The 141,512-nt window shown below is 38.2% G+C and overlaps 15 protein-coding genes across 24 annotated transcripts; 6 read left to right on the top strand and 9 right to left on the bottom strand.

Annotated features, from left to right (window-relative positions):
- The first annotated feature begins 30,202 nt into the window (after positions 1-30,202).
- On the top strand, positions 30,203-32,464 carry LOC126784551 (uncharacterized). The gene is made up of 5 exons (XM_050510015.1): positions 30,203-30,470; positions 30,791-30,929; positions 31,064-31,095; positions 31,726-31,812; positions 32,045-32,464. The coding sequence occupies exons 1-5, from the start codon at positions 30,207-30,209 to the stop codon at positions 32,177-32,179; spliced, it is 657 nt and encodes a 218-aa protein (XP_050365972.1). The 5' UTR covers positions 30,203-30,206; the 3' UTR covers positions 32,180-32,464.
- A 9,954-nt stretch (positions 32,465-42,418) lies between these two features.
- Positions 42,419-47,664, bottom strand: LOC126782347 (PHD finger protein EHD3). Its single transcript, XM_050507573.1, has 7 exons — positions 47,539-47,664; positions 46,818-47,144; positions 45,946-46,158; positions 45,479-45,811; positions 44,617-44,703; positions 44,428-44,472; positions 42,419-43,975 (listed from the first exon to the last, which is right to left on the bottom strand). The coding sequence occupies exons 2-7, from the start codon at positions 47,064-47,066 to the stop codon at positions 43,073-43,075; spliced, it is 1,830 nt and encodes a 609-aa protein (XP_050363530.1). The 5' UTR covers positions 47,067-47,144; positions 47,539-47,664; the 3' UTR covers positions 42,419-43,072.
- A 787-nt stretch (positions 47,665-48,451) lies between these two features.
- LOC126783710 (BTB/POZ domain-containing protein At4g08455) lies at positions 48,452-49,516 on the top strand. The gene is made up of 2 exons (XM_050509226.1): positions 48,452-48,813; positions 48,900-49,516. The coding sequence occupies exons 1-2, from the start codon at positions 48,556-48,558 to the stop codon at positions 49,407-49,409; spliced, it is 768 nt and encodes a 255-aa protein (XP_050365183.1). The 5' UTR covers positions 48,452-48,555; the 3' UTR covers positions 49,410-49,516.
- A 344-nt stretch (positions 49,517-49,860) lies between these two features.
- LOC126781937 (probable methyltransferase PMT10) lies at positions 49,861-53,796 on the bottom strand. Its single transcript, XM_050507061.1, has 9 exons — positions 53,142-53,796; positions 52,767-52,916; positions 52,410-52,680; positions 52,073-52,183; positions 51,745-51,904; positions 50,964-51,221; positions 50,736-50,858; positions 50,460-50,537; positions 49,861-50,349 (listed from the first exon to the last, which is right to left on the bottom strand). Exons 1-9 carry the CDS (start codon positions 53,751-53,753, stop codon positions 50,151-50,153), a joined length of 1,962 nt encoding a protein of 653 aa, XP_050363018.1. The 5' UTR covers positions 53,754-53,796; the 3' UTR covers positions 49,861-50,150.
- Positions 53,797-60,644: 6,848 nt separating this feature from the next.
- LOC126784501 (probable calcium-binding protein CML44) lies at positions 60,645-61,640 on the bottom strand. Its single transcript, XM_050509964.1, has one exon. It carries the CDS (start codon positions 61,547-61,549, stop codon positions 61,061-61,063), a length of 489 nt encoding a protein of 162 aa, XP_050365921.1. The 5' UTR covers positions 61,550-61,640; the 3' UTR covers positions 60,645-61,060.
- A 766-nt stretch (positions 61,641-62,406) lies between these two features.
- Positions 62,407-69,604, bottom strand: LOC126783217 (UDP-sugar pyrophosphorylase). Of its 3 annotated transcripts, XM_050508636.1 has the most exons (17): positions 69,285-69,603; positions 68,706-68,822; positions 68,359-68,499; positions 67,995-68,094; positions 67,113-67,240; positions 66,963-67,034; positions 66,774-66,838; positions 66,306-66,366; positions 66,095-66,212; positions 65,543-65,667; positions 65,050-65,126; positions 64,601-64,706; positions 64,352-64,411; positions 64,079-64,159; positions 63,595-63,834; positions 63,219-63,393; positions 62,407-62,856 (listed from the first exon to the last, which is right to left on the bottom strand). In XM_050508636.1, exons 1-16 carry the CDS (start codon positions 69,486-69,488, stop codon positions 63,259-63,261), a joined length of 1,830 nt encoding a protein of 609 aa, XP_050364593.1. In that variant the 5' UTR covers positions 69,489-69,603; the 3' UTR covers positions 62,407-62,856; positions 63,219-63,258. The 3 variants fall into 3 exon arrangements, with proteins under 3 accessions (XP_050364593.1, XP_050364596.1, XP_050364592.1); XM_050508639.1 differs by lacking the exon at positions 62,407-62,856 and having other exon boundaries at positions 62,997-63,393; positions 68,010-68,094; positions 69,285-69,604; XM_050508635.1 differs by lacking the exon at positions 62,407-62,856 and having other exon boundaries at positions 62,997-63,393.
- A 4,733-nt stretch (positions 69,605-74,337) lies between these two features.
- Positions 74,338-75,448, top strand: LOC126784210 (uncharacterized). The gene is made up of 3 exons (XM_050509693.1): positions 74,338-74,432; positions 74,598-75,372; positions 75,423-75,448. Exons 2-3 carry the CDS (start codon positions 74,682-74,684, stop codon positions 75,446-75,448), a joined length of 717 nt encoding a protein of 238 aa, XP_050365650.1. The 5' UTR covers positions 74,338-74,432; positions 74,598-74,681.
- LOC126784650 (uncharacterized) lies at positions 75,414-77,861 on the top strand. The gene is made up of 4 exons (XM_050510126.1): positions 75,414-76,781; positions 76,944-77,166; positions 77,261-77,337; positions 77,616-77,861. Exons 1-4 carry the CDS (start codon positions 75,468-75,470, stop codon positions 77,685-77,687), a joined length of 1,686 nt encoding a protein of 561 aa, XP_050366083.1. The 5' UTR covers positions 75,414-75,467; the 3' UTR covers positions 77,688-77,861.
- A 2,015-nt stretch (positions 77,862-79,876) lies between these two features.
- Positions 79,877-83,456, top strand: LOC126783572 (uncharacterized). Of its 3 annotated transcripts, none has more exons than XM_050509062.1 (7): positions 79,877-80,044; positions 80,406-80,963; positions 81,113-81,262; positions 81,412-81,585; positions 81,742-81,958; positions 82,665-82,747; positions 83,101-83,456. In XM_050509062.1, the coding sequence occupies exons 2-7, from the start codon at positions 80,409-80,411 to the stop codon at positions 83,227-83,229; spliced, it is 1,308 nt and encodes a 435-aa protein (XP_050365019.1). In that variant the 5' UTR covers positions 79,877-80,044; positions 80,406-80,408; the 3' UTR covers positions 83,230-83,456. The 3 variants fall into 3 exon arrangements, with proteins under 3 accessions (XP_050365019.1, XP_050365018.1, XP_050365020.1); XM_050509061.1 differs by having other exon boundaries at positions 81,739-81,958; XM_050509063.1 differs by lacking the exons at positions 82,665-82,747; positions 83,101-83,456 and adding an exon at positions 82,154-82,572 and having other exon boundaries at positions 81,739-81,958.
- LOC126783573 (NAD(P)H-quinone oxidoreductase subunit M, chloroplastic) lies at positions 83,309-84,878 on the bottom strand. Of its 2 annotated transcripts, XM_050509065.1 has the most exons (4): positions 84,346-84,878; positions 83,829-83,863; positions 83,564-83,786; positions 83,309-83,369 (listed from the first exon to the last, which is right to left on the bottom strand). In XM_050509065.1, exons 1-3 carry the CDS (start codon positions 84,796-84,798, stop codon positions 83,684-83,686), a joined length of 591 nt encoding a protein of 196 aa, XP_050365022.1. In that variant the 5' UTR covers positions 84,799-84,878; the 3' UTR covers positions 83,309-83,369; positions 83,564-83,683. The 2 variants fall into 2 exon arrangements, with proteins under 2 accessions (XP_050365022.1, XP_050365021.1); XM_050509064.1 differs by having other exon boundaries at positions 83,564-83,863.
- Positions 84,879-85,193: 315 nt separating this feature from the next.
- On the bottom strand, positions 85,194-94,256 carry LOC126805526 (uncharacterized). 3 transcript variants are annotated; one of them, XM_050532311.1, is made up of 11 exons: positions 92,840-94,256; positions 89,537-92,722; positions 88,955-89,150; positions 88,716-88,866; positions 88,470-88,566; positions 88,251-88,328; positions 87,601-87,691; positions 87,188-87,458; positions 87,035-87,077; positions 86,860-86,963; positions 85,194-86,185 (listed from the first exon to the last, which is right to left on the bottom strand). In XM_050532311.1, the coding sequence occupies exons 1-11, from the start codon at positions 94,248-94,250 to the stop codon at positions 85,778-85,780; spliced, it is 6,036 nt and encodes a 2,011-aa protein (XP_050388268.1). In that variant the 5' UTR covers positions 94,251-94,256; the 3' UTR covers positions 85,194-85,777. The 3 variants fall into 3 exon arrangements, with proteins under 3 accessions (XP_050388268.1, XP_050388266.1, XP_050388267.1); XM_050532309.1 differs by having other exon boundaries at positions 89,537-94,256; XM_050532310.1 differs by having other exon boundaries at positions 88,251-88,325; positions 89,537-94,256.
- A 1,355-nt stretch (positions 94,257-95,611) lies between these two features.
- On the bottom strand, positions 95,612-99,612 carry LOC126782498 (protein kinase STUNTED). Its single transcript, XM_050507756.1, is given in 11 exon segments — positions 95,612-96,045; positions 96,047-96,253; positions 96,364-96,513; positions 96,613-96,760; positions 96,881-96,960; positions 97,053-97,216; positions 97,303-97,548; positions 97,639-98,319; positions 98,403-98,649; positions 98,994-99,091; positions 99,175-99,612. Coding segments are annotated over 11 exon segments (2,256 nt in total). The 5' UTR covers positions 99,344-99,612; the 3' UTR covers positions 95,612-95,979.
- Positions 99,613-108,822: 9,210 nt separating this feature from the next.
- Positions 108,823-110,398, bottom strand: LOC126784209 (uncharacterized). Its single transcript, XM_050509692.1, has 3 exons — positions 109,961-110,398; positions 109,557-109,786; positions 108,823-109,453 (listed from the first exon to the last, which is right to left on the bottom strand). Exons 1-3 carry the CDS (start codon positions 110,396-110,398, stop codon positions 108,823-108,825), a joined length of 1,299 nt encoding a protein of 432 aa, XP_050365649.1.
- A 10,142-nt stretch (positions 110,399-120,540) lies between these two features.
- LOC126783352 (glutathione S-transferase TCHQD) lies at positions 120,541-122,621 on the top strand. Of its 3 annotated transcripts, none has more exons than XM_050508808.1 (3): positions 120,541-120,695; positions 121,352-121,621; positions 121,806-122,621. In XM_050508808.1, exons 2-3 carry the CDS (start codon positions 121,413-121,415, stop codon positions 122,407-122,409), a joined length of 813 nt encoding a protein of 270 aa, XP_050364765.1. In that variant the 5' UTR covers positions 120,541-120,695; positions 121,352-121,412; the 3' UTR covers positions 122,410-122,621. The 3 variants fall into 3 exon arrangements, with proteins under 3 accessions (XP_050364765.1, XP_050364767.1, XP_050364766.1); XM_050508810.1 differs by having other exon boundaries at positions 121,331-121,621; XM_050508809.1 differs by lacking the exon at positions 120,541-120,695 and having other exon boundaries at positions 120,723-121,621.
- A 4,044-nt stretch (positions 122,622-126,665) lies between these two features.
- On the bottom strand, positions 126,666-139,739 carry LOC126805546 (histone-lysine N-methyltransferase ASHH2). The gene is made up of 19 exons (XM_050532341.1): positions 139,535-139,739; positions 139,303-139,401; positions 136,064-139,203; positions 135,725-135,920; positions 134,818-134,984; positions 134,562-134,638; positions 133,728-133,859; positions 133,535-133,651; positions 133,320-133,412; positions 131,941-132,018; positions 131,150-131,206; positions 129,738-130,410; positions 129,591-129,646; positions 129,327-129,406; positions 129,167-129,249; positions 128,978-129,057; positions 128,699-128,781; positions 128,194-128,239; positions 126,666-128,094 (listed from the first exon to the last, which is right to left on the bottom strand). The coding sequence occupies exons 3-19, from the start codon at positions 139,161-139,163 to the stop codon at positions 126,883-126,885; spliced, it is 6,330 nt and encodes a 2,109-aa protein (XP_050388298.1). The 5' UTR covers positions 139,164-139,203; positions 139,303-139,401; positions 139,535-139,739; the 3' UTR covers positions 126,666-126,882.
- Between the last annotated feature and the right edge of the window lie 1,773 nt (positions 139,740-141,512).

Here is a 141,512-nt window from a genome sequence, read left to right as displayed (position 1 = left end):
AATATAAATGTAGATAATTATCCTTTATATTTATTGCTAGACAATCCAAAATAGGATATCAAATTGCATTAAATGATTTAATTGATTACCTTTTTTTAATAAACATTATTAGTCAAAAATTTAATATAGTTGATAAATATTAAATTGAATGTGGACGATTTAATGTGAGCCAAAAAAATAAAACTCGTTCATTAGAGGTTAAAATATTTCATATACGTTGATGAACAAAACTCGTTAATTAGAGGTTAAAATATTTCATATACGTTGATGTTACTATCAATGAATTAAAAATATAGTTTACCAATTTATTATGAATTTAGAAAACGAGTGGAAGAGTGATTGAATTAATTCGAGAAAATAATTTGTGTGATTATTATGTATTTTTCGAGTTGTATATAATAAATAAATTTGAAATAGAGTAGGAAATAAATTAATAGATAGTAGTATGATTTGATATATCAAATTAGATAAGGGGCATTTTAGAAAAACTTTGGAGGTCTAAATAGTATTTTAGGTATCTATAAAAGTAAAAATGGAGGTCTACTGAGTAAGGAGGTCTAAATACCGTTTTTGGAGGTATGAATAGAAGCTCCCTTTAGGAAAAGCCAAACTATTATTAAAAAAAGGAAAGTACAAAAATAAAAGAAAGTCACTACTATATAAATGACAACTATTTATGTTTTTTCTTGTTCAGGTATTTTTTGACCATAACTACATAAAATAAATAAATGACAGCTATACACAACTATCAAAGTTAACAAAGTTTCCATGGTCAATAGTCAACACTCTTCTAGTCCTGATATTTATTTTAGAAGCATATGCCATATGCCCATATGTATGATCTATGAAGCACGAACACGACTTCTAGGGTCCGTATTGCGTGTCCGACACGAACACGGACACGCGAACTCAATTTGGACACGCCCCGGACACGCGAGTGTCGGAATCGGACACGCGGACACGCACCAACTCATAATAAAAATGAAAGTTCTTATGGTGAGAATCCAACCTTGGTCATCCAAGGCACCCAACAACTCCTTAACCATTCCAACAGATTCAGTTTTTGTTATATTTATGCACACTTTAATATATATATATATAAGGAGAGAAACTCATGATAAAAATAAAAATGCTTGTGGTGGGATTCGAACCTTGGTCATCCAAATGACCCAACAAATCCTTAACCATTCCAACAGATTCAGTTTTTGTTATATTTATGCACACTTTAATATATATACATCTAAATACTTTCAAATTTTTAAATTATTTTTTTAATAAATATATATATATATATATTAAAAAAATTAATTGACGTGTCCACCACGTGTCCGTGTCCAAAAAAAATTCTATATGCCGTGTCTACGTATCGGATCGTGTCCAATACGAACACTCGTGTCCGTGTCCATGCTACATAGTGTATGATGTATCACATTGGTTAGTGTATGTAATCCAACTGATAAGGACTTAAAAAAGGAGGGGACTCGCTCCATACAATAGCTCGGTATTTTGGTATCGATCTGCAGTGCGTGGGTTGTATTACGCTGTGATCTTGAGCGATGACCTTCCTCTGCAGTGGCGGATTCGCGCAATTTTTTTTTCTCCTTATATTAGGTATGTCGATATTTGTCATCAAAATGAAGTTATTTCAAATTAATCTCTACATATCTCTGTTTTATCTTCCATTATGTATTTATCTTGACTGATGTTAATTAATAAACTTCACTATTTTGATTTTAATTTCCAAATAGGCAAATAAAATACTCAACAAGGTGACGGGCAATGGCGAGTGGTGAGTGGTGATATGCAGGCTTGAATGAGAACTCGAGAAGATAATTAGAAGAAGAGGCTGAAGAGCAGATCAGTAGAAGTAGACGAGAGAGTCTTCAAAAATTGAAAGAAGAAGACGTGAAAGTGTGAGAGACAGAGAGAGACCCGTGATGTTTAAATTATTATTTTTTGGCTTCATTTTCACCTGGATTCCAGCCCAGTCAAGCCAGGGCTGGATCCGCCCCTGTTCCTCCATTGCTTAAGAGCATATATGTCATAGTTCGGCCATATTCGAACATTCGATATGCTTTCAAAACGGTGTATGAAAACTTGAAAAGAGTCGAAAACTTAGAGCTAGGCATAATAATACAAGGTAGCTCATAGCTGATCGACGAGCAAGGTTGAATATCAAGTTCGTACTTTACCAAACATGAGAAACATATAGAAGTACTGATATAGAGTATCTGAGTTTGTAAGACTGAAAGTAAGAGCGGTACCAGTATGAACTCCATTACAAAGTCTATATGATCGTTCGAGACAAGGCAAGTCAAGAAAGCGAAGAGAGAATGATGATCTATTGAAAGGCCATCTCAACTTATTGTTGTCAGGAGTCAGGAGGACTCAAAGAGTCAAAGGTGCAAATTAATTGCAAGCTAGGTAGGGTTAGGATTCGACTTAGAACTAGAAAGGTGACCATTATTCTAGTTAGTGCGCATCGAACTTTTGCATTTCTATTACTGGAACATAACATGATCATGTAGAAAATGATAGTTCATTTTGCCGGTGTAATATAATAGGCATGCCTAAGGTTTCCTAGGTAGGCGTCAAGACAATATATGGTTAAGTAATTACTTATTACTCAAAAGGGTAAGTAGCTAGAGCAGAATTTACAGATTTCACCTAACACGCATAATTTAAGCAAATAGATGAAATTTCCACAAAGATAATGATCGATAAGAGAAAACATGTAAATTCAAAAATTCCTTGACCGGAACAAGAAGGTAGATAATGTGAAAATGGTCTAAAGATTTAAAAGTGAGGGAATACTTATGGATTTATCTACTGTGCAGCGCTGTATCGTATGCAACAGGTACTATTCACCTATACTTTTTACCTTAGGTACTGTTTAAGTAAAAATGGAGCATGGTGGGCCTTGATTTCTGAGTTTGTTTATTTACGTACTACAAATATATAAATTCATCATACACTCGAAGGTAAACAATTATTTTTATCATTATAGCAATTGCAATAACCTCTAGACTTGAATTATTAGCATTTACTAAAATTTCTCATAAAAAACTTCAAGAATAAAAAATAATGATATAAAAAGTGACTAAAATATAGGAATAACCTTCTCAGAAATACAAAAAAAAATTGGGATATTATATATCGCGTTCAACGTAGAATCTACAAAACGGAAGAAAATATTAAAGCTCTTCGAAGAAGGTTAAAACCCCTTTTGAATTTCTGAGCTTCGGTTAGATCTGCCCTAGCTGGTATCAGAGCTTGCTTAGCTCAAAAACAGGTAGGCTAAAAACCTTATACCACAAAGTTGGCTTCTCTCAACTAACAAGAGAGAATCCAAACAAAAAATTTATCTTGCTTTTTGTATTGCAAAAGATTCTGATAGGTGACAAAAGTGTTTTTATTCAAGACATATCCAAAATGATCAATACTCGATAGAGTACGCCTGTAGAGTATTGAATACACTCTACGACGAATTCTCTCATCTTCAACGAGAGATGGGAGTTGAAGAACTTGACCCAACCCGACCAAGTTTGATAGAATTTATAAACTATTTATCCAGCAACAAGGCTGCAGAAAAGCTGTTTGTACAACTTAAGAGATTTCATCTCAAGATCAATCAACTTGAAGAAGTAATCACAACGATTGGAAGGCTTGAAGTAAATCTTGACTACCTCAGAGAAAAACAATATCTGCTAGACATAGAAAAGAAGTTAGTTCAAACAGAAACTCTTACTAATAACATCCAAGAGCAAGCGTTTAAACTAAGAAAAGCTCAAGAAATTCTGAAAGAGCATTTAGAAGTCTTTATTGTCCGATTAGGACGAACAAAAGGATTGAGGTAAAAGTCAAGGAAAGAGATAAAGAAGCGAAATGCTTATATTTTCTTACTTCAGAAGTCCTTGCTGAAAACCTAAAAGCAATCATTCATCAGCAAAATTATAATATTACATATCTTCAAGAGATAGGAATGGAGCTAGAAGAATAATTCCGAGAATTGAATCTTAAACTCTCCCATTTGCAAAAAAGCATAGAAAAAATGAAAGCTGAAACTGGAACAGAGAAAATCGATGAAGAACAACTAGCTTAAAATGTAGCTAGCAAGGTGATCTTACATTCCTACCCCAAAGAAGAAAGTAAGCTTAAGTTTAGTGAACCTAAGTTTCTTACATGGAAATTCTCTAATTTCACTGAGAAAAGGAACATGAAAATGTTGAGCAGAGTATTCAGCAAAGGAAGAACAATTCATGTACCACTCATCAATGCTCAAGAATTTGAGTATAATGAGATATAATCAAGTGTACGGGAGGCCACAGTTCCTAAATTCAAACTCAACGAAATTTATAAGAGAGGATCGTTCCTTCTTGATTCTCACAGGTTCAATATTCTTGAACTAACCATTCCGGCAACAGGTGAAGAAACTGACATTAGGTTGATAACTCAAAAAGAAGTAAGTGAAGCAATTCGAAGAAGTTATTCGTACATGCACATTGGAGCGGTTCAAGTGGGAATAAAACTTCTAGCCAGGGACGGAATAGACTACTCTGCCTTATGTGTCATGCAAGATGACAAGATAATGGACTTCAAGAAAAGCCTGTTAGGAATGGTCGAAGTCTCTCTATGTAACCAAGTTGCTTACTTCAATGTTTTTCCAAACTTCACTACGCACCTCAGAGATGCACCACACTATCTCAGGTTGAGAATCAAGATAGATGGGATTTCTATGAAAAAGGGAATGATGGAGCTTGCATAGATTACTGAATCTATTATAAGCTCATGAGCTCGAATGTTGCCCCAAACACTAAATTCCTTGTCAGTCCCGGAATCACTACATCCATCTTCACCAATCCAAGAAATCATACCAAGCATAAACATATTACAAAATGGAATGAGGTGACATTTCCATGAGAATGGAATCTGAATCCTCCAGTCAAACAAATTGAGAATACCAAAGCATCAATCTATGAAGACATGAGAGAAAAGATAAGCCTACAATTCTATAGACATTTGTTTGCTAGTTATGAAGAAGGAAGCACTTCGGCAACCAAGTCATCTACATTCCTTGAAGAATCATTCGAGGAAGAAGATACAAAGAGACCATTGAAGATGCTTAGGGCTGAAAAACTCAAGAATCTATATGCAAAAGCAGAAAAGTGTGAGTCAGCAGAAGAGTTAGGAGAAATCATGCAAAAAATCTCACATGTCGAGATAAGAAGAAAACCAAGAAGGAAAGATTCTTCCATATCAAGAGGCTAAACCAGAATCTGGTGAATCCTCTAACATGGATACAGAAAATATGAATACTGCCAATCCCCCTCAAGGAAGTATAGTAGTTCAGAATATCACAAACTACCATACTAAGATCATTAGGGAAAATAAAATTAAACTTCCCAAAGGATTAGCCCCTACAGGAAAACCTGGAGAAAATAAAATTAAACTTCCCAAAGGATTAGCCCCTAAGAAAATAAGCCAATTCCCAGATCAAATCTCTGATGTAAAATCATTGCAAAGATTTGTAGGAGTTGTCAACTTTGCTAGAGACTTATCCCTCAAGTAAGTGGTCTTACTGCTTTACTCTCACCAAAAACCAGTTTCAAGAAAAAATGGTGCTTTACGGAAAATGACAGTAGTATTGTCAAAAGGATTAAGAAGTTAACCCAAAGTCTACCCCCATTACATCTGCCAGAAGAATGAGACTTAATCATTTTGCAGACAGATGCAAATGATTATTACTGGGCAGTAGTGACTCTGGCCATGACCCCAGATACCAATCAGGAAAAGATCTGCAAATTCCTATTAGGAAAGTTGAATGCGGCGGAATTAAACTATTCCACTAGGGATAAATAGGTGTTAGCTCTGATCAAGAGCATCAAAGGCGCTGAAGCATTCCTAGGAAATAAATTTGTAGTTAGAACTGATAATAAAAGAGTTAAAAATTTAAAAACTACAAATTAACTGATGCAGCAGATAGAGGAAGAGTATTAAAGTGGCAAATGTTTTTATCCCAATATGAATATGATGTGGAAATGATTGTAGATAACAAGAACTTTTTGTCAGACGCTCTTACTAGAGAAATGACAACATTCAAAAGAGAAGATGAATATGAAGATGAAAGGCGAAATCTTAGGAGCAAGAAATCAGAACCACATAGCTTTTGGAACAAATACAAAAAAGTTGACAAGATTGTTGGACCTCTACATGACGGACCAGGTTACCAATTCATTGTGTCTTATGAAGCAGCTGCATCTGCCCGGCCAAAACTGAATATATGATTCAACCAGGGGATTGAGACCAAAAGTCCGAGAAAGGTACTAAAGGATCTGATAAAGAAGAAAAATTCGGAGAAGACTATTTGTTGTGTCCCAATGATACAACCTTAACTAATCGGTTTCAGGGTAAAAGACCGATTAGCCCGTCTCAAACAGTAGACGGTAAAAGCTTATCAAGTCAGTTGAAGGCTGCTGCTTTGCCAAAAAGCAGAATAGCCCATTTTAAGGGGAAAATGGTTGAAGTCACTGGAAATACAAATGTTCATGGCTATCCTTTGAAGATATTCAAAGAACCAGTATTCAAAACGGAGAAGCTATTGGCCTTCAAGCATAAGATCGTTATGGATAACGTTCTACAAGCTTTCTATGAGGAAGACAAAGAACATCTGTTGAAAAGTCTCGACGCCTTGACATAAGAATTGTATGGAATCCATGCAAAAGAAAAAGAAAAGAAAAAAGAAAATTTGAAGGAAGGAGGTGCAATGATGACGTATGTGGAAGGTTTTGAAAACGCGCGAGTTCCTATTTCAGCCCTAAAGGAATTAGCTTGGTGGAAATTTCACTATAAAATCAGAGACGGTAAAAGGCTTCCCTCAACCTTGACAATAGTTTCTGGCCTATATTATGGGAGATATCTTGTAGATGTTCAAGCCGAACACCCTCAGAAGCAGAAGCTATGGCTCGTTGAGAATGAATTTGTGCACAATATTTGGACTAAGTCAAATGAAGACCTAGAGGGTTTTCCAGTAATCATAACTCAGGCAATAAAGAACATTCGTCCAAATGGATGCATCTTGGGACTGAAATTCATTTCTACCCCTCCGGAATGGGAAGTGGTAGATGGACGCATAAGTTACATTTCTCCATATCACTATGTGAGAATTATTCAGGTGTCCAATCAATAGTTCAAATGATTCAGGAAAAAATGGTAATCCCAACAATAGCATTTCGTGGATGAAATCCATGGCCATTATGTGCATTAAAAACATGGTTCGAAGGGATTATGAGTCTAGTCTTTTTGGCCAGTGGAGAAAAAATGATAGTCACATGCTACAATCATCCTCCACCAAATGACTGTGATTTCTTCTCTGCCATCATGAGAAATAAAATAGATGGAACTCCATAAACAACTGCATGACTAAAAAGAGTAGAGAAAGAATACAAGATTTCTTATCATTTTCCCTATGAGTCATATTTGGATGAAAAAGAAGACATAGAACAAGAAAGTAACCATGAAGGCCAAGATTCTTTGGCATATTATGATTGTGCAGATGAAGAATATTGCAATGTCACAAACATGATGGAAAAAGTAAGAGTTGCCCGCATCCAAAAAAGAAACGTGAGCTGCCGACACATCCAAATAATAAAAACGTCGGTTTCTGCTTTTTTGAAATAGTTTGCCAACGCATAAGGACAACTAGTTTTAAAAAAAAAGGCGAAGATTATTTGTCGTCCATTTTTGAAAGCGAGTTAGGTTTGATGCTTAGAGTCTGAGCTCTATATAAAGAGCAAAAACTTATTTGGGAAGGCGGAAGTTAAGAAGAAGAAAAATCAGAAAATTGTGGCATAGTTTTAGAAAAAAAAAGGTGTCATTCTACTAAGTGTTATGAGAATAAGAGTGTATAGATAGCTTGTGTGTGAGTGTGAGTGTGCTTAATAATTGTGTGAGATATCCTTCTGCTGTATAAATCTGGTGTGGAGTACATTTTTTAAGTAAGTTTGTATTTTAGTTATGAGTAGCTAAACAGTTGTAGTTGTTTACCAAAGAGAAAGACTCTGAGTTTTTATATTTGTATTTATGTTGAATAAATAAAATTTATCTGGTGCCCTAAAATCCGTCGCAAAAATATTTAGTTTTACGTGAATTTTCTAGCATTGCATATGAGCATTTGTATTTTCATATGTGTTTATTATTCTTTATTTTGAACCCAGTTTTTACTTTTTAGGGCAGCAGTGCTTCCGTCAAAAGTAACCGTTTAGACAAGAAGGTCATCCCACTACTCGGAGTATCCTCCCAAAAGGAAAAAAATGTGGAAAAGTGAAAATTATTGGCATATTGAATGCTAGTTCATAGGAAAAAGATATATTCATAATAGAATAGTAATAAATTTTACTATTTTAATTTTATATTCCTATCACTATTTATTTTTAATGTACATAACTATTGTTCGTTACTGTTTATAATTACTATTCACGCAGGCTTAAGAGTATAACATTATTCCTAACTGTCCCGGTGCTAAAGGTGTTCTCATTCCGTCAAAAAGTTGCCAGGAGCCACATAGCCACTACTAGATGGACTTTGAAAATGTATGTGAACAAGACCGGGGCGGCGAAAATGTACTATGTGGCTGAGAATGGTAGAGGGATTTTGAAAAGCTTTGTCGTTTAAATCTTAACATGGTACTGCTATTATAGGAATTAATATTCCAGTTTTACATTCTATCTCTGCTAAGAGAGCTCTAAGTGAAACCCTAGGAGAGCTCTCTCAGCTGATCGTCTCTCTTACATATCGGGCAGTAAATTGAAGCAGAGACCAAGCACAACTCCGAGAGAGAATTGAGCATTGGGACCCAATCAACCTGAGGTCACACACGTACGTACCTACCTATAAGAGCAAATGCACCGCGTCCCTTCTTAGACGTACCAAACAATATGGCATAATGAAAAAAAGAACTGATGCACCGCAATTGATTTGTGGGCAGTCTGATCAGGCCCGCATGCAGGTTTTGGACACCTTAGTTGAACACTGGACCCTTGTCACACAATTATTTACTGATGTGAGCGTGATATACATAATTAACTTTTGTTTATTTACTATTTTTGATGAGAAAACTTGGAGCACGGGCTGTTTTTGCCAGTGACTTTTGACTTTTGACGTATATCTAATCTGCGGACGTGTATCCATGTTTATCGATCATTTTTTAATTGTTTATTTTTTATTCATTTTTCTAAACTCATGTCATGCGTCATATTGCTTAATTATTATCTAATTATGAGTTGAGAAAATACACATGACATGAGTTAAGAAGATTGAGCATACGGTGGGCAAATAAAAAATGGTTGACAAATTTGCTTCCTCTATTTCTTTATCTCTCCCCCTTTTAAAAATAAAATAATAATTGTCAATAGCATTCCTTCTAGAATTTCAATTATATATGAAACTAGCTATACAATCCAAAATGGTGAGATTATAGTTTAATCAAAGGGAAATGCTCACATGCTTATCGTTGGAATAAAAGTAAAACAGAATCATTAATCAAACTTTTCAGTTGACATTGCCTTGGGCTCATATAGTTCTGTTAATTTTGTCTAGATAATCCAAAATGGTTGAGAGTTTGTCACTAAAACACAATAAGCGAAGTGATATTTGTTGGTTGAGTACTCCTTGCCATCCCAGTAGCTTGAGCTTCCTGGCTTTCTATACCTCTCGTTCCATTCTATATGTTGGAATTTCGATCAACATAGATAAATAATTTCGTTTGTTCCATCATTTTTTTCACAGTGAACAAGCAAAACACACAATATTATTAATACTTCAGTTTAGAACTATACATTCATGAAAGTAGTGTTTAATTGGACCGAGTGCGCTTTGTGCAGTATTTTTGTACACATCGTGAGAGTACGTACTGCTTAACTGGGACGTCGCATGTCATAAGGGTTTCATAGAACATAAGAATAGATGACAGATATGTATGAGCTGGTAATTGGATGTTTCTTAATTGGAGAATTTGATATTGATCGATGAGCCCACATGTGGCCTGGGTTTATCACATTAATTATTTACCTTCAAATACCTACTTTGATATATTTGATTAAGATGGAAAGAAAAATATATAGTGTGGTGTGAGTACGTGTTGTTGCTTTATATATGCTCATTGATACGAGTCATATGAACATTTCGGCTATAATCGATCATGACCTAGCTGCTTTGAACCCTTTATGCATCACCATATCGGTGAACAACCAGCTTGTGTGCTATGATTAGCAAATCTGTATGGGCGGGTGGGGCTTAGATTCAGAAGCAAGACCTAGAATAATTCTTATAGTGATACTAAAAAAAACATGAATTTTTAAAAAGTGCTTGAATCGATATATGTTCCATGGAATCAAAGATGAGAGTAAATGGAAAACTTGAAATGGCATGCATAGATGACAACCTTCATTGTTCAGCAGAGACACCGGCCGGTCTGGCCGGTTCGATCACTACTCGATCTAGCTTCTTACCGGCTACACCTCCTGGACAATCTGCTTGGACACTTGAGATTTTGGATGTGGATTTGGCGGTGTTGGTTTGGGCGGCTCCAGGGGCACAGAAAATGGAGCCAAAGAACTCAACAATGGAAAGAAACGCCATGGTCTTCACCAGCCTTCTCTTCGCCAGCACCAAACTGAATCTACCACCTTTCTTGTTGTTGGGCTCCGACGTCGCCACCACCAGCGGCGAATATTGATCCGTCACCACCCACAGAGATTTCGCCTCCACAAGGTTCTGCATCTTCGACACCATTGATCTCTCCTTATCTAAAGCTTTGAGACCCTCTTGATCGATGTTTGTCGACTCTGTGCGTTAAATTTCGATATATGGGAAGCAAGTGAGAGCCGCGAGTGACTTTATAAGAGCAACCAATAAGAGCAAAAGCTTGATCAACAACCTCCTCAGAACGTGCCACGCGTTCAGTAAATAAAGAAGTGGCCGGGTAACAATAGAAATATAGAATACAGGTTATGGTTCTGGAGGTGGGTTAGAAAGGTATACAAAGTTGCCTGCGCCTTGAGTACTCTGTTAGCTAATTACTTGTGCTTAGTTTTGAAGCTAATATATTGGCCGGAACATGAACGGTGAAAATCGGATTAAAGCTTCACTTTCCGTTTATTCAATTAACCGATCGAGTTCTAATAGTTAACTGTTGGCCGTTCGTTGCCTGCGGGACTAGCTGATTGAGCTCTGCTCTAATTATTTTACCATGCACTAATGCTCTATCGCTGGAGCTAAAAGCTCGAGATTGTACAGGTAAATTATAAAGTAACTTAAACTCTAGATATATAGCCTGAGAATAATTACATCTCTTTGATCAACAGTATTACTACACAATAGCGTATCCGTCTTTGGCACAAATTGAACAAGTGGCCGGTTTGACTTTGCTTAAGGATGAATCTTCCTCGATGTTTGTACCTAATCCCCAATACTATTACATGTTTTGAGTACCAAGTTGGACCGGGTGGTGGGGGCGAAACCCTAACGCAAAAAAAAAAAGATAAAAAAAAGGAATTTGGAGGGAAAGAAACATCTGGCTCGGAAATTGAGATTGGAGTCGCATGTCATCACCGTTAACAACTTATACTCCTTTTTTTTTTCTTTTTTTTCTGGTTACATGACTTACATGATATCTGATATTATCTTAGATGAGAAAGAAGAGTGATCAGAATGTGGGAACATTTGTAACTTGACATCATAATTTATGAAAACTCAGGTCTCTCTATACTCTGTATACTTGTAGCCAATCCATTTGTCGATTACTATTTATGATTAACACGGACACCATACCATTAGAATTTAGAAATGATCTCTATCTTCATCATCATCCCGCCCCGTTGAGTTAGTCTATTGGTATATATACTGATCGACGTTCCTAATGCCTATAGCAACTTATATGATCAAAAAACAGATGGAACGGTTACTTGCTTAGAATTGATTTATATATGTAAATAGTGAACACGTTCATGTGGGATGATTCCGATAGGGTTTAGGCCGTTGTCATGTGATTCCGATATCCGTTTGTTATAATCAATTGGTCAGTGTAGTGCTTCAGTTTATTTAATGAATCATCTAAGGTCTATGCCCACAATCCGTTTTGGGTATGAATCTATATGATGTATGGAATATGGATCATCATGCAATCGGGCATTGTCACATGTCTTAATTCCTCGTCCAACACATTGTATCAATTAATCTAGCTAGCTAAAGGCCAGGAGGTCAAAAGCAACAAATAGTTTTGACAATATATACGCTCAAGAATAACTGCTGCGTCAGGATGAAAAGGTTCAAGATCATATTTACTTCATCAAGATTCAAAAGCAGCAAGCATTATTTATGGCTTTATCTGATTCAACATATACATATACTGTATTTAAGCAACTATATATATGTGTGTGGTCCAGCTTTAATGGTTTCTCAAGCTTAGTGGATGTGACTCATGTGAGATTTATATCCTTTAAGCCTTTAATTATTCCACAGTACGTGTGTGGAATTTTTTAATTGTTTGGTTTTGTTTATTATGTATGAGATTTTTTATTCCCTTACGTTCTTTTCCTATATAGTTGTCCATAATCACTCTTCGATCGACCGACGTAGTTCAGCTTTTCAGTTTTTCAGGCTCACAAATCCCGTTCCAAAATAACATGCAGCTAGGTTGGCGGCATCGATTGATGATCGAGGCAGATGACGCCGATGGCTGGACATATGAATGGAAGAAAACGCATACACGTACGCGATAGAGAAGAATCCATTATATTTCTAAATAATTCAACTCTAATTCTAACCAATTGGATATTTGGATTGATGGAGCATATATTGGAATTTCCATACAATTTCAGCTCCCTGTCTTACGTATGCTTTTATGTGTGGCTATGTGACTGTTATTGAAAAGGGAAGGTTGGATAGACAAGAAATTTTCAAATTGGTCTTGAAGATGACATTGCTTGAAGAAGAAGAAGAAGAATAAGAAGAAGTAGGAGCCGACTAGTGTTGAAGGTCATGATATGGCCATTAGTGGCATTAGCTACGATGATTGTTAATGAAATCCTATCAATTAACTAACACACTAAAAGGAGGGATTCTAGCTCGGAAAACTTCTCGGACATTTCTACATAGGTAGAGAGAGATCGAGAAATGCGAATTAATTTAGCTGCTTTTACTTGGAAACCTTCCATTTTGTATCGGCATGGAGGCTTCATTTCACAGTTGAATTTTTGTTCATCGATCATATTTGGAAATTACTTTGTTTCACTCATCCACCACGTCGCACTGGTCGCAGTAACCCAAAACAGATTGACGTACTTGGGAGACCCTACGTGGGAGATCAAGTATGTGAAGAAATTTCTAGAAGGAATTTTTCTTGTGCAGTTGATCGAGAGGTTTCTTAATTACTCTATTGTTTAATTGAAGGCCCTCAACTCAATCAAATTAGATCACCATGTATACAGTAATAATAATTGTGATTTATGAGGTCAATGAATGTAATATATATATATATATATATATTGTTACAGAAGAATGCAATACACATCAAATAGGGAAAAATATCTACTTTATTCATTGATAAGGAGACCTTATATATAAGCATTACATTGAGTATTCTGTAGATTCAGAGATTATATATATTTCCTTAACTACACTAATCTATACTAATTAGGACAAGATACACCGGAAGATTACGGAGAGTAATTCTCCTACAACACTCCCCCTTGTATCGCGATCCTAATGTGTCATGGTGCATAATTGTTGCCTCGGTAAAAACTTTGTCAAGCAAAACAAAAATCACTTGGGTAAAATAAAAACTTGGTCGGAGGGAAAAAGAGCACAATGCACCAACTATAATTGAAGATAACTTGTGGTATGACTCCCCATGAAGTTTGCAAAACAACTCCCCCTGATCGGTAACTCAATCTCGGAGTTTAAATAGATAGTGTATACAAACGCTCTTCGCATTCTTCAAAAGTAGAAAATGGTCAATGATTTGAATATCAAATCTCGCCAAATATTCTTAAATTAAACATGTACACTTATCCGTACATGGATCAAAGAAACAGAATTACATAACAACTCAAAACAAGAGTTTGTAATGAAAAACAGATTCACGCGTGTTATGACCTTCACGCACTTAAACAGTCATAACTTCTTTCATACAATAGGTATGGATTAACCGTAAACATTTATGGAAAGTAGACACATGTGGCTTTCCAGTGATATATGGTTCACAACCTAGTTTGTTCTGAGCTGATCATAAAGCTCCGTCGAAGTTGACTTAGCTACAGTTTCCGGACAGATCCGTCCTATTTTACTAAAACACCTATAACTCACTCAATAATTGAGATATGGTGAACTGGTTGTTTCACTAGTAGACACATAGAGTTTTCCAATGGTACCAAATTCACAATTTTCCAACAAGTGAGCTGCCATATAGGTTCTGTGGAAGTTGACCTACGAATCTGGGCAGATTCTGACATCGCTTCATTAAAATGTCTTTTGTGTTGGGATATAAGATTTGATATCATAACGTGCTGTGATCAAGCATTGACATGTGTGTGAGCGCACTCAGCCATCATTTTGGCCTTATGAGTTAAATCGAATGAAATGTCGAGTCATGTATATTATAACAAGTACATGCATACACATATCGTACTTAAATGTGGAGAATTTCATCTCTTAAGACTTATTATAGCCCATACGGCGGAAACACGTCTTTTATGACTTCGATTGATTCATGGAATACTTATAGGCATTGGTTTAACGTCCATGTTACCTTTAGCCAACCGATGAATAACATCATCAATAACGGTCATCACTTTTGAGACCTAGTCTTCTCAAAATCCTTTCATTCTCAGTACAGCTGCATGCAATATTTCATATCCCCAGACAGTTATGGGTAAATTACTTACGCATAACGAGGGTCCTAGATATAAGCTTTAACTGCTTAATTATCGCTCTTGCTCATCCATTCATGCAGAATGAACATGGGGTTACGATGATACCCAATTCCGGCTATGCAATAAAAAGTCTTCGAAGTAAATACTCCTGCATTGTCAGGGTAGTGAACCCTGAGTTTTGAACAAGGAGCTTCGAAAAGCAGCATTTTGGCTCTCAGTTCATTAAGAATCCATCACACTTTTTAATATCCCTATCTTAATCAAGTTGTCGCACTATGTGGTCCGGAGGCACATAAATTAGGTGAAAACCAATCATTTAGAATCTTTATCTACATCTCTTTAACTTAGTCCCAACAGAGATGATCTGTGACCACAAGCTACAAATTCAGTTATTTTGGAAACCACCTAACTGACAAGGTATTATGAGAACAAGCCGTCTCATATTTGATTCCAGGGCGTTTTGCTAAAGAGTTTGCGCCATAAGGTGATTCTAAACTCTTCTCTTTCTCACTACGCCTAACAAAGATATAATCGATATGATTTACATTTGCGGTGTTGGCATTACCTGACCAATAACCTATCTCTTTGTTAAAACTGGATCATACGGCTTTCCAAGAGGCTGTGGCGGTGACATGGGTCGATCATCACCATCAATTCCTACCGGATATCACTTTTCATGTAGGCCAATCTACAATGTTGGAATTTTACTTCAACAGAGTATGTATAGTTCGATATCAAACTCATTCAACATCGTCATTCTTCGAGACTCATTTAGATTAGTATTGACATTGAGGCGTCTCTCAACGATAACCATCATCCAAGAAAACATGCGAGTGGGTATCATTGAACATAGATCAAGTTTTTCCATAACTCGCATTCAACAAGTATTATCAAACCAAGTGTTCTCTCTACACTTTCGTAAGAGCCACATCCTAGTGACACCATTTACCACAATTGTGGAGTCACCACGTCACTAGCAAAGAGTGACTACATGTCCATTTGTCGGACATAAATCCTTACAGTCATAGTTGCAGCATGTATCTCTAATCTCGTCACTTCCATTTGTAGAACTATTAGGAACATGATGAGGCACAGTGAGACAAACCACGACAAAACCAAGTAGTTGAACTTGAACAAACTTGTTCTTCTCTCCTTCTAACGACGGGGAGACTGGCTCATCAAAAGTGACTAAACGAGATTGCATGTTAAAGTCTTTATAAAATCGGACATAGGTGGAAGTTTATGTCTTATTCAAAGACAAAATTCAACATCATTATGCGCTTGTGGAAGCACAATTTGGCACATAAAATATGTGGACGATAAACCATTAACATAACCCGTTAACAAACATGCATATTGTTAGACTTGAAACACTAACATGCGAATCGCTACAACCGTAATGTCAATGACGGTGGTATATATGGATACCGTAAAACAAGACACGCTACAAGCCATAGCTTATGGTTCAAATTGTTGGTTCATTGGAAGGCTAGACACATCAACAACCAATACCGAACCTCTGTCTTACACTTCCTTGAATGATTCACTGAATTTTCAAACACCGAATTCTACGAAATTTTTGGAGTAAGTAAGCATGAGTGATAGCAATCCAATTCCACCGGCCTCACTGCCGGAACCGGTCGGAGAGGTACCAGCCGGAATACTCGCCGGCGGTCGGTGACCACTTGTGTCGAGCGGTTCACCATGTTCCAGGTCTCCAAATTGGCTCAAATTTTGTGAGTAGGTAGTCTTAGATGTTAGGAATTAGTGGACGCAAGTAGCACCTCAATAGCCCACGTAAACGTAAGTGAACCGGTCCTCACAATGACAAGTTCGCAATCTGTAAATCCAGAAATTTTTAGGCTTTTTTCAACTTTTGTTATTGTTTTGGGTGCTCCAACATCTAAGTGTAATGGTTTGAGTTTAACCATGATATATGTCTCACCACAATATATTTTATCCTCAAATTGAATCATGATATTCGGCTTCCATCCTATGTCTCATTCTTTTTAGTGTAGGAGGGTGGATGTTACTCATAAATTGTGCTAAATAATAGGCTTAGGGATTGAGCATAGTCAATGAGGGATCATAGAGGAGGCTTATGCACATGGTAATGCATAGATTACATCTCTATTACTTTGGAGGAATATTATTGATCCGGAAAACATCTTTGCTAAAAAAAATAGCCTAAACAAGTCATCGATTCATTATTATGAATCATAGTATCGTGAAAAAATACAATTCACACTATTTCGACTCATGAGATATGCTACATCATTAGAAGAGATACATAAGATCTTTTTCACAATGAGTTTGTAAGTGATAAATAATGTTGATACAAGGATTGTTGTCAAATAGCTTATCGTCTCACCAATTTTTTTATATATGGTATCGTTGTGAATTCATCAACGTAAACAACTACTATGACAAAAACCATTTCATAAGTTCAATTGCTCTCTTGATACATAAAGGCATGTGACTAGAATCATGATGACGTAAGGCGTTTAAACTTGAGCACCTAATGATCTCGTCATCACAGTCACAGTGGATTAAAACTAAATCTATTAATAGCTTTCATTTATCTATGCACTCAATGTCTCTTTAACATATGAGAAACTTATGTGTGCCAAAGAGTAAGCACGTTGCCATTAGATCAAGTAACTATAATCAGCAAAAGACAAAAAGTAGCACTGCAGGGTCGCATGACCATGGCGGGGCTGCACTGTCGCCGTGCAGGGAAGCTGCAGGGCCTTTGCAGGGGGGAACTGTAGAGGTCCGTGTAGGGTTGTGGGGTGGCTATGCGGGGGTGCTGTAGAGCTACTACAGGGCCCGTGCGGGGTTGTTGCAGGGGGACTGCAGGGTGGCCACGCAGGGGCATGCAGGGGTGCCATGCAGGGGTCGTGCGGGGGAGGGGGGCTGCAGGGAGCCGTGCGGAGGGGCTGCAGGGTCGGCAGCAACGCTGTGGCTCCGGCGACATCTCCGGCAGCTTTTCGGCCAAACATTTTCCAGCCAAAAAAGTTTTAAACGTCTTGCGGGAGTAAACCGGGCGGCGGACGGACCATCTTGGTGAATTTCCAAGGCTGTAGCTCGCGAACCTGTTATAGTTTACCACTCCCCCTAAGTTTCATGTATTAGTTCGCATGTAACTCTGCAAATCATCACTAAAACAAGATGGAAACATGTCATAACAAGACATCAATCTTATGCCACAATATAAACCGTGGACTTATGTAGTTAGTGTCTTGTAGTATGTAATGCGTTATATTGCATTAACATATTGCTTTTGGTAATAAAACCATAAATGCATCGAGACATTCTCGTATGTTCTTTTACTTAAACTACATGAGAATTTTATAGCCAACAATTGTATTGAGATCTTGACCATAAACCAATTTGAAATTATAAAGACTAAGAAACATTAGTCACATTAAATTTGGGAATAAACGAATTTCTAGTCATTTAGACTATTAACCGAAGCATTTATGCTTCATTATTTTCATTTAAGAACCGCAATGTATAATTGCTTTAAACAAAATCTGTAATTATGAGAAGATATTCTCATGTTTTCCCTATAATGAGTGTCTTGGTTCAAGAACTTCTCATATCTAGCTCTTGTATATTTCGACCATAATGTTTTTGTCTTTTAATGAAACGATATTGCATCAAAAGAAATTAATCTGGATTAGGTGCATAAACACATCCAACATGAAAATGTCAAATTTTAGGCGCATGTTGCGGTCAACAAGAGGGAAGATTCATTATGTATCAATATACGACACAACTTCCAAGAACTTCTCATATCTAGCTCTTGTATATTTCGACCATAATGTTTCTGTTTTTCAATGAAACGATGTTGCACCAAAAGCAATTATTCTGGACTAGGTGCATAAACACATCCAACATGAAAATGTCAAATTTTAGGCGCATGTTGCGGTCAACAAGAGGGAAGATTCATTATGTATCAATATACGACACAACTTCCAACCATTGAATTGGAGGTCAAGTCCCAAATTATGGTAACTCAATTCAATAAACCGTGATAAATTCCATCACAATGGTATAAGTGACAATTTTCGTCACAAACCAATGGTATAAGCGACAATTCCGTCGCAAACCAATGTTTGTCTCATTTTTTTTCAAACTTGTAGCTACAACAACGGCTATGAATGGTAACAGCGGCACTCCCAGCTGCTCTGAAAACTCGGTATCAGAGGAATCATATCCATGTATACCACCCGAGAAGCGAAATAATTGGGTTGAAAAGGAAATGGAAGTTGAAAGTCCCCGATGAAAGACAAAATTTAGAGGAATTTAAATTTGCATGAAAGCAGCAATGTTAATTAAAACATATTTGTTTATCTGCCAAATAAATAGCGTATTATAGTTTCTCTTGCTTAATTCCACGATCATGCTTGAATCAACGAATGCATCGCGAAGTAACTCTCGCCGTTCGATTTTGTATCGTCATGTGATAAATTTCACCAAAATGAAAACACATGGTTAGTTTAAATTCATCACATAAATAAAAACAGTAAAATTAAAATAAAATTATTGTATATGTGACGATAATTGTTTTTTTACCTAGGACAAAATTATCATGTCCCTATTTTTACCAATTTACCGTGAGGTAAAAACCGCTTTGTCGTGGTCCAATCAGAAGAGACCGACCTGGTCGGGTCAACGAATCCGGGTCGAGGGCAGCAGTAGCACTACGTCGACAATGGAAGAGATCTCCATAGAGTCGTCGGTGAGCTGCGTCGATTTCTCCAGGTGTGGGTCGCCATCGTCAAGCGGAGGAGGGCTGGTTAGGCGGCGCTAAGATCCGCTGGGCTTGTAGTCGGATCGGAGACTCTGAATTGGATGTCGGGGACGGGGAGGCTCGTCGAGTGACGAGGTTAAGCGCCGGAGTTCGTGGCTGCGAGGCATTGGGCTACGAGAGGGTGGCCGGTGTCGCTGAGAGGAGGACGCACAAAGCCAGGCGAAGCATTGGTCAGCATGGTTCGATCTCTGTGGTCGGAGACAAATGGGACAAGGAGTCCGATCATGCGGTGTCATCGTCGATGCACATGCCGAACCCTCATAGGACTAATGCCGGCTTGGGAACTTGTGTAGCGGCGCAGTGGACGGTGCTAGGTCGACGATGAAGAGCAAACCCGATCATGGCAGATCAGAGAAGATAAGGGGGGCTCAGAGTAATTTTTTTGGTGCCCGGAGCAAGAAACGATTTCTGACTTTTTTTCGTCTTTTCTGAGAAATTATTTTCGGCATAAGGAAAATTTGCTTGATCTTCCGTCGAATTTTTTCATGACTGAAAGAATTTTACGTCTTTTTCTGTCGAATTGTTTTCATGACATAAGAAAAGTTTTCAGAAATTAGGGTTCTAGACCTAGAAACTAAGAGCTAGAACTACGTGCTGATAACGTGTTAGAGAAGAATGCAATACACATCGAATAGAGAGAAGTATCCACTTTATTCATTGATAATGAGGCCTTGTATATATGCATTACATTGAGTATATCCTTCATTAACTAAACTAATTTATACTAATTAAAACAAGATACACCAGAAGATTACGGAAAGTAATTCTCCTACGATATATATATATATATATATATATATATATATTTATATATAATTCAACGGAGCCCTTGCTGCTTTCATAGCTTGTGTGATATTTCTATTATGGTAGGGCAAACCATAAGCTTTGAATATTCTTCACCAGCATTTTAAGGCATAAAGTAAAAGTATTATCGAGAATATTAAAGGTTTGCCATTGTGAAAGCGATAGGTAAAGGTAGTAACTCAAACTTTAACCCTGAGTTTTGACTTTTGAGCAAGATCTCTCACTCAGAGCACCTATCTCGGTCCTAAATGTGTGGTGACATGGTTTTGCTCTTTGATACCATAGGTTTGTCCTTCATGCATTTTGGTGACTAATTATAAATTATAGTGTCTATCCCCCACAAATGCCTTTTGGTATGAATCTATATATGTATAATTATATTGATAATCATGATGGTTCTGTAAGTGATCACTTACTAATTGGTCAAGCTAGCTAAATGAGGTCACAAGAAATAACAATCCTCCATGAATATCTGTTGCGGAATTGAGGCCAGGAAGAATTAAATAGTTCAAGGCTTCAAGCTTCAAGATCATATTCATTATTTTTTTTCCTTATTTTCACCGGTAAGGAGCACCAAACCTGCTTCCAATATTGCAACGCAAGAATGACATATATATATATATATCCATGCAGATCCAAATAGATAGAGGGCTAATTGGGCTTAAGTCCAGACCAAAATCTAATATATTTTTGAATATTTACATGTTAAGTAGTGATGCTGTTTTGGTTCAATGGTCATACAACCAAACTTATATCTTGCTGGTGGGATGTTCGAATCCTCCTAGAAGCAAACATCAATTTTTTCTCATTGTACAGGTACACTCTGTTTCCTTACAATTTTCTACACCTTTCTTCCTCTTCCTCTTTTGGTTATTTTTTCTCATTTTTGTTCTAAATTTCCACCTTTTATTAGCATTTAGTTGAGCAAAAAAACTAAAACATTTCCTTATAAATTATAATATAGTTCTACACTTCAATTCCTCTCATGATCATTCCATTAGGTTCTAGGCCTTAAAAATATATATATGTATAGAAATTTTTTTTTGGCACTTATCATTAACCTAGACATGTGAGATTGGAAAGCACAACTAGTCCGTAGTGGTGCTATCGAATCTTTAACATTGTTTATTTGTCTTTTTTATTATGTTCTGAGATTTTTAAGGCAGATTACTCATGGCGGCCGTCATTGTTCTTCTGTGTTAGTTTCCACTTCAAAATTGATGAAGTATACTTATTAAGAAAGCAACCAGCAGGACCCTCACCAAAAAGAATGTGATCAGCGAGAATTTCATTCCAAACAAAGTTGATCACTGGAGTGAAGACGTCAAAGTTATTATTATTATTATTTTTGTTGTGCGAAGAAGTATAAGATATCAAATTTATAAGAAAATATGCATTATATTTACCTAGCTAGCTATAATAATATATGCAAGTAATATAACACAATTTTGATAGATAATGGATCCTCGTTGATTGAGACAAATACAACTAAAGAAATGGTGTGTGGGACAGACTGACAGAGACAGAGAGCTAAAGATGTACATCACAGTTATAGACTCCGGCGGTGATACTAAACAGTCCAGCAGACGTCGCTACCACGTCTCCGTTTTCAAACCACCTTTTTCTCGGAATCGTGCTTCCGACCGCTTTTAGCCACTTTCGTCGCGCTTTCATTTCGCTTCCGCTTCCGAATGGCGAAGCGCGACTGCAGGCAAGCTTCCGTGCTTCTTAGGTATGTGGTATCGATCAAGAGTGCATATATATGCTACTACTAAAAGTGAGCTCCAACATGTACACTCTAGGTCCACAAATCAAAAGAAAATATACTTTCATGTTCATAATTCAGGGTTAGGGTTTAGAATTATAGTCTAATAGTATTGATCGATGGTTTATTTAGGCTAGCTCTTGACTAATTACTTGCGCACCATGGAATTGGCATGAGTGGGATTGATCCGTACGTTGGGTAATTGTTAAGAGCTAGACATCCAATCGAGTCAAAGAAACTTGGAGTGATTGTTTCAAGCAATTATCGATTATGTCAAGAAATAAGAGAAAATCGATCAAAAGGTGGTAGACAGTTCCAAACACTTTGTTAGGGCAAGAAATAAGTATATTCGAAATGCGGGACTATATCAACGCCGCACAGCATCAACGTGTTTGACCAGTAAGATTCAATTCTCTGTCTTCCCTACTCTGATGGATAGATAACTTATCCTACCTCGCAAGTCGGAGGGACGAGAGATGACGAGCTCGATCTTAATCTTCATCTTAAATTCATTTAGCGGTTGAAATAGAATATTATAATCGTAAATTTTTAATGGTTAAAACACAAGAGGGAAATGATGGGAAATTTCGCAATGCAGGGAAGGGTCGAATGAGTAGGAGGATATTTTTTTTTGTTTTTTTGAGGATGGAAGAATAGGAGGATGTGTGACCTGATGAGTTGTTGAAATTGCATCCAAGTTATGTAGCATGCGCGCATTAGCGTGTGTGTCTATATATATATATATATATATATATATATATGAGATGTTGAACATTTTGTTCTATTTTGTTCCATTACCTTGTTGCTACCCACATTGAAGTTGGGTAAAATAAGAGAGAGACCTTCTCAGACTTAAACCCTAGGAAGCACGGAAACGTGCATACACCCACGTTTCCCGCTTCCAAAGCGGAACCACTCCGGAAACGCGCCGGAAACGCTCGGAAACGTGCCGGAAACGCCCGGAAACGTGTTTCCAGAAAAATGACTTTTGGAAACGCGAGTTTCTGAATTGGAAACGCGGTGGAAACGCGAGCTTCCGAATTGGAAACGCGAGTTTCCGAAAAATAAAGGTTTTTTTAATGTTTTTTTATTTGAGATTTTGAGTTACTTAAACTAAAAATTTGTTATTATATTTATTTTTTTGTATAATTTATATATATTTATATATTTTTTTTATTTCGACGTTTCCAAAACGTACCCGCTTCCTAAATTTTTTGAAAAACACGCTTCCGCGTTTCCAAACGTTTTGTTTCCACGTACCCGTATCCGATTCCGTGCAGCCTAGCTTAAACCAACTTGAACATGAATTCAAGATTCGCCACCCGTTACGAAACATATAGTATTCAACCTTTCTACGAAGAATAATCATATAGGGGTCTTCATAGGGGAACCGGAGAACCGCTACCGTCCATCTTTCCATCGTTTAGGGTTTCAGGGTTCGGTATCACCTTCAAAGTAAGAGGAAAAAAATGATCGAAGAAAAAGATAAAGGTGATGCTTTGAAGTTTGAACATACATTACCATATCATATTCTCTCAAAATGGATCGTGCGAGCTCATGAGTAAGTGTGACCAACCACAATTGGGGAAAGCTTCAAATTAAATTCGAGGATCTGACTGATGCCACTGATATGTAAATGGAAGGACGAAAGAATTTTGGGGGTATCATATTTTTGACTAGTCACAATTAGGTAATCTTATTACGTACTTGTATATACTCGTTAATGTGAGTTATTTACTTAAAATTATTATAGTTCTTTCTTTTTTCTTTCGTGATTTCAGTTTTTTTTTTTCTATGTAAAAAGGAAGCGACGCCTTGTATTGATTGATTTTGACGAGTAGTACGTTGCATGCACTCCCGGCCGGTCGGCGAGGCTAGTTAGCTTGGAATGAAAATGTCATTACTTTGCTTGTTGCCACTTGCCAATGACCAAATATTGATCATTCCTAGTTAACTTAAAAGCCTGTGTAAAAAAAAAAAAGTGGGAAAAAGATTGGTATTAAGTCGTGACAAGAGAAAGCAGCAGACCACTTCAGGCAGATACGTCCAATCATTTTAAATCAAATGCAACAACAAAACAGCCCTAGATTCGAGCCAGTTTCAAGTGGGATTAGGTTATGCCATCGTTCTTTATATAGTGAGTGGCGTATTTGAGTATATGACCTAACTAGCTTGATCTAGCTGGAGATGACACGTCGTACCAGTCTATGGGAACACGTGAAGAAAGCAAATAAGAGCTCCACAATCTTGATAAGGTGAAGGTGATATCATGACATGCGTATGCAGCGTATCTTTTCTTGTTATCTTGTGCCTGGCTTGACCTGGATTGGAGTGAGTTGAAAGCAGAAAGGGACTAAAGGTCGGTAGGGTTTAGATAAGCAGCCAGCTAGTTTCAAAGTGTAGAAATTTGCAATTTCAATTGTATTTGTTCACTTAATCAATTAAGCAACTCGATCAACTAACGAAAAGATTAAATAACAGGTTACAGGTGCACAGAATTTAGTGCTAGGAGACAACTCGTTTATCTGTGTACCTGACTACCTGGGACAATCTCCGAGAAGATTTCGTCCAAATATAATGCGCGCCGGCAAGTTGCACATCTTGAATCGGCAGTTAAATTCGTTAAATTCCTTTTGATTGCGAGAGAATTATATGGTGGGTTCACAACTTCACATGCATATATCACATCTGCCTTTAACATGCATGAGGGTTGTGATCGAAACGACAGAACAGAGCAGAATATTCGGCAAAAGTCTGTAGGACAAATCCCACCAAGCCTTAATTTCTGTATGTTGAGGTATATCGGAGTTCAACATAAATTATGGACTTATGTTCAAAGATAGATGATACATGGGATTGTAAAAGACTGAAAGCAGCATACATAAATGCTGCTGTTTGGGGTTTAATACATTCTTGAAATATAAACAAAAGGACTCTGTAGAAAGATGAAGAATTCTGTGAGTTACATTGCACATTGAATGTACTTAATGGAAATACCTACATAACTATATATGCAAGTGATCATATTGAACAAGGACATCTCTTTGGCGACTCCGGCCATTGCATTATTGATTTCAATTCCGCTCCGGTGGAGTAATTACGTACGCTGGACTACTGAAGAGGATGGATAAGATCATCCAATTAATTTTCTATGGACATTGGTTTGCCTATAACATTTTTCTCCTTTTTCTTTGAAGTATAGAAATATTGGAATTTTCCTTGGAAGTATACGCTGATATCTACGGGTGAGTTGATAATACATGGATGGATGATGGATAATACATGGATGGATGATGGATCCATTCATCCAATCTTCTATTCAAGCCCCAACTAACAAATAAACCTACTTCTAGGACATCTTGCCCTTGGAGATACTACGACCAAAATGCCCTCGGTCCTCGTCGACTCCAAACTTTTCACACTCCCTTTCTCTCTCGTCAGCGAATCGTGGTAAGGGTAACTTTCGACGTCGGCGGCGGCGTGTTGGTGGCAGAACTACCTCATGGAATAATCACCGGCGACGGCGCCACGCCGGCACCACTGTAAGAAAATGAGAGGCTGGCCATCACCGGCGATGGGACTCGGTGGGATTGAATTCATTGTTTTTGACAACTAAATCCGAGTCGCTTTTGCTGCTGCAATGTCCCGTCGTTGAATTGAGGCGGCAGTTTAAAGAACGTATGAGCATCGGACGGTGGATATCGACGATCAGCTAGCTGGCTATTGAGGCGGGAATAATCTAAAGAAGAGAGAATCTGTTAATTGTTTGCTTATCGATCTTGTGGTGGGCTTATTGAATATATAGTAGGAGTATAGGATACCGGTTTTGATAGATCATTAATTATGTGATCAATTTGAACCCACCATGAACAATTAGACAATAACATATATAACGTCCGTATCTGAAATAGAGTTCAATGCTGGCGTTTATATTTTCTGATGTAAAAGAGCCAAAAGTCCCAAAACATGGTAATAGATATATAGATCAGCTTTAGTGTTCAACACTTCATCATCAACATTACAAGCAATTACATAGTTTACTCCAATCCCAGATAAATGTAATAAAAACTAGCGGTATACATAAGTGGCTTACTAATTCAACACTTCATCAAAGCTAGCTACTGCAAGCAATGGCATCTGTTTCGATGGCTTAGTACAATGACTACAATATCAGATAAAGGCGCGCAATTATAAAGGTGAAATACATAAGTGGGTGTGAGTGTAACTGCAACATACATATGTACGAGCGTGAAGAAATATCGATGAGCATAATCTTCCTTGTTCAGATAAGGCGGCTGGTTTGTGTCGAATGGAGCTTGTTAATCACAGGCGGTGCTTTGGACATTTGGGAGTACTAGCTAGTACTCCTCATCCTGGCTTGGCTTTGGGAAAATCTGCTGCTTGGAAATCTTGGCGAGCCCGATTTCAGGGGGCGTTGGATGGGCTGAACCGGGTTCAGGGGCTCCAGGAGCACAGAAGATTGAGATTAAGATTCGAACGACGGAAAGAAAAGCCATGGTCTTGACTAACCTTCTCTTCTTGGGAAGCAGACTCGGACTACCACCTTTCTTCTGCGTCGTCTTGAAAAAGATATTAGGTTCCATGTTTCGGTTTCCCACAGGCAGCGGTGGCTGATCCGTAGCAACTTTCGATCCTGGACGGTTTTGAAGCTCCGACGTCATTTCTGAGTTTTGCTCTGTGTGTGTGGGTGAAAATTTAGGAGCTCAGGGTTTCAAGTTTGGGTGGAGAGGTTTAGAGGGTTTGTATCGTATGTATAGTGAAGACGAAACTCCAGATGACAAATCACCATGATCCACGTAGCTTTTATGTTGCCGGGGCATATCACACCTTCTTTTCCTATGAATTTCTAAGGTCCATGCACATTTTCACTTTGTAGCTAGCTAATTGAGGTAGTAATAATATCTTACTAACCTCTGGCTCTACAAATTTTGGGTAGTTAAGTTTAATTTCAGTCGGTGTTTTTCAGTTTTCACTATTAAATTTTTTGTTTTTTGTTTTGTTTTCACCTCTATGAGTTCTATTTAAATTAAGTTGATCGAACCTCCGTTTGTGCCCATTAAACCGGCGATTTTTCACATATTACCAACATAATTTCACGTACATAACTCGGGTTTTCATGGAAGTTTCAGGTGGTTGTATAATGTGGCGAACACGGCAACACCTACTGCAGAGCAGCCTAGTCAGCATAGTAGAGTGATGAACTGATCACCCTTGGATTTTTGGAAACCATTCAATCCAACGGTTGATATAGTGCATATCGGGGACATAATCACGTGGTCTCATGCACAAAGTGGTAATGTAAAGATAGAGGATCAAAGTTGGAACGGGGTAGTACAGTAGTACTGGCCTACTGGGACCTCACGCTACATGCATTTTTCACGGTATTACTATCATAATGTTATTAATCAGTTGTACGTTTTCGCTACAGTCTAGGTTTTAGTTTTGTTATACTGTACCTTTGAAACCTCTATTTATACAACTTACTTAAGGTTAGAACATATTGGTAATATTTGATATGTTTCATGAATGACCCAATTACTTTGGCTGTACATGAAACGATGATGCCAACTTTCCCTCTCACATAATGAAAAGCTATCGTGAAACTCACCGATCAAGAAGTGAAGATCGATATAGTCGACGAATGCATTCATCAGGTAGCATATCATAAGCACCTCTGCACCTATATTTTCCCCATGCGATTGTATCCATCGTCGCATTCTTGCTTATTTTTTTTTTTTTAATTCGATTAACTTTTTACTCAGCTTATAACAGATCAAATAATGAACATCGGCTGAAAAGCCAGATTAGATCGATATAAAAAGAGAAGAAGAATGATTTTTCTTAATGGAAGAAGAATGATAACAATTAACAAAGTTAAAAATATGCGTTTGTTCAGTCATGATAGAAAGCATTTCGTCATGAGTTGGTTGGCAAGAAGCTTCGTGGTTATTAAAGTTCCAAAAGCAACTTAATTTGGGATCGATTTTCAATAATATTCTTCCATGTCGAGAAGATGCATGGGACCTAAGTTAACACCATATGACCAGTAGCTGATGGGTAGTACGTGGTTGAAATTTTTGGTAGTCATACACCAAGGGAGGACGTATTTTATTGCCTAAGTTTGCTCAAAATGAAGAAATTGATTTTATAATATTCCCCCCTCAGCTGGAAAAGGGATATGCGTCTAAACCCTAATCAGTAATATTATCATTCAATACTACATACGTGCATCTACTTGTTGTCTAGCTTTCTTGATTAATATATATGTTCCATTCCTGTAAGATGACTAACTTAATTCACTTTAGTTATTAGAATTGTATATCATAGTCACTTACTTGACGAGAATTGAAGCTAGATTGATCGTATTGATTTTCATGTGCTGAAGAAAACCACTCGACGAATCCACAGGGATCCAAAGTTCATCGATCACCTTTCAATCGTTCATATTTGCTTTGACAAAGAGATTAGATTTGGTTAGCCATTCTACTCAAGACAAATGGGAGGTAGTTTAGTTATGATGACTTAAGAGGTAATCAACAAGAACGGTATATTTCTAATCCCAGGAGATTGCCTTTGGTTTTAGTATATACACTTATACAGTGTCCTATGTAACGTTTTAAACTTTTCATCTTTCTAGAATCCGAGCACCAAGCTATTTGGTAATTGATCTGTAACTACTAACTAGTGTTGCCGAAGCTCCGGCTCTTAGGAATAATCTGATGTTGTAAACTCTAGTTCCTGCATATGTTTTAGACTTTTAGTCATTAATGGATTTTTTTTATTTCCAAAACTAGTGTTGCCGATGAAAACAATAAATTAATTATATATATTTAATAATAAAATTGGAAATGATAAAAGTAATTAACCACGTTGGTGGATCATGACAGAATGGAAGCGACAGAGTAACAATTGTGGATTTGTGGCTTAGGATATGGCCAGTCTTTACAGGGAAGCTTCATTTTTAGTATATGGTTAAGATTATGAAAGCAACATGTACATATCATATGAAAGTTTATAATTGATCTGTTTAAGTGTCAACACGTACGCAATCAACATGAAACTAGATCAAGAATGACAAGTAATTAAACATTGTGGTTTGTGTTTTTGTGGGTAAAGGACATGGGATGCTCGTTGACCTCCCACACATGAGTCATGGTGGCTTGCGACGTGACTGTGAAGAAGTTTCGATTTTGGAAGCGTTATGCATCAGCTAACGTTTGATATCGTTTATCATTACGCTAGTTGTAATGTAGTTAATCAACTTAATTTTTTTAGGGTTTGGCATGCAAGAAATCCCACGTACTATTATTTAATTAATTTTGTCAAGTTGTGTTCATTCTTTCTTTTTTTTTGATCGTGTTCATTCTTTCAGATATATGTGTTTTATCACTACTTTTATGTGAGAATGCATCACATATAATCAACCTGATCGGACTTATAGCCTACGGCGATCATGGTGTAGCGATTTGGACTAGCTATCTGCTTAAAGAAGAGGCCAAGGAACACGGAATGGAATTTATATATATAGTGGACAGATCGCAGCCATTGGATATTCTAGCCTAGCATGCCATGAAATTAATCAATCAAACTCAATCATACTTTAATCGTATTTGTCTTGTTCAGACAAGACATAATCTGTGGCATGTGTTTAGGGATTTGGTATTTGTTTTCTTTCCCCTGCAGAAATGGTTCCATATTGACGTTCACCATTTATACGGTTGAGTTTTATCTGTTTCACCCTAGAAGGGTAAAAGTAAAATTTAAATTGTACATACTGGGCTAAATGATACCATGGGCCGGGCCCAACTAGCTTGCTCCACCTTTGTTTAAAATACAGCACATGGTATTCTGTTTGAGCGGAACTGTTGAGATGAAACTAGCGTGGAAGAAGAACAAGAAGAAGCGGCCTCTGGCCACCGTCTCCAAGTACCCGAACCTCCCTTTTGATATCAAAAACGACAACCCCATTAGCCAAAACGACACAACAAACGAGCCCAATGGTGTTCAAAACAACACGGAGCTGAACAAGGAACAACTCCATGAGCCGAGCGATCCCTCAGTCTCTGGAGAAGCAGAAGACAACGTTACCAACCTCTTTAACTCGTTTCAGTCTCAGGGAACCAAGCTCGCTGAGGTAGTATATCATCCCAATTTATGTTCTTCCTTAATTCTTTTCAGTATGCAGTTACGCCTTAATGTGCTAGATTGTACCAGTTACCCAATTTAGAATTTAGAATTTTGATCAGAGTTTGTAGCTTTTAGAGTATATTATTTATTCTAGTTGCTTCAGTTTGTAAAGCATGAAACTTTGCTGGTTATATACCTTGTGATTATGGAAACCAAGTTAACTTGGTACGTGTAGTTATAAATGTATGAGCATGATGTATGGTTGTGCTGTGTTTTGACCTGGATGTTTTGATGGCATGATTCTCATATTAGATGGTTTCTTTGAAGGATGGGAAGTACCGGGAAGCATTGGGAAAATGGGAGTCTGCTCTTATGCTGATGCCCAATACTGCAGTTTTACATGAGCAGAAGGCACAGGTTTTGATTGAAATTGGTGATGCGTGGAATGCAATAAAGGCTGCAACTCGTGAGTTCTCTTACTTGTCTCCTCATCGCTTTCAGTTTTAGTTTTTGTTGTATGCAGTGATTGTTTTATGTTGCAATTTCTCTGGTTGAATCACAAGTGGTTTCTCATATGTATCTTTGGATAACGATTGGCAGGAGGTACTGAGTTGGAGCCTTGTTGGGCTGAGGTATGTCAAAATACTCAAAATCTTTATACTTACTGACATGGTTGTCAATTCCCTTTCTTTTTTTTTTTTTTCATGTGCTAGTGCCAAATTATGATGATCCTTTTTCTTTTAGAAAATATGAACACGAGAGACTTCTCATGAGTATGCTGTTTAAAATTCTTTTGTTGTGTATCAGTGTATGTTCTTTTTGTTAATTCCTGATATCTGAGGAGGGGAAATTGAGATCTGGTGAGGTTCAATATCTTGTGAATACTTTTATTATGAAATGGGAGCTTTGGACCTTGTGATCTAGACGGGTTAACCTCATCTTTTGCTTTCTTTGACTTTTTTCGTGACTATGCTGCATTTAGCATTCGTGGTAGCCTGAATTGTACTTCCCCATTGCCGATTATTCTTGTTTTCTTCCTAATATTATTGCAATGCAGTATATTGTAAGAAAATAATTTTGCTTTGCCCTTCCTGGTTCATATAGATACTATCTACCTATTACCTATAACTCTATAAGTAGCTGACACTTGATAATTGGTAACTTTTATTGTGATTTAACTTGTCATTCTGGAAACATAGTATAAATGTATAATAGAAAATTCATTAGCATCCAAATTATCTTTCTTTTTCACATCTGTTTAGGCATGGGTTACTCTTGGCAGAGCTCAATTAAACTTTGGGGAACCTGATAGTGCTGTTCAAAGCTTTGACAAAGCATTAGCCATCAAGGTAATGATTCCAGAAGAATTTACATATAGTCTGCAGAGCTTTTCCCACTGTTCTTTTATGGTCCTGTAGTAGGATTGAAGTGGGTGATTATTATCTTTGTCTAAAGTGTTGCTTGCCAATAAGATGATCTTTGGTGAACCCATGGTTGCCTTGATAAGTTCCTGAAATGGTGAATTATAAACTTATGATATAAATCTCAGCACAGTGATATAAAGTTTTACCTCTCATACAGCCTGATTCTGAAGAGGCTCGAGATGACAGACATACTGCAATGAATCTGATGAAAAGGCGAAAGCAGCTCCATTCATCAGGCTTAAGTCCTACAAGAAATCGTTATGCAGTTGGGGATAGCACTGATAGGATATGAAAACTCTGGTATGTGTATAGAAGACTGGAAGAGTTATGACGTGAACTGATCTTAAGAGAACAAGAACATGGTCAGATTCTCTTCTCAATGTTTGTGTAAGTTGTATCTGATGAAGTTAAATATAATCCTACCGTCATATGAAGCAATTACAAAAGATCAAATTTTTTTGTATCATCTTTTTTTTTTAAGACGTACTATCATTTATTTCAGAATTTGAAACTAGTTACAACTTTCAGTCTTTCACAAAAAAAGTTCGTGCTATAGACTTCGCAATTGCATCCCGTATTTTCACTTTTCCTGGCCTTTAGTCTGTCTCTCTCAGAGGCTGGAAGTTTACACTTCCTTCCAACTTCCTTGTGAATGAAAGACACTCCTACCGTCTTTGTCAAACCGTACACGAATGACGTGTAAACTGAGCGACTCCAAGTCTACAATCACCCTTGGCGGTGGCGCAGCTCCAGCTATGAAAACATGGTTATCAAACCGTTTGTGTTTGGTTGTTAGGAGAAATTTGATAGCATACTGAGGATTACAGGTCTGCCACACTTGTGGAAAACTGCGTTCCTCAATCAAGCAGTAGTGTAAACATATCGAACTTCAGAAGCCCGAAATTGCCCAATGTTGGTTTCACCGACGGCGGCCGTGATTCTGGTGAAGCACATGTTTTAGTACTGGACCCGGCAACAAAGATTGGAAGAATCACTCATCACATCATTTACATGTTAATTTACTGCTACTGGTTTTCATCTCTCTATCTATATCACACATAAAAAAGAAGCTTAACAGAAGATCACACTAGACGTGAAAAAATAGATCGAAAACAACATTTCTTTTATTATAATGATTATTGTACCAACAGAAAAATCCACATTGCCTTTAGAATGTCCCTATAATCACATCAACCCATTTTGAACAATGAAAACTTCAAACAGCAGTGGTTGGTACACTACGGAGCACGACAGTCTCCACAGTACGTCCCGGTCCGATTCCAATTAACACCCCCAATTCCAAACCTTCACCAGTTGTGTCTTTTCCTTCCTCCATGGACCTCTTCCTCATCGCATCCAAAATAAACAGCACAGGCGGAGCTCCCATATTATCAAACTCACTCAGCACATGCCTTGTTTCTCTCAGCTTCCCCTCCTTCAAACCCAGTTGTTCTTCCACCCTGTTTTAAAGACTCAATTGAGGCTTAAAAAGGTTAAGATTATTTACATAACGCCTATGTTTTCCAGTTTAGACAATAAGATTTAAAAAACTTACGCATTTTACGCTTATAAATACGTTTTTACGCATTTTACTACTCTTTAGAAAATATTTTTTTTAGATATTTTTTATATTTATATATATAATGTGTTTAAATTGATGAAAGTTATATAAAACGTGTAGATTATAAATTTCATTATATCAAAATGTAATAAATTTGTAAGTTCTTATGTATATTTATTTTTTTGTACGTGTATAATTATATATTTACACATTTAACTGCTATTTTTTTTATAACATAAGGCATAATGCGCCTCAAGTTTTAAGATATGAACATGTCAGAGCATATTGCATATATATTAGAAATATCAAAATAATTTGATACAAATTGTGTGCAACTAGATCGAATCATACCGATTAAAATTATTAAAAAATACAATTTAGGTATTATAATTGGGTGGACACAATAATTTTGAAAACAAAATATAATTCGGGTGGAAAAAGAATGTGGGGTGAACAAAGCGGACTGTGTGGTGACAATATGTAACATCCTGATTTTTTTAATAAGTCAAATTCTATTTTTCTTTTGAGAAATCGAAAGTAGAGATCGTCATGAGTTCACCGCATTTCTGAAATAGCATTGGTCCAATACTTAGCTAAATTGCTAAGTATTTCAGCCCCTTTCCGTGTCACATTTGGTGCGTCACTTGGACACATGTCACATTGTGACGAAATGGTGTTTGACTTGTTGTGGAGCCAACACGTGGCAACATGTAGCCAATGACATGTCGACACGTGGTAGTTGGAAGGTATAAATAAGAACTAGCTCAATTTCTTGCCGTATATTTCTCTCGTCCTCTTTTGTTTTTTAATATTATTTTGTTAGTTTTTGTGACGAAATTTTCATAGATCATAACTTTTGATATGTAACTTCGATTCGCAATCTATGAGTGGTATTGACGTTCTCTTTCTATCATATATATTTGGCTAGATCCAACAGTAATTCTAGAAAGTTCATTTAGTAGGTTTGATTTACGATGTAGGAGACAATTCGGTTCGTCGAGCGTCAGAGTCAACTCGACTTCCAGTAGGGTATCTCGAAGAGTCTCTCTTTAATTTGATGATTAGAATTATATTTGAATTGGGTTATTTGTTTGATGTTTTTTGATGTAACTCTCGAGTGTTATTAGTTTTGTTATAAGCATGTGTGATCGTTGATGTATATATGATTGGTGTCACTGTTTTTTCATAAAAGCATGTGTCGTATATTTTAATACGAGTATTGATATTTACTTGGCATGCATAGAGCATTATGAGATAACAATGACTATGCATATGAAAGTGGAGATTGTGGAAAGATGAGAATGAGATTGAGAGAAAAGAATGTCTTTTGCGTAGTTGAGTTTTCTAATGGAGCATGCCAAGATCTATGGTCAGCCCAACATGCACAAATGTGGGGAAGTATGTCTCTTCGACGCGTAGTCAATAAAATCATCTTATTGGGTTTCGGGTTTAGAAGACCATGAGATTAACAAGACGACTAACAAATGAGGCACATGCATTGAGATATTATTGGTTGATATACATTAGGTCACATGATGAAACATCTACACGGTATGGGACGTGTGGGCTCAATGTTTATGTATTTGATCTAATTGTCTAGTAATCTAAGTGGAAGTTCATTAGCATTCATGCATCTGATCATTGTCATTTATCTACATTGCTTGATAACTTGATTGCGTAACATAGTTAAGAATAACCTAAAGAGGTTTGGTCCTACTAAACGTAAGCTCACCTCTAGAGATTTTTTGTTCAGGTGTGTATAAGGTAATACCTCTTTTGAGAAGACTGGAGTGGGGAATAAATTTGACGAGCCTAGAAAAAAGTTATTTTTATTTTTACTACATTCCGCACTAAATCGCTCCTCGTTAGGACCGGGGCATGAGACAATAGCCGCACCCATTTGTTAAATGTGGAAAATTGTATGTATAAATATACCATAAATATGGCACTAACTATTACAGTATTACCTAAAGAGAGAATGATCATAAATATACCATAACTAACTATTACACTATTATATATAAGTATATACAATATACCATTATGCAATGCATGTATCATATTCATGTGATTAAACAGCTTCTGCTTGAAAATAAATAAATTTCAAAGGGCATCATATCATTCCCAGATTTGGCCTGTTGGGGTTGTTGGCGTGAAACACGGTTCCGGAATTCACGGAGTGAAACACGGTTCAGGGATTCACGGAGTGAATCACGGATTGCTTTTGTGGGTAGACTAGTATATATATGTACATCATGTGTGTATGAATTAAATCAATCAAGCAAGTGTAAATTGTTCTTCCACTTGGTATCAGAGCCTCTTGCTCTGTTTTTTTGGGAATTTTTTTTCTCTCCTTCTTTCCTTTCTCCGGCAGCTAGCTCGGAGCGACCTCCTGTTCTTGCCAACCTTGAACCTTTTCTTGGTCTCCTTGAGCGCCGTGAACTTCTTGTCCTTGCTGGTGAGCACGTTCGGTGTGACGACCTCCTTTCAGCAGCTCGGAACTTCCCCGGAGCCGAGACATACCCGACCCGGCTTCTCCTCCACGTCCACCTATACCCGGAATCGCGACACCACGTTCCGGCGATCTACTGTCTCACTTGCACCTCGCCAGACTCCGCTGCACCTCGCCGCCGTCGATCCTCTTCCTCGACCCGAAGTAGTCTCTCCGCTGCTCGCCGCTCCTCACCGCTGCTTGCCGGACGTCCTCAGTCGCCGCTCCTCGCCGAAGCGTTTCCCAGATCGGTAGAGCTGCATCGACCCGGTTACATCTCGCCCCGGCCCAGCCCAAAAACCGCCCCGGCCCAAACTGCAACCTAGCACAGCCCAGCCCAGACTGCGTGTAACCGGACCCGGTCCGCCGATCGGACCCGACCCGGTCCATCCGACCCGACCTGGTTCACCCAACCTGACCCGGTCTGGCAAGAATCAGTTGTCTTTTTCCTTGTCTGTGCATCCTCACTGTCAGTGCAAGTGCACCAAAGACAGATTCTTTTTTAATTGGTATGGCTTTCAATAATTCTCACTCTGGTAGTTCTGATACATGGATTATTGATTCTGGTGCATCTGATCATATGACTTATGACAAATCTTATTTTACCATATTATCCCCTCCACCCGTACCCTATGTTACTAATGCTAATGGTGAGTCATTTCCCGTGGTAGGGACAGGGTCTGTTCGTATTACTCCTACCATAGAGCTTCACAATGTACTCTATGTACCTGCTCTATCTCACCATTTGATATCTGTTCCCCAACTGAACGCTGACGCTCAGTGCTATATGATCTTTTTTCCTATGTATGTGATATTTCAGGATCTTCTCACCGGACGAGTAATTGGTCGGGGGTATTTGCGGGGCCGATTGTTTCATTTGGATCTGACGTACGCAGGGGAAAAACCAGGGGGGCAGTCTCGGACCGCGTTACTCTCCACTTCTGACAAGCTAAGTGAAATTTGGTTATGACATCGTCACTTAGGGCATCCATCTTTTAGTGTTATGAAAAAATCCATGCCCACTTTGTTTATTAATGTGGACGAGTCTTGTTTATGTTGTGAGACATGTATTTTGGGCAAGAGTCATCGATCAACTTATTCCCCTAGTATTTCAACTAAAAGTTTTCTTCCTTTTGAATTAATTCATTCTGATGTTTGTGGACCCTCTAAAGAATCTACTGTCTCAGGCATGCGTTATTTTGTGTCATTCATTGATGAGTGCACACGTCTTTCATAGATTATTCTTCTTAAAAATAAAGATGAAGTTTTTCCAGCTTTTCGTACCTTCCATGCCTCTGTCCAAACCCAATATAATGCCACCATTCGAGTTCTTCGTTCTGATAATGGGGGGGAATATGTGAATCATGTCTTTCAGGAGTTCTTTAACACACACGGAATTGTTCATCAAACAACGTGTCCTTACACACCTGAGCAAAATGAGATTTCTGAAAGAAAAAATCGTCATTTACTTGATATGGCTCGATGTATTCTTTTTAGTGCCCACATGCCTAAATACCTTTGGGGTGATGCTGTCATTACTTCCGCCCACCTCATTAATCGTCTTCCATCTCGTGTTCTTCAAGGGAAAGTTCCCTATGAGGTGCTTGCATCTCATGTCTCATTACCTTCTTTTCATAATCTTCCTGCCCGTGTTTTCGGTTGTGACGCTTTTGTTCATCTTCCACAACATCAGCGTTCTAAATTGGATGCCCCGGCAGTTAAATGTGTGTTTGTTGGGTACGGAGGCCATCAGAAAGGGTACCGGTGCTATCATCCTCCTACTCGGAAGTACTATGTCACTATGGATGTTACTTTTTTTTAGGACATGAGTTACTTTTCCTCTTCTGATACTGCTCTTCAGGGGGAGAATTCCTATTTTGAAGAGTTGTATCATGGAGAGGGGGAGACAAATGAGCCAGTCGATATGGTAATAAGTTCCGTTGAGATTACCAAGGTGTCAGCCACACAGGCACCACCGGAGGTCGTCACTCAAGCGATTCAGGCACCAGAAGCTGACAACACAACTGCCCCTCATGTATCCCGTACTACTGTTTATACCCCTGACCAAAGCTCTCCTGGTACAGAAGATCACTCATCTGAGGTTAGTCATTCTATTGAGGCTAATAGTAGACAATATGTTTTGCCAAATAGGTCTACTCGAGGTCAACCCACAAAAAAATATGAACCTACCCTTCAGACTAAATCCAAGTATCCTGTGGCCAATTTTATATCTACCAAAAGATTATCTAAGTCATATGAGTCATTTGTGAATCAAATATCTACTGTATCAGTACCTAACAAAGTGCATGATGCATTTGGAGATCCAAAATGGAGGAAAGCAATGCAGGAATAGATGGAAGCATTACAAAAGAACAATACTTGGGAGCTTGTACCTCCACCATATGGCAAGAAGACTGTAGGATGTCGATGGGTGTTTTACAGTGAAGCACAATCCAGATGGATCAGTAAGCCGGTATAAAGCACGCCTAGTAGCAAAGGGGTTCACCCAGACATATGACATAGACTATGATGAGACATTTGCACCTGTTGCAAAGATAAACACTATCCGGGTATTGCTCTCTATCGCTGCTAACTTGAACTGGCCACTTAGGCAGTTTGATGTTAAAAATGCATTCCTTCATGGAGAACTAACAGAAGAAGTATACATGGATCTTCCGCCTGGATATGTGGCAGCTTCTCCCGATAACTTTGTATGCAGATTGAGGAAGTCTTTATATGGTCTTAAACAGTCTCCTCATGCTTGGTTTGGCAGATTCTCACAATTTATGAGGAAAATTGGCTACACGCAGAGTAATTCAGACCACACATTATTTCTCAAACACCAACAAGGGAAGGTAACAACCCTAATCATATATGTTGACGATATGGTAGTTACTGGTAATGATACTATTGAGGTGGACAGATTACAAAAGCAGCTAGCCACAGAGTTTGAGATGAAGGACCTAGGTACACTCAAGTACTTCTTAGGTATTGAGGTAGCCCGGGGAAGTGATGGTATCTATATGTGTCAGAGGAAGTACATCCTTGATCTATTAACAGAGACATGTATGTTAGATTGCACTCCAATTGATACTCATATTGAGCAGAACCATCGGTTAGCAGAGTACCCAGATCAAGTGCCCACCGATAAAACTCGTTATCAGAGGCTAGTTGGACGTCTGATTTATTTGTCACATACCAGGCCAGATGTTGCGTATGCAGTAAGTGTAGTGAGTCAGTTTATGCATAATTCGAGTGTGGATCACATGGATGCTGTTGTGAGGATTTTGAGGTACTTGAAGTCAGCTCCAGGGAGAGGAGTAATGTTTTCTAATCACAACAATATCCTTGAGATTTGTGGCTTCACAGATGCAGACTGGGCTGGAAATATTACCGATTGAAGGTCCATATCAGGATACTTTACCTTTTTTGGAGGCAATCTTGTTACGTGGAGGAGTAAGAAACAAAATGTGGTAGCTCGATCTAGTGCTGAAGCAGAATACAGAGGTATGGCTCAGGGAGTGTGCGAATTGTTATGGCTTAGAAGTTTGCTACAAGATTTGGGTATTAAGCCTCAATGTGCCATGCAGCTGTACTGTGACAACAAGACAGCTATCGATATTTCACATAATCCTGTGCAACATGATCGTACAAAACATGTGGAGGTTGATCGTCATTTTATAAAAGAAAAGCTAGACGCGAAGATCATTAGTTTTCCTTTTGTTTCTACAGAAGAGGAACTTGCCGATATGCTCACAAAAGGAGTGTCTAAAAGGGTATTTTATGATTCACTTAGCAAGTTGGGCATGGTTGATATGTATGCACCAACTTGAGGGGAAGTGTTGGCGTGAAACACAGTTCCGGAATTCACGGAGTGAAACACGGTTCCGGGATTCACGGAGTGAATCACGGATTGCTTTTGTGGGTAGACTAGTATATATATGTACATCATGTGTGTATGAATTAAATCAATCAAGCAAGTGTAAATTGTTTTCCACTGGGGTTAGAGTAAAGATGCTAAATAACGTTAATTCTGATGCTAATCTGTTTTAACGTGGTTCGTAACTTCGTACTTTTAAGAATTAGATGGTCGATCGAATATAGGTGGACCCAGATCGAAATAATATTAGTTTTCACCTACCTAGTTTTACTTGATTAACTTAAGATGCACCATCCCACTGTGTTTGCTTTGTATGTATGACTAGCTTGATAGTGCTCGTTTCTAACTTCCGGAGTTTAATTCGTGTATATTTCTAAGCAGATGCATACTTTTCTGAATCAACTAGCCCATTGGAAGAGACTCTTCCAACTTATAAGTGTGGAAACTGATTCCCTGATCATAAAACAGCAGTTTTCTAACGCTACAAGTGAATCTAATAGGGTCGGGCAGGATCTATGAAGACCATATGGGATTATGGGTTTTATGAAGGCTTCACCTAATGTTAGGATTTAGGATTGTCTACGCCTAAACTTAAGCTAACAAGGCAGCACACCTAGTGGCAGATCTAACGTTCAAAAATTAGGTGAGTGGAAAATCATTAAGCTAAGTAGGTTCTATTCAAACACAAAAAATTTATATAGACGATTAATAGCAATGAAGATATATGAAAAACCAGGGATAAATGAAAATTGGGAAGAAACTAAAATAACAAATAATAAGCAATATATGAAGATGATTCCAAACCTAATGTGCAACCAGCCAAGTACTACCACGCAGCAAATTCCAATCTCAATGTGAAACTGATCCATATAAGGGCATATGCACCCCATTTACTCTATCACACCACCAATCCATCAATTACTATTCACTGTAAATTGCATTTTTGTATCAGTTATTGTGCAGTGGTGCATCCCCGCTCGATCCATTAATTACTATTCATTGATTCATCAATTGTGATTTCATGTATTTGTATTTTAATAATTAGTATTCAATAAAGAAGTGAACAACAATGATAAACTTGTTTTATTTCATATAAAAATAACTGAAAATTGAAGAAACAAAACAAATTAGAATCAACAAAACTTACTAGTATTCATCATCAAATTGAGGAACATAACACCTTTCTCTAGTACTAGTACTCTCATTCACGCCCCTCATGATCTATGTTTTCCTCCTTTTGTGCCACAACTTTGTATTTGGGGTCATCATGGTAGTATCTATTGACATAATTCTCGTTTCTTCTAGCAATACATCCATAGCCTCTCGCTGTGCCATCCTTGCTTCTTTTTGTTTCTCATGAAACACACAACTGCAACTCTTAGGAGGGAAGCCAAGTACCCTTTTTTTTTTAAAGAACACAAAATAAATTGATAGTGAAGATGAAATAAAGAAAGGAAATTAGAGGAGATGAAAGGAGAAATTGGATGGAGATTGTGGAAAATATGAATGGGTATTTATAGGAGAAAAATATGGTGTATTTTGTTTATAAAAAAATTGAAAAACAAAATTCAAACGTTCAAATTTGAAACGGTCGAAAAAATGACCGTTGAACAAATGTAGTCGTTGGCCAAGTGGCAGCATATTATTAGGTTTACCACAAATATTTAGTGGCACACCATAATTATGATGTGAGTGAATTAAATTGCTTCAGACAATCAATCAATCAAAATTGCCCATTGTTTGTATGATTGCTTTTCTCCGCTCATATGCTCTAATTGTTTTTCTAACCAGAGTTATAATATATGTTATGTATGGAGTTCATAGGTCGGATAGACAATTAGATAGTCACACAACCCTTAAAAACCCTCGAGTGAGACTGATATGAAGAAAGACAGAAGAGAAACTGGTGGCTTTTAACTTGAAGTTATGGATTTTACCCAGCAAACATAACAAAAGTTCAGCGAGAATGACATTTTTGCCCAGCTGGCCTTGCGTCCTCTTAAATCCGCCTCAGCGCACGCCATGTAGCCGCGCAAGCTTCTTCTACAAATCACTGATATTCTAGGCTGCACGGAATCGGATACGGGTACGTGGAAGCGAAACGTTTAGAAACGCGGAAGCGTGTTTTTAAAAAATTTTAAGAAGCGGGTACGTTTTGGAAACGTCGAAATAAAAAAAAATTATAAATATATATAAATTATACAAAAAAATAAATATAATAATAAATTTTTAGTTTAAGTAACTCAAAATTTCAAATAAAAAAACATAAAAAACCTTTATTTTTTGGAAACACGTTTTCGAGCGTTTCCGACACATTTCCGGGCGTTTCCGGCACGTTTCCGGACGTTTCCAGAGTAGTTCCGTTTCGGAAGCGGGAAACGTGGGTGTAAGCACGTTTCCGTGCTTCCTAGCTGATATTTTCTTTGATAAAGTGCGACACCATTCATTCAAAACTAAAAATGGCGTACTCCTATCGAAGTCCCCCTAGAAAATGTATTCAATCAAACAGGCAATTGTATAATGATTATCATCAAACTATTAGATCTCCCATCTTTTGCTGAACAGAATAAGTTGATAATATTCAAACATGTAAAATGATGATAACAGAAGATTGGAGATATATGATCAAGAAGAACATGAAGCATTTATCATTTTGAAGAACCGTCTTCTTTCAACAACAGAAGAACTACATTCAGATTCCCTCCTAGAGTTACTACTTACACAGTAAAATGTTACAGACCACCAGTATTCTGGGTGGTAGTTCTGAAAATGGTCGTATACCCAATTGCTATGTCCTTTTCTTTTTTTTCAAATCCTGCACTTCGGCAAGGAGCAAGCTACACAAACAGCCTTTGAAATCATGTTCTTTCGATGTGTTATGTATCCATAGTCAGCAGAATCAACAGGGTTTACAACCTACAAAAGTATTCCCCACAAAAAGGCAGCAATAAAGACATTCTTAGCCTAGAGTTATATAACTACAAAATCAAAATCGTTACTCACAGAGAATTAGTCAGTCCTGGAAATGTCATATTGTTAACACTTCATCTCCTTTCATGATCTAGTGTCTTGACTGCATCTCAAATAGCCTCAATGGCAGGCAGTTGTCACAGATATCCTGCTAAAATGCCTCTATATTGTTCCGATTCTCCGTCATTAAATCTTTCACTTGGAATATCCCCCATAAATGACAGACCAAAACAGAAATTCATTCAGTGTATCAAAATCAAAGTCTAAATCGCTACAAACTCCATCAGTCCTGTAAACTTCTCATTATCTCCATGGCAGCCATATCTTTTTGATGATCTAGAGTCTTAACTGCATGCAGAAGCACGTCCATTCCACCCCTACCTTGTTCTGATACCCCATCATCAACTTTATTATTCCAGTCAATTGATCCTTCACTTTTCTTATCCAGTTGCTTTTCATTTTTCTGATAAGCTTTTTTTGCCCTGCGTATCATCTGAATTGTTGCAGTACATTTTCTGCAAAACCATTTTCCGTTTGGAATGTCACATAGTGGTGGGTTCAGGCAATAGATATGGAAAGCATGATCGCAGCCATCACAAAGAACGATCTTATCATCATCTTTATCAGTGAGACAATCTCTGCACAAACAAGAAGGGCAGTACCAACGTGGACCATGCAGCTTTAACTGCCCTGCCGTCAGACACCTCGTGTGGTAGTATTTGTTCATGCAATATGGATGACCACAAATCTTCACCATCTCACCCTTTACCACAGCTCCACAAACTTTGCAAAGATTCAAGTCACCGTCCTCTTCAGATAATTGAACTCCATCATATGTACTATAGTTGGAGTTATCTCCCAACTCATTGAATGTTTCCTCATTTTCACCGCCAACTCCATCAGTTGCACTTTTGCTGGCAATCAGCCTTTCACACACTTCACAGTTTTCATGCGGTGATGCAATACCACAAGCAGTGCAACTTGCACAATACCAACTTTTTGAAGGAATGCCTTTGACGGCAGGCTGAATGCAAGATACATGGTACATTTCCTCACATGAATCACATACTAGACAATTACTCACATTTGCCTTGTCTCCACATTGCCTGCAAGTGCATACTGTGTATACACCCCAATCCTCTGTCTGCTCCAGCTTAGTATGAGAGTCAGATTCCAAGACTTGGAACTGCTTTAGAAAAAAGTAAAAGTTTAGAATATTTCAAACAACCAGCAGGATCAATCCCTACATTTAAACCTTAAGCATGATTTCTGAGATCCACTTAATAGGTAATCGTATCCAAGAACTAATAATAACCACCAAAATTGACTTCAATTCTTTCATTGTCAGGCAACTATATACCATTGCTAGACGAGTCAAATCACCCTTTTTCACATACCCACGATTAAACTGAATTCATCAGAAGTGAGAAGATTATGGGAAAGATAGATAGGCAAACAAAAAAAGAAGAAGAGTTTGCAATGGGTTTTGTTCTTGTACTATAAGGAATTTGATACGGTAAATAAGATCATTAGGGAAATCTTTTCTTATGCATTACAAGGCACCTCCATACAATCAAGACTTTAGATATCTAAGATATGGTTACACTATTTCAAGGTTGAAAGTCAAAAGTGGTTTACCTCATTGTTCCCGTCTTCAAATGTGTTGTAGCCTGAACCTCCGACCTGGGATGACAGATAAAGAATTTGTTCAGTTAACAGGTAGAGTGATGATAACTGCGTACTGAAGTAAATCATCATAAACTTAAAATGTTGAAATATACGTTGAAATATATACCAATACCATTATATACTACTGAATCATCTAACCTGGTCCTTGCAAGTCCTTGACATGTCCGATAGGCTTTTCGAAAGGGAACTCAATTCTGTACCAACCACTTGAAGCTTTCTCCATACCTGGACAAATACCGAGGTTCAGAATAATAAAAAATGACAGAAATTTATATTCATTTCAGATACGTGTATATGAATATAATGGTAGCACATGCTAGAGCTCCTTGTGAAATTATAGTTGACTTGCCCATTAACTGATTCCAAGCAACAAATTCAGAAGCAAAAAAAGTATTAGATACAGAATTCCGTCACATATTCTTTCTTCTAATTCTAACACAGAGGAAGAATATCTGAATATTATAAGGCAAATTTGACTTTAAGAATAAGGAGGACAAATTCTTTACTAGTCCGCAGTTATTGTAGTGTAGAAAAACTTTCTACAGTATGCAAGTTAATGACACAAAAAAACTTTTTTAGTCACAGGTTAATGACCGTAGTGTAGAAAAGTTCACTCCATCCATGTGATATGCCTTGCTTAGCAGGTTAATAAACAGACAGACTGTATTTACAAGATAAATAATAATGGAATTTAGGGAACCCATACGTGTAAAAGAAAAGTAACAATCTATACCTTCAACTCCAGCTAGAACGACATGTAATCTCACATTGGCACCAAAGGCACAGGTCATGACATTACCAAAATAATATTCCATAAAAACATTATACTCTCAAAGATTTTTGAATGTTCAAAACAACATCAATAACAAGACTAGAAACATCAAAAATCTTCACATTATATCTATATCATAGCCACATCATATATTTGCCATACTTGCGCCATTAGTTGAGGGATAAAAATCATGATTACTAAAATTATGCATAAAAGTATTTTACTTGCCTGTTGCATATCGTTTGAGAAGAGCAACGGTGAATCTTCATAAACTCCACTTTTCATTCTTGAGTTTATGCATTTGAGGTCAAAAATGCTGTCAGCCTTGATTCCTTGAAAATTTTGTAACAGCAGTTTGCACAATGAAGCAAACTTCTGTGAGACTAGGATATTGAAAAAAGCATGTTGGCACGTTGAAGTGACTGTATGATGCTTTGATTTACTTGAAGACCCATTGGATATAACATCCTCCTGCCCACTGGCTACATTATGAGGTCCATTCCAGACTGACCGTACTGGCAGCCAATACTTGCGCCTATCCTCATTATGATTATCAGATTCCTGCAATTCATCAACCAAATGGTAACATAAAAAATAATTTGATTGTCTTAAAAGTTGAATGGAAGTGTCAAATTCTACAGAATAAATTTCTAACAACTTTTCCATGCGTAAGTATTCTTGGTTGCAGCACAAACCATAGGCAGTGTGTGATCAATTTCTCGAAGATGGCCTAGGGCTTCTCTGATGCACACCTGTACACCACCTTCATCATCACTTACTGACTGACACATGCGCTCCAGTATGACATTTCTCCAGTGTGCCTCTGAGCAATCATTAAAACTATTTCTTCGAAGATGTTGCTCACAAGAGGTGTTGTTAATAACTGGGCCCACTGGCTGCTTTAGACGCTTCAAGAAATCACATGTAGGTTGATGAGAAAAACTATGATACACAGTTACCATCTAAAAGAAATGACGATTGATCTTTATCAATCAACGAAACACAATGAGGTAGGTTATATGAGATTCTGATCACCTAAATCAGTATCGACTAGTTAATTTGTTAACCCACAAAGTACCAAGAGTATCATTAGAGCTTGTAACCCCTTCAGACAGCAGATATACTCATTATCAATTTATCATTGCATTTCATACTTATTACTACCACATAAATTGATAGCGGTTCGTTCCCCACCCCTCCCCAAAAAAACTATATAACTCTAGTGTAGTGAACTCTCAAATGCACTTACGAGATATGATGTTTAGGTTATGTGTTCATAATTCTGTAATTTTTTTATATATTTTTTTGTTCTTTTCAATCTTCATTCTTTTAAATGTAATCTCAAATTTAAACTTTCGTTGTGGCATTGTGCAGAGTGATGTTTCAAGTCTCTTTATTAGGACGGCCATTTTTTAGCTACTTCTTCAGTCCACACAATAGAAGCTTAACATTGTCCGATGTATTTATATCTAATCATGATTAGTGTCATGAGCCAATAGCTTAACATTGCAGAACATGTTACAAGTAACCAAATTTAGGCACCGAGACAGAGAACCAAAAACTGTACCTGGTCCACCATCTGACTCGACGATTCCCCATTAGCTCTCTCATCTTCATGTGACTTACTCTCCCAACTCCACATCTCATGCCTCCGCCTCTTGTAAGTCCGAATACCCTCACTTTGCCCCGAGGAGCTGCTCTTGGCAATGCCATTACGAATCGCAACTCCAAAACCATTGGCTTCAATGTTGGAGCATTGAGCTACCATAGCACACTCCACGCTATCTCCATTGCATTTTCCTTCTTCAACTTCCATCACAAAAGACCAAAACCCCAATTCCTCCCAGACTTCACAGCCACAGCAGCCAAATTAGGGTTTCACAGCAGTCAATACCTGAAAGTTGCAATCTTTTAGCACCCAACAACTTCTAACCAAAAACCAAGCAAGAACAACACAACCATATAACATTGACATTGAAATCAACCATAGAAGAACCATCACTCTTTGGCAGCCAAGAAAATCTGAATAAACTACAGAAACAAAGAAAAGCCAGAATCTTGAGGCGTGTCTTTGCTTAAGGTGAACTAGGGAAACGTGAAATTCAACTGAAAGCCAACACTGTAACAAAGTCTTGAACTTGATTCTGGAACTTAAAAGCTAGCCATAGGTGGAATTCAAGATTCAATATTTGGTTTTGCAGCTTGTTGGAATCCAAAAACAGAAGCACACAGTAAACAAATTAGGAAATAATTGAAGGAGAAAGAGACAAGAAGAGAGCGAATCTGACCTGAGAGGGAGAGAGAGAGAGAGTGATAGAGAAGAGTGCAGAGGCCGAGAAAGAATGGAAATTTTTGGAATCTGGGAAGTGAGGAAGGTGTTGAGGTTGTGGAGCGGACCTTGTTCAGTAAAAATAAATAAAAATGCACTCTTATCTGGGGATTTTCTTTTTAAACTTACAAACACCAGAGCGCTATGACTCGGAAGTCAGACGGTTTTGTATTTTCTTTTTCTTGTTTGGGGGTAAAACCGGCGTTCTGAACTTCTAATTGTTGGCCATTTAAAATAACGTTTTAAGTGCTATTACCATTTGGTCTAATAGCATAAGTCTCGGTTCATAAATGAGAGGTCGTGAGTTCGACTCACAATAAAATTATTGTAACATATTAATTATTATATTTAATAAAAAAATATAAGTAATCAGAGAACGATACTTAGAAGTGGTAGCTCATTTACTTAAATTTGTAAATCTTAAGTTCATACAAAAATTACATTCAAAGAGTGAAGGTATTGACATCCTCCTAATAGGTATTCAACGATCAGAAGAACAACAATTCTTGAACCCCAATTATAGTGAAAACGTATTACCGCCATGGTCTTACAAGACATTAGTGTCATCATAATTCGTGTGCAACAACGAGTTTCATGCCGTGATATCACCACTAACACTCTTCAATCTATCGCGATTAACTATACAGCTCATGTATCTCAAAGAGATTGTATATAAATTCACTAATGAGTTTTAAGAAATTGTTAAACAAATGCAGATTATAGTCAACGAACAGTAACTTATGAACCCAATTGAAGAGAACAATGGATCACTAGTTGAGCTCACGCGTTCAAATCTCAAAAGAATTTGATGCTCACAGGGAGAGAGTAGATGTTTTTTTTTTGGTTAAAGGCAGAGATAGTAGATAGTAAAGTGAAAGTTCTAAAAAGAAAACAGTAAACAAATTCCAGACATAAACACCTTCCGAGTCGCGGAGAGCAAAAGCGGCCGACGACAACAGCAGCGGCGGCGGGGAAGATGAAGTGCATATCTTGCCAGGAGGACTACGACGCACGTGACGCCGGCACGTGCAAGGAGTGCTACATGGAGGCCAACGAAACCGAGGAGGAGCTCAAGCGCGAGATCGACGACCTCAAGTCCAAGGTCGCCTTCCTCAAGTTCTCCCCTCGCTCCCTCCACCCCATTCCCTTCTCCGACGTCGTTCTTCTTGCCTCCGATGACCCCTCCTCCTCCTCCTCCTCTGGCCCCTCCGTCCCCGCCCACAAGGCCGTTCTGGTCAGTGTACCCACCACCCCATTCACATTCAAGATTCAATTCATGTTTTCAACATTGTGATTTCTGGCGTTTTGATTAATGACCAGGCGAGTCGTTCTCCGGTGTTCAGAGCAATGCTGGAGAACGAGATGGAGGAAAGCCTGAGCGGCACAATCAAGATCGGAGAAGTCTCCTACGACGCCCTCCGTGCCTTTGTCAACTACCTCTACACAGCCGAGGCATGTCTAGACGAGGAAATGGCCTGTCACCTGCTGATACTGGCGGAGAAGTACCAGGTGCAGCATCTGAAAGACTACTGCCAGATGTACTTGGTGTCCAAGCTCAACTGGGACAACTCCATTGTGAGTTACACCTTTGCGCACCAGCACAATGCCAAGCGCATTGTTGATGCAGCACTGGCGCTGATCACGGAAAACATGGACAAGCTTACTACGCGGGAGGAGTACATGGAGCTGGTGCAGAAGGATCCGCGGCTGGTGGTTCAAGTGTATGAGGCTTATCTGTCGAAACAGATTAACACTGCGGCTCAGAAGGATTCTGCTGGACGAGCAGGCCTTGAAGTCAAGCCTCCCAATGGAGATCATGTACTTTACTAAAAATAGTGTGCAGAATGTTCTGTGAGGAATGCCTTATGCTTTGTTATGACTTACAATATCATCTTATCAGAGTTCATATATGCACATCTGAGTATTTGCCTGCCTAATTCTGTGCATTTTGTATTCTTCCTTTTAAAAACCAACAAAAGTGAATGTGCGAGCTAATTTTCAGGTGATTCTACAACATACGTATGCAATAAGTTGGTTGCAGTGTCTCCTTTCTTGCGGTGAGACTTCGAGCCGCTCTGCAGAAGACCTTAGTTCCTTTGCACTAGATCATATTGTCACAAACGCTCATCACCTATTATGATCTTCCAGCTTACACTGGATCCTTCTCCTTTATCATGAAGTGCAGGTCGCACTTGCAAATTCCTGAAGCTCGCCGGTTACAGACAGAATTGCGTCCACACACAGACGCGCGCGCAAAATTTAGATTGATGAGACAGTAGGATAATGTGACTCGACTTTTACTCTTTATAAAAAGGAGGTGTTGTGAAATAAGACGTACAATATCATCGTATTACAGATCATTTTTATGCACAACTGAGTCTTTGACTGCCTAATTCTGTGCATTCTGTATTCTTCCTTTCAAAAAAACAACAAACGTGATTGTGCAAGCTGATTTTCAGATGATTTTACAACATACGTGTGCAATAAGATGGTTGCAGTGGCTTCTTTCTTGCGGTGAGACTTCGACCCGCTCTGCAGATGACCTTAGTTTCTTTGCACTTGATCATATTGTCACAAACGCTTGTCGCCCATCAAGATCTTCCAGCTAGCATGGGGCCCTTCTCCTGTATCGTGTAGTGCAGGCACCCAACCAACTGCACTTGCAAGTTCTTGAAGCTCACCAATAACAGAAACAGAGTCGCGTATATAAACGCGTCCTCCAGGCCTCAACATTCGGTCCATTTCAAGAATGATGGTTGAGAGATTACACCTGTTGGTAACACAGATAGGTTATTAAAAAACCTGGCTACTCTACAATCTGCATTATACGAAGGTCCACCAATAAATGAATCATATGGGATATATGTATTAGTGTATTACCTCTTTTGCTCGATAGAAAAGAGACCTGCTGCATGCAATAAGTCGTATGTTCTCGGGTAAGTGTCAAATGGCTCACACCTGAAAAAATAGATATTAGCATCATGATGAAAAATATGCAGCTTTTTATTGTAATTTCTCCAACTTAGCTTGTACTAGCCTTATAAGTTATAACTTGCTACTCGGCAAATATCCAAAACCAAATTATGCGAAGTCTGCTCCAGAGGTACACAAAAAGAAATTTCACGTCAAGATCAGAAAGTAAAAGACTGCCCATACCAGTCATGCATAACTCCAACAAGTCCGCGGTCATAAATTACAGGTAATGTGTTGAAGCCAGATACGGGTACAACATTCATAACCCAACAATCTAGCCCATGGTCATGCAACGCTGCTGCAAACCTGCAAGATGAAAAACTCAAAATGATTTCAAGATATATTTACGAAGTTGAAAGATCAATCAAATTAGCAACAGCTTTATGGTGGATTTAATCATGAAGAGCATACCCTCCATATCCAGCCCTCATGTCCATTATGTTTCTAAAGTTTAACTCTTTCCAATGGTAAGCACCAATATAACCGCTTAATATTTCATCCCAGTACTTTGCCTCTGCCCTGAAGATTTCTTTTCTAGATATGTAGGCATCCAATTTTATGCTCTGGAGTCTGTCTGGTGCATCCTGAAGCCGTGCAGGCCACATAGGAACATTTGCTCCATAACCATTCTCTGGTAATTGAGTAATGCATGCCTTCAAACCAACGTACCTGCAAAAAGTATAACCATGAATCATGATCTTGATCTTCTTTGCGATGATTCAAAACATAATTAATTTGTTCTTTGCAGCAAGGCCTTATGAATCATGATCTTCTTTGCAGGTGTCAAATTTCATAACAGCATTTAGTACCCAACTAAACAAATAATAATATTACAAGATGAAAATTAAATTTGATATGCGTACATGTGTGTGTGGGTGCACATAGTATATCAATTGTAAAATATCTGATGAAAAGCAACTCAAGTTCCCTAACAAATAAACCATCTCCTAATTACCCAACAACTTCACCACATCTGCAGGTGAAGGTACTCAACAGCATTAAAAATATCTATTAGATGAGTACAGATAGCTTGACTTTCAGTTAGTTTAATGATATGCAAGACATGCACAAAGTGCATTCGATTAGTCATGCAATTGATACAAATTGCCATTTGAAGAGTTTTATTCAGCCAAGAAGTCTAACATTTAAAGTATGTCATACCATCAGACCAAAAAAAAAAAGTATGTCATACCAAACATTGTCTGGATCATCATTGGAATCACATAATGGAGGCTGCACACCAGCATCACGACCAAGATAGCAGCTGTTGTTTAGAGGTTTCCTCCATATGGCAATCATCCCTTCCTTCTTTATAAGTTCCCAACAAATGCGGGCAGTCAGGTCCTCCATTTCTGTTGATATACAAATCCTGATCTTAGTCTCCAACAGTAACAGTATAATTATATTACTATCTTGTTTAATACCAGAGAATGTCAGTCATGAGCTTCAGACGCTACAATTAGTACAGAAAGATACAGTTGGTACCAACGAAAAGTATAAAACATCACATGATGGGCTACCTTTCCATTGTTCTTGTAGGGCTACTTCATGTTTGTAAACAGGCTGCGCTGCCCAAACAAAATGACCTCCTGCTCTCAGCAACCTGTCAACCTCAAGAAGCCAAATTCCATCTACATTACAGATCATGGAAGAAGGGATGAGCTTTTATTAAAAACTACAAAGAAGTTACATATATTTGTTTCACTTATTCTGCATTACATAGAGACTAAGAGAATCATTTCTTTGATTGATACGCAGTTCAGATACACCCCATTAGATTGATATGAGATCTTAAAGCTATAAAACAAAGAGAAAAAACAAGGATTTTCAATGATATGTAAAAGAGATAAAGATTACCATCGCGAGTCCAATTAATCCTACATCTTGAACAGTGGATCAAGTCAAAAGCCTGGCTTGGATATAACAAGCGGTGAGTAGCAAACACTGCCACCATAGCAGGCACACCACGCTCCAGAGCAAACTGGATCTGGTTCTCATGGACATCTTTCGGCGCTACTGACAGAGTGGTCACATTACGTTGCATCAAAAAGGCACCAAAACTCGCTACTCCACAACCAACGTCTAAGGCTACTCGAGTCTTGCGTCCAAAAGCTATTTCAGGAACCATCTGCTCACTCAATCCAAGCAACAATTGTCACCATCATGTAAACAACAAATTCAAACACTCAACTGAGAATCGTTGAAGCAGCTAACCTGAGATATCTGATCCAAGTACTCATCTGCCCCATGAATAAACTGCGTTCCACCTCCAGGAAACACAAACTTATCCCCCTTTATCGCTATCCAATTCTGACCACCTTTATCTTCAACAAGTCTTGTATGGGGCACATTACTGAACCACACCTATCCATTCATCTCAATTCAGTCTAAAACAACAGTCATTCTTTCTCAAACCAAGATAATAACAGTAGCATATTATACACTTAAGAACTAGCACATTACAACTAATGCCACATTTTACTCAAAACCAAACTCACAAGCAACACGCAAAACCAATCCAAAAAAGCAAAACTTGAACAAAGACCCCAAAAAATCAAAATTTGACCAGTTTTCACAGTCGAAATGCACCTGATCTCTGCTCTGAGGCCAGGGAATTCGAATCTGATACCCTTTCGGCCTCGGCACCAAGCAACTCAACCTCTTGCCGTCTCCAGGACAATGCCTTTCGAACTTTTCACCTCTCTCAGTTGAACTCAGCTTCTGAATCTCCTCCACATTATCCAAACACGGTATATAATCAGTCAATTTCTGATCACACACTCCATACTTCTCAACCTTGAACCTACCGCCACCGCCATTGCCGCCCCCGCCACCGTCCCTCACTCCACCGCTCGCATTTCTCAGCTGCTCCGCCAGGCTGGCGTCGAACTCGCCCACCTTGAACTCCTCCGACATCGCGCCGTTCTCGTCCACTATCCCCATCCTCTCCACCTCCGGCGGCGGTGGTGGAGGTACAGCGGGAGGAGGTGGTGGTGGTGGATTGGATTCCGGCGGCGGAGATGCCAAAGTGTGAGTGCCGCCGGCGGTTGAGGAGGAGGAGGAGAAGGAGAGGGGAGAGTAGGAGGCAGAGTAGTGGTTGGCGAGGACGAAGAGGGTGAGGGAGGCGATGACAACAGCCGTGATTTTGATGAAGGTCGGAGTCTTCAAGATCTCCGCCGCGGTGGCTGTGAGGGCCTTCATGATTCTGAATCGGTTTTCGGGTTTTCGGGTCTTCGGGTTTCTAATTTTGATTTGGATTTTCAGAACCAAAGTGTGAGTGAAGACCCCGCGCCGTGGAGGCAAAGGAGTGTGGAGTAATAATCTTTAACACGTAGGGGGTATATATGGAATATAATTTAGTTTTTCAACAATTTGGAAACTCTGATGCAACGTGATTGGTTGGGGACTTGAGTTCAGGTGGGGAGGTCTGCTAGGGTACAGCGGCACTTACATGGATGTTGATAGAATTAAAGAGGACTTGTCTTGCTGACGAAGATTGAAGAAGCTCATTGTCTTTCTCTTTATTTCTTTGAAGCTTTCTGGGCATCTATATCTATCTAGTTGGGAATTTGGGACAATGTGTCTGCATCTTTTGCTCTGTCTTGGAGTGGTGCTTGGGTTGATGACTTGATGGTGGGGTGTAGGGCATAATTTTCTCTTGTTTGATGTTTTACATGAGTATGGAGAATTAAACTCTCACTGATACGATATTGGATTTCTGAAATTGCATAGGAAGAAAAATAAGAGTGATATTTTAGTATGTTCTTAAATTCTTGTGAAGTAAACGCTTCCTGAATTAGAGGAAGTGGATAACTATACATTCTCTTGTACTTGACCATGCAACTGAAGAGTTTTAATTTCAGTATTTCACTAAGAACTGAGCTCTAAAATTGGATTGATGATAGCTCCAGGACAAGCCAAACGGACGATAGCTCTTCGATGTGCTAGTTTCTAATGCATGTGACCATCTTTACCGTCTACGTGGCTTTTTCATGCAATCATTTGACCAATGACACATGTTCATCTTGTTCATATATAGCACATAACAAATATCTGACCAATTGGTACTTTAGGAAATGAAATGAGCATTCTTTCTCTAGCTTACTTCCAGGTTATTTTCATATATGTTTGGAAGGATATGCTAAATAATGCAAACGATCTTTGCACATATCACATATATATGATACGTATTGACAGTGTGGATGCATATGATATTTTTCTTGTCAAATGCAACTGATCTTTCTCAAAGCTATACCAAGCTACTCCAAAAACCGATTAGTCGATAAAGCTGCATTTACTTGTTTTCCTATATTTTGCCATATAGTGTAAATGAAGACTGGTACAATAAGCAAATGCTGATCCTTCCTAAGAAAAAAAAAAAAAGAAAAGCAAATGCTGAGAGAAAATTGTATATTATGCGCTTAATTATTAGATAATCTAGCAGGGGGCTCAATTCAAATATGGAATCCCAAGGAACCTAGCTTTTGCTTTCCATGAACTCTCCAAAATGTCCAAATGCCTTCACGTCTTCGGTTAACAAAGCACAGTTGCTTCGAGTTTTGATACAAGAATATCATGTTTGCAAATTGCTCAGCTTCTCCAGTTGCAGGAACTACAATACTTGAAGAGTTCCGACACAAAATCAATACCCGACTTCCCAAGCTTCCGATTCGATAGCAACTATGGATTAAGCTGGTAGACCTGAAAACGGTACTCATTGTAATGAAAGAATAATGCCAGGAAGAGATCTCCACCAGATTGAACAAGGAATATTTGACGACAATTTCCTTCGTATATTATATTGTAATAAGGGGAAATATTTATTCTGACCCAATCTTTCAGTTCCATGCTGAAGGCAGGTACCCATCGATAGTACTGGTGTTCTCTTGCAATGAAAAACACAATAAAAAGATCCATTCTTGTAAGCGACGTCACAAATGAATCCCCTTCCACTTGCATGAGTTGTAGACCTGCTCCAGCTTCCATCTTTGAGACTACAAGTATATATGTTCCAAGGTCTTTCTCGATTCTTTGTATGTATTGCAGAGGACGATCGAAGATAGCAAAATTCGCAGAACGATCGACTACATGAAATTGTTGTGAGCTTCATGTGATTCCAACTTCAATAGAGGTAAGGAGTCGATATATTGTCTCATTACGAAAAGGATTGTACAACACAAATGTGACCCCTATAATTTTCCCTGGACAAGAGCAACCAACCATCTTCTGACCATATACGTTGGATTTAAGAGAGAAGATGTTTGGCTGAATTGATTCATTCTATTGATAGATGGCAAATATATACAGACTCTACTACTTGTTCAACACGTTTGCTCCATATACCCAGGAGACAAGAAAGGAAGAAAATAGTATCCTATACAAATCGAATCCATATCAGCACATAATCAACTTTGATTCACTTTCCAATACAAACCTAATTGAGAAACATATGATAGATCTGATTTCTAACAGGATTCACCTTTGTCATTGCAAGATAATTAACCATTGAACAACTTATCAGTGAATGATCGATTCAATAACACCAGGTAACCCAAAATAGAATGATACAGCAGCGTCGCATAACCCAAAATAGAATGGTGCACTATTATCATGAGCGAATGCTCGTTTTATGTCTTCGCTTAAGAGTTTTGGAGAAGGGTGAAATCGACTGTTCAAAAAATCCTATACCTGGAATTTGAAAGCTGATAGTGTTCCATGACCGGACGTCACAGTATCGTACGCCACCAACCACGGCATCCTTGGACGGCGGCGTATAGGTACTATAGCCCTAATTTCTTGCTGCCAGGTTTTGCAAACAGCACTCAACCGAGTGACGTCATCAGAGACGTTCAATAATTAGGGTAAGATATCAGTTGGAATATCAGACCATGTGTCAGGTATATTGTGAATGCACTTTTTTCTCTGCTCTTGCTTCTAAGCCATTCAGGGCATCCGCGCCTTCTGTGACCGAACTCACCACACCTGTAGCAAGTGGTTCTACATCTGTGACCTCTTCTTTGATAGCAAACAGCACAGCCACTTGAAACCCATCGTTCGCAGTTCCGCCCTAAATGGCCGTACCTAATAGGCTACTACAGTTATAGCTGTGAATGACAGGGGGAACAACCTCCAAATATATGACTCTTATATGATCAAGCTATTCAACCTACTGTGTTACTAGCTACATACCAGCAGCTCACAATTTCTTGCACTTTGGACAATGCTAATTGTATTTTGACTTGAGTTTATGCAAGAACTATGGTAACAGAGCGTTGCCGCCTTTGGAATGATCTCAATCATGCTAAAAATGCCTTTGTTCAAGGACCCTGGATAGTATTGGATGACTTTAATTGTGTCCTAGGTGCTCATGAAAAACGAGGTGGAATTCTTCCCAATATCGTTTCATGTTCAGACTTTCAGGACATGTCAACTAATTGTGAGTTGGTTCATCTTCCTACGAAATGATTGCCTTATACTTGGACGAATAGAAGGGGTGTTGGTGCAAGTGTTGAAATGAGGCTTGACCGGTGTCTTAGCAATTTCTCTTGGATGGATGTTTAGATCAATTTGGAGTGCACTACTCTTCCTCGTTTTTCCTCAGATCATTGTCCTCTTTTAGTGTCCTTTTCAAAGCTTATACTTACCCAAAGATCACCATTTCGGTTCCATCGCATGTGGCTAGATTATCCAAGGGTTCTTTCTTTGGTTAATGATGTTTAGCAAAGTTCTCATTTCTATGGTAATACAATGTTTGTTTTGGCTTCTAAGCTGCATACTCTTAAACAACGGATTCAGGTTTGAAATAAAGCTGAGTTTGGGGATGTAAACATAATGGTGGAGAATTCATTTGATGATTTGCATATAATTCAGCGGGAAATTGCTAACTTGGGTCCTTCTGATGACTTGCTTTCCAGGGAGAGTGTTGCAAGTGCTCAAGTTGAGGCTCTTTTGCTTCAAGAGAAATTTTTATGTGATAAATCAAGGATAAAATGACTTACTAAAGGTGACCGAAACTCTTCTTTCTTCCATGCAATGGTTAAAGTCCGGCATCTTAAATAGTCATTATTAATTATGAGAGATGGAAACAATATTATTGATGACCAAAAAGAGATTAGTGATCATGTGGTAAATTATTTCAATAGCCTCTTCACATCAGATTCTTTTGTAAGGGACACTGGTCTAGTTTCTCAGGTAATTCCTAATCTTGTGACTACTGAGCATAATGCTATGTTAACAGTTATTCCCACATCTGAGGAAATATTTCAGACTATGTGTTCCATGGATCATAATAGTTCTCCTGGTCCAGATGGTTTTGGTGGATTTTTTTATGAAGTGTTGGTCAGTTGTTGGTGCAGAGGTAATCCAAGTTGTACATAATTTTTTCAATACTGGATACATTCTCCCCCACTTCAATTTCAATTTAATGATCTTGATTCCTAAAGTTCCTGGAGCAGACACCGTAACGCAGTTGCGTCTTATTACTATGACGAATTTTATTTTCAAGTTTATCACAAAAATTTTAGCTGACCGTTTGGGAAGTATTGCTACTTGGATTATTTCACCCAACCAAAGTGCTTTTCTTAGAGGCCGCACTATTGCAGATCCTATTATATTGACTTTCAGAATGCATTAACCTCCTGGATCGTAGTTGTAAGGGCGGTAACATTGCAATTACGTTTGATGTACAAAAGGCATTTGACACGCTTGATTGGGGTTTCTTACTTCGGGTTTTGAAGACTTTTGGTTTTTCATATCCTTTTTGTGACTGGATTAAAACATTTTTGGGGTCTGCACACTTATCAATTTTAGTTAATGGGGAGATTGAAGGGTTTTTTCCTTGTTCTCGTGGTGTTCGTCAAGGAGATCATTTATCACATATTCTCTTTTGTCTTGCGGAAGAGGTTTTAAGTAGAGGTCTCACTAAGCTGGCTGAGGATAGATTTATTGATTTACTGTCAGCTCCTCTTGGTATTACTTCACCCTCGCATATTCTATTTGCATATGATATTATGGTTTTTATGCAGGGTACCAAAAGATCTTTGAAGAATCTAATGAAGTTTATGGAGGAATATGGCTTGAATTCAGGGTAAAGAGTCAATAAATCTAAATTACTTGTGTTCCTTGGGAAATATGCTCACCGTAGACGCTTTGTTATCCGAAAAATTTTGGGTGTCAAGCAATGATCTCTTCCATTCACATACATTGGGGTTATGATTTTCCAGGGACGTCCCAAGATGGTGTATTTTCAAGTCATTGTAGATAGAGTGAGATGCAAGTTGTCCTCTTGGAAAAGTTCTCTTTTGTCACAAGCGGGGCAAACTTCAACTTATTCAATCAGTGATTTAAGGCATTTTGGTTTATAGTTTTCAGATTTATGAGTGACCGGCTGGTTTACTTCATGATTGACCTTCAATCTTAGATCATGAATTGTTTTTGGATTAGAGACCCTTTGAAAATAGGCATGCCTCTTGTTGCTTGGCGTCACTATTGTAAACCCAAATAGGAATGAGGTTTGGGGTTACGTGATCTATTTTGAGGCTAATCGTGCTCTTCTAATAAAGAGATGTTGGGAGATGCTCTCTTCTTCCTCTCCAGCCTCTATTTTGCTTAGAGCTCGTTTTTTAAAAGGTGATTTCCAACCTATAAAGTCTTACAAGAGATCTTCAGTCTAGTTGGGTCTCAAAAAGGTTTGGCCAATGTTTTTAAATTCTTTGCATTAGAGTGTTGGTGATGGTAAGAGAATATCTTTTTGGCAAGATAATTGGTTGGGTTAGCCTCTTGCTACTAGTGTTGGAATAAGTGGCTCTATTCCACTTCATGCTAAGGTGAATGATGTTATTGTTAATTCTCATTGGGTTCTCCCAGCAAATTTTATTTCTTCATTCCCTCAAGCAGCAGAAAAAATTGAGCACATTGCTCTGCCTGATGCAGACACATCGGATTCTCTTTTATGGCCGCACTCCTCCTCAAGAATTATGACAGCAAAAGAAGCTTTTGTTTTCTTTTCAAATCATGGCGAGCATAAAGACTGGGGTAAAGTGATCTGGAGTAAAACAATTCAACCTCGCAAAACTCTTATTGTTTGGAAGGCTCTTCATGGGCGTTTACTAACTGATGATGTTTTACAATGACGAGGTTTTTCACTTCCATCTCGTTGCTCCTTTTTGTGGAAGTCATGCGGAATCGAGTACACATTTTCTTTTGCATTGTTATGAAATTGTGGCTTTATGGAAATGAGTTTGCCTTATATTTTCTCATTCATTCTCGCCTTGGGGTACCCTTGATGATGTGTTTAATGGTGTTGGTGTTTCAGCGTTCCCAAAACTTAAACGTCGATTTTGGTTTCTAGTCTCATGTAATCTAATTTAGTTTATTTGGATCACTAGGAATCTGATGCGTTTCGAAAGTAAGATTTTTAATGTGTTGGAAGCCCAACGCCATCTTTTGGAATTGTTCAGAGAGTCTGCTTTGCATTGTTTTCATCCTTATAAGAAACATCATGATATGTCTATTTCTCTATTCTTGGTATCTCAATTGTCTGCCAATGCTACCAGCTTCATCCCGTCCTTTAATTAAGGGTTTCTTGGCTGAGGGTTTGCTATTTGCTACGAGTTTATATATATATATATATATATATATATATATGGTTTTGAATGGGTATGTGTACACATGCCGGATTGAGCTTTTGTTTATTCTCTTTGTTAGAGTTTATCAGACATAGAAGGTCAGATTATTTTATCTCACTCCTTTGTTAGTTTGATTTCAATAAATTAAGGGCAGTTTGCTCTATTCAAAAAAAAGTTCATCTATTTAATCTAGAAAAATTCAACGGTCTTTTTTTCTGACGAGATGATCACTTGCTTTAATTTCATAGTTTTCTTTAATTTCAAGTTTCAATCACAACATAAACATATTTAGAACTCAGTCTTCTTCAAACTAAGAACATGTGTAAGTATGCGCTGGCGACCTGCACTATTTAGGTTCCAAGTTCTAACAACAATCATAAATTGAAATACATATATATATATATATATATATATATATATATATATATATATATATATATATATATATATATATATATATATAAGCGGACGTCCGCAGTGCCGTAAAAGTGCGGACGTCCTTTGTTTTTGCCACGATCAGCTGTTGCCGACGGCTCTTCCCTTGCTGAGGGGAGGCCAAGCCTCAATCTTGAGCTTGTGATTACTGGGGAAGTCGCTGGCTATCATTTGCAGCAACCTTGATACATGCTTAAAGTTTCAGGTGAGATTTCCGGCTAGAACTTTAAGGAGATCGAGGTGGCCTTCATCTTCAGCCAAGGAAGCATATGCTATGTGTTCGCCCAGATAAACACCATCGAACCCCTCTTGAGTGTTGAAAATGCAGAGACGTCCACACTTTTATGGCACTCCGGACGTATGTTTTAAAACGGGCCACTAGATCTAGATATAGATTGAATATATACATATATTTAAATATATGATACAGTAATCAGTAAATATGAATTAAGAACTGGTACTATGCAACATCATGTGTTTGAATTCCTGGAAATCAAGCAGCCCGTCCAAATTGGTGTCGTACACGTGAATCATAGTTCTGCAGTCACGGCTGCTATTTTCTTCCATAACTCCCAGTCTTCTCAAAACACTCTCGAGCTCCTGACAAGAAATATAGCCATCGCCGTTCATATCGAAAACATTGAACGCCTTCACAAGATCACTATCATCATCTTCATGAAGATCACCGGCACTACCATCTCCATGGCCATCGGTGCCGTCATTACTATGCGGCGTAGATATGGACTTGTAGAAGACCAAGAACTCATCAAAGTCGAGGCACGGTTTGCCAACCAGGGACTCGAGCTCCTGCAAGCTGAACTGGACCCCGATTCTCTCGAGAAGCCAGTTGAGCTCCTCCAGACTCACCTGCCCGTCTCCGTTCTTGTCAAGCTTCTCGAAAATTCGCTCTAGATCATTGCTGCTCAGGGGAGACATACTAAGTAGACTCGGTTTGAAATTATAGATCCAATTATAACATGCACATAAAAGAGAGAGGTGGGAAAAGTGCGTTAGGTGTAGGCTGATTTTAATTTGGTTGAGGGGTTGGGTGGTATATATATATACAAGGCTTTTCACATAAGGAGGTATTTATCTTAACTTAAGGTACGGATTTTCATTTTTGACCAACTTTTCGATCGAGTTTTCACATCTCCACCGTCTAATATCTAGGTTATAACGTATACATCATCTCCACAAAATTTCAGCCGATTTCATGACCGTTAACGGCTGAAATTTTGTGGAGATGATCTATACGTTATTACCTAGATATTAGTGTACTTGCACGAAACCACGAACTGAATATTGTGGTTGAGAATATTCAGACCAGCTATGATTCACGAAGCTTCGTGGTAATTTTAAATGATAAAGAAAGCACGCCGGAGATATTATTATTCCTTTCTTAATTCTTCCAGAGGATGGGAATTTCCAGTGAATGAATTCTGGAAAATACTAGTAATTAATTATGTATGAATAATGATTTCTCAAAAAGAAAAAAAATTATGTATGAATGAGTGATCATGCATAAGAGATTTATTTCCAGTTGGTCCAGTGCTAGCTTTCTGGTGATGGATTTTGGAATTGACCTAATTGTTTCTATGTGAACAAGAGCGACCGACGAATCTAAATCAATTTTTTTTTTGTGGCTGTACTCGTGGATCATGCTTTGGTGTTAGATATGAGTATTGACTAATCGCGGTACCATTAAATTAATTTGTTGTTTAGCCTAGTTATTTGGAACGAAACCACAATGATTGAGCAACAGTCCAGATTTTATTCAACATTTTACCGGGTATAACACGATGAGTTATAAGAATGTCATACTTCGAAACACCATATGAACTCCAATGATTGGAGGCCTGACTTGGAAAGTTGAAATTCATGGCGCAGAAGGAGGTGAAATCCATCTTTCTCCTAATAAATGGTAGCGTTCCCAGTCATGTTGCTATAAATGCATGTCAATGTAACAGTAGATGGCCGACCTTCCCAGAATTCCACAAGACGACCCCGATTGTAAAGAAAAGACAATTTCTAAATAGCCAGGAAAGCATGCCAATTGTTTTAAAAGCCAGCGTCTTCTATATCAAGCAGCTCTATATTTGTCTTTTGGTTACATGGAATGGCCACCTCTTTTGATATCATAAAATCACCAGCAATGGTCGGAGCAAACTGTTGTTTGTTAATTGATTGCCAATTGGCCGACTTTAGAGTCCATAACACGGCAATATGCAGCCGGATCTGTCTTCCTGTACAGGACCAAAGACATGTACAGTTTTCCAGAGACAGAATCGAAATTGAGTTTTACATGTTCCTCAGACCGACAGACTAAAAGAACTTAAATTGTAGTCAATATATAGCTTTACGATCGAAATCTAAACACATAATATACTGCAAAGGATGCCGTCAATTTATTATTCTTTTCCTCAATGAGCTGAGAAGAATATGGAAAAAGTCATTGAAAGACATCCGGCAACAGCTCAAACATATTTTTAAACAAGAAATATTTACCAAACTTATTAAGGTAAGGGCAAAGATATCTACCTGATAAGAAAACTCATCATCCTCAGTTTTTTTTCTTTTTTTTGATACACTATGAAGGAAGTTTTACCTTTCAAGACTCCCAAGCAGAACTCAAGGCTCAGAGGTCTTCAGTTCATCTCCTGCTGTTCAATCTTGTTAATTCTGAAACCTCTTATCCCCAGTTCCTCAGGTACTGAAGTATCTTTGTAATCAACATTTTCAAGGATCCAGCCCTTATTTTGTACCGAACCTTCCACTTGAACCTGTCAAAATGTCACATCTTAAAACATATTCTTTAAACTCAGTTTTATTTTAGAATCAATTAGGGTTGAATACGGAAAATATTCATCTTTATCTATTATTAATAGTATTCATTCTCAAATGAAAAGTTGAGTAAGTTCATATCAACCAGCCTGTCTGTTTGCTATTTTAAAGAAAATCAAAATTTGTCATGTCTTCCATACCTCTTTATCATCAGCAACATTGATAACAAGAGCCCCATCCAAAGAGAGATCCTTGACAAAGATTTTACAGCCTTTGATAACCAATGTAGACCTCTGCGAAATTGAGCTATTTCCACTGACTTTGTTCTTTACTTCTTTAAAAGTGACTGCCCATTTTGGTTTCCATGTGATACGAGGCCACACTTCAACCTCTTGACCGTTAAACACCTGTTGTACTGGATCAGCTACTTGGACTCCAGCCTGGAATGCACAAAGTAAAAAACATGAATTTAAACAACTTGCAAAGAGATTTAAAGAGAATCAACCAGATCTAAAGCAGTCTAAATCTGTGGTTTACATTATTTTAGTGATTTTATTGAGGCAATAACTATCTTTTACCCACAATATACCAGAATATATTTGTGAACACACCATATTCCAGCTACTCCAATGGACTGTAGCATAATAATATCTAAGATATAAGTATTTAAGTAGTTTGCAATACCTTTCTGAGAATGAGACTATTTGCACGATAAATGAACATTTCTCCAGAAGTTGCACTATGATATGGATTTCCCTTTGGTACCTTCACAATTAGATTCAAGTATAAGTTATAGACAACACTGATTTACCTCCCCCTTATCAGGAATTGAAAATAAAGGAAAATGTCACCCAGCACATAGGTAACCTTTTTTAATTAAAGAAAAAAAAAACCTCTGATCTGGTGTAACAGAATAATATGCACCAGTGAAAACAACTAAATACTGAATATCCTTACCTTAGCAGCATCCTCGGGGTTGTTTTTCACAGGTGCATAAGCAAGCCATGGTTCCATTACCTAATCAATGATGAGATCTTGTTAACATAAAGAAATAGAAGATGCAGTTGTAGTATTCTTCCAGTTTTTCTTTGAAATAGGAGAAGAGCTTATAATTGTAAGACTAAATCCATCTTTGCACCACCAAAAGAAAGGGCCACATCGATATTAACACCTTACTGCAGAATCTCAAGCCAGGAAGATAATTACCGTAAATCCCACCCTAGCAGATGGAGGCAAAGTTTTTGGGTAGTCTTGCATCATACACTCTAAGCGGGTGGAGGACTTAAATGAAGTCTTACTAGTATCTTTGTATCTGCAGTAAGATGGAAAATACTAGATCAGGTGATGTACACTGAAGAGAGAAGTATTTTCCAATCCCAGTATCTCATCTATCACCAGTCTATCATGAACTTAGAGGCTTAGAGCACTAAAATTAGATAGCACAAGTACTCTGAGTCAACATTTTATACTAAGATGACGTCCTCTGAATCAACAGTTTATACTAGAATGACTGATTCTGAAAAGAAAATGAGAACAAACTGAATAAGGAACTTTGAAAGTTTTATGGAACTCCTAATCTCTTGGTTACTTGACTTATGCACCGAATTTAATAAACCAGAATACATGCCCCAATATGAAGTAAAGAGAAGATTTACTTTGGGTTAACAAACTCCTGTATGGCACCTCCTGTTTTCGTGAGCTCTTCAATGTAGGAACCAAGTTCCAAGATTAACTGCGTATGGAAAGTCAAAGTTGATGATATAATATGTCCAGGAACTCGAGAAAAGTTCATTAAAATAGGAGATGCAGTAGTTACCGTACATAACTATATCAGAAAAAAAAAACACGTATCTTTAAACTCCATCACCATTTCTACTATTTATCAATTTACTCTGCCCCATTCAAAAAAAAATTTATTCTGTAGCATCTAGTCCCTACATATACAAATGCATACGATCCTTGACTATTTGAGAGAGAGATGTACAATGAAATCCATTATGATCTGAATTGATAATATGCCTTTGTCTAAGCTAATGGAAGGAGATTTTATAAGATCGTTATGGTTACATTAAAAGGCCTTCAAGGAAAAAACAAAAAGAGCAGATGCTAGAAGTGAGAAGAGAATGACAATCTGTGCCAGAAGATTACTTGGTTGATATTCCCAGGAAATGGAGAATAGCCGGTCTCACAGTTGACATCACCGTCAGGAAATCCAGTTGCTCTAAGTAGTGGATCAAGCTGGTTGTACTCTACATTGATCACCATTGATCTCCCTGAAGTTTTGCAGTTGATGAAGACATATATGTTACTTAGGAATACATTAAATGCGGTTCATGCATGTTATACAAAGGATATTTGCCTCACATATAAGATACACAGGAATTTGAGGGATTATGACACCAGAGAAGGGCTCGACAATAATTAAAAAAAAAATCTCTTTAAAGATAAAGTATCTCTTTGTCTTCCTGACTATTAAAGTCAACAAGTTCGAATTTAACTATACGCAGGAAGATACTGAACAATTGAAACTAAACGTTCAAGAGATACAATAGCTATTGGTTTCAGCCATACTTCTGGCTTATTAACTTAGAAGATACAAGAAAGAAAAAAAGTGAAAGAACATGCCATCTGAATTGAAATATGCAAACTTTCAAAGCACAAACGTCATCCAGTAAACAAATGACTAGAACTTTGACATACCATCAGCATGAGTAAGCCGGGTAATTCCTCCAATTGCTTCTTTTGCTTTGCGTGGAACAGCTAGGGAGTTAACATGGTACTGTCTTGTAGCACTAACACCCAATGATGCTGGTATTGCCTATAAAACATGACGTATAAGACCACAGATTCTTTTGTTGTGCATTCTTCAAATGAGCAGAAAAATGTACATGAAGTGATTAAAGAAACTAACATTGAACAGAAGTCCATTTGTATCTTGAAAGAACAGAACCCATCTTAAACCAGCACAATGCCTGTAAAGGACAATAAAGAAATCACATCTCATGCTACTGATATTTTCCATGCCTTACTGCACATCATTATCATGCATCCAGCCTGTAGACTTTCAGAATAGCATTTACACATAGTGGTACAGCAATGTCACTGCTCTGGACCAAATATATTATTAACTATTTCTAAAATTAAAAAGTGGGTATTTTAGAAGATAAGATTATCGTCACAGTTCACAGGAATATGCAATATTATATAACTAGAATGTTTTATGAGAGTTTTGAAGTTTCAACTACTCCTACCATGCATGTGAGAAAACACTTGATTATCATTTATAACCTGGAATGACAGTAGATGTTATGTTAAAGGCATACATATGATTTTCTATACAAATGATCAAATTCCAAAGATGCATTGAATCATGACATACCATTCATTGAGGAGGCCACTAGAGTAGAGTAGTGAATGCACATCACCATGCCCATGAGGTTTGGTCTGATCCAGAGAAGGGAAATAGAATATGAGAAAATGACTATATGGGGAGAGAGCGTACATAATTTCTCAAAAATCTATCATCACCAAATATATAATGACCGATTACGTATATCAGTAACTGTACCTGAATCCTGTACTTGTTACGTGGGTCTACTGCAAGCCTTGCATCATTATCATCTAGGCACGCAACCTTTTCCTGCAAGGAAGATTCTGAGGAATTTATATACCATCTACCACAATTTCTCGGAACAAGGACATGAAGACCATTATGTACCTGCTTTAGAAGCTTTACTTGATTAGGTTCCATACCAAAATAAGAATTTGACTCTAAAAGCTCTACTGTACGAGAATGTGTGTCATCTGATGTCATTATAACCAAAGGAATTTTTGTTTGGCATTCACCTACAGATTGAAAAAGAAATATTATATACCAAGACAGGAAGCAATTTAACACCACAATCACCTTTTTTTAGTAAACAACTCTTTAAAGTGGCTGATACTAATCAATTACATCTTCTGAAGAAAACTCAAGCCCTTTAGAACACAACATGTATTTGATGTTTTCTTTTTCTATGAGCTCCTAATGCAAAGTAAGAGTCAGGTCATAGTCGGGACAAGAGATGCATTAAACATGAGCTATCTTTACCAAAAAAATAAAAAAAATAAAGATCAAAAACGAAAGATTCAAGCCAGGTGAATAATTTGCTCCATTTCAGAAGCTACAGCAGTACTGTTGAATATTCCAAACAAATAACACAAGAACGAACAAAAGATAGAAAACTAGGATTAGCTTTTTTTCTTTCCTTGCATCATATCAGGAAAAAGAGAAGAAAACCACTTCCTAGCTTCTCGGTCAAGAGGGCACCTTATCATCCAATGATTGAAGCATCTTTCGGACATCTATATGTATATTATAGCAGCATTTAGGAGTTATTTCCCAATATACAAAGCAAACAGATATGGAATTTTTTAAGGATCAAAACCAGGAGTATCACCTGACCCAGAATGCTGCTCCATACCAGCACTGGGTGGACATTGGCTTTTAACTACCTGGTATTTTGATTTATGATGTGCTAAATAGTAAAAATGGGAAAAGTTCTACGTTAGATTCTACAATCTCTAGATTCTCTACCCACAGATTATGTCAGTTGCAAACCTTCTGCGAGCTTACAGCTAGCATCTTGAAGAGCCAATATTGTCTCAATATAATGATGTAAGAAACATGTTCCTGTGGTCGTCTCTCTAGGAAGAGCCACCTGCAAAATGTAAAATGAAAAGTTAAACATGTTCGGACAACTTCAAATCCATATCAGCCCTATTGATAAAAAAATTTCACATTAAGCCACCAACTTTCACTCAAGGAATAGAAATATTTTGCATGCATCGCTCCCATAAGTGTCTCCCATCAGATATAGTTAGCATAACAAGTATATCAAGTTCTCTTATTGACGACATGCACTTGAAAACATGGATATTCATGGGTAAGACTTAGTCCTGATAATAGCCAGTGGATTAAAAACCTTGATTCCATTGTATCCCAGACGTTCCCCAAGTCCACCAGCAACAAGAACAAATGCAGCTTTCCGAACTTCTTTGACACCAGTCTCCTCAAAACTCATAAAGCTATCATCACCAAGATTCAAGGTTTCACCTGTTGGAACCTGAAACGTAATTGCTAAACTGTCAAGTTTGATTCTCATATAACAGGAGAGAATAATACTACAATCTTTTCCTTCATTACCACTCTGATACTAGTCCGCAAATGATAAGTCATTCATGAAATGAATGCGAACACTCACACTCACACATAAAGATACACAAATACATAAATTTACATATGACTGATATGAGGCCTTCATTAACTTACAGAAGGTGTAAATCCATCAAATGGATTCTTTCCGGCTTTTGAATCCGCTAATAGTTGTCTAGCAGTTCTGATATAGGATGCCAAACCACCCGGATAGCTCGAATTGAGCCGAGTCACCTATAATAAAGTTTCACTCAGACAAAGATTGCACAGAAAATAAATGTCTAACAAACCCAATCTAAGATGCCCTGCTATCTAATATGGATGTCATTTACAGAACTAAAATGAACTGTCACTAGTTTTCAAGACACTAATGCTGCCGCCAAACTGTTTGATCCTAATATTCATGTTTTGAATTATGAACAACTTTAGCTTTTTACTTTCTTTCAGGCAAGAAAACTGCACCAAAACAATGCATACTACTACACAAAGTAACCCGTAAAGGTGAAAACTTTATATTCAACCAAATTGTTACTTTTTAATCTCTCTGTTCCACCAGTTACAATAGTCACAGTTCAATAAAAAAACAACACCAAACGATCACTTAGATCCAATGCCTCCACTTGTTCATATCAAAATCCAATCCCAGATCCCAACTACGTAAAAACTAAAATCCAGAGGCCAAAAGCAACACCAAACCTGATCGAAAAAAGCTTTCTTTTCCTCATCATCGACGCCGGGGTCGGCCCAATGCTCGAACAAATGAGTCTGCCCCATCTCCACCAGCACCTTCGCCAGCTCCACCTGTTCCGCGGAGAGGAGGTGGAGGTTTCTCAGGAGATTGGGCACCGCCGCCGCGAAACCGCCGTCGACGGCGAGATTCTGGGTGAGCACGGAAGCCATTGTTGTTTGGATTTGAAGAGCAGTTTAGTTTAGTTGGAGTGTGGCGCCGGCGGGTAGAGATTCGAGACTTCGAGTCACCAACACATACGTTAGTTATATAGTTCGGGCCGCGCACACTGTTGCATTAACAAAGCCTTATTATAGCAAAGCATATTACAATTCGCTCATAATATCATCAAGATAATGATGGTGGAACCGTGCAAGTATAGGATTCTTAAAAAGACAACCTTTTGAAGATTCTCTGTTTGATCCCATCGGAATAATATTGTGTGTTTAGTTTAACTATAACAAGTTGTCCGCACAAAGTCTGATGAGATGTCAAATACAAAAACATACTTGTGTATGATGCGATGCCATATAGAGCGTGTCACGATTACAGTTCTCCATGCCGTGAAGTATCATTGAGAGCTCAATTACAAATCCGAAATGAATTGCAATATAGCGATTAAAAATTCAAACTTTAACGTACTATATAAGTGCTAATCATATCTACTCTCTTTCTTTATATCATAGTTTGAGTTTGAGGATAATTTTCAAGTCTCGGACGACCACAAAGTTTAAAACAAAGTTACATTATACCTACAATTAGGAATTTCTAAACTTGGAAAGGTTATGTACATTCGATGAGGATGATGGAGATTTCAGCCTCTGAAAAAAAAAAACCGTAATGGGGGAATTTAGGACTTGTAGGCCATTTTAGAGTAGATAGCTCTTCCGCTGAAAAAATTGGGTAATTACCAAAATTGGGGTGTGGTACCAAGTATAAAGTCGTCCTTCGCAATCTCACTTTACCTTTTCTGTGGTTTCTTAGGGTTTAACGGCGAGGTAAGAAACTACAAACTACACACCCCTAAACTTTTTCTTGATTTCTGATTAAAGATCCTAACTTTATGCTTTCTTCACTGTAATGTCAATTTCCAATCGCTCGTTCTAGGCTCACTGATACAAGATTTCTGCCTTAGCTTGATTCAATTTACTGTTCACCATGCATGTTCTAACTTCTTGCTTGTTTGTTGTTTTTGTTATTCTTTGGTTTATAGAGAAAAGTTCTGAATTTTCGTGTGTGTTTTACTAAATGGGGGGAAAGGTTGAGGATGATGAGTTAGATGAGAGGACTAGGAGGCGTTGGAAGAGAAGGCATGCAGTTGATGGAACTTGCAAGCCTGAATTATTTAGCGGGACACCGAAGAAGAGCACTAAGTGTGATGCACAAGTGGAAACCCAACTACGTGATCCGGATTATGAGGTGTTCTTGAGGAGAATTCAGGATAAGGAGGACTGGATTGAACGTTTTAGTGATCTCTTTGATGATGTTCGGCCTGTGGATAATAGTGGTTGCGAGTGCAGAGGTGGTGATTGTAAGAATGGAAATTGTGACATTCGAGATGATGATGCAAGGGTTGAGGAGGATAGTGATGAAAGGAATGAACAACGTGGCGGGGATGATGGTAATGATGGGAATGCCGATTTGGGGGATGGCGGTGTTAGCACGAGGTCTGCGAGTGACGGCGACATTTGTGTGAATTCTTTGAATGATGGCGTTGATGGTGGTGATCTTGATCCTCAGTATAAGATGTTCTGGGACAATTTGAGGGAAGATGGAAACTCATATGTACTTCAGATATTTGAGGATGGAGTTGTGAAAGAGATAAGGTATCACCAAGACAATGGCCTAAGTGATGAGGTAGATGTTGATTCTGTGCATTACCAGGGAAAAGAGAAGACTAAATTGAAAAAAAATGAGACTGCGGAAAATGTAGTGGAAGCCCCAGAGATAAAGAGTTCAGTGAAGAAGAGGAATATAAAAATGGAAGCTCAGGAACCTGTCTCAGACGGAACAAATGTGCGTTCTAGTAAAAGACCTTTCTTAGAGGTTTCGAACACTCCAGCAAGTTTCAGAAGTTCTCAGCTGAAAGAGAAGATTGAAACCAGAAAACAATTAAATATGGCCATTGAGAGGAGAAATTTAGAGGATTGTCCGGAGAAAAGGAATGGTCTTGAGAAAAAGAGCTCAGTGTTGAAGAAGAATGAGAAGGAGTCAGTTGTAGATCCTCTTTCTAGTAGAACAAATGGGCGTTTTCATGAGCAATCTGGGTCAAAATATCTTTGGTCCCCAGAAGGTGGGTGCAACCGTGAAGCTGAATCTGATTCTGATCTAACAGATGACAACTATAAAGAGTTCTTAAGTTGTAGTAAGGATGATGGTAAAGGTGTGGTATTTACATCCAAGAGTTGCGGACTAATAAGATATGATTCAGATGAAGAAAGTTCATCAGATTCAGATGTGGTCGTGCTTGACAGGGATCCAGATGAGGGATACCGTACACCAACTGTATGCATCTTGTCCCCTTTCAGCTTTGTTTTATTTTTTTCTATATTATGTCATCATACTCATACACACTCACGCTCATGTGTGCATTTATAAATCATTTTGGTTGTCTTCAATTTGTTCATTTTGTTGTTTTGTGTACTTTTTTGTTTTGCAAATAGAAGATGAATATAGACAGTTGGCGGTCACCTGAAAGTAATTTGCAGTTTAGGCAAGGGATTATGCAGGACCTTAAAAGGCCTTACCACCTAGAAGAGTATCTCAATCTCTTGGAAGACTGGTCTCGCCAAAGGCCAGCAAAATCTCATGATAAAAATCTACGTAATGGAAAAGTAAAATCATACGCACTGGAAGGGGAATTCGGAAAATCATATCAAGAGATGCACAAAGGTCACTGCTCTTCACTTCCCATCTGTTATTGTTTTTTATCTCTTTTTTTTCTATGCTCCCAACTATTACTTATCTTAAATAACAAGTATGCTGAACAGGTCTGTAATTTAATTACAGTTAAAGTGAACTTTCTTCTTTCATAGTGCCAAAAAAAATGTCACTATTTCATGACTAATTTGTTGCAAAATCTTTCAGATCTGGCAGTAAAAATAGATGCAGTGGCAGGTAATGATCGCCCTAGAAAGTTGAATCTTTTGCGAGGATTTTTCTACTGGCTGAAGGTAAGAACAATTCTACTTAGCATGGCCATTCAGAAAAACGTTTGTTGCAATTGGTAGTTAAAGTTCATTCTAGTACCAAGTTGAGTACATGATTTTGCTTAGGTTCGTTACTCTATTTGTGCAATATTCACATATCTTCAATACTCGTCTTTCTAAAGACTGTTTGCATTTGGCCATATGCATTTACATCGTTTCTCTCATAGCAGTTGATGATTTTAAATGTGTTATTCACAGGGATGATTATTGCATGCGCGTGTATTAGTTTCTTCTGACATGTATAATTTTTGTAAAAAAATTCAGAATCTTTCCCAGCAAGGAAGCTTTAAACCTTGGAATGACAAAGCATGTTTGAAGGTCTTGCCGCAAAGCACTAAGTAGGAGGGCTTCTTGAGCATTCTCTTCTAACTCAAAAGAGTTTTGAAACTCATGTCTCTCCGGGTCCTCCCATTGTTTCTCCCTCACACGACCACTATGTTTTCTATATTTCGGGTTCCCACTTGAGGCTGTCCTTAGAGAAACAAAAAAAGGATGTAGATATCTGTACACAGCTAGAAACCTTCGTCTAACAGAAGCAAATTATCAAATTTTCAGCAACTCATTGTGTCTTATAAATTCCAGCGAAGTTCGTTGTTGACATATTCGTATGGCTTCATATTTGCAAAACTTGCCCTCTGCAGTGGTCTTAAAGCATCCGCATCCATAAATTGGGTTTGCTCAAGCAAATGGTGGAGCCAGAAGCAAATTTTGCTCCAAGCAAATCAAATTCATATTTGTTTGAGTAAAATCGATTTTTACACACACCTATTCACAATTTATTTGAGCAAATTCTACTTTACATTTTTAAATCTGAAACGTTGATTTTAGATCGAATAATCTTGGCCGTCTAATTGTATTTAAAGGGCCAAGCCCATTTTCTATCTCTCTATGCGAACCCAGAAAACCAGCCACCTTTCTTAGACCGCGCCGCCGCCATCTGGCCACTTATGGTCGGCGCACCACCACCAAAATATTTCTTTCCTTCTCCTCTTCAAAACTCAGTCATTGCATGTGGGATTTGACCAATTTTACAACGAGATTGAGTTTTGAGGCAGGGGAGCTCCGATATCGAGTTTCTCAGCTCCGGCGAGACTTATGGCGTTGGGGGTGTTGAGTCTAACTTAATTTCTCGGTACTCAATTCATCAATGTCTTTAATTTCTTTAATTTGAGACTGATTTGATTTCCCATTTTTACCATGTTCATCACCTCTGTCACGTCACCACCATCAACTTTGTCTCTCCATCGAGTTCTCCTTGCACCAAGACGTGCTTGGGAAGGACATGGAGTCACCCATGTGTCGTGGGCTCCACCAGGCGGACGAGCAAAGGTCGAAGCAAATTATGCTCGAGTGATCGAGTGAGCAAAACCTTTCGGTTGACTGGGCGAGCACCAACAGCTTCGGTGCGAGCTTGGATCTGGGTTTGCTCGAGCAAACCATCGCGGTCTCACCTCCTGCTTGAGCGGCTTGCCTCCTCTTGCTCACCGGTGCAGATGCCCTTAGTTGGGTTTTTCCTTATAGTTCCCATTTCCAACTTCCCATCCGTGAATCCCTCAAGGTGGGGAAGAAAGAAAAAAAAGGAACAACACTTCTTTAAATCTAAAAACCCAGAAACCATGTGCACATAACAACACAAGTACTAGTAGAAATTCATAAAAATTGTTTTAACTTGTTCATTTTGAAAAATCTTACTGTTTTGGGGTCAGAAAAGTGGGTGTGCTGAGTAAAGTATCATCAATGCTTTAGCCTCAGATAGGAAAAGAAAAGAAGCTACTTTGAGACCAAAGCGAGCTACTTTCTTATTTGGCCCGCTCAGCTTTCATCTTTAACTCACGTCATCTCTTTTCATCCGTACACTTCAAGTCACCATCTGGGTTCTCAGCAGCTCTTGCCATCTTTCACTTCGAGGTAAGAACATAAACCATAAATCTTTTTTTTGGTTCCTGCACAGTTTGTGTTGATGTCCTGAATTAACGTCATTGCTTGTGAATCCATATTGAACTACTCTTACATACTCTGATTTTTGTATGTTTGGTCTTTTGTTTTTGTCTTCTGTCTCCATGTATTGTAAAGACTGAACCTTGCAAAAGTCTCAAAGTCACTGATAGTCTTATAGATAAAGGGGGTTTGTGTTTTGTTGTTTGATTTGTTGCAAAAATGGGGTCCGCTGTGAATGAGGATGATTTGAGGGTGGACAAGCTGAGTTTAGTTCAGAATGGTGAGGTTTCTGGTCATGAGAATGTTAGTACTAGGCGTTTGGTTCGAGAGAGAACATGTGTTTCTAATGAAGATGTGGATCCTCAGTATAAGTTGTTATTGGAAAACTTGAAGAGATATGGAGGTTCATATGCATTAGAGGTTGTTGGAGATGATGGGGTTTCTGAATTGATAAGGTATCATCAAGAGGATGGCTTGGCAAGGCGGGTTGTGAGAAGACGCGTTTCGGATGAAGATGTGGATCCTCAGTATAAGTTGTTCTTGGAAAACTTGAGGGGATATGGAGGTTCATATGCATTAGAGGTTGTTGGAGATGATGGGGTTTCTGAATTGATAAGGTATCATCAAGAGGATGGCTTGGCGAGGCGGGTTGTGAGAAGACGCGTTTCGGATGAAGATGTGGATCCCCAGTATGAGTTGTTCTTGGAAAGTTTGAGGGAAGATGGAAATTCATATGCATTTGAAGTTGATCGAGAGGACGGGGTTTCAGAAGTGATAAGGTATCACAAGGATGGGTTCCAGAGGAGGATCAAGAGAAGATGCATTTCGGATGAAGATGTGGATCCTCAGTGCAAGTTGTTTTTGGAAAACTTGAGGGAAGATGGAAATTCATATGCACTAAAGGTTGCTTGTGGGAGTTCGGAACTGATAAGCTATCCTCAAGAAAATGGCTTGGGGAAGGGGGTGAAGAGGAGATCTGTTTGTAATGAAAAGTTGGAAAACCTAATGTTGGTTGATTATTGTGAGAAGAACTTGAGTTTACTTATGCATGGAGATGGTGAGGAACATTCTGGTGATGACAGTAGTGAGATAAGGTCTGTGGATGATAGTTATAATGAGCATGGATTTTCGAGTGATGATTATAGTGGTGTCAGGTCTGTTGAATATGATGATAGTGGGAATGAACAGTCTGGTGTTAATAACACTGATGTTACGTCTGTGCATGATGGTGATAATTGGAATGAACAGTCCAGTGATGGCGATGCTCATGTTAAGTCCTTGGATGATAATGTTAATGATATAAAGTCCAAGTTATTTTTGGAAAGTTTGAGGGAGGTTGAAAATACTTGTGCACAGGAGATTGTTCAAGAAACTGGGATACCTGATCTGTTCCAAAATCCCAGATCAGTAGCTACTGAACCTATCAAGAATCTTCTGGTGGAAGATATGACTGACAATGAACACAGGGAGACTCTTGAAATTCTGAAGGATCTCCCAAAAAGAAAGAGTTCAGTGGTGAAGAAGAATGCAGAGTTGGTAGCTCAAGATCCTGCTTCTGGTATGGAAAACGGGCTTTCTAGTAAAATACCTCGTCTGGAGCTTCCTAAGAATCCCCAAGAGCTCAATTCAGATACTCCCGGAACTTTGGAAAATCTTCAGGTGAAAGGGGAGCATGTAGACAACAGGGTTTTGAAACTTTTTGAGAAACTCCGGGAGAAAAAGAGTTCAGTGGAGAAGAATGAGGCAAAACTAGAAATTCTGAATCCTATTTCTAGTAGGACAAGAGGTAATTCAAGTAAAAGGCCTCATTTAAAGGCTCGTAATACTCCAGAAAGTTTCACTAGTTCGCCTTTGAAAGAGAAAATGGAAACTAAAGGAACTTTAAGGCGTATGAAGAAGGAAGTGGTAAAGATAAATAGACCTAACAAGTCTACTCATCTTTTGAATGAAGAAGAGGCTGAGAGACTGAAGACTTCAGGGAACAAAAGAAGTGAATATCCTTATGCCAAGAGGACAAATGAACTTCCTAACAAAAAACCTGGTTCAGAGGTTCATCATTTTGCAAATTGTGGGCGCAACGGTTTTGCCAAGTTTGACCGCATTGGTGATGATGAGACAGAATCTAATCAAACAGATGAGAGCTATCAAGACTTTATAAGTGTGCTTGAGATAAATGATGAAAACATGATATATGTGCCACAAGATGGTCGACCAGAGACGTATGATGTGGAGATAAAAGATGAGGATGCGGAAAGTTCATCAGATTCGGATTTAGTTGTACTCGAAAGGGATCCAGTTGATAGATGTCGTACCCCATTTGTATGTATCCTCTTGAAATCCCTTTCAACCTTTAGTTTGTTCTTTCTTTTTTAAGTTGTCACATCCAAATTGGGATGTGCACATCAACATGATACCATTGGTTTGCAGCTCCTGGAATTTGATTATTGCTGGTTATGACTGTTGTTAATATGTTGCAAACAGAAGAAGGATTCAAACAATGACTTGGAAAGTCACACCAACTTCAGGGAGGGGCTTATGAAGGATCTTAAACGGCCTTATGACGAAAACGAGTACATCAGGCTCTTGATGGAGTGGACTAACCAGAGGCCTGCAGGAGGTCATGCTAAAAATTTTCGTAGTGGAGTAGTAAAAACTTATGCACTGAAAGGGGAATATGGAAAACCATATATGGATTTGTACCAAGGTTTTCATTTCATGATCAATCAAGTTTCATTTTATTTGCATGCTAGCAACTAACATTTTATAAAATTTAAATACTTTGTTTCCTGATCTTGCAGATCTTGCTGAAATTATCAAATTGAGCGATCGCCCTAGAAGGTTGTGTCTCTTGCGGGGATTCTTCTACTGGTTGAAGGTGAATTTCTTTCATGATACTTTTCAATGCATTTGTTTCTGATGATTATATTGTATGTTCATCTTGCTTCTAGGCAAACCAGGCACTAGGATAATGTGGTTTTCTTTTTTTCCCCCAATTTTCACATCATCAATATCCCACTATGAAATAGACTATAGTTCTTAGTATTGCCATCAGTGCATCCATACACATGGAGGTGCAACAGCAGCTTTATTTCCTTTTCTTTTCTTTGGCAACACACTGCTTCTGACTAGTATAATTATTTTCAATCGTTTCAGAATGTGTCTCAGGACAAAAGCTTTGAGCCTTGGACTGACATAGAATGTTTGAATGTGGTGCCGCAACTGTAAACAGAAGAGTTCTTCATCATTTTCATTCCGCAGTGAAGATCTGATCATGGCATCTCAGCAAATCGATGTCAAGCTGTATGGGGTAAAATTATTGGGCTGAAATGTGATATTTGGTAGTATCTCCTATTTGTGCATTTGCTGTTGAATCACACATTTTAAGTAGATGGTATTAAGAGTTGGGGAAGTTGTAGCCTTATGATCTCAGTACCTTAGGTAATGAGAACCACGACTGTAGTATGTTCTTGTTTGCTAATTGAATGGAGCAGCAAACTTCAGTATGATCAACCAAGTAACCGTATCATACTCTTGTTTCATGGTATGTCGTCTGCTTAGCACCAAGGACGTTACTTTATTCTGTTTATCATATTTCTACACAATTCTCGAACGCTGTGATCAGAAAAACAATCGAAAATCAAAGGAGTTCAGCTCATTTCGTGGTAAATAGTGGCTTCTGTAAAACCACGAATTGCAGGTGAAGGGAGGGTTGTTTCTGGGTCCATATTCAGTGAGGTTAAATGTACCTATGTCCACGTTGATGCGAGTTAAGTTATCGAAACATTTGTACATCTCCACTACTATAACTAGATACACGGGTACATGCTAGTAAGGACAATAAGGCTAATCACACAGAAATTTTATAAGCTAAAAACAAAGAATATGTTTGAGACCGGGACCTAGAATCGGTTTGTAGAAATACTTTCACATAAGCAAATGCAAAATGAGATCGGCCGGAGAAAAAGTTCTCATAATATATGACATCTCATGTAAGCAATGTCACACATCAGAGTATATACAATGGAAAACAAATCCTTTTCATTGGCCCTAACACAACTTTAAATTTCTGTTTTCCCACAAAATTTATAATTATACACCCTTTTGCATAGACTCATGTGAATAGGTAGGGCTGTAAGTATGTTCGAGCCGCTCGTGTTCAACTCGATTTTAGCCCGTTCGGCTCAAACTCGTAAAGTTAAATGAGCCAAGCTTGAGCTTAATATTAAGCCTGACCTTGAATTGAACCGAGTTTGAACAACAAGTATTCGGCTCGTTCGACTCATTTAACTCGCGGGATAGCTCGAGTTCGTTAAAAGCTCGACTCATTTATTAAGCTTGACTTAATAACTTTTATAATATATATATATAATTTTTATATGAGAAATAATATTAAAATGTATTATAAATAATAATTAAATGAAACCCTAATCTTATTGTGCACTATATAAATAGTGTAAACTATGAGTCATAATTTGATCAGTTCCATAAATTTTTCACCACCCCAAATGGCCAAATTCTAAAGAAACAAACAACTCTCATTGTCAATTCGCCATGGAGCCACAAACAAGTACTCTACTATTCCCTTATTCTTAATTAAAAGAGATTTTATATGATGCTATGACATCAAATATTGAATTTTATTTTGAATTTCTTGATTTTAAAATATTAATTTCAAATGATTCAAGTCGGCCTGAGCCCAGCTCGAGCTTTTTCAAGCCGAACCGAGCTAGAACATGAAGGAAAAAAAATCAAAGTTTAGCCCGGCTCGAACTCGATCAAATGAAAACGAGTCAAATATGAACAAACCAGTACTAAGTTCAGCTCGGCTCATTTACACTAGAGGTGGGCATAAAAAACGGAAATCTCAATCCCGTCCCGTTTCATAATAGTGGGATGGGACGTGGGACGAATAATTTTTATCCCGCTTCGTCCCGTCTCGTCCCGTCTCGTCCCACCTTTAATGAAAACTTAAAAATTCTTATATATTTGTATCAAAATGAAACTAATTTATGTTCTTAATAACTCCAAAATTATATTAACTCAAATAATAATTGTAAATTATAATATTTTGAACATAATATGCATTTTTTTGTTAAAATTTCATTATTGAATGTTAATTTGTTAATGAAAAAATAAAAATATAGGTTTTTATTTAACTTCATAAGAATGTGAGATTTGTCCCGTTCTGTCCCGATCAATTCCCGTCCCAACCGGGATTAATCCCGAGTGTGATGCATTCTTAAAACTCTCTCACCTCTCATTTACACCCATGTGAACAAGTAGTTAAATTAGTTATGCTGTTTTTTTGTTTTTTGTTGTTGCTTTTTTATTGTTTCTGGGATAGTCATAAAGTGGTACTATAAGACACAGGTAAGTCTGATAAATGCTCTCCACCTACGATTCAGACGATTAAATTGATTGCAAAGCTGAGATGAGTCATCAGTTTGATCTGAAGAGACGAACCCTCTTCCTTGTTCCTTTAGTTGTTCCCCTGCCTCTGGCTGCTTCAAGTCCGAGTCTTTCCGTCACCTGAGAGCTGGCTCTGGCTCCTCGCCTCACTCACCTGCTCCTATCTATTCAAGGTATCAATCTCCTTGTTCTCCTCAAATTGCTTTAGAGATTTGTTTATAGCTCAAATGTTGGCCTGCTATTGTATTTTTATATTTGCTCTAGTTGAGAACTTGAGAGTTGAGATGCCAGAATTGTTATGACTGGTGTGTGACTCTGAAGAAAACTTCATTCCTTTTCTATTCTCATTTAGAATGTAATCCGAATAGAAGAAGCCTCAATTGTTCTGTGTCCTTTTGAATCGTTTCGTCATGAATGTCTCGTGCATTTATCAATTTACTGGTAGCTGTAATGTCACTCACTAGATGTATCAATTTTGGTTTCTTCTTCTTTGTTTCGAACTTCAAGCTGACTCCCCCTTTTGGTTTCTCATAGAAAATGCTACCAGAAAAAGAGGATTACCGAGAGAGTTTAGCTGTAATGGAGAAGGTGAAATTGGAACCTCTGGATTTTGATTCAGCCCACCAGAATGAGTGTTCCAATAAGAGAATTCGATTAGAGGCTTCTAACACTCTCATCCCTCTGACAAGTGAAGTGGCAATGAAGGATGTGAAAGTAGAAGCTCCAGGTTATGATTCTGGTGGGAACCGTGGGATAAGAAGGAGTAGCAGGAAAAGACCCCACTCAGAAGTTTCTAACACTCCAAAGAAGCTGAAAAGTTCTTTGGTGAAAAAGAAAACTAACCGAACTTCGAGGAGGTTTTTGAAGAAAAAAAGGATGAGGATAGATAGGCCTAGCAAGTCTGTGAGGAAGAAGGTTAAATCTAGTCATATGGATGAGACCTATGAAGCATTTCTAAACCTCGCATTGATGTCTGGTGATCAGATGATCTACACACTCAAGAATTGTAGAAGGTTCATTTATGAGAAAGATATGCAGAGTGCATCAGATTCAGAGGACTGCAATCGATGTGATGGATATCGTTCCTCTTGTGTATGCGGTCCCCTTTTTAAATTTTCTTTTATCTTTACCAGTTCCTGGTAGCAATCACAAACAGTTTTATGCAACCATAAATACATGTATATCTATGTAGATGTGTCAGAGTTTCATCGCGTCACTCTGAGCCTTTGAGAATTTCACAGGTGAAGACCAAGGCTGCAACAAACAGAGCTTCGGGGAAGGGTGTGATGAAGAAAAACATGAGCTGCCCTAAGAACTACCAAGATACTTCCGCAGGCTCAGATCGAAATGAACATGATAGTCATCAACCAGATCAATATAGCGCCTCGCATGTATACTGTTTTTCCATTTAAGCTTTGCTTTACATTTTGTATGTAGAGTTAATCATACACCTACAAGTACATTTCTTGCATCTGTGAATACGTATGTGTGTTTTTAACTGTTTATGCATGTGGATTCTAAGGTTATGAAAATTTTTCAGGCAAGTGAGTATGAAGTATTCATAACTTTTCTTGAGGTGGCTGGTAAAAACTTGGTTTATACACCCAGCAATGGTGCGGAAAAGATATATGAGGAGGTGGAGACTACATCAGGTGCAGCAACTAATGCAGAGACAAATGCAATGCACAGGGATCCACTTGATACTTTTCATACGGTATGCACCTTCTTTGTATCATCTTCTTTACTTTCTGCCGTGTGCTATCACATGACACAGAGCATTATCCATGCAGCGTAACATACATTATTTTGGGGCTTCTAGATTTTAATTATATCTTGTTGTGTCTACTGTTGTGTGTGCAAATAAAAGAAGGGCAAAGGCACTTGGCCTGAAATTAAGAGTCATAACCTGTTCAGGGAGGGGCTTATGAAGGATCTTAAAAGGCCTTACAACCAAGAAGAGTATGTCAAGCTCTTGGAAACTTGGTGTGACCAAGGGCCAAGTCACCATGAGACAGATCTGTCTAATGGAATGGAATCGTGTCAAACCCCAAGAGAGTATGGAAAATCATATTTACATGTGCACAAAGGTTAGATTTCTTTAAATGCTCTTTATTCCTGGTATATGTTCAAGATTAAGTTTATCTTAAATTGCTCCCATCTTAGTAGGTTATATTTAGAATGTTTGCTTCCTGTCTTTATCCTTCTGTTTAAATCATAGATTTTAACTTATCCCATGCTTCTTAAACTAATGCAATTACAAATTATATGAAACTTGAATTCAGTTATATGCCTTTGAATTCAACCTTTTAAGGTGTTGCTAAGGCACGAACTTTGGGAATGGTGATATCTATTGGACTTGGTCCAGACTGGAGTTATCATTATGGGTCAATCCTCTCATCCATTTCATCACTTAACTTTTCGTCCTTCCAACGCCTAGCCCAGCTTAGGTACAAAATATAATGTATAAGAATTTAAAAATGTGTAAGGTTGATTCGTTGATTTATTTGTGTAAGGCCTTGTGTTCTGTATAATGTCATTGCTTGCGTGCAAATCTCTGGTTCCTTGTATTCTCATTTTACGGGGACTGCTGACTTGGGAGGTGGCTCCTTTCAGTCCTCCGGAGTGGTCCGAGTGAAACTGATGCTTTTAATTATACTGGCTAGCTAGTTGTACCTCAAGGTTACTTTACATTTTACAAATTATGTACTTATTTTATAACCGATCTTGCATCTTTGATATATTTATTTAAATTTCTTTGGTTTTAATTTGCCAATATGTTTTCTAATCTTGCAGATCTGGCAGCAAAGATTAATGCAGCTAACGGTGATCACCCTAGGACATTAAGTCTCCTGCGGGGGTTGTTCTACTGGGAGAAAGTAAGTCTTTCTCAATCTGTTTATTTTTCTTTTTCACATTTTTCGGTTTCCTGTGATTGGTATATCTTGTTAGCTTGTCTTTTGTAGAACTTACCAGCCATTAATAAAATGATTGGTGTAACTCGGCACTTGCAGTTAAGGTTCAATTTGGTTATATACTGGCTACATTGTTTTTTGGTTGATTTAACTGTTGCCTATTAGAGATGCATAATTATATGTGTGCTACTTTGCATACAAGCTGGGTTTCTGCATGTACAAATCATTAGTATTACACTATTACCAAATTGAAGCTTACTGATGTATTATAGCTTATAGCACCTTCTGATTCCATAATTGTTTTAAAATTTGGTCAGAACAAGTCTAAGGAAGGAAGCTTTATTCCTTGGAAGAACAAAAGATGTTTGAAGGCATTGCCGCAGCCTGAGGAAGATAGGGTCACCCCAGCTACAGATGGGAGTCCTCGTGTTAAGTCTGAAATGTGACGGAGCAAATCTTGAGTGCACCTGTTGTAATTAGGCTGTGTCATGCACATTTTATGTATCGCGCATTGAAAGTAGTCTGTGGTTTGGCACACTTGATGCACGATGTAGCTCTTTATCCGTCAATGCAGTCAATAGTGGTTCTGTTCTGGAGTAGTTGTAATAGCCGGTTAGAACAAAGAGGTGGAATAATTGTGTTGTCATTTGCTTAATCAGTCTTTAATCCCATCAGTCAATCAGATTTCTTGATAATCTTTTCTCACTTTCATTTCAGAGTAGTTAACTTCTAGAAAAACAAAATGAGATGTACGTTCTCTCGACATAATCAGATATTAACCTTTGATGGGTAAGAACATATGGAAGAATAACATTAATCTTTCGCTCTTCATTTCATAGAAACCCCAATGCGTTCGTCTTCTTCTCCAGCCGTAGTGTTTGGCAACTCTGAGTTTTTCCATCATGCATCCGAAGGTTGAAACTCGTTGTTGTTGAACATAACGCGAGGCTTACCCATGCTGAAGTTAAGGACTCTGGCATCCATGTTGTATTTGATTTCTCCATCATAGAGAAGCTTTCTTATGTAGTGCTCTATGTCTGAACCAATCAGACGCAGAGTATATTCTGTCAAATCTGCACCCTGAATTTCACACCAAGCGTAGATGTCTCAGTGAGCAACAACACCTCAACTACTGAAAATTTGAAAGAAGTATGTATTCTACAAACTAGTGTTATACCAGATCAGAAGGCAAGGCCAAAAGGATATCATATTTAAATCGGAGCCCCATGGTTTCTCCACTTTAGAAGGAGAAAATTTAGGAGGTATATAATTCTTAAATTCTGGCTGCATCCTAGTTTAGAACCTAATCCTCACTTTCACTTAATTATTGATCTGCAAGCTGCAAGATGATCCCTCTTTTTATACTTTGGTGGTAGAGAAGCATTAATTTGACATACAACACATTGTTGCACTATCCCTAACTACGGAATGTTTTAAGTCTAATTATCATCTAATATGAATACTGAGCAAAAACATCCATACCATTGTGCATGTGACTTAAATAGGAACACTAACATACATCACAAGGAACGGAAAGATTGTATGATCATAAACAAGTTTACCTCATAGTGATCCACAAGCTCTTGAAAGTAGGAGTAGACCTTGTTTGTAGTCTCTGGAGTCCACACAAACTCATTGGTTGGATCAAGAATAATGGTGAGCTTATCCATCTGTGTCTGATCAAAAGCACAGGTTTCTGGGTCTATATAAGCTGCATAAATCCTCACGTGCCTTGTGGCACAGCTAAGCCAATCTCCACCATATTCTCTCCCCATGTTCTTACTCTTCACATTCACTTGAGCCTCTACTGGCCTTGGCACTGTTCCTTTTGGCTCTCCTTTATCTCTCTGTACTTGTGGTTCTTGTACATTTAGTTCTTGTGGTTCTTGGACTTCACCAGGTTGCTGCTGAGATTTAGCGAAGAAGTTACTTCTGCTTCTCAGTTGTTTTCCTCTACCAGCATAACCCAACATAGAGAACTTTGCACAAGCCATATAAGAAGAAATTGCTGCCATGGCTAAATGTAGAAGCACTTTATTTTAGGGGGCAAACTTCTCATTCTTTTTATGCAGTTCAGTGAGTAATATTGCTCTTTGGTACCAAAGTTTTTGGAAATTTTTGGAAGGCCAATAGAAATTGGTCCACATATGTATGAGGATAAGCTTTCTTGTAGTGTACTGGCAGACGTGTGGTGAGTTCTCATTTCCTCCTCTTCCCCTATTGAACACAGAAGGAGCCCTTTGTTTTTAACTACTCTTTTATTTTTCTTAGTGTTACATATTTACAAAAATTTCATGCCCTCAAGGTAAATATATTCTTGTTTCAATCTGATAATACAGTCCACATGCCATCAGAGTTCAAAGAAAAACACAAGCTCAGAGGGAAAGCTCAAGGGAAAAAGTTGACACAACATTCTGTTTCTTACTCAAAGATTTAATGCTTTACCATTCAATTCAATTTATCTTGTATATCAAATGTACATGGACAACAATCAAGAGTATAGAAAAACAAACAAAAAGAAAGAAACCTCTAATCCTAGAAAAAGAATGAACTCTGGTTAGTGCAGCGTGCACTTGACTTGGTGCCCGCTAAGCAGAATCTGCTGCTAACTCTCTCAGATGGGAACATTGGAGTGAATATTGGCCGCAAGGTCTTCCATAAACATCTCTTCTGACCCTCCCAGAATCCGCAAGTCTGGCTATACTCAGCTTGACAACCAAAAAAACCTTTTACCCCAGTCTCCTTGTTGGTGCTTTCTTTTGCACCACAATTATGCGCAGGCACCTTGGGTTCCATATCTCTGTAGCCCTGCTTCAGCTGGTACACAAGCTCATACCAGTTCCTGTTTAGGATCTTCCCTTGGCCTAAAGACCTCCACCTTATCAAAGAAAAAGGGGAGCCTATACTCTCGCAAATCAATTTACCCAATCATACTGTCGGCAAGTAGTCAACTACATTACATGGTATAAATCATGTATCTCTTTGGCTGCCACTTCAGAAGTTGTTCGTCTTCATCTTATCCAACAAAAGTACCGGTTTAACTAGCTCATCAAGATCATCTAAGTCTAATTCAGAAGGATTACTGTCGTAAAATGTTGTTTGCTCAGGTGGAATGTTACTTTCTCCAGCCTCCTCATCACTACCATTGATGCTAATGAAATCATTACCAAATATGTCGTCACCATTGTGTGCACAGTGCTTTGCAGACACAGTTACAGGCTCAGAAAGAGCGACATCCTTGGAAACAAAGTAACGTCCCCAACCACTTTTATGTTCTATTGATCGTTTCTTTATCTTTCCCTTCGTTCGCTTTTTAGGGTGGTGAAGTTTGCAGTTGAGCCCTTGAGGACACGTTCCTGTTTCTTCAAAAGTCGGGCAGACATAGCTGTGCTTCTTCCGACACTGTGAGGAAGATATATACATTCGAATTTACTTGCTCCAACATTAGTGTATCGTGTATGTTTGTTTGTTAAAAGACGGGAAGTTATCAAGTTCAACAGAGATCTAAAATGTGCATCAAAATAGAAAAATAAAACAACGAAAATTAAAATCTGCACTCTATGCACCCTAATATGTCATCAAAATTCCCTATTAAATTGATGAGAGTTTTCCTAGATAGTGGTCAAGGGCTAAATTTTTTTTTTAAGTCCTTATCCGTGGTGTAAGACTGTAATCTTCTTATCTATATAATGCATAGAATTTAATAAATTAAATAAAAAAAACTCTAGGACATTCCCATTCACCAAAGAATACGATTATCAGATACTACGTCCAATACTTCTGCTACAACCCAAACCCAATAGAATTTCTCTCATTTTTTCATCTGTCAACCACCCATTATCTTCCCATACACCCAAGCATCTAATTTCACCCTAACCAGCCCGCCCTAGATAGCAGATACCAGGAAGGTCAGCCCTCCTCAAATATGATAAGTCAATGAATGTATATCCATATGCATGTGTGTAAATAACATAAAGGCCTCAATGTAGCAAAACATACAAAATGAATGAAGTAAAAATCATATTTTACAAAAAAACAATGGCCGGGAGAAAGATTTTTAGAACAGAAAACAGTACCTCATCTCCGTCAGCACAATAACCTTTAAGAAATCCTTCACAAATAGATGCTTTCGGGTTCACATTTACATGTCTGTAAGAACATTTTTTATTGGTGCATAAACCTGCAGGAAACGTGTCAGAGTTCTATGCATTCACTTCTACCTTGAATTAGAAATATACTAGCAGAAAGCACCTTGCAGAAAGAAAGAACAGTCTGGCATTCTTTCTGGAATGACCTGCATGACAAAATAAGTTTAATAAAGGAAAAGATAAAAAAAGGAAATAACGTCACAAAGGAGTACAAAGTTCTGTTGTAGATCACGTGAAGTTCCATCATATGGTAAACCTTGTGGGTCAATTTGCAGGTGGGATTGGAACATAAACCATTCAGATACTTTGTGCAGACTGCAATTTTGGATGAGTCATGTATATAGGGACATTTTCCATCATCCTTGTTACACTTCCCAAAACGTGTGAAAAACTGGCAATATTTCCTTTTTTTAGCTAAACGCTGTCTGGCAGTGTGCAAACTCCATCTAACTCTTTCACTTGCCAATATGCGAGTTCGTTTCTTTGGATCTCTGATGAGCTTATTACCATTTCCAATGCGCACATATCTGCCCATATAAGAATGCATTTATATATCTAACAAGTACAAAATTTGAGAAATAAAGTGTTATTTTGTCACTCTCAATAGACAACATTCGTATGTGGTTCTGTATCCAATCTATTTTTAAGGCATAAAGTAGAACATCTTACTCGTCATTCCCAATCACCAATCTCCTTGGAACATAAGATCTCTTGACATCATTTTCTGAATTCAGCACTGCAGAGTTCGAGGAATCATCATCTACAAAACAAGATGAGAAAATTACATTCACTGAGCTTATTTACATATATATTACCAAGTTTTAAACATAATATATCATAATGCGGCAAACCAGAGGAAGCTCAAGAGAGATTTGTATGTTGGTACATGTACTTTACCAAGTTTTAAACACAATACATCAGAATACACCAAAGCAGGGGAACCTCAAAAGAGATTTGTATGTTGGTACATTCACTTAAAGGTTATCAACCACAACGGACATGTTTCTTCTAAAAACAACCATATACATAAGAATCAATGAGAGAGCAGTGGTACATTTTAAAACTGTACCTGACCCATCAGTCACATTGAACATGTTTCTCTAAAACAACCAGACATGGAGACAGACAATTCCAACAAGTAGAAAAATACTCCTCTTAGCTTAAGAACATGATCAGAAATTGTGAAAAACTCAGTGGTACATTTTGAAACAATGACTGACCCATCTGCTTCTATGTTAAAAATATGTTATTGAAATAATCACTAGAGCTCAGTGACAAGAATACATCAATATGAAAAATAATTAAAAAGAGAAGACCACCTGAAATCCTCTCAAGTGTCCGCCTAGAAGGATCCATTTTGTAATGAACAGAGCCAATGCGAAATATTCGTTTTCCTGCTGCACAAGCAATTACTTAATAGTCAAGCAAAAAATCATAAGTGACACCACACATACAAGGTGCACTTTATGCAGGGCATTGAAGACACCAAAACTATGATATGGATCTATATGTTCTAAACAGTACTATGAATGACTTACCTGGCGAATTTCTGATTTTTAAACCAGAACTAGTGCAGGTTGAATCATTGTGTTCCCTTTTCTTCTTCTCTACTTCAGCAACAGCCCGTGTAGCTTCCTGGACAAATTGTATTGAAAAAATAATAATAATAAGATGGACAAAGAAATGGGTACTCTTGACTTGAAACCATAACTTCATAGTTCGTATACAATGAATGATTTCCATGGAAAAATATGACGTGCTGCAGCATACTAAAGCCAACTAACCTCATTTACTTTCTTTGAGCGACTTTCAATGGATTTTGACCATTTTAAACTAGATCCACCAACACTTAATACCTTGTACTTTCTAAGTGAAAAGCCATGGGTTGACCTAGTGTATACGGTATCCCTCATCCTTGAGAGCAGCAACTTTTTACTGAAAGATTAGATCAACATTGATTTGTTTAGGCAACAACCAAAACTGACTCGTTAAATATAAATCCAGAAGCGAGAAAATCAGATACCTGATTGTTGTTGAGGAACTATAATTGAAATTGGAAGCCTGTGTTTGCATGACAGTTCTCCAGTATGTTGCTCTTTTCCACGGAAACAGGTGAGGCAAAATCTTCCGATGGTCATATGAGCTACCATTCTTAATTGATGACTGTGTACCACTTGGTGTCCAGACCAAAGAGCTTTTTATACTTGTCCTTGCAACAGCTGCAAATAGATAAACTTAACTATATCATACCAAAGAAAGACAGATACCAGTACATCAGCAATTACAGACTCCGAAATACAATAACACATTCCGGCACATAGTGGCCCATAAGAGACTGTAAACTTGTAAAATTTCACCATCCTAAACCTTGAAATATGAAAAGAACATGATGCTCTCCAAGAACAAAATTAAGTTAGAGAAGTTGCAGATAGAGAAACATTATGATGCTTCATTTAGGAGTAATCAAACAACTGGAATTGATCCAATCAACTTTTTCCCAGAGGCAACAAAGGCCTTTCAGAACTTTTTTGTATTGCATCTTCATCTATATAGAAAATATATATATTGCTAACCAACAGGTATAGGACAAGTTCAAATAGCATACCCTTAAGTGATCGCTTCTTGTTAAATGTTCTACTAGGTATAACCTTACGAGCCTTTTGCACCCCTGAATTTAGATTGTCAGTGGGCAGGAGAACCGTCCCTTTGCCATTACTATCCAAAGAAGACCTAATTAACTGATGTTTGCGCCTCTTGTAGTAACCATCTGAGGGTTGGTTCTTATCAGCATTGTGGACAGAAAGGTCTAAAGGATTTGAAGATGCAACCAACTGGTTTAATTTTCGTTTTACATATATAACCTTCTTCACATTTGAAGAAGTCAAATTCCCATCATGTAGATTGTTGACTGGGCCACTATGGAATTCCTGGGTATCAGAAGTTGCCGGCAAGTCCACTGATCCTTCTACATCTTTCATCCCTGAACAATTCATAGGATCTGATTTAGTTTCAAGGAAATCAGTTAGAGGAGGTTCAGCTAATGAGGATGGAATCTCCAAAGAGATGGCAGCAGATGTAGACATTTTGACTCCACTGGGTAGTGGGGCTGTGGGCCTATCTGAAGGGGCAATTATCCCACCTGTTCTCGTGTCAAATCCTGCATTCTTCTTCAATGCATCTGTAGCTGACATATTCAACTGATAAACGGATGAATTGAGATCTTGAGAGCTTTGTGGTACAGCAGCAACTAAAGCAGGTTTTCTAACAAGGGTGTTACCTTTACGAACATAAGAATTACTTTCAAGCTTTCCATTTCTTTGTGACAACTGCCTTTGAGGTGGAACAGTACTTGCATGAAGAGGAATTGCAGATGCATTAGCATTTCGATGCCAAGTCCGAGGCTTTGATATATGCGTTGAAGAGGTAGCCTTCTGTGAGGTAGTGAAGGCGGGATATGGACGACCTGGAACATTCTTATGGGTAGCCTGACCTAGCTGGTTCTTCAATGCAGATTCAGCGCTTATGAGATGCGGACCATGAGATGTCTTTTTGGAATCCTGCAATTTGAAAGGTACAATCTTTCCTGTGACTGATTGGTGACCTTCAGTCCCATGAACTAATGTTAAATTAGTTTTGGTCTCTGCGAATAAATTCCCAGTAGATGCAACGTCAGACTTCGCCTCTAATTTCTTGTCATTCCCACAAACTTTTTCGTCAAAACTTTTCATAACTGAAGGATTACAAATCAGCAGATGCACGTCAGTGATACTAGTGGGAGTCTCTGGAGTACCTGTTTCCGACAGCATATCAGGCACAGACTTCATGCCTTCATCACTCGAGTTGGTAGTCGTTACTTCATTGCCATTACCAACTGACAACAGACCACTTGGCACAAAAGGCAATTTATCCTTGATACTGAGGCCATTTGATTCCATATTTCTACCGAAAGAATTATCACTTAAATTTGCACGCTGGACATCTGAATGAGATGTACATGGAGCCTCACCTTGGACCATAATGTGATCATTTGTTGCAGAAACATCAATATCTTTTTCATGACAACCATCTATATCAAGGTGATGATTATTTAAAACCATAATTTCAGTACCATCCTCTTTCTCATCAATTTTCAATTGTGAAGGGCATGGAACTTCCATATGTTGATTACCTGACACTTCAGAAAATGTAAAAGAATCAACACCTTGCCGCTCAAACTTCATATCATCAGTAGTAGAGGAGTCCCTAGCTATAGCTACAGTTTCAGATGATACTGCAGCCATTATATCCTCAAGATATTCATTGATTTCCATGGGAGAAGGAATAATATTAGAAGTAGCACACTGAGAACCTATGCAAGAAGAAGCACCTTTGTCTGCTTGATCTGTTGAAACATCATTATGAGTTAAAGATGTGTGCGTACAAGATGTAGATTTATTTGCAGGTCCTCCATTGGTTTGAACTGACGTCAAAGCCAATTGAGAGCCTGATACTTTTCTCCTCTTTGACTCGGGTGAAGTCTCATTGGTATCATACTCGACATCAATTCTACCTGAAAAGTTAGTATCACAAAACCCATTTACTGAACATTTTCCATTTAAAATACTGACCCCATCATTACCAGGCTGTGATCCCACATCTGTCATTTGAACACCAGAAACTTCTGCATGACTAGGATCCTTCAGGAATGAACTTGCTGTAGTATCCAAGGGTCTTTCACGGACAGAAATATTTACAGGATCTGCACAAGTATAGGATATCCTTGAAGAGTCCAACTGCGACTTAATTTTTCTCTTATTTTGAATCATAGGTGTTGCACTCTTAGTCTCTCCAACTGACACTGGAATATTTGCAAGTCTTTCTGTGGCACAATTTATAAAAGATCTAGATGCACATTCAGGGGATGGGTCTTTGCCAGTAAAATTGGCATTCCCACCAATGGAAACTGTAACACTCTTATCTTTCTTAATATAAACCACATCAGAATCCCACCTGGTACGTCTACCAATCTTGGAGCGGACAGCTTTAGTCTCCTCTGAACTCGACAAAACAGCAGACAAATTATTTTCTGCTGAAGATGTAGCCTCAGGATGTTCTTCTAATACACCACCATTTTGAAGTGATGTATGGAGCTGATTTCTACAAGGTTGTTTGCTTACCACATCCAAAGTGCCAACATCAGGAACAATGATATCCCGATGTGACAGTTTCTCTGAGGTAGTTTCAGCACCATGTTCGGAACCCTTTTCATTCGTGAGTCCATGCAGATTATCTGAATTCAAGAAACCAGAGCTGGAATTGCTTTCTACAGCCAACATGGCTTGTGATGATTCTTTTGGTACAACTTCATGAACCGCTAAAACATCTCCACTCTGACAGATTGTTTTGCTGGCATTCATAAGTTCATCAATCTTATCTGAATTTATGATATCAGAGCTGGAATTGCTTTCTACAGCCAACGTGGGTTGTGATGATTCTTTTAGTACAACTTCATTGACCGCTAAAATGTCTCCGCTCTGACAAATTGATGTGCTGACATCCACAACACCAGCTTCAGAACAAGTAGCTACCCTAATTGAATCAGTTGCGTTGCTGTTAGAATTTGAAACGGTAACCAAGCCCTTGACTGGGGTATCTACACTCAGAGCGTTATTCTGATCAGTATTAATCTCTTCAGGACTCGAATAACCCAAATTTGAGGTTGAGTCGTTCCCAATATTCTCACTACAAGAGTTTATCACAATGCCTTCTTCATCTGATACAACATTCGGCAAAGTAGCTTCTACTTTCTTATCTACAGGCATCACACACAGGTCATTAGCGCAAGGATTAGAAATGGAAGACATTTCACCTTTGTCAGTGCTGGCAGATGGACTATGAACAAAACTCGTCCCGGGTTCATCAATCTTACCTTTTGACGGGTTTGTCACCTTTTTCACTATCTTCTTGATCACTGTTTTCTTCACTACTTTGGTCTTCTTAGGAGTGTTGGGAAAAGACTTCTGCTCACTGGAACCAACATCCTTGCCATCTTTATCTAAACCCTTGCCCTTCGCTTCTGCTACTTCCACTTCACTCGTTACAAACGCATCATCAGTCACAACAGAACAAGGCTGCGAGTTCATGTCAGAACTAGTAACTACTCCATCCTTTGCAGGACTGGACGTCTTACTCAAAACAAGCCCCAAAGCATCCACATTTACGACATCCTCACTGCGCTTAGCAGGCGGCGACTCTGAACAATCCATATCCGAACCGGAACCTGAATCTCTCCTCTCCTCCTCCCTAGTTCTAACCGTCGTCTTAGCCACCAGCGAATTCGACTTAAATGAAACGTCCAGGTCCAGAGGACTACTCCCACCTCTCCCATCCACTCCTCCACCAACTTCTTCAACTCCTTCCTTCCTCCCATGGCCTAAATACTCATACTCAAACACCTCCTTCCCTCTGAATGCCCCACCGGAGCCGGAAGCATCATAATAACCCGAGTAATTCCTCTCCCGGGGCTTGGGCGTCTGAAGCCTAAGCAAAACACTCTTCTTATGCACCTGCTGCTTCCATCTACTATCACTACTAGTTCTTCTCCCTGATTCTAAACCATAATACTCCCTCTCCCTACTCTCCGAAACAATCCGATTTTCGGCTTCATCCTGTTCATCCAATTCGAAAGGATCATACAAACCCTCCTCCACCTCCACCTCCACCTCCTCCGATTGAGGCCTCTCAAGGCCCCACCTTTGAATCTCATACCTCTTATACCTCCTCCCACTCCTCAACAGCTCCTCATACGCGCTCTCATCGTAGCAACCCGAATTCATGTACTCCACTTCACCAATCGCCGCCGTGTCGCGGTTGCTCGAGCGACGGACGACACGGCAGTGTTGCTCTTCGTACTCCGGTTTAAACCTAGCGCCGCCGCTGTCGTCAGCTCGGCGGTCCCGCTCCTCGTACTCCGATCTGAACCTAGCGCCGCCACCGTCGGGGTCGCGGCGGTAGGGTTTATGCAATTCGCAGTCGTAATCGCGCGGCCGGGGGGAGTAGTTCCTGGACCGGTCGCGGTAGTCCTCGAGGTAGAGGCGGTAGCGCGGCCGGTCGGAATCGGGAGGCGGAGGGCGGTGGGGGGAGAAGGCTCGGGAATGATCGGAATCGATGGGGCGGGGGGAGAAGGTTCTTTGGGGATGCGACGGAGAAGAAGGGGAGTGGCGGCGGTGGTGGTAGTTGGTGGTGCGGTGAGGGTAGTTTGGGAAATTAGGAGGAGGGTCGGAAGAAGAGGAGGAAGGAGCGTACCTTGGGTGGTGGTGAAGGTACTGATGGAGGTCCATATCCGATTGGGCTCTTTCTCCGGTCAGCTTGGAATCTCTCTGGGTTTTGGGCGAAGCTTGCAAAGTTTTGGTTTTTATTTTACGGCCGGCAGTTTCAGTTTTCACAGGGAGATTGAGATCGCGAGAGAGACCCTAGTTTGTTTGATACAGTGTTTTTCGAAGACAGACGACATGCCGTTCTATGTGGGGTAAAAAGTAATTAATTTGTACAGATTTGACCGTCAATTTTTCATGTTCAAATATGGAAGGTCACTTTCCATCCTTGGAAGAGACTCATAAATCGTCTTGCTTATTTTCTGTACATTTGATAATTTAGAGAGGACCGCAGAATCTAGCTGATTCCGTAAATCAAATTGTACGTTTTTCGTTCCCGTATCGAAGAAAAGTCGTTCACGTAATCGTTTGTTGTAAGATTTGTTGTGTCCTAGCATAAACCACAAATTGATGATCTCGCCCCAATCGGATTGAATAAACTGATTTGATTCGATTCACTTCAGTTGGGTTTGATCCGCTTCGACTGAGCTGAAGAGAGCGGCCTCTATTCTCCTATTGTCTTGTATTTGTTGAGAATGAAGCTAGAAATGAGCCAAATGGCGTGTCCTTAAATGGCAACCTGGGTACAAGAGTCTACATTAGTTTCACCTGCAAAATCTGAAGGAGGTCCACGAGATCGGATGTAGTTGGCCTCTCAAGTCTCAGTATGCATGGGAGACATGGGTATGGCTCTTGCTAGTTGCTAGGATATTTTTGAGATGGTAATGGAAAATTGGAAATGACCAAAGTAGGTGTTTGGTGTCGGTGAGCTAGACCAGTGATTCATGACTTGCCATTAATATTGACCACCACTATTTTTCCAAGTCCTTGTAGATGGTGGTGTCCGGTACCCTAGCCTTTTCAGGTGGTCCGCCGGGTACCCTCATGACTTTGAAGGCCAAAAGGACTTTGCACCATGTGAGTAGTCTTATTCAGAGATGTTGATGGCCGGTGTGGAGAAGAATCTAACCAAACAGAGGATTTGAAGGATAAACCAAATTTCAATAATGTTATCTGTTTAACTATTTGGATGGCGAATAGTCTAGACATTGGCGAAAATATTAGAGTTTCCAAGCTGTTAAATGAGTCTGTTAACAATGAGCGAATCCAACAGCTCGGATATTCTAAAGATTGCGAAAATTTTGTATAAAGTTTTCGAGATGTAAAATGAGTCCTTGTTAGCGATACATACACTGAAGTAATTGAGTGAATTCCAGAGAACCATAGAACAACACATTGGATGGAGAATTCATATTCCTTTGCATTTGGAACTTGACATGTTCTTGCAAACCATTTTAGCTCCTAGTCTAGAATTATGAAGCCAAAACTTCAAATCCGGACAATAGAACAAGAAGAATTTTATTTGTCTCATAAACCTGTGCTCACTCTGGTAAAACCATCAAGAATTACAACACATTCTTCAACATTACAATCAGAATCTTAGTCTAGTTGAGACCAAGACCAAAACTGACACCAATTAAACAAAACAAAAAAGGGAAATGAGAAAACTAGTCCAACAAATAAGGACCAGTTTATGACTGAGAGAAGGAGGAGGGCACACACGAACAACCTCTCATCCTAAACCCTTCTATAAGCCAACCTTTAATATGATACGTGACTGTTTTTTTTTTTTTTAATCTAGAAGGGGTTTACTATACAAATTAATCACACAACAGGAAGTGCAATACTGCCATTGCTAGCATAACAGCATTATGCAGGTGAAATTGTTAGTCAAAGCTTGATGAGCGGCTCCACCGGCCTCTGAGGTAGTCCTCTAATGAGACAGTTTGCTCAATGCTGCTCATGGAGAGTGAGTCATCCTCCACATCAAGCAGTGCAAGGTTAAGATGAGACTGGAGATTAGAACGTGGACATGCCTCGTCGTCAAGGATATCAGATTCCTCCCAAGCATAGACTTGTAGCCTCGCCCACTTTATCATTTCTACATCACCTTGCAGGAGCTTCACGACCTATGTTCAATAGAATGACAAATGGTTTTGTTAAAGTCAGTTCCAGATGTAGGATTATATGCTTTCAACAATTAGATCTTGTGTGGTAATTACTAAGGGAAGGAACTTACAAAGTTCATTTGGGGCCTTGCTCTTGGGGCATGTCTGATACAAAGTGTAGCTGCTAAAATCATTCTCTCCAATTGGCCTTGATCGTAGTTATTTCCCAAGCTCGGATCTAATAGTTGGGACACCTTCCCACCATTTAAAATTGGCTTGGCCTGCACAAGATACAAGTTCCAATAATTCAAATAATTTTCCTTCATGATACAATTTGAAGAGGTAGATGGAGTAAACCCTTGGCGGGAAAGAGGACATACCCACATGACTAGGCTTTCATTGCCTTTCGAGTAGTCGCTGCTTATAGGTTTTCTTCCTGAAAGAAGTTCAAGTAGTACGACACCAAATGCATATACATCAATCTTCTCGTTTACTTTGCCATACATAAAGTACTCAGGGGCCAAGTATCTGCAGCAGCAAGCAATGTTATTAGTTATCAGTATACCATGATCATTATTCTCTGCCTTAGTAACCAACAAGTTAACAGATAAAATATGATGAAAGTTACAGCTTTGAAAAGGTACAAACCCAAATGTTCCTGCAACATCAGTGCATGTTATATGCGATGAGGAGGTTGATGCCCACTTAGCCAGTCCAAAATCAGAGAGCTGTAAAAGCCATGTCAAAATAGTAAGAACACCGACACTGAGAAAAAATAACAAAACCACTTTAAAACAAAAAAGTGGTTTAGCATGTTTACCTCTGGCTCAAAATTATCAGATAACAGTATATTGGATGATTTAACATCCCTGTGGATCACCGGCCGAGCACTGCCACTATGCAGATAATCTAAGGCCTCAGCTACACCCACTGCCACCTTGTATCTCTCATTCCAACCAAATGCGTTTGGATCTTTCTTACTTCCTAAAATGGTAAAAGAATATCAAAATCATGCTAGAGTTCAAACATAAACGCAACTCTTCAACCCGGAAATAGATAAAGTTACGTACCATGGAGATTCTCCTCAAGGCTTCCTCTGGATAAGAAATCATAAACCAAGAGAAGATTATCCTCAAAACAGAACCCCAGAAGGGAAATAATGTTCTTGTGATTCAAGGTAGTGATAATCTCTATTTCCAGAACAAACTCCTTCAACACATCTTCAGATGGCTTTAAGATCTTAACAGCAAGTTCCTTGGCATCAGGGAGGCAACCTTTATAAACTTGACTGCTACCACCTCTTCCAATCAGGTTTTCTGGTATTAAAGAAGAAAACATTTTTTCAGTAAATAAAAGATGAATGAAAAATATATATTTGACTTGTGACATATGAATTGTGTAGATACCAGCCAGGAAATATGATGTTGCTGACTGAAGTTCCTGGAAATTGAACAATCTGCAAGTAGATGAGTACTTCTCATGCAGACCCTCCAACTCTCTAGGAAGCTTTTTCAAATTGTAATCAGGTGAGGATGGGGCAGTCACCTCACTACCCACCGGAACCAGTGCACCAGTTTCTCCATTCAAACTAGAAGGTTGATCTTCCACTGGATCACAACTATTTTGTCTATGACGCCGACTAGGCAGCTGCATTGCCCACTGAACCACAGAGATTTTCCGAACCAAAGACCTCTCTGAAGGGTCTGGTAACACAGCACGACGAAGCAGTGGCCAACCGGGCCTTGATTCAGGCAATTCTTTGATCAACTGAGTAATTGAACTTGCCTCTTCACTTTGTACTGGCACTATGGCCAGGGAGTTATCTTCACCATCCTCAGCAGAGTCTTCAGCTGATTGGTGACTACAATTATCCACTGAGGGCCTTGAACAAACTGAGCATGTCTGCTTCTCAACCGTATCTGTACATTCGAAGAAGATTTTAGCTAATGTCTGCTCCACTTTCTTACAATTGACCTGATCATATGTGTTCTTTGAGGCTAGATTGTCACTGCCTTCATTTAGTACTTTGGAAGACTTGTGTCTATGAAATGCACCGAGCAAACGATTTTTTTGATGCTGGTCACTTCCTGCAAACAAGTACTCGATTAAAAAATCACACCATAGCTAAAAAAAACAAGAAGAATTAGAAAAAGCACCCGACTTGAATTACCTTGAGAGTCACAAATTGATAGAGAGCCCTCTCTGTTAAACACAACTTTCCCATTATTTACAGCGAGTATCCCACAATCCTTTGGCAGCTTCTTTGCACAGTACTTGGCCACAGAGGTGGATGACCGGATTGTATGGTGGCTCTGAGCAGTTCCCACTATAAATTTGCATGCGTTATATGATTGTGCTTCACGAATTAGAATCTTCTTTATTGATGTTCCTCTGCAAATTTTAAGCTTGAGATCCACCTGCATAACATGAACCAAATGTCTTCAGTAATCTGGAAACAAAAATCAGGAAAGACTGAAACTTTATATACAAGTTTGACCACCAAACTCTCCAATGCAATGAGACCAATACAAATTGTCAAGAACAGGGCTCAATATGCTTTAACTTATCAATTTGTTTAAAAACACAATAAGTTAAAAAACTTGGCTCTGGTTGAATCGTTCATTTTCTCAGAGCATAGAACCAAACAATATGACAAAACACCATAAAAGGACAGCTAAATCCCAAACTGCAACAGCAAATAATCTGATGGAAAAGAGATCAAAACCTAAACAAATCAAAAATAATCTGATGGAAAACAAACCTGCTTCAAATTACAGAAGCCTTCATACACAGCAAGAACAGAGTCAAATGCTTTGACAAGTGAAAGCAGTGCAGACTTCCCATTTCGATCCACAATTTCTACACAAAACTCATTTCACCAAAACCAGTCAATTCCCACTTAAACTCAAATCCTAAAACAAAGGCCAAAACTTCACACTCACCATTTTTACCCAGAACATGAATAGCAATGACAGAGTCACCAGATTCAGCCACCTTGACGAGAGCCCACGTCAGCAGCTCTCTGCTCTTGGAGTCCAGCTTCACTCCCACAACAACAGAACGTCCTTTATCCATCTCAGCTTCTCCCCCGCCAAACCCAATTTGAAGCATTGTGATATGTTCAACAAGGGTCTAATGGCTTTCGGGTCAGTTTCAAGCTTCCATGTAATGAAAAGCTTGCAACTTTACAAGGGACAGACACTCTGGTATTTATCTAAGTTTTGTTTCCTGTTGGGTTTTGCTTTGGTTTGCAGAGACTTGATCGCACACCAGTAATACCAATGCAAGAAAAGGAAAGCGTAGCAATTTAAGACCAGAGCTGATCGAGCTGGTCCTACTTCTTACTGCTAAACAACTCAAGCTCCTCCTTTTTAGTGATCGAGCTGTTTCAACTTTCAACTGGCGAAGCAGGGTTAGTAGTTATTAAGTAGCTTTTTTAACAAGTGATTTAACGTGAAGGTTTTGTTTAATTGGGGTTGGAGATTGGGATTCTGGGGGAGTTGGCCCACCCTGCAAAGCACATGGATGAGAAAGATGAGTTTTACGTATCACATTGGTATTTGTATTTTTGTACCAAATTGTTCTCTCTGTGTACGGTATTTGATAAAATTAGTAATTTGGTGAAGAATTTTTGTGACTTTTTTTCTTTTTTCTTTCCCACCATTACCTAACTAGGTTCTACGACCCGGAAAATTCTATGATGCAGTGTTGTATGCGTGCAGCGCCCATAATCTACCGTACATATATTCCACAGACCTTACGTGCATTTCAAGACACTTTTTATTCACCGTTTGATTCGGTATGTATGGTATTTGATAAAATTAGTAATTTGGTGAAGAATTTTTGTGACTTTTTTTCTTTTTTCTTTCCCACCATTACCTAACTAGGTTCTACAACCCGGAAAATCCTATGATGCAGTGTTGTATGCGTGCAGCGCCCATAATCTACCGTACATATATTCCACAGACCTTACGTGCATTTCAAGACACCTTTTATTCACCGTCTGATTCGGTATGTATGGTATGCAGTGCTGCACAACAGCCAAACCCCTACAACCCGCATGTATAGTTCCTTATAGGATTCATGGAGTCTCCCCAAAATCATGATGGACTAATCTTTGTAAGAGCTAGGTTTTTTACCAACTTGATATATATGATATCACACTAAACGATTAATTGAAGTACGTACTCTGTTTTTTTCTTTCATTTGTATTGTTATATATATATATATATATATGTGTGTGTTATTGTGATAATGTTTGTCTTCAAGGTCAAGAGTATTTCACTCCTAGGCATGTTCATAAATGAGAATTGTTAGACATAATACATGAACAACGTGTTTATATATGTGATAGATCAATATAATTGAACTTGTTGCAATGAACAAGATAGTAATATAAGCTAGTGTATAAACTTGTTTAACATTTTATAAATGTTTTTATTTAGAATACATCTCTTATTAAATAATTTTTTAATATCTATGATAATTATAATAATTAATGACACACACATGCAGGTCTCTATAGTTCGCCACGAGAGTTGAAACTGTAGGCTAAGACACAATAGAATGGGGCTGCACCTCTTCCTTAAATTGAGAATGCAAACTTTCATGATTTTGAATTCTGGCTGTTCATACGAAAGGGAATCCGTCCAATGCAAGGAAAGGAAATGATCATTAAGATAAAGAAAAATTAGAAGAATTTTATACATTTGCAAAACTTACAATCATACACTACCCTACAAAGAGAAACTAATGAACATGGGTGCAGATATAGGTGACATGGGCTGATGGGCGACTGTGGGCGAGCATGAGGGAAATTAATACGGAGTTGGCTAATATATTGGTAGGGCCGTAGCACGAGGTAATTGACTCATTAGCAGAGTGAATTCAGTAAACATGATATCACCAAAGATATATATATAATTAGTATTAAAAAAAGATATATATAAAATTTCTGTGAATGTGATAGAATTGGAGGCTACTGAACCATTGCTATCACTATTTTCAGTGTTCTTTTTGGCCTCTGGTTGGATTCTCCTGAGTCCAGATCCATCAATTCAATTTGTTCTTTTTTTCTGGTCGAGTATGAAGGTATTTGCTAGTAAACTAGTTCATGTTCATCCATTCGAAGAGAGCTCCATCTTCCGAGTAACATGTAAAACTTCACGGTTCATTCTCTTGTGGAGTACAAAAGTTTAAAGACAATCGTGTACACTGATGCGTTTATCTGGAATATAAGGCTGTACCAGCCGCGGATCAAGGCAAGAGATGGGTGGGATCTAGCCCACCCCAGAATTTTGGGAAAAAAAAAACTTAGTTATATATATTTTTTTGGTATTACACTCAATCACTAATACTTCCACTCTCTATATCATTCCCGATATAACTCTAAGTTCTGTCAGTCCCTCACTCTGTATCAACTGTTTGGTACTACACTAATCACTAATATTCTCACTCTCTATATTCTTCCTGATATAACTCTAAGTTCTCTCAGTCTCTCACTCTCTATCAACTGCTTGGTACTACACTAAATCACTAATACTCTTACTCTTCTCTATCCTTCCCGATATAACTCTCAATTCTCTCAGTCCCCCACTCTCTATCAACTGCTCACTTCTGTGCATTCTCCAAATCTCCATCAATTTATCAAAGATTCAAAGTCTCACCTCCCTCTTAGTCTCTCCATCACTACTACGCATTCAATTCTACACCTCACTCTCTTAGACTTCATCAACAGCTTGTAAGTTTATATAAGATTATTTTCAATTGGGTTTTCTTATTTGACTGGATTGTGTTTTAATTTGTTTCTAATCTTGTTGGGTACTTGGGTTTTTGCTTAGAGTCTCTAGAGGCTGGACAAAGACAGGCATGGAGTGACAAATCAAACAATGGTGTATTGATTTCAAATACTAAATTGAGAATTTAATTATGCTTTTTTCTGGTATGAACTCTAAGCTTTGTCAAATGATTATTGCTAAAATTTATACTTCTTATTGATTTACAGTAATTTAATTTTAGTTTTAGGTTATATGACTTCTATTACAAATTCACAATTAATATGGAGTTTTATATTTGCCTTGCTACTGTGTTTGCCCAGCTGTTGTGTTTGCATGTTTGCTACATTTTGTCTAATATAAGCATTGTTTCTTAATCTGTAGGTAGTCTCTAATAAATTGTCTGATTCAATGCCGAAGTCAAAGCAATTTAAAAACCTTACTAGATGGTATTCAATAACTAATGTCTCATCTTCAAGTTCAAATCTAATTTCTACTTCTTCCGTAGCTTCTCCAAAATTTGATGATGCACCATTGCCTTTAGAGTCTCCAATCAATCCAGTGGATGATTCTAAAAAAGAGTATGCTGATTTTGTTGACAATGAGATGGTAATCCATGACTTTGAAAATTTATCGAACCGTAAGATTAGATTTACTTAGTTTATTCTTATATTGTATTGATGAGTAAGGATCCATCAAAGTGTACTTTTTTCCACTTAATATAAGTCTCTCACACAGCCGAGATTTTTCATATTTTTTTTTCGTTTCATAAAAAACTCAAACCCACCCAAACTCCAATTCCTGGATCCGCCACTGGGCTGTACGTTGGTGTGGTTAATTTATGTATACCATGATATGTACGTAGGCTGATGCCTTGCGTGTGCCAATGTTTATGTATACAGTATACCGATAGGTAACTGCATAAAATGAATACCAGAATACGTGACCATTGGCCAAAGGAACGTTACCTAAAAAGGAGATAGCCATTGGCCAAAGGGAACCATCAACCATCACAAAATGAGACCGATTAATTAATCATTTTCTTTGTATAGAAAAATGATTTTCAGTCAAGAAAGCAGCTTAATTAGACTCTTACTTTATGTTGGAATCGGCCTCTTTCTTTAAAATGATATGATGTGTGTACTCTGAATTGAATATGCAGAAATTCATGATTTATGACCCTATATTAAGTTAATGTTTAATCCTCGGTTTTCATTTGAATAATCTAATAATAGACAATATATATTGTTGATTGCCTGAAATTTAAAACTCTCCTCTCCCACTTTTGAATTTCTCATGTTCTTATTTCTCAAGCGTCAATATATCTTTGTGAACGTCCAAGAAGCAGTTTTTGTTAACTTAAGATTAGAGAACAATTAATTATTTCAAAAGGAAGAAAAAAAAATCTAAACAGAAAGGAATACCAGTTACACCACGTACACTAGCCTAGTGTCGTTTTGATAACACCATGCAAAATAACAAGCGCATAATTAACATATCAACTTGAAAAATTTATACAGATGTAGAATGATCATATACATACATTAATGGTAGTATAGCTATCATTAGCGACTGACGATTCATACATAGATATAGTACGTACTAATTAACACAAGTTACTATATGTCGACGATGATCTCACTCTACATACATAATCAGTCAGGGGCTCCTCTGTACAAAACCTTTTTAGCTCAAGGTTTGATAATACCAAACTTCTAGTTAATACGTATGTACTACTACTACTACTACACCGTTAATTAGTTAACAAATCAAACTGATCAATCAATTGAAGATAACTGTTAATTGGATTTAGACCTAAGAACATGGATTACGTACCCCCACCCATTCTTCCCAATTCCCATTCAGACAAATCACATGCATATATAGTCCAATCAAGCACCATATACAAACGCATATAAACCAAAGTCCCACTCAAGGTCTCATCTTAATGTGTCTTCCTTTTTTTTTTTTTCATGTTACATCACTAATATATACCCAAATCTCGTTGTCTATATACCTAAATATCCAGGGTTAGGTAAAAAGAAAAACAAGAAAAAAGCTTCCTCACTTCTATATTCAATTGGGGTCGGTCGTCGGAAATTAACTATTCCGTGACAGCCTCAGAAAACAACCTTTCACGGTGCCGCTCCTCCTATTCATTTCCAGAACCCTAAATACAATCACGCGCAGACCAATCAGCACCCACACACGTGGCGTCATGAGCCTAACCTGGGATGTCTGACCAAACACGTGTGGATAAAGCAAGCGACCACGTGAGCCCAAATTCATTTTTGGGTTTTTCTACCCAGAAAATAAATAAAGAAAATTAGGTGAGGAAGAAAGGGAAGTAACAGTCTGTTACGTACAGTGGGATAAGCACTATTCCGGGGAAGAAGCTCCAGGAGTTTAGGTCGAAACATTAGAGAAGACGAAGAACTTACAAGTGGGTGGGTCAGGTGTTAGATTCAGATCGATCTCTTGGCCGATGACCTCCATTGAACTATTGGGTCTTAATCAAGAGGGGGTCCAGATTTGTTATGCAGCTTCCTATTACAGTGAACTGATGCTGGAACTGCTTGTTTTTGTTCTTCAGTGCTTGTAATTTACTGTTTAGAGGTATAAATAATGCTAATAATTGTAGCAACTGCGTGATTTAAGAGCAAGAAGAAATATAATAGGGAAAATCGATCCGTCGGTGGGTTTAGTGTATGGTTTCTTTCACGTGATGAGGTGACAAGAAGCATCCCGGAGAGTAGTGGTGCTTGTCCGAGTGATGATATTTTGGAAACAACTATTTATGTTTTTTTTATATTTTGCCAATAAGTGCTATTGCACCGAGATAAAAACAATCGTATGAAACTATACAAACTTCACATACAGTTTGATTGATCATTGCCATGACTTCATATAGATACACTGTAGTCCTTACGTATAAAGCATTTTGAATGACTAAAATTATGCCCATATATTTACACAGTTGTACATACACATTTTTTAAAAGTTTTCTTTTAGGCATCAAAGAAATGAAAAACATTGAAAATAACATATCTAGAAACTCTAACTACTCGATAATTCACACAAACTAAGACCATCTCCAACAATAAAGTTATTTTACCTAGGAAGCACGGAAACGTGCTTACACCCACGTTCCCGCTTCCGAAACGGAATCACTCTGGAACAACTCTGGAAACGTTCGAAAACGCTCGGAAACGCCCGGAAACGTCCAGAAACGCCCGGAAACGTGTTTCCAGAAAAGTTTTGGAAACGCGGTGGAAACGCGAGCTTCTGAATTGGAAACGCGAGTTTCCAAATAATAAAGGTTTTTTTTTATGTTTTTTTTTATTTGAAATTTTGAGTTATTTAAACTAAAAATTTATTATTATATTTAATTTTTTGTATAATTTATATATATATATATATATATTTTCGACGTTTCCAAAACGTACCCGCTTTCTATTTTTTTTTTAAAACACGCTTCCGCGTTTCCAAACGTTTCGCTTCCACGTACCCGTATCCGATTCCGTGCAGCCTAGTATTTTACATAACTAAAAATGGCTAAAAAGTAAAAATGAAGGTTAAATATCACTTTTGAGAGGTGTATTTTAGCAAAAACTATATTTAGATTTTAAACAGATTTTCTTCATTGTCTAGCTAGATTTAGCTAGATTATTTAGCTAAAATTATATTTAGCTTTTAAATAGTATTCTGTTGGAGCTCTAAATTATCTTAAAAATTGTTAAATTCCAATTTTTATTTCAAAATAGCTAGGCTTTTTGGAGATGCCCTAACACTTTTGGAATAATTGACATTATTCCTGTCAAATACATAATTTTAGCGACAAAATAACGGTATCCCATCTAATTATTATAGTGATCGAGCTAGAACAAATAGAATAAGCAAATAATGGTAATGAATAATCGTATACTAACATAAAGAAAGTATACATGTAGATGATTGATCATGATGACTGGTACGGTTTATTTAAATATACCGAATTGAAACTCACTAACAATAAAAGGAAGACTTATATATGAGCCACTGATTCCCATAATTACGCAGGTAGGGATGCACTAATCTATTTCTGGTCCTAAAATTATGCTGCACTATAAGAACATGCTAGTGAGATATGTACGGCTCAAAAGTCCAACTAAAAATTGCTATCCCATTGCAACAACAAATATTTGATGATAGATATTTGCCGGAAATTAAAACTGTGTGTTAGTGCCACCATCTCAATATCTTATTAATAGTTGTTCTCTAAATAATGGCATCATATATCATATATGCTCTCTCGTTGCATGTGTGCATATATTCTACCCAATAAATTTATATGTAATAAGCAGTGAGATACATTAAGATTCGTTTTTCTTATAATAAAATGGAAAATTGTTTTAAAAGATAATAATAAGATGGAAAATTTATAGTTTCGTGGTAGGGTTGATTTAAACCATGCGTGCCAATGACCCATCTTGATCACGTATATAATAATATATGTAGAATATTGGTATTTTCGTTTTGGATTAGTTAAGTATCCTTTTCATGAGTGATGAGTAGCTATAGCTAGTTCAGCCAATAAAGGGTTTCTGTACGTAGCACTGTTGCAGGAGGCTAGGTACATGCTTCTTTTCATCTTGATCCTGATCGATAAGAACGTTTTATGTATATGTAGTTAACAGTAATAAAAATTATGAGTACTGGTTACATATAGATCGATAAGCAAATACGTATCTTTATTCATTTTCGATTAGCTAGCTAGATTTCCCTCATGTACAATTCAATTATATTATTAGATGCTAATGTACGTGAAAAGGAAAACACTCGATTATCAAAACCGATAAGCTCAAATTAAACTCACTAATATAGCTATAAAGTGTAAGGGTTAGCTTAGTAGCCAGAGGTACTCGTTTAAATTGAATCTCACTTTAATTGATGATCGATATCCGATCCCTCCTAATCACAGTCGCTGTCCTACTAATCCAAAGGCGAGGATTCATGCCGGTCTCCTATTCCTACTTTCCTAGCTACCACAAACTGCGAGCTACCACATATCAATCACCATGCGTCGCCATGAATGAAATACGTATATAGCTTTCGATGGAAGAAAAAATAAAGCAAGTAGCCTTTTTTCTTCGTGTTACACACCCCGCACGAAATAGCCCATAAGTTTCAGTTTCACCATCTATGAACCTTCCCCACACACTGACATTTACTATGTTTTCAGTCTCACGCCATCGATCACTACTTTAGAATTACGACCTCATAAATAGCAATATATTTGAGCAATTGACCCATATATACATACAAGTCTACCACTTACATGCATGAATTGCATTGCGTGAAGCTTAAACCCTGCGCCTTTTAACCCACTTTTTGTCCTCATCTCATATACATTTCGTGCAGCAAGTCAATATTGGGAATATTTTGGGTAAGTAGAATGAAATATTAATCAATACCAACCTTACTTGGATTATGCCTGCAAACAAGGTTATTGGTTTGCTCTAGACAGTTTTGTCTGTGAGATACTCGATCTTCGCACATTTCCGATACAAACAACTGGCATGGGTCTAAAATAATCTGTATGCTTACTTGATTAGTAGACCAAAGTAAGATTAGGGTTTCTGTAGCTACATATAAATATAGTACATGCTGCATTGAGAGTCTAATACAAGGAATAGCATGAATAGATTGGATTTGAGTTAGATAAGATGTGAATATACTTCGGCGGTTACGTGTAATGATAATAGCTTAGACTAGTATTTGTGAGTTCCCGATGAATTAAGTAAGAGGGGGCGTTGAGTTTAACCAAAAACGACGCATTAACCAGAGAAGGACAAGGCAGTGCTACTGAAACCCCGGCAAGCAATGTAAATTCTCCGCCCTTGATTTCTAAGGGTTGCCACTTGCAACTAATTTTAGCAAGAAACATATTTAAGTACCTGAAAATGAAACGAAACTAGCTAGTCAGTTGGTGCCCTTGATTACTAGTACTTCGAAGATGCATGTTAATTAAAGATCGATACAATATTATAGGTTTGTGCGGATTCATATATAATTCGAAATCTTTTAACCTTTAGCTTGCAATTCTTGCATACTTGAATCAATAAGTACTAGTTGGATTATTAATTAGTGATCAGTGAAATTAGAACTTGGGCCACCCTTAAAACTCATCAAAGTCCATACCATTAGCTCATCAATACGAGATATTAGATCATCAATTGATCATATATCTGTGTGGGACAGATTTAGGCCATGAACATGATCTCTTACCAAAATGATGCGCCTTCATGACTGTATGAGTTGTTAATTAAATAGATAGCCATAAATCATCTACCTAATATATTAAGAAATAGCCCGGGGTAATGATTAATGAATCACAAGTCTTGAGAACAAGTATTTGATTCATAATGCGCGGGGATGAGATTGCACTTTCAAACCTCTCTATATATATTTACTTAGGTTGCACGGAAACGGGGACGAGTTTCCGAAACGCGGAAACGTCAAAATCGAAATATAGTCCGATAGGAAACGTGACGGAAACGTAAAAAAAAAATATTTATTATATATAAATATAAATATATAATTGAAAAAAATCAACAAATGTTACTAATTGAAATCAATCAATCCAAATGCAAACAAAAGTTCATAATTAAATTACAATAGAAATAACAAAGAAATTCATCAACACATTCCAAATCAAAATCCAACAAAACACAATCTAAATCTAAATTCAAACAAAACACAATCCAAATCCAAATCCAACAAAGGTTCAAGAAACAATTCATAATCAAATTACAATTACAAATAAAAGCAACAACATCAAGAAACAACATCATCTTCTGCATTTAATTCCTCTTCAAACTCATCATCATCACCGTCATCAAACAAAACCGCCTCTAATTCGGGTTCATCAAGTGAAAGCTCAGCAACCTCAAATATTCCAATATTAGTGTCCTCCAATGAATCAAAAGCATCACCTCCAATATCCCACATATGAGTTGCACCTTTGTTGTAAAATGAGGATTGCCTAGCTAAGAGGCGAAGATTGGTGTGCACATATACTAAATCTTCCGCTTTTTGTGGTGCTAACTTGTTCCTTGGGAGAGAGTGAATGAAATTGTAAGTACTCCAATTCCTTTCGCAAGAAGAAGAAGAAGAAGAAGGTTGACCTAGAAGCTTAAAGGCAATGGCTTGGAGAGTTGGGGCCGAAGATCCATGAACCACCCACCATGTTAGTGGTTCTAAAATACTTCTATCCTTAATCACATCTCCACCTCCAAACTCTTGCATACACATAGAAAAATGAGCATACTCTATGTTGACCTTTCTTCTATCATCCTCATTGGAAAAGTATCGAAAAAAACAATTCTTCCTTTCCCTTGTAACATCCAAGCCCTTGTGAGGAGCAACACGATGAAAACCTTCATCAAGCCATTCCGGACTATAGTATCTAAATATAAATATGCATAAATATCTATAAGGTTTACTACATAAAAAAGAATCATGAAATAAGCAAATTAAAATAAAAGTAGTAGTTGTAGTTTTGTACTTACTTGGGATTCAAAGAATGTGCCAAACAATGGAGAGGTGTAGTGGCTTTGCTCCACTGAGACAATAAAATTTTATGCACCACATCCCAAAATGGAGATTCTTCATTAAATTGCTTCATTTCTTTCCTATAAATAGCCTTCTTCACTTGCTCCATCATATTATCCCACCATTCATAAACCAAATGAAGACAATGCTTATCCGTGTCCGCCTTCCTTATCATCTCATAAATAGGCTGGGTAAAAGCAAGTATATATTCAATATTAACTCACATAAAATCATCCAACAACATTTCCTTCACCCTACCCGCCTTCCTAGAGTCAACTTATTTGTAATCATCCCATTTTGTACTAATAACAATTTGTTGCAAACCATTCTTGATTGTCTTAAACCTCTTTAACATAATAACCGCAGATGCAAACCTTGTGGGAGCAACCGAAAGCAACTTCAAATTACAATGATCATTAAACATAACCAATCTCATTCCATGATTCATAATAAAGTTCTTAATAAACATAACATCCTCCACCACCGGTTGTATCCAAGAACATTCAGCATACACATCCACATTGTTCGCAGCATGAGAAGGGGTGCAAATATTCTTGAGAGCAAGATTCAAAGTATGAACAACACATGGAGTCCAAAAGATTGTATGATACTTACTTGCTATTAGAGCACCAACTTTTGCACAAACGGGAGCATTATCGGTAACCACTTGCACTACATTTTGATAACCAACTTGTTTGATAGATTCAGTAAGCAATTCGGAAATGAAATTAAAATCCTTGTATTCTCCTTCACAATTTACATCATTTAACATCATCGGACCACTCTCACAAATAGCCATCACATTAATCAAAGGTTTTCTTTATGGATCGGACCAACCATCACTACAAATGCTTACACCCTTATCTCTCCATGTAAGCTTCAATGGTTCCAATTGATACTCAAGATTCTTCCGTTCCTTGGCAAGAAGTGTTTTCCTTAGAGCATTTTAACCCGGTGGAACATAGCCCGGAAGAGTAGAAGCTCTCATATAGGAGTTCCGGTAGTGTGGATTTCTTGCTAGATTGAAGGATAAACCACCGGTGTAAAACATCCTAGCAATCTCGCCATGACATTCCTCCCTTGCTGCATTTTAGAATGCCTTTTCAAGTGGACCACCTGCTATCCTTCTTTTCTTCCCTTCACTTGTTGGTGTTGTGTAGTCACCATAACTCAAAGAATAGCTGCCACGAGTTGCTGAACTCCCTTGGCTTGTTGATGATGGTAAAGGAACATGCCTTGCTGCTCTATTTGCTATTCTCTCTTTGCAATCTTTCAACAGTTTTCTAATCTGAGCAGTAGCTTGGGGGTTAACTTTTGTACAAATGGTTATCCCTTTTCCTCCTTCCTTCAATAGATGTTTTTCCACTCTAGTGTGAGACCCATTATAATACAACTTACAGAAGTTGCATTGCCACCTCCAACTTCCTCCAGTCCCGTACTTAGAAATCTTCTTAACAAACATCTACAATGGTGCTCTATCATCTACCGTCACACTTTCGGGATTAGCAGCTTCATTGTTATTATTGCTGGTACCAGCATTATCACTTCCACTTGCACCTGAACTAACAGGTGTGCGTCTTGGCATAGTGTTCCTGATGATATTAGATTACAAGTTGAGAATAAGACAAAGAAACACTAAATCACATTCTGCTACGCAGTCATATCTTCAATACACACAAATCATTAATCCAATGTGACAATAACAAAAGCAGCAAACTTTTCTAAACTAGAGAATGCAATTGATGAAATGCTAGAAATGTGAAGTCTTTACTATAGTACTGACCAAGTATAGACCTCGCCGAGAGTGGTGAGCGAAACAGAGTGCAACCCACCAAGCGAAATGCACAGTATCGAATCCAAATAAGGATTCAATGTGGGCAGAAACGCCGAGTTCTCATGCCCAAAACCAAGCCGACCGCCGTCGCCTTTACCCCAAATCCAATTGAAAATTGAAAACAATCAGCTCAATTGAAAATTGAAATTCAAACCCTATAAAAGCGAAAAGCTAAATTCGAAACCAGAAAAACATATTGAAGTGCGATCAGACCTGTGCGAATCGAGCTCCTTAAGGATTGACGGTGGGACTTACGGATTAGAGGCCGCAGAACCTGTGCGAATCGAGCTCCTTAACCAGCGATGGCAGATTGACAGTGGGACTTAGGGAGAAGAGCCGCAGAAGTAGGCTCCTTGTATGGAGAGAGAGAGAGAGAGAGAGAGAGAGAGAGAGAGAGAGAGAGAGAGAGAGAGAGAGAGAGAGAGAGAGAGAGAGAGAGAGAGATTGGAGAAGATTGGGAAGAAGAAGAAGACAGAGAACAGACGAGAGAGAGAGGCGCAAGATAGAGACGAATGAAAGAGGCAGAGAAGAATGAGAGATCGAGGGAGGGAGTAACCTAATACTGAATAGCCGAATCTACCCTCGCGTTTCCAAGATAATTATTAAGGTGTTTTTGTTTTACGAGAAACGCGTTTCCCATACGTTTCCAAATTTTACTTTTTTAGAAACGCATTTTCGACGCGTTTCCTGGCGTTTCCGTTTCCGAAAGGGAAACGGCCGGAAATGCGCGTTTCCGTGCAACCTAGATATTTACTGTAAGATAGGGAAGGAATTGCACTTGTGACTTGTCCAACATTATGGCGAGAAATACCACTACAGTACGTATTAGCTATATTTATGTAACGTACGTTCAAACTTCTCCCCCCAAATTTCAATTAGCGAAAAATTGAACCATCCTCTCGTAGTCGTCTACGTCTTTAGTATGCCCGCATAAAAGAAGTAATGCATGTTATCCTGTCCCCTAAAGAGCACGGTTCCATGAGATTCGATCAAAATTGAACAAATCATTTTCTGTCTCAAAGAAAAGCACCCGTACGTCGATCTTCACCGCCAATTCAATTAATCCCATTTGTAGTTTCATTTCTGTGTGGGAGTCTTAGTCCATTAGTCACGTACATAGCCGCATTACGAAGCTTCTGGCTGCAGAACTAAAAGGACATACACATGCGAGGTCGATTTTGTTGGGTTAATGGATGAAGGTGTTTTCGTTATCAAACTATAAATTTTAGACATGGATTTTAGAGGGTGATGGACGGTGAACGCGACCACATACTAGTCAATAAGGGACATGTTCTTTTATATCGTCGAATTTATTGCTGGGCACCCGCTTCAATTTCCATGCATTAATTTCAAATTTTCAGTTCGATCTAGAAATTTGGTTCAAAGGTGAAGTACTGGAAAAGGAAAAAACAAATTTGCCCGTGCTGAAGACAAGATTTTTAAAGAGAATTGGGCCTTAGGAGTGAAGGATGATATAGCCTCAAAACAATTTTGATGGTTTGTACGTTGAGCTCATCTAGTGAAGGGATATGGAAGAAAAAACCAAACTCCAAAAGTGGGTAATTTTTTTTCCTAACTACAGTAGAATCCATCCTCATTATTCTATGACTTTATCAATACAGTAGGGACATTGTTGATTGTGATCGTCAACAAACTAGACCGATTATTGTCAAAAAAATATATTGTAAAGTAGCCTTACGCGGTACTATACGTAAATGACTTATCTTATCTTATCTTATCAATGTCATAATGTAAGTGTTTATTTGTTCGAAAAGTTAATTAGCTGACTAACGCGTCACATGTTACCGAAAAGTGTTGGATATTGGATAATTGAAATTATCTTCCTTTCCCTCAAGAAAAAATTATGCATTTCCAATTTCTCAAGGGAATATGAAACGAAACACAAAGGAGAACGAATGTTGGTGTTTATTATACTCGATCTCCAAGTCCAAGAGGGAATTCCGCATAATTGCAAAGACAGGGTTAAATAGACATAACGAAGGATCACAACTATGATTTCATAACCACGCACAGTAAGATCAACAATTCCTAGCTCAGTCAGTTTCCAAAGAAATAACAACGATGATTTCTGAAGCCTGTCGTAGAAAAATCTCAAGCTATAACAATGAAGACAACGATTGATTTTGAGCAAGGGTTTCTTTAAAAATCGAGTAACTCTCTCCTCCAAAACGAGGACCACTTCTCAAAAAAAAAAAAAAAAAAGGAATGGCGATCCGTCAATGGCGAGTACTCCTCTTACTGGTCCGTCCAACCTTCCCACTGATATCTTATGCCAAGTGGCCGATCGTCCCCATATTGGGATCTTGTTGGTTCTGCTGCCGTATGCTGTATGCAAGCCCCGGAGATTTGTCATACATGGAGTTCATCTTCCAGAACGTTCCACCTTGTGTTAGCGTGAGTGACGGAGTAAATCAAAGGCGTGATTTACTGCGTGAATAAAGGTGTGATTCGTGCTTAATTAAATTCTTAATTATATATAGGACATTATGTGTATAGATATTAATTCAATACAAACGCTAAGTCTTTTTCACTTGATATCAGTAGCCTGGATTTTCCTCTTCTGTTTTTCTGGGTTTTTTGCTTTTGTAACCTGCAGCATGAAAGCCATCCAACTCTTTTCTCCTGTACCACAGATATCAACAGTAGTAGCAAAGTTCGCTAACTGGTTCACGATTGTTGTATTTCTTGTCTTCGTGGAAGCCATACCCATGTCTTATCATTCCCATTAGTCTCTGTTGCCATTTTCAAAGTTTTCTTTACATTAGGATCGATGTCAGCCACTGTGATCACCACACTCGGGTTGTGAATTTTTATCAATCCCTTCATGCTAGCATAGACTCCTTGTAGCACTACCACCTTCGAGTTTGATATCCCTAATAGAGCCCCCACTGCCAAATCGAAGATTTTAAACCTCATCTCGTTGCATACCACCTTAGGCTACTTTAGTGCAGAATCTGAACATTCTCAGATATTGATAGTCAAGTTCTCTGATTGAAGCTCTTATATTAACTTTAGAGATCCTTGTAGCTTTCACAAGCTTGTTATACGCCTTCTCCCACCTCATCATTTTACAGGAGGCTGAAGTGAAAGTCATCCTCTCCACTCAGGAACGCCCTCAGCACAACTGGCTCAGCATTGGAGTTCTCCCGGCCGAGTTCCCCTCCGGCTTCTCCTTCTCCAGTCCGCCGGCGTCCGACTCCAGCACTCCAACGATTCGGCGTCCTTCTTCAACCGGTCACGTCGTCGTCGTCCTCCCCTTCGCGGCGTCCTTCGACCGGTCGCGTCTTTCTCCGGTGACAGTGTACGATCACCGATAGTGCAAGTACACCAATAACAGTGCACATTCACCGACAGTGCAAGTACACCTTCGGCAGGTTCATTTCAGTTTTTTGTTTCCGCTGCATAACTACTGATTTGTTGATTGTTTTATAATGGGTTCTGAAAAAGAAGAACGTTCTCAGGTCCCTGATATTCAGAAGCTTGAAATATCTGTCAAGAATTCTGAAAATAGTTCATTCGAGGGAGTCAAACTCAATGAGACCAATTTTCCTAAATGGAAGAGAATTATGGCAGCTCATCTTCGAGGAATGCACAAGATGGGGCATGTCACCAGACTAACTAAGGCTCCTAGTGCATATGGTATTGTTGTCTACACTAAGTGGGACGACGACGATGGTTTTGTAATGTCAGTCTTGTGGAAAGCGATGAATGAAGAGATAGTTGATCTGGTGGAAGCATGTGACACTGCGCATGCAATATAGAAGACACTGGAAGGCTTATATACTAATGACTCTGATTTCATACATGTTCATGAGTTAATGTGCACAACTTTGGCGATGCAACAAGATGGGCAACCAGTGGCGCAATATTTCACCAAACTGAAAAATATTTGGGCTGAGATTGATGTGAAACGTCCTTACATGATCAAAAATCAAGAGGATATTGTTTGGTACCAACAAGAGAAGGAGCTTGAGCGAGTTCACCAGTTCCTGAAAGGTCTTGATGCAAAGCATAACAGTGCCAAATGAAAATTGCTAAGAAAAACTGAACCTCCTAGCCTAATCACAGCTTTCACATATATCCGTAAAGATGAGTCTCAGCATGAGAGTCTTCATCAGACAAAAGTTGAAGTTTGCAGCCTTACTGTTTATGCTAGAGATGGAAGCAGATCTCCGTCACTTGCGGCACCACACCTTCGGCTGTCAACTTCAGCTCCACTTCATCAGCAAGGACCACCGCCATGCTTCGGGAATCAGCCTCGCCCTCCTTGCTCTTATTGTCATGATACTAACCATATTTGTGCGACCTGTTAGAAGTTGTATCCACACCTTAGGCCTAAGAGGCCTAATTATCGTCCCAAGGCGAAATCAACTCTTCAATTAGTCCAGGAACCAGATATCTATGGTGTGGTTGGACACGATCATCATACAGCAGGAGGAGCAACACCTACCGCATCCATAGCTGATCGTGGTAAAATTGGTATGGCTTTAAATATTTCTAACTTTGTTGGTTTTGATACATGGATTATTGATTCTGGTGCGTCTGATCATATGACTTATGACAAATCTTATTTTAGCGTATTGTCTCCTCCACCAGTACCCTATATTACTAATGCTAATGGTGAGGCCTTCCCTGTGTTAGGGAAATGGTCAGTTCGTATGACTCGCACAATAGAGCTTCACAATATGCTATATGTACCTGTTTTATCTTATCATTTGATATATGTCCCACAATTGAACACTGACGCTAAGTGTTATGTGACATTTTTTTCCTATGTATGTGATATTTCAGGATCTTCTCACCGGGGAGTTCATTGGTCAGGGGTATCTGAGGTGCAAGTTGTTTCATCTGGATCAGACATATGCGGAGGAGAAACCCGGGGCACAGTCTCGGACCGCTTTAATCTCCACTTCTGACAAGCTAAGTGAAGTTTGGTTATGTCATCATCGCTTAGGGCATCCATCTTTTAGTGTTATGAAAAAATACATGCCTACTTTGTTTATTAGTGCGGATGAGTCTTTTTTACATTGTGAGACATGTGTTTTGGGTAAGAGTCATCGATCTACTTATTCCCCTAGTACTTCTAATAAAAGTACTATTCCTTTTGAATTAATTCATTCTGATGTTTGGTGACCCTCTAAAGAGTCTATTGTGTCAGGAATGCGGTATTATGTGTCATTTATTGATGATTGCACACGACTTTCATGGATTATTTTCCTTAAAACTAAATATAAGGTTTTTTCGGCTTCAAGCCTTCTATACCACTATCCAAATACAATATAATGCCACAATTAGAATTCTTCGTTCTGATAATGGGGGGGGGGGGGGAATATGTGAATCGTGTCTTTCAGGAGTTCTTTAACACCCACGGAATTGTTCATCAAACAAAGTGTCCTTACACACCTGAGCAGAATGGCATTTCTGAAAGGAAAAATCGTCATTAACTTGATATGGCTCGGTGTATTCTTTTTAGTGCCCATATGCCTAAATATTTTTGGGAAGATGCTGTCATAATTTCCACCCACCTCATTAATCGTCTTCCATCTCGTATCCTTCATGGAAAAGTTACATATGTGGTGCTTGCATCTCATGTCTCATTATCCTCTTTTCATAATCTTCCTGCCCGTGTTTTCGGTTGTGTTGCTTTTGTCCATTTTCCAAAACATCAGAGGTCTAAGTTGGATGCCCAGACAGTTAAAGGTGTGTTTGTTGGGTATGACGGACATCAGAAAGGGTACCGGTGCTATCATCCACCTACCAAACAGTATTATGTCACTATGGATGTTACTTTCTTTGAGGACATAAGTTATTTTACCTCTTCTGATACTGCTATTCAGGGGGAGAATTCATATTTTGAAGAGTTGTATCATGGCGAGGGGGAGACAAGTAAGCCAGTAGATATGGTGACAAGTTCAGTTGAGGTTACAAATATATCAGCTACACAAGCACCACCGATGATTCTGGTGTAGTCACTCCAGAGATTCAGATACCAGCAAATAACAACACAACTGCCCCCCATGTCTCCCGTACTATTGACCAATGCTCTCCTGGTACAAAAAATCACTCATATGAGGGTAGTCATTTTACTGGGGCTAATACTAGGGAGGCTAATAGTAGACAATATGTCTTGCCAAATAGGTCTACTCGGGGTCACCCAACAAAGAAATATGAACCTACTCTTCAGGTTAAAGCTAAGTATCATGTGGTAAATTTTATGTCTACCAAAAGATTGTCTAAGTCATATGAATCATTTGTGAATCAAATATCTACTGTATCAGTACCTAACAAAGTGCATGATGCATTGGGAGATCCAAAATGGAGGAAAGCAATGGAGGAGGAGATGGAAGCATTACAAAAGAACAATACTCGGGAACTTGTATCTCCACCACATGGCAAGAAGGTTGTGGGATGTCGTTGAGTGTTTACAGTAAAGCATAATCCAGATGGGTCAGTAAGCCGGTATAAAGTACGCCTAGTAGCAAAGGGTTCACCCAGACATATGGCATAGACTATGATGAGACATTTGCACATGTTGCAAAGATAAACAATATTCGGGTATTGCTCTCTTTTGTTGCTAGCTTAAACTGGTCACTTAGACAGTTTGATGTTAAGAACGTATTCCTTCATGGAGAACTCACAGAGGAAGTATACATGGATCTTCCACCTGGATATGTGGCCGCTTCTCCAAGTAACTTTGTATGCAGATTAAGAAAGTCTGTGTATGGTCTTAAACAGTCACCTCGTGCTTGGGTTGGAAAATTCTCACAATTCATGAGGAAAATTGGCTACAAACAGAGTAATTCAGAACACACATTATTTCTCAGACATCAACAAGAGAAGATAACAGCCCTAATTATATATGTTGATGATATGGTAGTTACTGGAAATGATATTGTTGAGGTGGATAGATTACAGAAACAGCTAGCCACAGAGTTTGAGATGAAGGACCTAGGTACACTCAAGTACTTCTTGGACATTGAAGTAGCACGGGGAAGTGATGATATATATCTGTGTTAGAGGAAGTACATCCTTGATCTACTGACAAAGACATGTATGTTGGATTGCACTCCCATTGATACTCTTATTGAGCAGAACCATCGGTTAGCAGAGTATCCAGATCAAGTGCCTACTGAAAAAACTCATTATCAGAGGCTACCAGGTGTTGCGTATGCAGTAAGTGTAGTGAGTCAGTTCATGCATAATCTCAGTGTGGACCACATGGATGTTGTTGTAAGAATTTTGAGGTACTTAAAGTCAGCTCCATGGAGAGCAGTAATGTTTTATAATCACAATAGTATCTTGAAGTTTATTGCTTCACAAATACAGACTGGGCTGGAAATATTACAGATCAGAGATCCACATCATGGTACTTTACCTTTGTTGGGGGTAATCTTGTTACGTGAAAGAGTAAGAAACAAAAAGTGGTAGCTCGATCTAGTGCTGAAGCAGAGTATAGAGGTATGGCTCAGAGAGTGCGAATTGTTATGGCTTAGAAATTTGCTACAAGATTTGGGTATTAAGCCTAAGTGTGCTATGCAACTGTACTGTGACAACAAGACATCTATTGATATTTCACAGAATCATGTGCAACATGATCGTACAAAACATGTGGAGGTTGATCGTCACTTTATAAAAGAGAAGCTAGACGCTAAGATCATTAGTTTTCATTTTGTTCGTACAGAAGAGCAACTTGCCGATATGCTTACAAAATGAGTGTCTAAGAATGCCTTTTATGACTCACTTAGCAAGTTGAGCATGATTGATGTGTATGCAACAACTTGAGGGAGAATGTTAGCGTGAGTGACGGAGTAAATCACGGACGTGATTTACTCCGTAAATCAATGAGTGATTCGTGCTTAATTGAACTCTTCATTATATATAGGTCATTCTGTGTATAGATATTAATTCAATACAAACACTATGTTGTCCCGACTGTCTTTCTCCTCTGCGAACGTTATGGATATAGATACGAGAACAGCAATATATACACTTGTAAGGTTGCAGATAGAAGATGGAGTACTTATAAAACTACATGGATGGAATTTCTTGGGAGGGAGTTACTTATATGGATGGAATTTTCTATTGTATTGTCACACAACCTTGCTACGTACCTGGTTCGTAATTAGTGTTCATCAGTACCTTCGATATAGCGCTTGAAGTATGGGTCATGAACATATATAGAAGACCATAATCAGAATTCAGAACAGAAGGATTTACGTGGTAGAGTCGATAGGAAGCTGTTATTGGCAGTGTCTGACGTCCTAGCTCATGATGTTGCTAGTCGCTACTTGTTTATATACCAATTTGATCGGTCACGAAAAGAATGGACTAGGGTTCGAAGTTTGGGGCAGCATGTTTTGCTTTTAGCCTTTTAGGTAGCTCATCATCAATTGCTTACGCCACCATTTCCAAAAAAAAAATCAATTGCTTACGCCACAGTAGGGAAAGATAGTAAATTTTCCGACATGATATATCATCTTAGCTGGGGCGATAAGAAGCCTTTTACTTTGAGCAGCGACGGTGTTAGGAGAAAGCCTTAGTGAACTAATTCAAACATAACAGTCGTGTTTCATGCACAACAGATTCCATGTCTATGGCAAATAAACGAAAAATAAACAAAGGGGAAGAAAAGATAAACTCAAGATAAAAAGGGCAAGAAATAACTTGTTACTTCTTTCAGTTTTGTCACTTTGTGAGTTTGTGTCCAATTATTACTAGATTTACTATAAGATATCATAATCGGGTTAATTTACTATACATCATATATCAAACGGTTAATAACGGATATTATTTTTCTGATATTACTCACAAAATAATATCGATCGTCGGACATGAGATATATAATACATTGATATATACAGTAATCTACCGGAAGTTGAACTGATAAAGCGTACTGTTGAAAGCTATGACAAGGATACCTGAAAAAGAAAAGTATGACACGTGTCCAATAAGAGGAGCGAGTGCAGCCGGAAAGCTAGCTAAGCGAGTAGGTGGGTATCAAGCTATTAGTGATGCACTTTCCAAATTGGAAATTTTGGGGAAGCATAGATGACACACAGTCCCAGTTGAGATTGTTCCCCTTTTTTTTAGCAATTATTGATATAAATATACTCTCTTCAACCTTTTTCCAGTTCAGGTCAATGATTTTCTTGTAGCTAGAGACTTCTCAAATCCCTAAACCCAGAAACTCAGAAAGTTTATCCTTTATAGTTTATGCTGTGTTCCTCTCAACCATATCTGTGTAAGTTCTGTAACTTCATCTCTTCTACTGGCAAGTTCCTTCTGATTTTGTTGTGTTCTTGCATGAAGTATGTGATGAATTTGTTGTATTTGGTAAGAAGCTTTTAAAGTTTCCACTATGAATTTTGGGAAGTTTGGGTGAACTGTTAAGTATTGGATTGTCATATATACATGGTCTGATTGTAGTCGATCTGGAATCTGAGTTTTCTTGTAAAATCTTACACAATCATCATGAGCAAAGTTCTTACATATTCTTTTCTTCCCCTATTAGTGTGGGTTTTGATTAGAGAATTCTATTTTGCAATGTGAAATTGAGGCTCGCTCTGTTATTATGACAAAAGGATATATGTAATCATTATACGAGTGTGTAATTAGAAAGCTGCTGATACATATCATCTCTTTAGTAAATCATAGGTTGAAAAGTTTTGCCTTTTAACGCATCATCTACCTCAACTTTTGTGTTGGAAACTAACTTGGAATAGTCATCGTGTCATAGACGTTATGTTGTTGGAATACTCCGTTATAAATTCATAATGCTATGTATAATCTGAACTATATATGTGGGGGAAAGAAGGGGACTTTGGTTTAGCTACTAATCTGATGTTGGATACATAATAACTCTTGGTACCATGTTAGTTTGACTCTTATTATTTGCAGAGTTAGACATCCAGTAAAGATATAAGCAGAAGAGTGCAGTTTCTTCACATTGCTTGATACCATGCAGTTATACCACCACCCATATTCAATAGATAGTCAAAGGGTGAGACTTGCTTTGGAAGAAAAAAGCATTGATTACACATCATTCCATCTGAATCCTGTAACCGGCAAGAATATGAATGTCTCATTCTTCAGAATGAATCCAAGTGCAACACTCCCGGTTTTCCAAAATGGCGGGCACAAGATTTTCAATACGATTGAGATTATTCAGTATGTCACTTTACCATTAACACTTCCTGTTACTATTTATATTGTACATATGAGATTGAGTTTGGATTTTGGAAGCCATTTTCGATGAGCATTGATCATAAATTGAGCAGTGTTCTGTTGGTCTTTGATTAATGGTGATAAGAAAATCAAAGAAATTGTTTTAATGTGCTATTGGTTCTTCCAGGTATGTAGAAAGAATTGCAAGTGTCTCTACAGGCGCGGACTCCGCTGAGAACACTCCCTTCAGTGGCAGAGAAGTCACTGAATGGATGCACAGGCTACAACAATGGAACCCCAAATTTTTCACACTTGCACACATCCCAGACAAGTACTTTCGTTCTGTCTCCAAATTCTTGAGGCGGGTGGTGATGGCTCGAATGGAGGAATCTCCTGATTTGGCAGGTGCTTATCACAGTAAATTGCAAGAAGTATATGACACTGAAGACAAGTTGAAAAACTCAAGTGTTTTGATACATGACAAAGAACATCTGATTAGACTTCTTGATCAAGTTGAAAAACAGCTAAATGAAACAACATATTTAGTAGGGGAAGAGTTTACAATGGCAGACGTGATGCTAATTCCGGTGCTAGCACGGTTGGTGCTGTTAAATTTGGAGGATGAGTATATAGGTACCCGGCCGAACACTGCTAAATACTGGATTACAGTGCAGCAGAGGCCTAGTTATAAGAAAGTGATTGCGAGTCATTTCAATGGATGGAGGAAGTATAGAACTTTGTGGAAAACCTGGTTCGCTATTCACAGCAGAAGCATTTTAAGGAGATTTTGATGAATTTTGTTTGATATTTTTTCGCCCATCAGATACATGAGATGAGAGAAGTGTGTAAAGATGTGTGCATTTCTTCTTGACATGTATTAGTATTGAGATAGAGGAGGTTAGGCAAAATTGAAATTTTGAACTCGTATGTCTTTAAGCACTGCTGGTGTTTTGGTCGCAGTGGAAGGATCACCGAACCACAGTATAAAGATAGTTTCATATGATTATTGTGTTACAAATTCACTGGTGGAGAAAACTTTAAATCTATTGTAGCTCAAAGTGGGATTTGTTGTGAAAGTGCAGATGTTTTCTTTACTTTTATATGCAAAATGTGGCACACAAGGAAGTCCTGTGATTTTGATATGCATTATCACAGCAACAAAGTTAAGGACTTTTAGAATCTGAGGTCTTGCATATGCAGGGATGGTTCAGCTAGAATTTTCATTAAAGACCTCCTTTCGGTGGAAAAAAAGAAGAAAAAAGAGGCATAGTAAAAACATATTTAAACAGATGGTCTGACCATTCAATATCAGTATTGGCTATGTCTTACAATTCAAGACGTACATTGCAGAGAAGAATACTGAAATCCAGAACCCACTAATGTCTCTCTATCTCTACAATTCAAGACGTACATTGCTTGTGCCACCGAAGCAGTGTCAGGATTGGATCATTGGGGATGCTTGAACTTAACTATAAAAATATAGTGAAAGTAATGAGGCTTACTCTTCTAACGTATATGTGCAAATAACATAAATTAATCAATCAAATATTCATATAGTACGTACATCGTAATTCATAATCATTTACAAAAACATTTTATTAGCGGTTCGAAAGGTTAAGGACTGACCAACAAAAACTTAATTAAAGATCGTGATTTATTAATAAAGTTTCGGAAATATAACAAAGAAAATAATTCAGATCTTGACTTGTAGACTAAACCTTTTTTTTATAGAAATGTAGACTGGACATTTCTTTGAAACCATGAAGATTTTTTTTTCAAACGCTTCAGTTTAGACTCAAATTTATCAGTTTAGTCTAATTGACATCCCTATAGTGCCCACCCCATGCCAACCTCACAAAAAAAAATGCTAAGTACCATTTTCTCAATAAATTTATAATTATGGTTATTATAAAAGACATTTGTAATTTATTTGTGAGGTGGGCATGAGGTAGGCACAGTAGGGGTGGACAACAAATTTGTTTCCACTAATTCATATCAAACAAAACGATGTATATAGTCAAAATCTAACACAATTAATGCTCAATTGAATAGATTAACGGCGTAATAGCTAATAACATAGCTACCATTTTAGAAGAATATATATTTGGTTGAAGACACGCTATTGAGGAGGAGAATAGTAAAGTATAGAAGGGAAACAAATGAATAGAGTTGGTTATTTGGTGATGCTTTCGTTAAGAAAAATCCCAAAATCAAAAAATTTAAAACCTAGTCTTTTTTTCCTTGTCTTACCGATGAGGATGCTTGAGTCACTCCTAAATAACCCTAAATCCGCCCTTGCACGGAAGGGAAAGATAGTAAATTTTACTTTGAGCAGCGAAGGTGTTTGAAGAAAGTAATCTTAGTTTGATGACTTGATCATCCCAAAGACTTGCCCGGATTGACTTGTATGCGTGTTTGTTAGATTAATAGAGTGATTAATTATGTCGTTTCTCGTTATCTTTGATCTATTACTTGTCTTCTGATCGAAATTTTGATCTAAAAAAAAAAGCTAATCTACTTGTTAGTGAGAGATATAGAGAAAACTCTAAGTAGAGAGTTTTGTGTGTGTAGCAAAATAAAGTGTGTGAGAGTGTATTCCTTCAAGTGTGAGTCTTGAAGTATTGTTTCTCTCGGTGTAACCTTTTTTTGTATAGTGAAGATTCTTTATTGTTGTTACCCGTGGACGTAGTTATTTTGCCGAACCACATTAAATTTCAGTATTCTCTATAACTTTTATTTTCCACTCTTGGTTGTGAGTTATTTCGATTTTCATTATACAGTTTATTCTTCCGCATTACCCAACATTTTATTCAAAAGCAACCAACCATATTTTGAGGCGCGGGTACTGGAGCATACTCTGGCGCACAGGGTAGTGGTGGATTATTGGTTCGGTCCAAGACTGCGTGCTTGACTGTGTACTTGTAAGTATCACCCTGCAGGTCCAAGAATTCTATGTGCTTACGATCACCAGTAGTAGTACATGCATAATTCATCAAGTCTTGCAGGAGCAAGGACTGCAAGGTCGAGCGTTGTGGAAGATGAACTCCATGTATGACAAGTCTCCAGGTCCTGCATACAGCAGCAGAACGAACAAGATCCCAATATGAGAGACGATTGGCCCCTTGACATAAGATATCAGTGGGCAGGTCGGACCAGCAAGAGGAGTAGTCGCCATTGAAACATCGCCGTTCTTGCTCTTCTTGAGAAGTCGTCCTCGGTTGGAGGCTTGAGGAGTAACTAGGAGCGGGCAATAACAGTTTCAATGGTATAGCTTGAGATTTCTCGACAACAGCTTCAGAATTCATCCTTGTCGTCCTCTGTTATCTTTCTCTGGAAGCCCTAGGTCAGCGAATTAATCGTTGGTCTCAACGTACGTAATTGTAATTGATACATAAAACAGGAATTAAAATCATGGTTGTGATATCTCGTTATGTCTATTTAGATTACAGTTAGTTATCCAGAAGAACTCTGCATTCGGTTGGATTTGGAGAGTATAATTGGAACTATTCTTCCGCTGAAGGTTTGTTCTCAAAACATTGTTTTGTGAAAATTAAACCAAGTACTTACTCCTTTAGTTTTTTCACCTTGGTTGATAACCTGCAGTTATACCACCCGCCCATAATCAATTAGATTAGCCAAATGGTGAGACTTGATTTGGAAGAGATAGACGTTGATTACACATCGTTCCATCTCCATTTTAGCCTGTAACCGACAAAAATATGAATGCTTCAGTCTTCAGAATGAATCAAGTGTGAAATTTCCGGTTTTCCAGTATGCAGCTCGATACGAAATATTCAGTATGTCACTCACCACTAACATGTTACCCTGTATTAGACTGTATATTGAACATGTACGATTTAGTGTGGCTTCTGGTAGCCATTTTCGATTTGCATGTTTATAAATTGGGCAGTGTTCTGTTGGACTTAGAGAAAGCTATAAAATGAAACGAAGAAAAAAAATGTGCTACTGGTTCTTCCAGATTTATAGAAAGAACTGCAAGTGTCTCTAGTCTCTACAGGCGCTGAAAACATTGACCTTTGGTGGCAGAGAAGTTAATGCACCAGATTAAGTCCAAGGGATTTTCTGCTCAAATTTTTAATAGCATCATGGAGCTGATGATAAGTTTGTCATGCATCTTCCAGCACATAGTAACAATGCCATGATCATCATATATCCAGCAAAACTTTAACCCCCTTCTTTTCCGTTCATAGCCCATGTTGTAGTTTGCTTTAGGGTTTTTCTGTTTGTTATTTTTTCAGGCTTTTTCAGACTTTAGATTTGTTTAATAGTGCGTTTTTGCACAGTTTCATACTTAGGTTTTAGCTTGTATGAGAGATGGTCTGTCATCTCTTGTATTTGGTCATTCTGATAGTACATGGCGTTGTCGCCAAATGAAGAATATTCATTCCCCTCAAAACAAAAGAAAATTGGCATTCAGATTCTAACAGACGCCCCTGCTCCTGAATTATCTTCAGACCAGTTTCTATCGCAAGAACACGTAGGTTTTCGCTGGTTTGTATCCACATTTAATAATAACTCCAAATTTCACATACATTTATAGTCATTGTGCTCGGAGTTGGGAGAACAAAAAGAATCAGAGTGCTTATGTGAGCGTGGATCCTAAATTACCTTCAGAAAACGGATGAAATGGTCTACCAACTGTTGCACGTTAGTCATTAGTTTCTGTGCTGGGAAGCCTGTATACGCATGATTCAAGAGTCAAGACTCAATCATTGAGGATTGTTAAGAGACGGACACATTTATGCAGCAGATCTTGAAAGTCATTCTAATAGGCAATTAATCATATAAATGTTGCAGAAATACTTCAGGAAAAAAAACTATAAGATCTCTTGGAGATTATCAGGAGACATTGAAAACTGGAACACAATTACACAAAAGCAACATCAAAAGAAAATGAACCATATAGAGATAATGAGGATAAGGCCATCTTCTATTCATAAATGTCCATACAAATCTCACCTAATCAACAGAATTCATGGAAGCCATATAACAGTATCACAGTGACGTATAAAAACTACTAACCTCGCTGAGGTATTCATCAATGGATCATCAATTATGGAGCACACCACCTGGTTGGAGCATCTTTTTTCTGAGGTCCTGGTATTATTTACTTCTAAGAACTTCAATTGAAGACTTTTTGAGTATTGAATAAAAGTTCATTTAAATAAACCCGGTAACAAAAGAATCGGGAGTACAGTGAAGTATAACGAAAATGAATAACTCATCCTATGAATGAATATGGATTAGAGGTGATGTGAATGCTGATTGACATTATTGCCAGCTTTCTCCACCCTATAGTTCATGTCTTCTGAACAATATGGAGCTCTGAGCTCATTTCCTACACTTCCTATGCCTGTGTTGTTTGTCCCACCTCTGAAGTTGTTCCCATTACATCCCCAACCAATCCTATCCCTAACCCACGGGGGCCTAGATTTTGGATGATTCCACTTTTGCTGCTTGAAGTACCTCCGTCCCAAAGGGGCCTCATATGAGGACTCCCTCTCTCGCTTAGTACCCAATTGATTGTCTGCACACAGTGTACCAATGTCTGCTTGAGTGCCACCAGTTGTGCTTGGAGTGCTTTCTTCAGAGTGGCAATTGGTAGTGGCACAGCTTTCTTGTTGTTCTTCTGGAGTTGGGTTAACTGAGGCATGATTGACGTTGTGAGAAGAGTCTTTCTTATCACGGGGACATGGGGGTAATGGTGGAAAAGGATGGAAAGGCATGCCAGGAGCAACAACCCAAGTATCAGCAATTTCAGCATGGGGGGTCCCATATTGCTCCATTATAGACAGTGGAATGCCATACGAGACAGGTACCCGAGACACAAACTTCGCCTGCGGATGCCCTATAACAGAAGATGTTGACAAACATGAAACCATGGCAGTATTGAGGCAAGATGAAAATCCAGGAGGAGCATCATCAAGGGTGTTTTGCTTTCCATCATAAACCATATCCGCACCAACTTGCTGAGAAAAATCATGCACAGTGCTGCAGAAATTTCTGCCCTCTTTGCTCTTGTTTTCAGGATACGATGTCACATCCCCTATCCGAGGTAATGGACTAGATTCTAGCTGTTTAGACTCGATCTTCTGTTCCTTGTTTGAATGTGAACTTGGGTCAGGGACTGTCGCTGCTGGCTGATCCCATCGGCTTTTACGCTTGCGAACTTTTGTCTCAGTGGTTGCACAACCACCTGTACAAGGTGTAGAGGAACCGTCCTGGATAACTTTACTTGCAGAAGGTGATGATTTAACCACTGATTGTTTGGCATTATCTGCAACTTCAGTAGATCTTTCAGTTTGATCACGCCAATTATCATGTGATGTGGAATACCTGCTGTAGCTTGAAATCCTGTTGAATTCCATCTTTCCATCATCTCTGTCTACAAAACAATGTCTTCTGAACGCCTTTGGAATCCACCTATTTCGGAAGTTGCGTGCTATGTCATGGACCTGCATACAATTTGACCAATATATATTCACTAATGTATCATAATACATGACAGAATAATTAGAGAAGAATTAAGTAATATAAAGATATACAAAACATACCCTTTTGTCACCATGCTCTGTCAGTGATAGTATGGACTCTGTAAAGCTGTAAAGAAACAGATTTGTTCAGAGGACATAATTCAGAAAACATGGCCCAAGCATAATATTTGACACACAGACCCAATTACAATTCCTCAAAACTTATGGCCTGTTTATTGACATTCAAAATTGAGTTTATGAAAAAGAATATGTACAATCAAAATCTTAGTTGGTAAAAAAAAATTTCAAATTGTTTTTCCCAACCAAAAAAACAAATTTGTTTGTAACTGTTAAGGGAAAATAAAAACATCCTGAACAATTCAAAGTTACTCGCGTCCAGGTGTTAGTATGAACAAGTTCAGGTTGGGGAATTACAAAAATATAAAATTTTAAATGGTTTTTAGTAATCAACCTAATTGTCAGAACAAACAAGAACAATTGACATGTTAGAATAAGAGCCAGCACTTGCACAAGCATTCCACTATCCATATTATTAAGGTTAATCATTGAGGAAACATATAATAACCTCTCCATTCCTGGGCAGGGAGGACCACCAGTAATATGTTCCTGTGTAAGAATCTGCGGCTTTTCAGCCAAATATTCTAGGACCTGCAAAGCCAAAAAAAAAAGTGATTAAGAAAGAACTGTTCTCATTAGATATCCCAGAAAAAGTCACAAACTTTACATAGGAAATCCCTAAAGGATTGCCTATTCCTTATGCACCGAGAGAGAGAGAGAGAGAGCCATAGTTTAAATTATTTTGAGCAATCAACCAGCATAAAACTAAATCTAGTGAGTTGAACACCTTTAAAAGCTTTCGGAGGATTGGTATCTTGTTAAAGTCTCTCCTGCACATCTTCATGATATTGTGTAGCATTCTCAAACCTAAGATAAAGAAAGGAATTCATAAATTTATGTCAACGGGGTCCGATAGATAAAGTACTTTGTTTCTGATGAAAGGGACAGTAAGGTATCCAAAGGGAGATGTAAGTACCATTTTTGTTAATAATGTCAACCAAAACCGTACGCGATTTTGTCTTCAAAAGTGCGTCAATAATAATTGAAAGATCTCGGTTGCTGAAAAAAAAAACCCTCTTAATACAGAAATATAACGAAACACTATCAGAAAAATGGAGTAAAAATTATGTAATGACCTTTTGATTGCTTCCCCACTGCCACTATCACCTGATTGTGCAGTAAGGAACAGAAGTTTCAAGTAGCCCTTTGTTGAATCCTGTAAGAAGCAGGCATAAGCAATCAATTCATAACAGTATACACATCCAAGACAAGCAGTTAGGTAAAGGGTTCAAGTAAAGAGATTAAAAGAGAAAAAAAAAACATAAAAAGTAGAAGAGTTAGTCCAGCCTTCCACGGATTTCTTTTATTTACTTCAAGTTGGATATGTAGTAACTACTTACTTTGCGTTTACTTATCCCTCCATCAATATCCAACAGCTCGTTAAGCTTTTCTTCAACTGCAAACATTAAAGAGCATCAACCATCCAATACTTACCTAAAGCATTAGTCGCTCCAAAGTATCAAGTACGAAAAGAAAAGAATCCCAACCTGATCCATCGATTGATCTTTTGGGTTTGAAAGGTAGCACATGAGATTTATTGGGTACCACCTGAATTTTGTTCGAAATTAAAGGAGTACTCCTAACTTTCCCTTTCTTCACAAAACTGGATGAAGATGAAGTTTTCACATTCTGATGCACTTTAGTGGAAGGCTGCTCATCCTCGAGAGTGTTGACCTTTTTGTTAGCATCACTATCATCAGATCTTTTGCTGACCACTTTTACTGGAGAAGTACTCTTTGGTCTTTCTAAGGAGTTTGAGGATTTTTCGGCAGTCTCCTTTTCCCTGAAAACTTCTGGGAAAACAGCAGGCATGGCTCTATTATTTACATCTTCTATTTGTTGGACCACTTCAACTGGTTGGACAAAAGATGGCAACGAGTGCTGCAATTCCAATGAATATTGGTTCTTGGGCTCCTGTGTGTGTGTGGTAATCTCCTCTGTTCTGGCCACCACACTGTCCCGACTATATTCCACAACACCATCTTCCGAAATCATCACAGGCTCCACATATTCTTCATCTGAATCATCTTGAACAATGATTTCAGTATTAAGAGGATCACCACCTATGTAACCCTGACACAGAGGTGAACCACAATAACATTTCTTTGCAGCAGCTCCAATCACCCTTACAAAGTTGTAATCAAACGTCACCTCTTCTCCCTGAAAAATAATTTTAAATCCACAGAATGGTGAACATGACACAAGAATAAAAATGAAATTGATCAGAAGAATACACAGACCCATCTAAAAACAATGACTTCATAGGAAATTCAGCAAACATGATGTAAGGCCCTACAAGAGTAACATCCTTAATTTGTGGTGTAAATTAAAAAAAATGTAAGGCCCTAGAAGAGTAACATCCTTAAAGCAGAGAATGGTTTCTTATTTCTTCGAGTATACATCCATTTGTTTACACTTTTAAAATATTTTTGTTAACCCAAACTGGAACTATAACAAACTCTAACTTGCATGTCCAAGAAAAGTACTAGCCTCCAAAATTAAAAGAGTGACATAAAATTATTTTACAGGCCAATCACCATATAGTTTACTTTCCTCCAAAAGAAAATAAGATGAACTAATTCAGGAAAATGAAGCAAGTGTCTCATCAGCAAGAGAAGGACAAAGTAAGCATCTCAAATGCAAATATATGCAGCCCTATGAAACACCATCATCACAAAGCCAGTAATCCCACTTAACATGTTTTCCATTTTATAAATCATAAACCACAAAGTAAAGCCCCAAGTTGTGTTCAGAGATGACTCAAAACTGATTCTTCATAATTAGTACATATGATTTACATTCATGATGGTCATGATGCAGTTAAACCAGTCGGAACATAACACCAGTGATGCCTCCAACCAAAAATCTAAAGCACATAATGTACAAAAGGAAAAAATACCTTCTTTATATCTCTTAATGCAAATAGTCCTATACAGACCTCTCCATTCACCATCCACTGTTCAGGATAAAAGAAATATGAGCATACAAAAAATTTAAATTTCAGGAAATAAAAATACACGGCATACAAAAGAAATATGTATGCCGGAAATGGGAAAAGAAATACACGGCATACAAAATATATATATATATATATATATAAATGCATGTACTACAATAACCAAATGACTCTCTGATCTCATAGCCAAATGATTTAGTCCTCACAGCATAGAGATCAGTCTATTTTTCACATGTACAATATGATTATAGTTGCATAAAAGTAATTCCACATTATCAGGCCAGTAAATAAGAGTAGCAAATACAACTAATGGGCCAAAAATATGACCCAAGGTGACCCAACCAATTACAGTAAAATATCATTCCAGTTCGAAATAATCAAGACGTAAACAGTCATAAAGAAATACTTTTTCATAAACAGGATCATAAAAATTACTGTGTAAGATAGAAAAAATAACATGTGTGACCTAAAGCAGAAATAATATCAGAGGTGAAGAGAGAAGGAAACTACTTGGCAGCAATAAGAACTAGTCAACCCAGGTCTATTCTACAAAAATAGATGGGCCTTAGTGGTGACAATTGATATCAAAATTGGGAATCTCAAGGCCTTCATAACACAAAGAGACATTCTCCCTTGTAAGGCAGGGAAGTGAAATGGGGAACAAGACCTATATTTCTGACCAAAAGGTTCACCCTCAATTATACTAATAAAAATGTGATCATAAGTACATTCACCTTCTCCGTGCGACAATTTGGGTCACAACTATGGTTGATGAAGCGTCCCAGATTTCCTTTAGCACATGCATCAATTACCTGGAATGAAAGTAAATCTGTCAATATATTACATTCATCTATTTGAACCCAAAATATACACACACACAAATTTGAACCCAAAATATACACACACACACAAACACACACACCAACATAATAATAATAATAAGATCTGTAAGCTATCTATGCGAGATATAATGTTGCATACAACTTCCTACAATGCACCCTTGAAATAATTACTTTAAATCTGGGATTCCCTAAAGAAGAATATATATTTCCTATAGAAGGTTTTGCTAGATGTTTCTAGCAGGTATTAGCATGCTCATATTATTACTCTTTGACATGTGTGTGTATATCATTATTATTATTATTATTATTATTATTATTATTATTATTATTATTATTATTATTATTATTATTATTATTTCACCTTGGTCTCTTCTTCTAGGTAAAACACTACAGCTGAGGATTTACAAAACTCTAGACATAAAAAGAGCAAAAACTGTTTCCTTCTCATTGAATGGCCATCGTTGCATTTGTTAAAACTTTAGGCTTCTAGACTTCATTCTAAGTGCTTTTTTCTATATCGAGATCACACGGCTACTTCATTCTATGTGTTGGCTGCTAATGAATGAAATGTACTGCACCGCGTTGACAGAGTAAGCACACAAACACAGCCCTTACATACATAGAACGACAAAGTACAAAAGATATACGAAGTTACAAACTAAGAATTTTAAAAGATGAAAGTCCAGGACTGTCAAAGCCACTCACAGGTCTGCCTAAAATATGTTAAAAGCAGACAGAACTGTAGTGAATCGGTCAACAAGTTAGTCAGAGAAACAGAACAAGCACAGCAAACCAAGAGAAACAACCACAAAGAAAAGAACACAGGAACACAGATTTAAGGTGGTTCAGCAAATAGCTTTGCCTACATCTACCGGACAGAAACACACTTCCACTATATTAATAATGGGTACACAAGAAAGACTAAGAAAACAAAGACTCTCTTCTCTTCCTATCTTTCTCCTCTCTGCCCTCTCTCACCCTCTAACTGAGAATGGAACACACTATGCTCTTTGTCTCTGTGATGCCCAAACCTAGAGCATAACCCCTCCTTATATAGCCATAAGGACAAACATGTTCCCTCACCAAATAGGAATCCTATTCCTAATAGTGGTAGGCTATAAAGCCTCCTCCTTCTACAAGTAAACCATCATCAATAAGGATTCCCTATCCTTACCGGAACACCATACTCTAAGAAACCATCTTAGAAAAAACACATGGGCTGGAAACCCAACAAGAACGTCAATGTGAGTTTATGTCAGGAGAATACAAACCTCACTGGTATTCAGTGTCATGAAATAGAAATGTCTGTGACCCTTCACTGCATACTCTTTTTGTCGAGCCTCATAAGCATGGGCATCAAGCACCTGGATGCACACGAACAATTTTCTTAGGATGCATTTGAATACATTAAATAAAAGAAGGTAACAGCTTGACATGTATGCATATACCCAAAAACTGAACTAAACTAAAAGAGATTGCTCATTACCTCACCAACATATTCAATTAGAAACTGGCCTTTACATATGAATTCAAGAGATCTGAGCCCAAATCCCTTTTTCTCAGACCGAAACTTCTCTAGTTTGGAATACCGACGTTTTTGAAACTGTCAAAATAAAAAATATCAGGTGAAGGAATTCCCTTTAAACAAAAATATGATATTTAAAGAACAGAAATAATACCTGTTGATTTGAACAAAGATCTCCACAGGGACAGGTTCCTCGAACACACTCGATGTTAAGCATTCGATTCAGGCAATCTTCTCCACAGCCCAACTGGCCTTCTTTAGGTGGTTTGCAATGGCAAACCATTATCTGATTTACATTAAGATAAAGATTAAGAATATATATATATATGTAACAGATTCAGAAAATGCACCAATCATCACTGATAAAGGCAAACTTATGACTACATCTGGCAAAAAGTCATCTAGTTCTACAACATATGAGTTAAGCTCTCAAGATGTAAGGTTATCCCGAGATATTCAACAATTTACAGGCCATAACTAGCAGTTCTATAAGTGACACGCCACTTGGCTAGATCCACTGGAATCAGGGTTTTCTCCCCTTTTGTAATGCACTTAAACTACATATCCACTTCACTATGTCTTAGAAGTTTACTGGTTCTACCAACCATACTACAACATAACTACAGTTCTATAAGTGACACGGCACTTGGCTAGATCCACTGGGGTTTTCCCTTTGGCAATGCACTTAAACCACACATTCACTTCACTATGCCTTAGAAGTTTACTGTTTCTACACACTAAATTATGTTTCCGCACATCTTTGTGCTTGCCTTTACCATTCCACTCAATAATTTGAACATGAACCGAGCAATGTATGTGATCTGTGTCCAAGTCTATCTATGGCCCAGGGGAACATATTCACCACTCTCAATACTGCTTAAGAGAAACCATATGGTTCCACTGTTTCCCTTCAAATCTACTTAAAGCAAGCTTTCAGACAATTTAAAAGGCAAAAATAAGTTCAAGAATATCAGGTCCAAGAATCAACCTCATCAATACTCTGATTTTTTCGATTACGGTGAAGGAACTGATTGGTTTTAATAGATGCAACATTCTGTTGAGAAACTGCAATTCATTGAGTCCAAAACAAGTGTTAGAACTGATAAAATCGACAGTAAGTAAAAGTACAAAATGTATGTGTGTTTAAGTGCTCGTGTGTGTCTGTGCACGCATGAGAGAGAGAGAGAGAGAGAGAGAGAGAGTTGAACAAATCCTTCATCTATGACAAAGAGATAACACATTACCCAATGGACGACGGCATTCCAATGTTTTATAATGTAATTGAGTGTCAGAAGCATCTTCTTCACCTGAAGCATCAGATATTTCCAACTCTGCATTTATCTCCGCATTTGACTTCTCTTGTGGGATTGAGCAATCAGCAAAGTCTCTGTCCTGATTCTCTCTACATGTCCTTCAAGATTGAATCAAACACAGCAAGATAGTATTAGTTTAAAAGCTCCAAAAATAATCTCAACAGCCATAATATTTCTGATGTATGTACCTCAATAAAACTGACATTCTTATTATAACCTCGTACACTTGCATACATTTCTCGACATAGACAACACTAAAAACAGTTGGCCCCCTTGGTTTGTTGGCTGCTATTTCTCAAAACTTGCTCCACTTGAAGTACAAATATAAGGAAACAACCGGCCAATGTCTCAACCTAAGCTTTTATTGTTATCTTTTTGGTGTTATTTATATCTGAACCAGTTGAATATCAAAGCATCTAGACATATAAATCCAAAATCATGATATAAAAGTAACAAGATGTGTTTCAATATTTTCTATCGCTTCTAAGACTTGTGGAGAATTTAGTGGTGATATAAGTGGATTGCTCAGGGAACTTAGGGTTGACATAGATACTCTTGAACCTCAACCTTAAACAGATTTAATACCAATTACAACTACCCCTTTATGAATAAACAGAGGTGATACCCTGATCCTTCCACATTAAATACAGCACTGGGTTAAGTGTAATCATACACAACAGTTCACTATCAATCATACAGGGCCCAGATAACTAGTTTTTCTCCCACAAACTATTTTGATCAATAAAACAATATAGCACATGCTTTAATTATCAATCCTACATACCCTGACCTATTAATTTGTTGTCAACGTAAATCACGTGAGCAATGAATGGCTTACCATGTGCACTTTGTTTCATCTATAAAATCTGCAAGTTCAGCTGGTATATGCCTCCATTTATTACAAGCATCACAGAGCACCCACGCATTCCTCGGGTGTACATAGTGCTTGTCTAAATCAACAGGTACCATGTCCGAGTTAGGAACACCTATGCACTCAGCAACAGGGATAGAGTTGGCATCTGCTAACAAAATCTCTACAACAGAGATTCATGTAAGATCAGCTCAAAATAGTATGTTACAAACAGCAAAACTTAAAATAAGAAAAAGATGATTAGGAACTAAAGGATGAGTTAAGACACAATAGCACATACACGCATTCACACTAAACAATGAGTACCTGATTCAGGGAGGCTTTCCAACTTTTGTGCAAGATGTTTGTCCTCCTTGACTTTTCTCTTATTGGCAGACTTGTGCTCATTTTCCCTTGGTTTATGAGTATTACTTCTCTTGCTCGCTGAGTCAGAACTTCTAGATTTGCACTTGGGAGGCTTCTCCCCTTTTGTGTTAGAGGAAGGACGCATATTCTTGGAACAACGTAAACCTATGACCACATCTAGATTGCAACCTGTTTCCACTTTCAGAGCCTCACTGGAAACTCCATGGTCACTTTCTCCTGACAAGCACAGGGGTTCCAAAGAAAATTCCTTGTCATTTGATGAGTTACTTGAAGCCTTTGCCACTGGGGATGAAGAGAAAGCCTCGCCCGAGCAAAAATCTTGACTACCATTCTGTCCGCATCCATCAAGATTTGATAGTTTTGCTTTCATTGTGCTACCTGGGCTTGGAGATAGTGAACCATCTTCCTGTATACAATTTCCATAAATTCCCTTACTGCTAATAGTGTCTCCAGAGGCAGATAAAACTTTTTCTGAAGTGAATACAGTACCATGAGAATATTCTTGTGGCCTTGCCTCCCCATGTACTTCTGGAATTAAATTGATAACTTCAGAGTCAGGTGAAGTTCCAGGGTCCCTATAACTACTTCCAACTGATCCTCCTGATGATACAGCAATTGCATGGGAAGCAACCCCACCACATTTCTGTATCCCATCTTCAGCGGAATATTCTGTGACAGAAACACTGTCCAACTCCTTATTAGCCAGTTCTCCATCCTGGAAAGTTTCTTCCTTCTCTACTTTCTTGTTTGAATGCTGACACTTCCTAACAGTATCTTCTTGTCTCCAATTATCTTCAACAACATTCTCTATTTGAATGGAATTTGCAAATGCTGAGGTATCAACAATCTCAGGTGCTTTAGTATAAAGTACATTATCGACTTGATTCCCAAACTTAACCTTCAAACGAACATGATTGGTTAAAGGTCCCTTCGACCCAACTAAATTTCCACTAGCCCCACTTTGCTTCTCTTTTCCACTTCTCCGACCACCCCTTCCTCTCGGTGATCCTTCATTCTGACCTTGATAAACCAGATGGACCTGAAGCCCATTACTCTCCTCAAAGCATTGAGTAACACTTCCCAATAATCCCCAGGTAGAAGAACGAGGTGGTTTGGAAAGGCAAGTTCTCTTCCTTCCAGCACCCTTGAAAACATTTTCAACACTTCCAAGGGGTTGGAAAACTTTAGATGCACTCCTTCTTTTCCTCTGATCCTTTTTTGTTGGAGTCTTGCGGCTGCGGCCACTCCTTTGAGCAGGCAATGCGATAATTCCAGAAAAGTCGGTCCTAGACAAATAATCAACTTTAAAACTTCTATTTCCTCCATGATTCATCAGCCCATAATGGTCCAATGAATTATTAGATTCAACATGATCAGAAGAATCATTGACATCTGGAACATTGACTGTCTTAGAAGAGTCATTACTGACAATATCAAGAGGTTGATGCAGCTGTAGAGGAACATCTTTCTCAATAGTACTGTTGGAAACTAATCCAGCAGAATCATCAGTGAGATTGGAGGCCTTTTCCTCTTTCAGTGATATCTGAGTGTCAGTATCAACCCTCATATCAGTAGTACCATCAACGTCAGTCATACAATCTACATACTGTTCCACACATTCTTTACCCTTATCACTATTCGGATCATTCTCTTGGGTGCAAACACTCAGTAAATCTGGTGACAATGCTTGATTGCACGCACCAACAATATTGTTTTTCATGTCAACAACCTCTGCAACTGTAACATCATGAAGTCCATCAACACTACTATTACCAATACAGAAGGTGTCACACGACTGCAGAGGAACAGAATTCTCAACAATGCAGTCGGGAGGTACATTGGAGGAACTTTCCTTCATGCAGGAGACACTAGCTTTAACAGGCGATATCTGGGTGTGATTTTCGACCTCCTTATCCGTCAAATATTTGCTTTTCTCTTCCATGAATACTGTAGCCCAATCAGCCAAGGAACCATCAATTGTATTATTACTCCTTGCATCACCCTGCTGGCCAAATTTACTCTCTGAATTAGGCATATGAAAATCTTTTTCAGACCTTTGAAAACTCAGTGAAGGCAATATTTGGTTGTGTGCCTCAAAAACCTCTATAGACTTTTCCGTAGAGAGGTCACTTACACCATTGACACCATTATCAGCAATATGTTCGCCGTTCCAATTACAGTTTGATACATCTGAAGGTATTTGACTATCCCGTGCAGGTGATATCCTATTGCACAAAGCACCACATTCTACTCCAGCCAAAACAACACTTTTCTCGTCAGTAGCTTCCAGTGAGTTACGAGAAAATATGTTGTATTCCCTAGAAACATCTACTTCTACAAATTTCAAGGGCAATTCACCTTGCTTTTCCAGAACATCCACCACCCCTTCGGAAGAGAGACAATTAACACTTTTATCATCCCTGCGCTCATCCAATTGAATACCATTTCCTGGTGACCCTGCAGCAGGTATGACTCTCAAGGGCACTTCACGATTGGCAGTTGAAAACTGAACACCTTTTTCATCCATGTGCTCATCCTGTTCAATATCATTTCCTGGCGACCCGGCAGAAGGTTTGACTTCCGAGGGCACTTCACAATCAACAAATGAACCAGCAAAGCCTACCGCACGACACCAGTTGCCTTCCTTCAACTGCATCCCTCCACTATCAATATCACAACAACCATCCTTATCATCCTGATTCTCATCCAAGCCGCACCTACCGCCCCCAAACTCACTGTTCAAAAAATCTTCCGGCTCCGGAACACTCGTACTCTCACGCCTGCCCTCCACACCCTCTCTATCCACAGTACCCAACTCCATACCCTCACTACAGCTCACACAACCAGCATTGTCACTCCTACATAACTCCGGAGACCGATCCGCCGCACCAGTAGAATCCACATTAGGATCAGCCAAAAGCTGAACCTCTGAGCAGTTTCGCTGCTCGGAAACACTCTCCACCAAGCTCTCCGAGCCCATCTGCTGCTCCAACTCGCACAGAGGCTCCTCCACGAAAATCGATCCTTCGTTAGAAGCCATCTCACACCAAAAGCATATCACCCATAGCTCAACACAGTACCTGATCAACATTCAAGATCATCAACAACATCAATCAACCATATATACATACACACTCCAAATTAAACCCCAAGACAAAGCAATGCACAACGCGAATCACCTGAAAACGAAACCCTAGCTCGGCTCCCTATTCACGACGAAACGGTACCTGAACCAAATCAAGCGGCGCCAAAACCCTAGAAACCGCAGACTCCTTCCTCTACGAATTCAGCAAAAACCCCCAATCAAATTAACCAATGCACGTACGAAATCAAACGGCAACAAAATCCAGATACAGAAGCACATATCCAGATACAAGAAAAAGATCGAACGGCGAAGCGAATAGAGCAAACCTGAGAAGAGAGGACGAGACTGAGAAGACGAAGAAGAAGATGAGGTCAAAATTTATATTCCATCAACAAACTGGTTTGATTAATTTTCCGGTAATTATAATCTGGCTCTGAAATTTAGAGAGAAAGAAAAAAGAGAGCGTCGGTTGGTGAAGGCCAAAAAGATAAAACTGCAGGGAGGCTCCGACCGGGAAGAGGGACGACCTGATTCGGATTTTCGACCTATACGATTGTGCCCCTCTCGGTTTTGCGGGGCTAGGGATCTTACGCAGGTAAGACAATTGTCCTAGGGAGGGCACTTTGGGTATTTGGGATCTTGGTTAACTATTTGGGATGGGGTAACGTTATCGGTTAGAGGAGATTTTTTTTTTTTATATGTTTACTTGGAGTAAACGGCTGTAATTTTGTTGGGATTTTACTTTTTACTGTCACCTACCAAAACGGTAATGGACGGCAGGGTTTGACGGATTTGACCTCGGATGGATGGGGACATTTTTTCACCGAAATGGGAAAAATGTCAATCGAGGGGCAGGTGTCGTCGTGGTGCGAGTCCTGGAGGAGTAAAGGTACGAACTTAGATCCGGATCCTCTCCTTACCTCCCCTTTCACCTGACCTCTCTCCTGATTGTGACACGTGTCCAAACTTAACAATGGTCTTCCTTGTATTTTTCTTTTCTTTTCCTGCCCTTTTCTCCTTTTCTTTTCCTCAGCCACTCTTTTAACAGTGTATGATTTTTTTTTAAAGAATTTAACAGTATGATTTGATGCTTGTGAGTTGTGAAGTTTTTTTTTTCTCGGCTGAAAAACATTACAAGAAAAACTCTCTCGAAACTAAGTGAATTTACGTAATTGCAATTGTAAGTACTTTCTCAGCAAAAATCCTTGATGTGAATTATGAATGCAGGTGTTGTAGCGACTATGGACTAAATAATCCTCCCATAAGAGTGTTATATAGTTTCTTTAAATCATATGCAATGAGAATCTCCTCAAAATTTTTAAAATGTATTATATTTTATATGTGCGTATAAGTCAATTATATGACAGTACCGCTGTTTCTCAACGCAATTTATTGCAAAATAATTGATCCGTAACTTATAAATGTTAGTATATATATACATGCGTTAATGATTGTGAATATTGTCCTATCAACATTTAACAAGTGGCCAATTGCATTCGTATAACAATAAAACAATGTAAACTCTAACATTAATGTCATATCAATGTTTATTTTCATAGGCAAGTTCATGCACTCTAACATTATATATGTCTCTTAAAACAGTATTTAGATATCTTTCTTTTTCTAAGTTCATTTTGACTTTTTATATAACAATTGGTTTGAATGGTAGAAAATATTGGTTATGAATTAAGTGAAATTAGTAGGAAATAAAATGCCGAAAATATCTTTAAAAATTGGTGGAAAATAAAACTATTAACAATATTAATTAACGGAATGAACTAAAATTAACTTAAAATAAAAACTTGAGGTACTAATTCGATAATTTTTAAATGTAAAATACTAAAAATCAGAATGATTAATAATTGAATACTTGATTAAGTTCACCCTTCAATTAGGGTCAATTATAATGAAAAATAATTCTCCGTCATCAACTATGGAACCCCAAAGAATATTCTTGTCTTCATCTCAAGGCTTGGTCAAAGTTCGTACTGTATGTTACGATTATACTCTCTGGTGGGATGCGGATGTGGGTGGGATTTACCAACTACGAAAACGTCTAACGCCGTTTTCGTTAACTTGGGGTTTGTGTGTACAAACTGTACGTGATTTGTTGACTCTGGAGTCAGGAGCAATACTTCGAGAAGTACGTGATGATTGCAGTCAACTGGCTAGTACTCCTTCGATTCCCACTGATTATTCAGCGGTGCCTCTTTTCCAAATAAGTCCCAGAGAGGGTTTGAGATATTTCTTTTCTTCATCACTTTGACCTAGTATAACAAATAGTAAAATTTCTGCTAATAGTTT

Source organism: Argentina anserina, chromosome 2 (assembly GCF_933775445.1).
Source record: "Argentina anserina chromosome 2, drPotAnse1.1, whole genome shotgun sequence".
In the NCBI taxonomy this organism is placed as follows: domain Eukaryota; kingdom Viridiplantae; phylum Streptophyta; class Magnoliopsida; order Rosales; family Rosaceae; genus Argentina; species Argentina anserina.
This window is presented reverse-complemented; position numbering and strand designations above follow the sequence as displayed.

Excerpts from the sequence above, each read along its gene's own strand:
- LOC126784650 (XM_050510126.1), top strand. The coding sequence starts at position 75,468 with ATGTTGGTTGATTATTGTGAGAAGAACTTGAGTTTACTTATGCATGGA. Across the intron at positions 77,167-77,260 it reads ATATATGGATTTGTACCAAG|ATCTTGCTGAAATTATCAAA; the intron begins GTTTTCATTTCA and ends CTGATCTTGCAG. Across the intron at positions 77,338-77,615 it reads GATTCTTCTACTGGTTGAAG|AATGTGTCTCAGGACAAAAG; the intron begins GTGAATTTCTTT and ends CAATCGTTTCAG.
- LOC126784551 (XM_050510015.1), top strand. The coding sequence starts at position 30,207 with ATGAAACTAGCGTGGAAGAAGAACAAGAAGAAGCGGCCTCTGGCCACC. Across the intron at positions 30,471-30,790 it reads AGGGAACCAAGCTCGCTGAG|GATGGGAAGTACCGGGAAGC; the intron begins GTAGTATATCAT and ends GTTTCTTTGAAG. Across the intron at positions 31,096-31,725 it reads TGGAGCCTTGTTGGGCTGAG|GCATGGGTTACTCTTGGCAG; the intron begins GTATGTCAAAAT and ends ACATCTGTTTAG.
- LOC126783573 (XM_050509064.1), bottom strand. The coding sequence starts at position 84,798 with ATGGCAGCAATTTCTTCTTATATGGCTTGTGCAAAGTTCTCTATGTTG. Across the intron at positions 83,864-84,345 it reads AGCTTGTGGATCACTATGAG|GGTGCAGATTTGACAGAATA; the intron begins GTAAACTTGTTT and ends TGTGAAATTCAG.
- LOC126783217 (XM_050508636.1), bottom strand. The coding sequence starts at position 69,488 with ATGGCTTCCGTGCTCACCCAGAATCTCGCCGTCGACGGCGGTTTCGCG. Across the intron at positions 66,213-66,305 it reads CAAATGGACTTCTGTTCAAT|GCAATACCAGCATCATTGGG; the intron begins GTTAGTTTCTTT and ends CATGTTTTATAG. Across the intron at positions 63,835-64,078 it reads ATAGTCTCATTCTCAGAAAG|GCTGGAGTCCAAGTAGCTGA; the intron begins GTATTGCAAACT and ends TGTGCATTCCAG.
- LOC126783710 (XM_050509226.1), top strand. The coding sequence starts at position 48,556 with ATGAAGTGCATATCTTGCCAGGAGGACTACGACGCACGTGACGCCGGC. Across the intron at positions 48,814-48,899 it reads CCGCCCACAAGGCCGTTCTG|GCGAGTCGTTCTCCGGTGTT; the intron begins GTCAGTGTACCC and ends ATTAATGACCAG.
- LOC126781937 (XM_050507061.1), bottom strand. The coding sequence starts at position 53,753 with ATGAAGGCCCTCACAGCCACCGCGGCGGAGATCTTGAAGACTCCGACC. Across the intron at positions 52,917-53,141 it reads GGCCTCAGAGCAGAGATCAG|GTGTGGTTCAGTAATGTGCC; the intron begins GTGCATTTCGAC and ends ATGAATGGATAG. Across the intron at positions 50,859-50,963 it reads ATGAGGGCTGGATATGGAGG|GTTTGCAGCAGCGTTGCATG; the intron begins GTATGCTCTTCA and ends TTCATCTTGCAG.
- LOC126784501 (XM_050509964.1), bottom strand. The coding sequence starts at position 61,549 with ATGTCTCCCCTGAGCAGCAATGATCTAGAGCGAATTTTCGAGAAGCTT.
- LOC126784210 (XM_050509693.1), top strand. The coding sequence starts at position 74,682 with ATGGGGTCCGCTGTGAATGAGGATGATTTGAGGGTGGACAAGCTGAGT. Across the intron at positions 75,373-75,422 it reads ATATGCACTAAAGGTTGCTT|GGGGTGAAGAGGAGATCTGT; the intron begins GTGGGAGTTCGG and ends GGCTTGGGGAAG.
- LOC126784209 (XM_050509692.1), bottom strand. The coding sequence starts at position 110,398 with ATGGCTATTTGTGAGAGTGGTCCGATGATGTTAAATGATGTAAATTGT. Across the intron at positions 109,787-109,960 it reads CCACAAGGTTTGCATCTGCG|CCTATTTATGAGATGATAAG; the intron begins GTTATTATGTTA and ends GCTTTTACCCAG. Across the intron at positions 109,454-109,556 it reads GCACATTCTTTGAATCCCAA|ATACTATAGTCCGGAATGGC; the intron begins GTAAGTACAAAA and ends ATTTATATTTAG.
- LOC126805546 (XM_050532341.1), bottom strand. The coding sequence starts at position 139,163 with ATGGCTTCTAACGAAGGATCGATTTTCGTGGAGGAGCCTCTGTGCGAG. Across the intron at positions 133,860-134,561 it reads AAAATCAGAGTATTGATGAG|ATAATGGTTTGCCATTGCAA; the intron begins GTTGATTCTTGG and ends AATGTAAATCAG. Across the intron at positions 129,058-129,166 it reads TGACATTATTAACAAAAATG|GTTTGAGAATGCTACACAAT; the intron begins GTACTTACATCT and ends TCTTTATCTTAG.
- LOC126782347 (XM_050507573.1), bottom strand. The coding sequence starts at position 47,066 with ATGGAAGTTGAAGAAGGAAAATGCAATGGAGATAGCGTGGAGTGTGCT. Across the intron at positions 44,704-45,478 it reads TCTCAAACGATATGCAACAG|GTATGGAGAAAGCTTCAAGT; the intron begins GCAAGTAAAATA and ends GTATTTGTCCAG. Across the intron at positions 43,976-44,427 it reads TTGAAGACGGGAACAATGAG|TTCCAAGTCTTGGAATCTGA; the intron begins GTAAACCACTTT and ends TTTCTAAAGCAG.
- LOC126805526 (XM_050532309.1), bottom strand. The coding sequence starts at position 94,250 with ATGGACCTCCATCAGTACCTTCACCACCACCCAAGGTACGCTCCTTCC. Across the intron at positions 88,329-88,469 it reads AAAAATCAGAAATTCGCCAG|CAGGAAAACGAATATTTCGC; the intron begins GTAAGTCATTCA and ends TTGCTTGTGCAG. Across the intron at positions 87,692-88,250 it reads GACACTTGAGAGGATTTCAG|ATGATGATTCCTCGAACTCT; the intron begins GTGGTCTTCTCT and ends CTTGTTTTGTAG.
- LOC126783572 (XM_050509061.1), top strand. The coding sequence starts at position 80,409 with ATGCTACCAGAAAAAGAGGATTACCGAGAGAGTTTAGCTGTAATGGAG. Across the intron at positions 81,263-81,411 it reads ATCAATATAGCGCCTCGCAT|GCAAGTGAGTATGAAGTATT; the intron begins GTATACTGTTTT and ends AAAATTTTTCAG. Across the intron at positions 81,959-82,664 it reads ATATTTACATGTGCACAAAG|ATCTGGCAGCAAAGATTAAT; the intron begins GTTAGATTTCTT and ends CTAATCTTGCAG.
- LOC126783352 (XM_050508808.1), top strand. The coding sequence starts at position 121,413 with ATGCAGTTATACCACCACCCATATTCAATAGATAGTCAAAGGGTGAGA. Across the intron at positions 121,622-121,805 it reads AATACGATTGAGATTATTCA|GTATGTAGAAAGAATTGCAA; the intron begins GTATGTCACTTT and ends TGGTTCTTCCAG.